We start from the raw sequence: 114148 nt of genomic DNA, 5'->3' as shown, positions 1-114148 counted from the left end.
CTCAGACCACACATTGCAAGCTAAGTCTCTTTTCATTTAGAACAGTATCCTTTTTTCAGGACAGGAATTTTGTTTCCCAATGTATCCTCAATGCCTTTAACAGTTCTCGGTACACAGGAGTAGATCAAATATTTGCATAATTAAGTAATTAATAAAAGACTTAGGAGATGGGGGGCTTTCGCCCTCGAGCTTATCTCAACCACCCATACCCTTTATCTTCATTTTATAGATAATAAAAATCAAGGCCAGAGAAGTAAAGTGACTTCCCAAGGTCACCCAGCAAGTACATGGCAATTTCTCGGTTTCTTCTGTTAAACCAGGAGTTGGCAAACTTTTTCTGTGAAGGTCAGATAGTAAATATTTTAGGCTATATGGGCCAAGAAGCAAAATCGAGGATATTATGTAGGTACTTATATAATGACAGAAAAAAATTTCCATAAATTCTTTACTGATGAAACTCAAAATATAATAATTGATTATACGGTTTTGTAATACAGGTCTACTAATGAAAAAATGGAATTGAAGAATAATATTTTGTTTTATTGTGGTTGAAACTTAGTGTTCCCTATCATCAAACTGATTGTAAATGTTCATCTGAAAAAACATTCTTAGCTGCCAGGTCATAGTGTGCCAACCTCTGTCCTATACTATGCTGCTTGTCTGTGATTTGGCTTTTTCTTTGAAAGTTTGAATGAAAGTAACATTCTTCCTAATTGACGGTTGTAATTGGGTTCTGGCTTATTGAAGTTATATGGTATGAAAATACCAATGAGGAAAACAACTCCTTGGCTGCTCCTTTAAAATGTATATCTTGTCTTACTTCCGTTACTCTGGTACCTAACTGTTGGTAATGACTGTCTTCTTTCATTTAAATGGTAAGGTAGGTTGCACTGTGACTGTGGCTTTCACGATTAACCATGTGATAATATTAAATGGGGCTGGGACTTCCCTGGTGGCGCAGTGGTTAAGAAACCGCCTGCCGGGCTTCCCTGGTGGCGCAGTGGTTGAGAGTCCACCTGCCGATGCAGGGGACATGGGTTCGTGCCCCAGTCCGGGAAGATCCCACATGCCGCGGAGCGGCTGGGCCCGTGAGCCATGGCTGCTGAGCCTGCGCTCCGCAACGGCAGAGGCCACAACAGTGAGAGGCCCGCGTACTGCAAAAAAAAAAAAAAAAAAAAAGAATCCGCCTGCCAATGCAGGGGACACGTGTTCCAGCCCTGGTCCGGGAGGATCCCACATGCCACGGAGCAGCTAAGCCCCTGCGCCACAACTACTGAGCCTGCACTCGAGAGCCCGTGAGCCACAACTGCTGAGCCCGCGTGCCACAACTACTGAAGCCTGCATGCCTAGAGCCCATGCTCTGCAACAAGAGAAGCCACTGCAGTGAGAAGCCCGTGCACTGCAATGAAGAGCAGCCCCCGCTCGCTGCAACTGGAGAAAGCCCGCGCGCAGCAACGAAGACTCAATGCAGCCAAAAATAGATAAATACATAAATAAATAAATAAAAATATTAAATGGGGCTGACTAATTGAGAAATCACTGCAAGTGAGGATGGTGATTGTTTGGCCTATGTCAAGGCTGATAATTTTTCTTCTAAAATAAAAATATGCTATGCTATTTAAAGATATAGAGGTAAATATCCAAAGAGTTAAAAGAACAGAAACTATTGGTTTGGGGGAAGCAGGGAATGGGGAGGAAAGCTGGGGACTCCTCTTTTTAAAAATAACCAACCTTGTAGAAGTATTTGACTTTTTAAAACTATGTACATGTGTAATTTTGATAAAAATACACAAAAGAAAACCAAGGCACATTAAACCGCCTTTTAGAAAAGGCTTTTTTAATACTTTCCTATACACAAAAACAAACTCAAAATGGCTTAAATATAAGATATGACACCATAAACTCCTAGAAAAGAACATAGGCAAAACATTTTCTGACATAAATCATAGCAATATTTTCATAATTCAGTCTCCCAAGGCAAAAGACATAAAAGCAAATATAAACAAATGGGATCTAATCAAACTTACAAGCTTTTGCACAGCAAAGGAAACCATAACAAAACAAAAAAGACAATCTACGGACTGGGAGAAAATATTTGCAAACAAAGGATTAATTTCCAAAATACACAAACAGCTCATACAACTCAGTATCAAAAAAACAAACAACCCAATCAAAAAAATGGGCAGAAGACCTAAATAGACATTTCTCCAAAGAAGACATATAGATGGCCAACAGGCACATGAAAAGATGCTCCACATCGCTAATTATCAGAGAAACACAAATCAAAACTACAAAGAGCTATCACCTCACACCGGTCAGAATGGCCATCATCAAAAAATCTACAAACAATAAATGCTGGAGAGGGTGTGGAGAAAAGGGAACCCTCTTGCACTGTTGGTGGGAATGTAAATTGGTGCAGCCACTATGGAAAACAGTCTGGAGGTTCCTTTAAAAACTAAAACTAGATTTACCATATGATACAGCAATCCCACTCCTGGGCATATATCTGGAAAAAAACATAATTCGAAAAGATACACGCACGTCAATGTTTATAGTAGCACTATTTACAATAGACAATAGCCAAGAAATGGAAGCAACCTAAATGTCCACCGACAGATTGAATGGATAAAGAAGATGTGGTACATATATACAATGGAATATTACTCAGCCATAAGAAAGAATGAAACATTGCCATTTGCAGCAACATGAATGGACCTAGAGAATACCATACTAAGTGAAGTAAGTCAAACAGAGAAAGACAAATATTACATGATATCACATATATGAAATCTAAAAACAATGATACAAATGATACAAAACAGAAACAGACTCACAGACATAGAAAACAAGCTTATGGTTACCAAAGGGGAAAGTGGGGGGAGGGGTAAATTAGGAATATGGCATTAACAGATACATACTACTACCTATAAAATAGATAAACAATAAGGACTTACTGTATAGAGCAGGGAACTATATTCAGTATCTTGTAATAACCTATATTGGAAAAGAATTTGAAAAATATATAACTGAATCACCTTGCTGTACACCTGAAACTAACATAATATTGTAAATCAACTATACTTCAATTTAGAAAAGAATACTTTCCTCCATCCCCCCCCCAGACTAGGTTAGGTGTCCCTCTTCTCTGCTCCCCAGAGCATCCCTTGCTCAGCTCCATCAGAACACTTAACACACTGTACTGTAATTATCTGTTTCTCTACCTGTCTCCCTGAAGGGACTATATATGAGCTCCTTGCAAGGAGGGACCATGTATTATTCATTTCAGCTCCTAGATTAAAATATTAAAATAGGTATCCATTAAAGTGAAGTGAAACTAGCTAAATACCACTCAGTCTGGGCAAATTAACATCACAATGAGATACCAAACAAAAAGACAAAACAAGTGTTGGTGAGTATGTGGAGAAATTGGAACCTTCATACATTTACTGACGGGAATATTAAATGGTACAGCCACTTTAGAAAACAGTCTGGATATTCCTAAAGTAGTTAAACATGCAGTCACCTTATGACCCAGAAATCCCACTCCTAGACCAGGAAACAAATGAACATGGTCCTTGCCCTTTCCAGTGTAGAGACAGAGAATGAACCCAAGCTTATAGGGCAGTGTGTTAAGTGTTATGACAGAGGTCTGCTAAAGGCACCATGGCAGCACCTGAGCAGGGCAGTGAAATCAAGAGAATTGAAAACATATGTCCTCACAAATGTTCACAATAGGATTACCCATGATAACCAAAAAGTGGAAATAAATGTCCATCAACCGATAGATGGATAAATAAATGTGGCATAGCCATTCCATGGAATGTTATTCCGCCATGCACACATATATACAATGGAATATTACTCAGCCATAAAAAGAAACGAAATTGAGCTATTTGTAATGAGGTGGATGGACCTGGAGTCTGTCATACAGAGTGAAGTAAGTCAGAAAGAGAGAGACAGGTACCGTATGCTAACACATACATATGGAATTTAAGGAAAAAAAATGTCATGAAGAACCTAGGGGTAAGACAGGAATAAAGACACAGACCTACTAGAGAATGGACTTGAGGATATGGGGAGGGGGAAGGGTAAGCTGTGATGAGGCGAGAGAGTGTGGCATGGACATATATACACTACTAAGCATAAGATAGATAGCTAGTGGGAGGCAGCCGCATAGCACAGGGAGATCATCTCGGTGCTTTGTGACCACCTGGAGGGGTGGGATAGGGAGGGTGGGAGGGAGGGAGATGCAGGAGGTAGGAGATATGGGAACATACGTATACGTATAACTGATTCACTTTGTTATAAAGCAGAAACTAACACCATTGTAAAGCAATTATACTCCAATAAAGATGTAAAAAAAAAAGCAATGAGGTACTGATACATGCTACAGCATGGATGAACCTGGAAAACATCATGCTAAGTGAAAGAAGCCATTCACAAAAGACCACATATTGTAAAATTCCATTCACATGAACTGTTCAGAAAAAGCAACTATAGAGACACAGGGCAGTTACATGGTTGCTTAGGACTAGAGGTAGGAGGAGAGATTAACTACAAACAGTCTTTTGGGAATTTGGGGAGGGGTGATAAAAATGCTCTAAAACTGGATTCTGGTGATGGTTACACAACTCCATACGTTTAGTAAAAACAAGTGTACATGTAAAATGATTGAATTTAATGGTATGCAAAGTATAAAGGCTCTTTTTAAAAAAAAATCCCTCAATCTATTACATTATTTAGTTTCTCCCTAAATTAACTTTTTTCCTCCATGACAAGACCTGGAAAGAACTGTGGTAAATGAAGTTTCTGAGGCATTTTTGTCGGTTGGGGTTTGGGGCTGTGCTGACAGAAACATCAAAGTCAGCCTCTCTGAATATTGCGTGATGAGGTGTACAATGCGTTTCCGGTTGGGTGATCCCAGTGTGTAATCTGGACAATCTGTGGTCTGCCAGTTTAAGTGTGAGTGCGCCAGGCCCCTACTCCAAGCAATAAACTGTAGTCAGGTAACAAATTCACTTCTTGCAACTCTCAAGCCTTGTTCACAGCCAGGTGAATTGTTCTATTACAGCATATCTGTGAAAACGTTAGTGGTTTTTGTTTGTGTGTTTGGGTATTTTTTTTGGCAATTTGGTCAGTGCTTACTAGGCAAGGATGTCCTGCCAGAACAGCTGATAGATACTAACTCCTCCCCTCCAGACCCGCCCCCTGGGATACTCCAGAGGAAAGCACACCTATCTAAGGGCGATGGGGGACGTGCAAGGGGATGGAACAGCACCTCTCCGAGCTAGGGGAAAGGCTGGGACCGAGTCCCTCCTTCTTTGCGTTGCGGAATGGGCAAAAACTGCCACAAAGTAAGGGTGAGGTGTCTCCTCCCAGGGCCTCCTGGTGCCCGGGAAACTCACGCGTCTTCTTGCAGGGTCGCCAGGAGGTTACAGATAACTGCGCCCAGACCTCAGTCGATTTCGCCGCTACAGTCCCACCGTGTGGTCCGCGCACAGCGAAAGAAAGCGATGGAGGAAGACAAGTAGCCTGAGCAGGCTTGCAGCCGTCCGGAGTTCCAAGCCGCGGTCCCCTACGCCCCAGCGCTCGGCTCCCTGACCACGTGACCGCCACCCCTCCCCGCACGCGCGATTATGTCTTGGCGCCCCCTGGTAGCCGGAAGCGGGCAAAACCGGCGCTGTTATCACCAGCTGGTCGGAGCATGCGTGGACTGGCGAGTGGCTTCCGGTCCGCGGGGCAGCCCAAGCAGAGGCGGAGGCGTCTGCGGCGGAAGTGGCCGCGCCGCTGGCCCAGGGCGAAGCCGGGATTCCGAGGGGAGCTGACCCAGATCCAAAGTGGAGTAGGTGGAGGCGGCCTCCACCCCTTCCTCCTTTCTCCCCAAAGGGAGAAGGACCCCAAAGAGGACAGAATGGTCAAATAATTATCTCGAACCTAGATGCCAGCTCCCTTCTGCAAAAACGGAACAGAATAATGCAGCTTTGTTGAAGATGGTTTTTGTTGACGTTCCGAAAAAATGCATTTGTAGCCGCATCGATATGAGCTAATTATTACCTCCCTGAGCCTCAGTTTCCTCCTCTTATAAAATAGGGATAATAATACTACCAACTTCACAAGGTGTTTGTGAGGATTAAATAAAATAATCCACCCAAAGGGTTTACCAGACTGTTAAAGCTAGCTATTTAGTTGTTTCTCAGGATAAGAGTAGGTATTATCTTTCCTCGAGATTCAGAGAAACGAAAGGATTTTGACACTACCAAATAAACGCATACCTAAGGTGAATTATTCATAAAAATGTTTTGTATATGAGGAAACAGTCCATCCGCACACTCAGCCTGGACACAGAAACAAAAGCACGCCATACTATGTACATAAATGTGTCTTGCTAGTCCACTGTCTTCGTTGGCATTACTTTTCCAGGACTGCTCTGTCCCGGCAAACAGTTTCTTCACTACAGCAACGTCCCCAAAGATCCATCAACTCTTCAATGGAAAGCAGCAACAGTTTGCTCTCTGAAATTCTTTAAGTCCCTCTCCTCAAAATCCTCCCCTTGCAGCTTCCACCAGTCCCAGACTGTTGGTATCATGATCCTTACCCAATCCTAATCAAGCCCCAGAGTTGAAAGACCCTCTGCCTTAAACCATGCTTTCATTTCTCAATAAATTCTGCCCTTTCCTTCCTCCCTGAAACACTGGCAAAGCTTTGTGAGGTGAGGGTTCTCCCTTACAGAGGTAAGTGATAAATTCAGCATTGTCCTATCAACAGGTGCATTGGTGATATTTGGGGAGCCAGCACTTGACGGTTTTGAAGTCCCCACTGACATCCAGTGCCCCTGAGACCTCAGCACCACAGCTCAAAACCTTCAACTTGGAAACAGTGTGCTGCTCCCGCCTCTTGGACCTCCAGCTTGGGGCTCTCTGACCACAATGGTAAGGTACGTAGCTTTCACATTGGTTAGAGCTCTGATCCCTTGGAGCTCCCAGTTGCTGAGGATACTAGTCCTACAGCCTGCACATGACCCCCTGTGAGAAGCCTGACCCCGCGGATTATAGGGCCCTCCTCTGTGTTCTGACTGTCCCCTGGCTCACCCCTGCCGTGGCTCTCACCACTCTTGTTTTATTCTGATGAGCTACTGCACTTAATAGTAAGCCAAGTGGGGCAGAGGATCCCTGCATTGTAATTGTGAGGTCAGCCTGTGATGTGGCTGGGGCCTGGGTGATTTTATGATAATGTCTTCCTCTACATCCACCACGCTCACCCACCATTCTCTAGCTGAGCTTCAGTTCTCTCCTTTCATTCGTATCTTCTAATGGTAAAAAGAGTTTTATCATTTTCTTTGCCTAAGCCTTTCAGATTTTACATTAACGTCCCTCATTTTATTTTCAGAAACGTTTCCACCAATTCTTTTGCTTTGTCTATGAAAATAATCATACTTACTACAATTAATGATCATTATTTGTCAGCCAGTAACAGCACAGTGTTTATTTCTTGTATTTGGCGGGGGGGGGGGGTTTATATTTGCTCAGGCTTTACCACCCCCTTACTTCTCTTTTTGCCAATCTTTATTTTCTACTTTTGAAATTATTGCACTTATTAACAGAAAAAGAACAAAATTTACTCAATAAATTGTACATATATCTACACTCACAAAGTTAGAAAAAGGATTTAAAAGAAATATGCCACAATGTTCAGTATTCACCTATGGTTTATTTTTTCTTCCTGTATACTTTTATGGCTATTTAAATATTAACCATGTAAAATATTTTGTATAGTTTTGTGACATTCTAAATACTTTTATAACAACTCTAAAATTATTTGGTGAATAAAATAGTTTCACCAAGCATTCTGGCAGACAGAGAAGGAAAAAGTTTATGTGTCATTTCTTGAGTTTCAGAGATCAGTGATACTGAAGACATTCTATTTTCAATTATGTTTCCCTGAGCTAAATTAGATCTTGGTCCATTCAGGATATTTAAAATCAACCTCCATCATGTTCCCTCTAGTAAAATTTAAGTTCTTTTACTTACAGATTTTCAAACAGCTTTAACCTGTGCTTGATGAACAGGAAATTGATCAGATGTTCATATCTGCCTGGTACCCCTGCCCCAATAACTGATCTTCCACTGTGATACAGTTTTTCTCATTAATGTCAACACTTCTACTTCAGATATATGATGGAAAGTTCATAGGCTTTGGTGCCAGACTTACCATCTGTTTACTGGCATATGACACCTTAATCCTGTTGCCGTCTCTTGCTGAGACCCATTTATCGCCTCTAAAATGGGGCTAATAATTCTTACTATATTATTGACATGTTCAACACATAGTGAATGAAAATAATATTCATTATTTTACTCTTTTTTTACATCTTAGGTTATTTATTTATTATGCATGCAAGTCTTACATATTTTTATTGAAGTATAGTTGATTTACAATATTGTGTTAGTTTCAAGTGTACAGCAAAGTGACACAGTTATATATATATTTTTCAGATTATTTTCCATTATAGGTTATCACAAGATATTGAATATAGTTCCCTGTGTTACACAGTAAATCCTTGTTGCTTATCTATTTTATGTATAGTAGTTTGTATCTGTTGATCCCATACTCCTAATTTATTCCTCCCCCCTCCCTTTCCCCTTTGGTAACCATAAGTTTGTTTTTATGTCGGTGAGTCTGTTTCCATTTTGTAAATAAGTACTATTTGTACTATTTTTTAGATTCCACGTATAAGTGATATCGTGTAGTATTTGTCTTTGTCTGACCTCACTTCGTATGATATTCTCTAGGTCCATCCATGTTGCTGCAAATGGCAATATTTCATCTGTTTTTATGGCTGAGTAATATCCCATTGTATGTGTATATATATATATACCACATCTTCTTAAATCAGTCATCTGTTGATGGGCACTTGGGTTGTTTCCACGTCTTGGCTATTGTAAACAGTGCTACTATAAACATTGGGGTGCATGTATCTTTTTGAATTAGAGTTTTCCTCTTTTCTGGATACATGCCCAGGAGTGGGATTGCTGGATCATATGGTAGCTCTATTTTTAGTTTTTTAAGGAACCTCCATACTGTTTTCCATAGTGGCTGCACCACATAATTATTATTCTTAATTATCCTTTAATAAAAGGGAAAGAGCAAACACTACCCAAAACATTCATATTTTACAGGGAGTTATCTTTAATATTTACAAATGCACATGGAGTGATTGGGACTTTGAAACACCTAAACCTAAGGTCTGATGATGTGACATGTATGTAGCCACAAAGAAACCCATCTCTCACTTTCTGCCATGCTAGGAGTGAATGGTCCAACTAATAAGTGACAACCTGGGAGAGTGAGAAACAAGCAATTGATCTAGAAACCCTCCCAGGTTTCTGATCTCAACTAGATGGGTGGTGGTGCAGCAGTGTACACTGTTCTCTCCTTGACTGACTCCCCTCCAGTAAAATTTGTTCCAGGAAAGGAGCAATAATAAAGGTTGCCATTCACTGAGTACCTACTGTGTGACAGGCACTTCATTCATTCTAGCCACAAACATTTATTGAGATCCAGCTTATGTTCCAGGCAGTGTTCTAGGAGCTGAGGATACACCAGTGAACTGAGCAGACTAAAATGTTTATAGTCTAGTGGGGAGAGGCGGGAATAAACAATTAACATAATAAATCAGTAAATTATGTAGTATGCTAGAAGAGAGGCATGTGATGGGCAAACAGCAGGGAAAGGGAAATGAGAATGCTGGTCCAGGTGTGCAGTTCTGTTTATTTTTTTTTAATTGAAGTATAGTTGATTTACAGTGTTGTGTTAATTTCTGCTGCACAGCAAAGTGATTCAGTTATATACAATTCTTTTTTATATATTCTTTTCCATTATGGTGTATCATAGGATACTAAATATAGTTCCCTGGGCTATACATTAGGACCTTGTTGTTGATCCATTCCATATATAATAGCTTACATCTGCTAACCCCAACCTCCCACTCCATCCCTCCCCAAACACCTCCCTCTTGGCAACCATCAGTCTGTTCTCTATGTCCATGCATCTCTTTCTGTTTCATAGATAGGTTCATTTGTGTCATATTTAGATTCCACATATAAGTGATATCATATGGTATTTGTCTTTCTCTTTCTGACTTACTTCACTTAGTATGATAATCTCTAGTTGTATCCATGTTGCTTCAAATGGCAATATTTAATTCTTTTTTATGACTGAGTAATATTTCACTGTATATATATACCACATCTTCTTTATCCATTCATCATCATGTCGATGAACATTTAGGTTGTTTCCATGTCTTGGCTATTGGATTAGAGTTTTGTCTGGATATATGCCCAGGAGTGGGATTGCTGGATCATATGGTAATTCTATTTTTAGTTTTCTGAGGAAGCTTCATACTGTTTTCCATAGTGGCTGTACCAACTTACATTCCCACCAACAATGTAGGAGGGTTCCCTTTTTGCCACACTCTCTCCAGCATTTGTTATTTGTAGATTTTTTAATGATGACCATTCTGAGTGGTGTGAGGTGGTACCTCACTGTAGTTTTGATTTGCATTTCTCTAATGATTAGTGATGTTGAGCAGCTTTTCATGTGCCTATTGGCCATTTGTATTTTTTTTTTTGGAGAAATGTCTATTTAGGTCTTCTGCCCATTTTTTTGTTTGTTTTTTTGTTTTTGTTGAGTTGTATGAGCTGTTTGTATACTTTGGAAATTAAGCCCTCATTGGTTGCATCATTTGCAAATATTTTTTCCCATTCTGTAGGTTGTCTTTTTGTTTTGCTTATGGTTTCCTTTGCTGTGCAGAGCTTGTAAGTTTGATTAGGTCCCATTTGTTTATTTTTGTTTTTATTTCTATTGCCTTGGGAGACTGACCTAAGGAAACATTGGTACGATTTATGTCAGAGAATGTTTTGCCTATGATTTCTTCTAGGAGTTTTATTTTTTAATTTTTTTAACATCTTTATTGGAGTATAATTGCTTTACAATGGTGTGTTAGTTTCTGCTTTATAACAAAGTGAATCAGTTATACATATACATATGTTCCCATATCTCTTCCCTCTTGCGTCTCCCTCCCTCCCACCCTCCCTATCCCACCCCTCTAGGTGGACACAAAGCACCGAGCTGATTTCCCTGTGCTATGCGGCTGCTTCCCCCTAGCTATCTATTTTACGTTTGGTAGTGTATATATGTCCATGCCACTCTCTCACTTTGTCACAGCTTACCCTTCCCCCTCCCCATATCCTCAAGTCCATTCTCTAGTAGGTCTGTGTCTTTATTCCATCTTGTCCCTAGGTTCTTCATGACCTTTTTTTTTTTTCTTAGATTCCATATATATGTGTTAGCATACGGTATTTGTTTTTCCCTTTCTGACTTACTTCACTCTGTATGCCAGACTCTAGGTCCATCCACCTCACTACAAATAACTCAATCTCGTTTCTTTTTATGGCTGAGTAATATTCCATTGTATATATGTGCCACATCTTCTTTATCCATTCATCTGTTGATGGACACTTAGGTCATGTCTTATGTAGTCTTTAAGCCATTTTGAGTGTATTTTTGGGTATGATGAGAGGGTGTGTTCTAACTTCATTGATTTACATGTGGCTGTCCAACTTTCCCAACACCACTTGCTGAAGAGACTGTCTTTTTCCCATTGTATATTCTTGCCTTCTTTGTCAAAAGGTTAATTGACTGTAGGTGTGTGGGTTTATTTCTGAGCTCTCTATTCTGTTCCATTGATCCATATGTCTGTTTTTGTGCCAGTACCACAGTGTTTTGATTACTGTAGCTTTGTAGTATTGTCTCAAGTCTGGGAGGGTTATGCCTCCTGCTTTATTCTTTTCCTTCAGGATTGCTTTGGCAATTCTGGGTCTTTTGTGGTTCCATATAAATTTTAGGATTACTTGTCTTACTTCTGTGAAGAATGTCATGGGTAATTTTATAGGGATTGCATTAAATCTGTAGATTGCTTTGGGTAGTATGGCCTTTTTAACAATATTCATTCTTCCAGTCCAAGAGCATGGGATATCTTTCCATTTCTTTGAATCATCTTCAGTTTCCTTTATTAATGTTTTATAGTTCTCAACGTATGTCTTTCACCTCCTTGGTCAGGTTTATTCCTAAGTATTTTACTTTGGGGGGTGCAGGTGCGCAGTTTTAAATGGGCTGTTCAGGAGAAGGTGCTATTTGAGCAAATACTTGAACATGGTGGGGAGTCAAGGCACAGGGATATCTAGAGGAAGAGTTACAATAGCCAGGGCAAACACGTGTGGTGAGAGTGTGCCTGGATTCTGTACCAAGGTATTGAAAACTTCCTGTGCTCTGCACAGGGGTTATAAGCCTCCTGGGGAGGACAGGTAATTAGACAAGCAGTTACAATGCAAAGTACTACCTAAGCTGTAAGGAATGACCTTTAGTGGAGTCAGAGAAAGCTGTCCCGAAGGAGTGCCAGGGGAGATGATACTAGAAATTTGACAAGAGTTTTGCCAGATGAAGGCTGATAGACACAGCACATTGGGAGTCACAGATAACACATAAGCCCTGGTGGACTGGTGGTCTTCTAAGCCCCTTTCTAGAGGGACCACTCTTCATTTGTCTGGTTGGGCCCAATGATCTGAAAGCACTCCCAGAGTTTTAAAAGCGTAGCATTCCATTCCAAGTGCAGAGCCTAATTTATTCAGCCAAACTTTACTCATGGTCTTTCAAGTTGTTTCCAGTTTTCCACTATTACAAAAAAATTAAAAAGCTAGAATAAACATCTTTGTTCATAAGAATTTTTACACTTGTTCAGTTACTTTCTTAGCCTCAATTTCGGGAAGTTAAACTGCTGGATTCAGGGTTTTCACATTCAACCTTTGATACATTTTCCCCTTGGCCTTGTAGAAAGAATGTGTCAATTCTCAGTCCTGCCAGCAGTGTGGGAGAGAGACTCTAGCCCACGTCCTTACCAACAATTTGTTATTTTTAGTACCTTATCCCAGAAATTGGATATAAAAATAAATATGAGGAGAAGATGGTTTCAGGCTCTGAGATGGAAGTTTCCTAAAATGATAACTTTTTCTGCCTTGTTCAATAAAAGAAATGAGACCAAGGCCATCCTACTATGCTTAGGGTGTGAGTGTGACAATTCAGAAATCCATACTCAGGATGCAGCCAATAGAATGATCAGATGTCTTGTACCTGTTACCTTAGGAGTGACTTTACAACACAGTGGTAAAGACTACAGTCTCTGGGGAGGGGCAAATCTGATGTTCAGTTCCAGCTCCAACTTTTACTAGCTGTCTGATCTTAGGCAAGGTCCTATAACCATGTGTGTGTCAACATGCTGGTCTGTAAAGTGGGGATGGTGAGTGTGGTACATATCTGAAAGAGCAGTTGTGAGAGGCCATGATAAACTGTGACCTCTGATCTGAGATGAGATGCTGCAGCTGGAAACCCATACACCCTGTCAGGATGCAGTGGGAAACACAGCCCCACTCCCTGTGCCCCCTTTTATCCTGTCCCTGAGATCCCTGGTAGTGACAGGATTGGCGGGTTACCTGGATCGTAAAGAACTCCTCAGACCTCAGTCATGTCTCCTTCCAGCCACGCACTGGGGAGCCTGTGTGACCCTCTGGGATCAGCTCCCCTGACCCCTAGCTCCCATCTGCTGCTCAGGGGAGTTGTTTGAGTGGGGGAAGACTTGGCTGGTCTTGACCTGTCTGAAAGGATAGGAGTGCCTCTGACATGTGGGGGAAGGAGACCTCCTCTGGGGACACCAAAAGTAGGAGAAATCCACCTCAGCATTCAGTAAGTGTTCCCTTATCACCCCATCATCAATCATCATCATTACCACCATCATCACCATCACTAAAACACTCAGGCATTTCTGAATCCACTCTTGTACCTGTCAGGGGCCAGGTTCGGCGTAGCTCCTGGAGCCCAACTGTCATGGTGTCAGATTAACACTGAATCAGCACTGCCTGCGTAGCATGGACTGCATTTAATTTTCCCCGTCCTTCCTTCTGTAGCAGAATAATGCATTCTAGCCGAGTAATAATAGCTACCATTTCTTGAGAGCCTACAATGGACCAGCCCTATGCCAATCACTCATACACTGGGCACCTGGGGAAGACAGGTCTTATTATCCTGAAGTTACAAACCTCAGTTTCCTCATACTTCATATGCAGATAATAACACCTACATCCTAGGGTGCTGTGAACACAGGAGAGCTAAGACGTGTAAGAAGCATAGCCTTCTCACCTGGGAGAGTGACCTCTGGCTCCACCACTAACTAGCTGCATGCCCCTAGGCAGGTTTCTTAACTTTGCGGAGTGTTTCCTCATCTGAAACATGTGCTAATAGTAATACCTATTTTATGGAGTTGACATGAGGCTTAAAGGAGCTAATGTGTTTAGAGGACTTGGTACAGGGTGCCTGGTACTCAATAAGCTCTTAATAAATCACAGTTGTGATGATTTTGATTACCTTTATGGAAGGATCAGGAAGAAGAAGAATATTCAGCAAAGGAGACTCAGAACGGGGCACCAAGAAGGTCAGGGAGGGGGGAACCGTGAGAGAGGGGTCTCATGGAAACCAAGGGAAAAGAGTGCCAGGAAGGAGAGAGACATAATGCAGAAGGGTACTCGGAGGCCAGTTTCTTCTGACAAGACAAAAGGGTGATTTTCATCTCCTAGCGACCAATGAGAAATGAAGGCAGAAAGGAAGAAAAGAAGCCTATAGTTTGAGATGAAGTCTTTTTTAGGCTAACCCCATTAGTCTGATCTGAATGCCCAGGTCTCGGTTCCATGTCTCCTAATTAGTGAGAATACATATTTCTTGAGTAAAGGAAAATCCAGTGTCACACAAAGTGAAAAAAGAAATGTCAGATCACGTCAGGTTGGCGAAATAAAAATGTAGACAATCTCAAGTTCATACAATAGAGAGGAGGATGGAGGAGGGAAGAAAAGGGGGGTGAATCACAGAACAAATTTTCAAGGCGGTGGTCTATACTGAACTCCCAAGCTAACTCCAGTGAAAAGGAGGGTAGTGATACGGGCAGAATTTATTTATCTATCATTTCAGGTTTCTCTTCTACCTGGTGCCAGAAAGAAATTATGGCAACATAAAGTGGGTCTTTGGGCAAATATTCAACAAGTATTTATAAAGTAAAATTAAGACGAGCAGAAAGGGAGAGGTAGGAGGAATTAAGGGTTAAAAATCTATGTGAGCTGGGAAATGGCGGTGGTCCCTGTGGCTTTGGGGGCCTGAGTGGAGCTGCCTCTTGCCTGAAGGTGATGGGGGGGGTCCTCTTTGGCTCTGGAGAGATGGAGGTGGCTACCAAGGTCCCAGAGCTGCCATGGATGGATGCAAGGAGAGGGCCTCTAGAGTCTGCACTCCTGGCCGGTTCTCAGCTAAAGGGTCCGAGGCGGAGAGGCCCTCCCAGTCTCCCTCTGGCCAGGAGGGTTAAGGAGGCTGAGGCTTAAGGCAAACCTGGGATGCTAGGGGTGGGGGAGGAGTAATGGCAGAGCTAGGGAGGCTGAGCCTCCAAACCCCTGCACCGAGAGAGAGTGTGTGGCGGTGTGGGGGGGGCCTGGGGGGTGTCTTTCAAGGCAGGTTCAAGGCGTGGCAAACCAGGGAAGGCTGCACTGGCTTCTTACAGCACCTGGCATCTCCCCCTCCCTCCGCCCTCAACTGCTAACATAATTAGAAGCCCACTGCCTCTCCCTGGGCGCCTCAAGCTGTACCATTCCTGGCACACACAGCCCAGAGTTCTGTATGAAACCCTGGAGTCCGTGATTCCCACCGGGCTTCCTGTCCCTGTCAGGCTCCGTGTGAGTGTCCCTGGTCATCGGGCCCTCAGCCGCTCTGCTCTTGCTCTGTGCTTAGCCCCTGACACACCATCTCCCGCTGCTGCGAGCGCTGTCCTCTCGGCTCTGTGGAGCACCGATTTCCTGCGGGACAGCTGCTTCAGGTCCCCAGGTGTGCGCGTTCGTTTCGCTCCACCCCGTGGCTTAAATGCAGTCGTCCCCCTCCACCACCCACCCCCAGCCCTGTCCTGCTCACAGAGGTAGGAACTTATACACCTACAAGAAACATAGGGATCCTCAGGGTCTGAGGTCAGATACGTCCTCTTTTACCACTCTCTGATATGAGATCAGGAGAGGGGACAGGGCAGGCTCCTGGGAAGGTTCTCCGCCCCCCCCCCCAACCCCATCCCGCCTCTCCAGGCCATGAATGCCCACCACTCCACTAAAATAACGTGGAGGGCTTCCAGGCTTTCTGATCCCCGTGTTCCTTCATGCGTCCTGGCAACTATATTGCTTTTCGCTCCTCCCCAGCTATTCTCAGTTCCTGGGGTGAGTGGGGTTGGGCTTGGAGTCCTCGGGCTGCACGTGTCCTCTAACATGTAGCTTCAGGGCTTCCAGGCTGAGGCTCAGGGCGCTGTGAGGAGCTGAGCCTCCTGGTGCTGGGCTCCCTTTCCTTAACTGGGGAGTGGGAAGAGGGCCATGTCAGCCCCCAGGAGAGATTCCCGGTTGTGACCAGGATGCGGTGAAGCAGCTGCAGCAGCGATCTCAGAAGTCCACCCAGAGGAGGGAGGGATGCCCCTCCCCAAAGTGGTCAGGGACGGAGCCGCTGGGATCCTCATTTTGGGCTATTCAGCACCAGACTCCCCCGCTGTCAGAATCCTCTGGATACATTAGAGAAGAAAGCATTAGCGAGCGTGTCGTCAGCTAGCGGGTGCCACAGTTTGGCTCTGTGACCTAAGGGACAGGCCAGCTGTGGTAAAGGGGCTCTGTCCATTTACCTCTGGGGAATATGTCAGCCCATTTCTTCTTCCTTTTTCCCCATCTGCAAAGGGAAGTTAATAAAAACCCCACCTCAGGGTATAACCCCACCGTTTATAGCTTTTTACTATATTTTTCTTATTCCTTTTTCCTTTACTTCTTCCTAAAATAATATCAGAGACATTAAGATAGATGCTGATATATATTTATTGACATAGAAAGATGCCCACAACATATATTATTTGGTGAAAAAATACACTTTAGAACGGCACTTATATTTGATCACTTTTTTCTATACATATATCTGTCTGGGTACATAGGTATAGGGAACTATCTAGAAGGACATTCATCACAGGGTTGACAATGGTTATATAAGGGTTGGAGGGTTTGGGGTTACTTGTACTTTTTGTACTTCCCTTTATTGTTTTAATATTTAACAATGAATTATACCAGTTTCACAAAGAGAATAAAGCCATCAAGGAAAGGGGCACACACAGAAGGTAGACCCTTGGGCAGCAGGGGATTGGAAGCAAGGACGGAGGTCAGGCCATCTCCCTCCACTGTGCTAATATTCAAGACCCTTTGTCTTCCACCCCAAAAGAAAGCCACCTTGTGGATTCATTCATGCAATTAGAAGCACCACCCGCCATTTTTCCCATTGCTGGACTCTGTATATAGGTTAGGGTTCATTTAAAGCTGGGGGCTAGCACCTCACTGTGGCTCAGAAGGGTCACTGGGTTGGCCAGGGGCCTCTCTTGACCCCTCCTCCTCGGTATGTGTCAGCTCCTGCAGGGTGATAATCAGGTTCTCAAACATCTGGGCCTTGTTGCTCTCATTGTCACAGGTTTCCTTTGAGTGGCCCTCCTGTCCACAGTACGAACAGTGGATTGTGTTTTTTCGCTTCCTGGTTCTACGCATATCCCCAGGACCATCATTCTTATACCCAGAACCCCCGCTGGTACAAGGAGATTGAGCCCTGGAATTGCTGGGGGAATCAATGACTAGCACTTGATTCCGAGGTCTGGCCCTGCGTCTGGGGAGAGGAGAACTCGAGAATGAAAGTGGAGGGTCCTGAGACTCCACCAGGATCACATCCTCATCTGAGTCATCATCGGGGGTATCATCTATCTCTATCACGCTGCAGTCGGCATTACCGATCACTATGGGTCGGGAGCCCCCAAATGCCACTGGGCTAGTTGCCCTCTCCACCATTGACTCAGATCTCTTGGCCCGCTTCCGTTTAATAAAAGTGTCATCCCAATCCTCTTCCTCCCTTATCATTCTGATTAACTCCAGGAAGCTGGGGAGACGTTCCTGCTCATTTGCATACATCCTGAGAAGATTCTTCAGCCTGAAGCGCAGGTCCCCATTCAGCTCAGCCCCTAAAAGGAGCTGGTGCAGGCGACTCTGGTTTGCATCTTTCTGAGCTATGATCCCTGCCTGAATAGCATTCTGGAGCTGCACCTCTAAACGGATCACGTAAAGGGAGGCTTTCTCCCCTTGTGCCTGCAGGGTGTTAAAAAATCTACCATGAGCGGTCACACTGCTTTCAGACTCCCCAAACACCAATTTCATGGCGTGCAAGAAATCTGCCACACTTAGATTGGGGTTGGCCGCCTGCAGCAAACGCATGACCTCCCGCGCGGGGCCCCTCAGGGTTTTCATCAAGCGCTTCAGTTTTTCCTCCTCAGACATATTCCAATCTGGTAGGACCCCATTGACTTGGGTCAGCCAGTTTTCAAAGGTTTCTTCCCCCTGGGCTGGCATCACCCTCCCCGAGAACAACTTCATGTTTCTCTCTGCCATGTTGGCCATTAAAGGACCAAGACTTCTCTCCAGGGACCTTAGCATAGAATGGGCCCAAGGCGGCAAGGGTGCGTTCTGCCGCCGGCTGTTACCCACGCGCGCAATGATGCTAGCCATGACGGCCGATGACCGGGTTTCTGAATGTAACAAGATGCTCAGGCTTTTTGGAAGAGCCTAATCTGCAGGCGTGCTGGGGGGCTCTGCCTTCCTCTTATCTCGGTAGGAACTGTAAAAAAAGAAAACAAAACAAAAAGCGGGAGGAGGAGTTAATAAGGGACGGGCTGCAGCTGTATTATCTCCCTTCCTGAATATCCTGCAGTACATTTTATATCTGCCCACTGCCCTAAAAATATCCTCCAGAAGACTGGCAATTACAACCTCACGGAGCCAGCCGGTGTCTCCGTGTTAGCAGGGTGCTTTTTACAGCCTCATCCATCCCCTCCCGCCAGTCCTTCAAGAGGGACGGCAACTGTTGCTTCTAATTCTAAGTGTAACAGTGTATGGAGCTGATATTGGGCTCTCAAAATAGAGCACAGCGGTCACAGATTTGTGGGAATAAATAAGATCTCATTAACCTCTTGGTCTCCGGTCTCAACCACACCCCTTTCTTAAAGTCCCCTCTCCCCCGCCCCATTATTTTTCAGATTCTTACAGGAGCTCAGGAGCAAGCGCGCGCCTTTATTTCACTTCCAGCTTCTGCAACCGGTGGCCTCCGTGAGAAAGCTCGCCTCTGGGGTGCGGTCGATCGCTGTCCCCCGGGGGTCGCCGATCCGGGACCTTAGGGCGTCAAGACTGCGCCGCCGCAGAGGGCAGGGCAGGGAGGGAAGGGTCAGAAGCAGCCTCATCCCTCATCCCGCTCCCACCCCGCGCCCGCCCCCGCCCCCTCCCCTCCCCCCTCCTCCAGCGGCCTCCGTAGTACCCAGACGGAAAATTCCTTCTCCCACGTCTGAATACAAGCCAAAGCAAGCCCCCCTCCCATTACAATTCCCCCGGGAAATCGTCGCCCTACCAGCTCTGCAATCAGCCGCACAGAATTCAAGTTCGGATTCGGCTTTGGTCGCCTGCCAAGGAGAAAGGGAATAGGAGTTGGACGCTCACACCCACGTATTCGTCCCCCAGGAAGGGATGAGGAGATGCAAAGGGGTTCAAGGCAGACACTTTGCGATTCTCCCCCCAATACCAACGCGCCCCTTGCCACTTCCCCCCGAAAACGCCCGCCCTCTCAATCCAGGCAAATCCTACCCGTTCGGCAGCAGCCAGTGGAACCCCACCTCCTCCCTCAGCGCAGCCGGGCCGCGGGAGTGCTCCTCCCCCCTGCCGCACACCCCTCGATTTCCCAAACGGGGAGCGGCCCAGTCCTGCTAGGGCTTCCCCCTCCTCTCTCCTCGCGGGGCAATCGCGCCCCCTTGCTTTACCTGTGTTCGGCTGGTGGGCAGCGGACGCTCCGGCGTTGACAGCTGTGATTCCGCCTTCAGTCTCCGCGGCCCTGCAGGGCGAAAGGACGGACGCCTCCTCGGCCGCTGAGCGACCCGGGACCGCCCGACGGAGCTGCTTCGCACGGCCACCCAGCGAGTGGTAGCCGAGTCGAGGCCGCACAGTTCCCACGGCAGCCGTGGCTGCTTTTATCTCTGCCACCCCCCCACCCTCCCCACACCCCGAGACAAAAGAGCGTGACGAGCTGGCAGGCGGGGCCAATCAACGGAGCGCGGGGGCGGACGCCCCGCGGCGCCTCGGGCAGGACGCAAATGTGCGCCGGCGGCCGAGGGGCTGGGGCGGTGACCCGCAGGTCCCCGGGACGTCAAGTGCAGCTTGGCTGCGGGGACCGGAGGAGTTTTCGAGTCTTCCCCTCTCCCTCTCTTCCTCGCCTCAACCTTGGGCCTTGAAGCCAGGTGCATTAAACAGGAGGCGGAATGGATTTCAAATAAGCAATAAAAGTTCTTCATCTTCGTAGAGGCGGAGTGGAGAAAAGAAAAGAGCGTTAGCGCTTTCTTTGTGCAAACAGCTCGCACAGACTTTTTTTTTTTTTTTACTGTGAAGGAGGTGGCAGTACCACGTCCATTTAACAGTGAGGGGACTTGGGCACTCAGGCTCTTAACCAATACTCACTAAAGTATGCGAGCATGGCTGGCTGCCTCAATCATTTGGGGGAGCTTGTTGGAAATGCAGATTCCTGGGCCCGGCCTCTGGGAGATTCTGACTGACGAGGGCTAGAGCTGGGGGTGGGATTTTGTACTTTTAACCAGCACTGTAGTTGATTCTGAGGTGTCAGGAGGATGGTGGATAATAGACCTGCCTCCAGCGTATCTGTTCACAGCGTACCTATGGTGAAATGCAACGCCAGGGCAGATGTTCCTCCTGGAGTCCATGATCTTCCTGAAATTGTATGCAAAGATTTTGGACTCTGTAGGAGGCTGAATAATGTCCACCCCAACATATCAAGTCCTAATCCCTGGAGCCTGTAAATGTTACCTTATCAAGTAAAAGAGTTTTTGCAGGTGCGGTTAAAGTAAGAATCTTGATGTGGCGGAGATCATCCGGGATCATCTGAGCGGGCCCCACAACTGACCACAAGCTTTCTTATAAGAGAGAGAGGAAGAGAGAGGGCTGATGCACACAGAGTAGGAGAATGTGACGTGAAGACTGCGGCGGACATTGGGGTGGCGTGGTCACAAGCAAAGGAATGCTGGTAGCCACCAGAAACTGGAAGAGGCAACAAGGAAGAGAGTACAGCTCTGCCCAGAGACACTGATGTAGAACTTCTGGCCTCCAGAACTAGGAAAGCATAAACTCGTTTTTTAAACCACCAAGTTTGCGGTGATTAACTACAGCAGCCATAGGCAACTAATACAGACTCCTGTATCTTGCCGAGTCCATAGCTTTGTAGATGTTTTTGAAAATATCTATTTATTTATTTTGGTTGTGCCAGGTCTCAGTTGCAGCAGGCGGACTCTTAGTTGCGGCATGCGGGCTCCAGTTCCCCGACCAGGGATCGAACCCAGGTCCCCTGCATTGGGAGCACAGAGTCTTACCCACTGGACCACCAGGGAAGTCCTGGAGCTATTTAAATAGTGGTTAAAAACCATTCCCCTACAGTCTTTCTTCATTCATATCTTCCTCCTTCCATTTGTACTTGAGGACGAAGTGCAAGAAACGAAACACAATTTGCTTACACACAGCTCTCTGCTACTGATACAACTCTTCCATTTCTCAACTTGAAGACAGGTTGCTAGGCTGCTCTTCTGTGAGCTAAGGACAGGTTGAGGGGACCTGTCCTTCGCTGGATTTGGCATCACTGGCCTCAGAGGAGTAACTCCATGGAAATGGCATGCAGGGCAGCCCGGAGTGAATCGGCGGTGAAGCCAGTGGCTCCATGTATTAGGGTGCTGGGGCTGCCATAACAAAGTATCACAGACTTGGTGGCTTAAATATAAGAAATTTATTTATTTTCTCACAGTTCTGGAGGCTGGAAGACCAAGATCAAGGTGCCCACAGGGATTGGTTTCTCCTGCCGCCTCTCTCCTTGGCTTGCAGATGGCCGCTTTCTTGTTGCCTCTTCACAGGGTCATCCCTCTGTGTGCTCTAGTCCCTGATGTTCAAATTTCCTCTTCTTATAAGGACCCCAGTCAGTTTGGATTAAGACCCACCCTGTCAGCCTCATTTTAACTTAATCACCTTTTTAAAGTCCCTATCTCCAAATACAGGAGAAATATTGGGGGCTAGGGCTTCCACATATGAATTTTGGGGGGATGCATTTCAGCTCACAGCACTCTATTTTCCCTTACTTCTGGTTCTGGGAAAACATGTCTCCTTCCCTTCATGTAGAGTGTGACTAGGAGGTCCCTGTGGGGCTTTTGGGGGTCAGGGTGGTGGCAGCGTGCACTGCACAAGTGCAAAGTTGTTGCTGCTGTTTGCTTTTGACTGCTGACGTTTGGTGCTTTTTTTCTTTATTATTATTTTATTTTTGGCTGCGTAGGGTCTTAGTTGCCGCATGCGGGATCTTTCACCGTGGCCCGCGGGCTTCTCTCTAGTTGTGGCATGCGGGCTCCAGGGCACGTGGGCTCTGTAGTTGCGCGTGGGCTTTGCTGCCCCGCGCGGCATGTGGGATCTTAGTTCCCCGACCAGGGATCGAACCCGAGACCCCTGCATTGGAAGGCGGATTCTTTACCACTGGACCACCGGGGAAGTCCCTTGACTGCTGACATTTGGAAGCAAGTGAACAATCTGATGTCCTTCGGCTGCTGTTGGGTTCCTCTTTAGCCTGCTAACGTACGTCACCTGCTCCTTTCTGCTTTCTTATTTCCAACCCCAATTCTTAGAATGCCTTGGAGTAGACAATCCCAATTTGGAGATGAAGCCCCCTGCATCTCAGGAGTGTGGCTTTTCTCTCATGGACGGAACAGTGGGGGTGGTGGTGGCAGAGGGTAGAGGGTGGTGGAGGTAGAGAGAAGGCAGGTTGGTCACCCGGAAGAGTCAAGGGTGATGCTGGCGGTAGCTAGCTCATGGGTTACCCTCAGACTCCTCCTTCGGCTCACCAGTGCTGTGAAGTCTGACCCTAGCCTCTCAGCACACTCTTGTTCTGAATTTAAATAGCTTCATCACCAAATCAGGTGATCTGCAGTTGGACACGGTGGCATCATAAAAGACAAAGACTAGATCTCAGAGCTCTGACAAAATGTTGGAAGGAAATGGATTGTGTGTCAGGTGCCTGGGTGGGGTCATTAGAACAAAGACAGGGTCGCTCCATGTAGGGCTAGAGGAAGAATGTTGGATAGTGAGCATCCCTTATCTCTGGTCTCATGTTGCCGGGTGTCGGGGCACACTTCCAATTGCAAAGATTCAGCTCTGGTTGCTCTAAGGAGGTCACATTTTATTTTCCAATTGCAAAAACATAAAGCTTAAAAACCTGTAGGTTAGGAGCTAAGGCTTTCAGTTGAAACAGTATTAGCTACCTTCGGCTGCCTCCTCTGTGCCAGGAATTTTCCCTCTGTTATCTCATTTAAGCATCTCCGGCAACTTTGTTGAGATAGACATCGTTCTTTCATCAGAGGAGCTGAGGGCATGCAGGCGCTTCAGACTAGGGCTTTGGCTAATCAGAAGTCAAAGCTGGGATGGGGATGCTTACAGGAGACCCTGACCATAATAAACTGGGACCCTGGGGGCAGCATCTTTCATGAAAATCTTCAACAAGAGGGTGAAATAAGGATATCTTTAAACAAACAAAAAGTAGGAGAGTTTGTCGCCAGCAGATTGCACTAACGGAAATTCTAAAGGATGTACTTCAGGAAGAAAATGATTTTAGAAGAGCTAAATGCAGGAAAGAATGAAGAGCCAGAAAAGTGATAGTATGTGGACAACGTTAAGTGAACATTGACGACAGAAGGAATCATAAAAACGTCTATTCTGCTTTTAGAAAATAAACTTAAAGTACCGTACAATAAGAAAAGACAGGGCTTCCCTGGTGGCGCAGTGGTTGAGAGTCCACCTGCCAATGCAGGGGACACGGGTTCGTGCCCCGGTCCGGGAAGATCCCACATGCCGTGGAGCGGCTGGGCCCGTGAGCCATGGCCACTGAGCCTGCGCGTCTGGAGCCTGTGCTCCACAACAGGAGAGGCCACAACAGTGAGAGGCCCGCGTACGGTAGAAAAAGAAAAAGAAAAGACGTCAGAGAGGCATAAATGGAGTTCAGCTTTCCTAAGGGCCTTGTATCATATCGAAAGTGATTTAGGTATTTATTAAATTTATACTTTGATAAGGTAATTACATGTGTAGGAATTAATAGGATGTAACTATTAAAATAATAGCAACAGAATATAAAATTCCAAACTAGTAGAGAGGGAAAATAATTGAATAAAAAAATTCTGAGTCAATTTTTTAGGTCAAGAAAGAAGAGGTTAAAAACACATAGGTGGAGGTTAGAGGGGAAGATGGCGGAAGAGTAAGACGCGGAGATCACCTTCCTCCCCACAGATACACCAGAAATACATCTACATGTGGAACAACACCTACAGAACACCTACTGAACTCTGGCAGAAGACCTCAGACCTCCCAAAAGGCAAGAAACTCCCCACGTACCTGGGAGAGGGGATTAAGAGCACTGCTTAAAGGAGCTCCAGAGACGGGCGCGAGCCGTGGCTATCAGCGCGGACCCCAGAGATGGGCATGAGACGCTAAGGCTGCTGCTGCCACCGCCAACGGTCCTCTGTGCGAGCACAGGTCACTATCCACAGCCCCCTTCCAGGGAGCCTGTGCAGCCCACCACAGCCAGGGTCCCGGGATCCAGGGACAACTTCCCCGGGAGAACGCACGGCGCGCCTCAGGCTGGTGCAACATCCCGCTGGCCTCTGGTGCCGCAGGCTCACCCCGCACTCCATGCCCCTCCCTCCCCCCGGCCTGAGTGAGCCAGAGCCCCCGAATCAGTGGCTCCTTTAACCCCGTCCTGAGCGAAGAACAGACACCCTCCAGCGATCTACACGGAGAGGCGGGGCCAAATCCAAAGCTGAGCCCCTGGGAGCTGTGAGAAGAAAGAAGAGAAAGGGAAATCTCTCCCAGCAGCCTCAGGAGCAGCGGATTAAAGCTCCACAACCAACTTGATGTACCCTGCATCTGTGGAATACCTGAATAGACAACGAATCATCCCAAATTGAGGAGGTGGACTTTGAGAGCAAGATTTATGATTTTTTCCCCTTTTCCGATTTTTGTGAGTGTGTATGCTTTGTGTATGCTTCTGTGTGAGATTTTCTCTATAGCTTTGCTTTCACCATTTGTCCTAGGGTTCTATCCGTCCGGTTTTTTTTCTTTCTTTTTTAAAAAGTTTTTTCTTAATAATTATTTTTTATTTTAATAACTTTATTTTATTTTATCTTACTTCATTTTATTTTATCTTCTTTCTTTCTTTCTTTCTTTCTTTCTTTCTTTCTTTCTTTCTTTCTTTCCTTCCTCCCTCCCTCCCTGCCTCCCTCCCTCCCTCCTTTCTATCTTTCTTTCTTTCTTTCTTTCTTCTTTCTACTTTTTCTCCCTTGTATTCTGAGCCGTGTGGATGAAAGGCTCTTGGAGCTGCAGCCAGGAGTCAGTGCTGTGCCTCTGAGGTGGAAGACCCACCTTCAGGACACTGGTCCACAAGAGACCTCCCAGCTCCACATAATATCAAATGGCGAAAATCTCCAAGAGACCTCCATCTCAACACCAGCACCCAGCTTCACTCAACGACCAGCAAGCCACAGTGCTGGACAACCTATGCCAAACAACTAGCAAGACAGGAACACAACCCCACCCATTAGCAGAGAGGCTGCCTAAAATCATAATAAGTCCACAGACACCCCAAAACCCACCACCAGACATGGACCTGCCCACCAGAAAGACAAGATCCAGCCTCATCCACCAGAACACAGGCACTAGTCCCCTCCACCAGCAAACCTACACAACCCACTGAACCAACTTTAGCCACTGGGGACAGACACCAAAAACAACGGGAACTATGAATCTGCAGCCTGCAAAAAGGAGACCCCAAACACAATAAGATAAGCAACATGAGAACACAGAAAAACACACAGCAGATGAAGGAGCAAGATAAAAACCCACCAGACCTAACAAATGAAGAGGAAATAGGCAGTCTACCTGAAACAGAATTCACAATAATGATAGTAAAGATGATCCAAAATATTGGAAATAGAATAGAGAAAATGCAAGAAACATTTAACAAGGACCTAGAAGAACTAAAGATGAAACATCAACGATGAACAACACAATAAATGAAATAAAAAATACCCTAGATGGGGGCTTCCCTGGTGGCGCAGTGGTTGAGAGTCTGCCTGCTAATGCAGGCAACGCGGGTTCGTGCCCCGGTCCGGGAGGATCCCATGTGCCGCAAAGCGGCTGGGCCCGTGAGCCATGGCCACTGGGCCTGCGCGTCCGGAGCCTGTGCTCCGCAATGGGAGAGGCCACAACAGTGAGAGGCCCATGTACCGAAAAAAAAAAAAAAAAACTCTAGATGGGATCAATAACAGAATAACTGAGGCAGAAGAACGGATAAGTGACCTGGAAGATAAAATAGTGGAAATAACCGCTGCAGAGCAGAATAAAGAAAAAAGAATGAAAGAACTGAGGACAGTCTCAGAGAACTCTGGGACAACATTAGGCACACCAACATTCGAATTATAGGGGTTCCAGAAGAAGAAGAGAAAAAGAAAGGGACTGAGAAAATATTTGAAGAGATTATAGTTGAAAACTTCCCTAATATGGGAAAGGAAATAGTTAATCAAGTCCAGGAAGCACAGAGAGTCCCATACAGGATAAATCCAAGGAGAAACACGCCAAGACACATATTAATCAAACTGGCAAAAATTAAATACAAAGAAAACATATTAAAAGCAGCAAGGGAAAAACAACAAATAACACACAAGAGCATCCCCATAAGGTTAACAGCTGATCTTTCAGCAGAGACTGTGCAAGCCAGAAGGGACTGGCAGGACATATTTAAAGTGATGAAGGAGAAAAACCTACAACCAAGATTACTCTACCCAGCAAGGGTCTCATTCAGATTTGATGGAGAAATTAAAACCTTTACAGACAAGCAAAAGCTGAGAGAGTTCAGCACCACCAAACCAGCTTTACAACAAATGCTAAAGGGATTTCTCTAGGCAAGAAACACAAGAGAAGGAAAAGACCTACAATAACGAACCGAAAACAATTAAGAAAATGGGAATAGGAACATACGTATCGATAATTACCTTAAATGTAAATGGACTAAATGCTCCCACCAAAACACACAGACTGGCAGAATGGATACAAAAACAAGACCCATATATATGCTGTCTACAAGAGACCCACTTCAGACCTAGAGACACATACAGACTGAAAGGGAGGGGATGGAAAAAGATATTCCATGCAAATGGAAACCAAAAGAAAGCTGGAGTAGCAATTCTCATATCAGACAAAATAGGCTTTAAAATAAAGACTATTAGAAGAGACAGAGAAGGACACTACATAATGATCAAGGGATTGATCCAAGAAGAAAATATAACAATTGTAAATATTTATGCACCCAACATAGGAGCACCTCAATACATAAGGCAAATACTAACAGCCATAAAAGGGGAAATCGACAGCAACACAATCATAGTAGGGGACTTTAACACCCCACTTTCACCAATGGACAGATCATCCAAAATGAAAATAAATAAGGAAACACAAGCTTTAAATGATACATTAAACAAGATGGACTTAATTGATATTTATAGGACATTCCATCCAAATACAACAGAATACACATTTTTCTCAAGTGCTCATGGAACATTCTCCAGGATAGATCATATCTTGGGTCACAAATCAAGCCTTGGTAAATTTAAGAAAATTGAAATCGTATCAAGTACCTTTTCCGACCACACTGCTATGAGACTACATATCAATTACAGGAAAAGATCTGTAAAAAATACAAACACATGGAGGCTAAACAATACACTACTTAATAACGAAGTGCTCACTGAAGAAATCAAAGAGGAAATAAAAAAATACCTAGAAACAAATGACAATGGAGACACGACAACCCAAAACCTATGGGATGGAGCAAAAGCAGTTCTAAGAGGGAAGTTTATAGCAATATAATCCTACCTTAAGAAACAGGAAACATCTCGAATAAACAACCTAACCTTGCACCTAAAGCAATTAGAGAAAGAAGAACAACAACAACAACAAAAACCCCCAAAGTTAGCAGAAGAAAAGAGATCATAAAGATCAGATCAGAAATAAGTGGAAAAGAGATGAAGGAAATGATATCAAAGATCAATAAAACTAAAAGCTGGTTCTTTGAGAAGATAAACAAAATTGATAAACCATTAGCCAGACTCATCAAGAAAAAAAGGGAGAAGACTCAAATCAATAGAATTAGAAATGAAAAAGAAGTAACAACTAACACTGCAGAAATACAAATCATGAGAAATTACTACAAGCAACTCTATGCCAATAAAATGGACAACCTGGAAGAAATGGACAAATTCTTAGAAATGCACAACCTGCCAACACTGAATCAGGAAGAAATAGAAAATATGAACAGCCCAACCACAAGCACTAAAATTGAACCTCTGATTAAATATCTTCCAACAAACAAAAGCCCAGGACCAGGTGGCTTCACAGGCGAATTCTATCAAACATTTAGAGAAGAGCTAACACCTATGCTTCTCAAACTCTTCCAAAATATAGCAGAGGGAGGAACACTCCCAAACTCATTCAACGAGGCCACCATCACCCTAATACAAAAACCAGACAAGGATGTCACAAAGAAAGAAAACTACAGGCCAATATCACTGATGAACATAGATGCAAAAATCCTCAACAAAATACTAGCAAACAGAATCCAACAGCACATTAAAAGGATCATACACCATGATCAAGTGGGGTTTATCCCAGGAATGCAAGGATTCTTCAATATAAGCATATCAATCAACGTGATACACCATATTAACAAATTGAAGGAGAAAAACCATATGATCATCTCAATAGATGCAGAGAAATCTTTCGACAAAATTCAACACCCATTTATGATAAAAACCCTGCAGAAAGTAGTCATAGAGGGAACTTTCCTCAACATAATAAAGGCCATATATGACAAACCCACAGCCAACATCGTCCTCAATGGTGAAAAACTGAAAGCATTTCCACTAAGATCAGGAACAAGACAAGGTTGCCCACTCTCACCACTCTTATTCAACATTGTTTTGGAAGTTTTAGCCACAGCAATTAGAAAAGCAAAGGAACTAAAAGGAATCCAAATCAGAAAAGAAGAAGTAAAGCTGTCACTGTTTGCAGATGACATGATATTATACATAGAGAATCCTAAAGATGGTACCAGAAAACTACTAGAGCTAATCAATGAATCTGATAAAGTAGCAGGATACAAAATTAATGCACAGAAGTCTCTGGCATTCCTATACACTAATGATGACAAATCTGAAAGTGAAATCAAGAAAACACTCCCATTTACCACAGCAACAAAAAGAATAAAATATCTAGGAATAAACCTACCTCAGGAGACAAAAGACCTGTATGCAGAAAACTATAAGACACTGATGAAAGAAATTAAAGGTGATACAAACAGTTGGAGAGATATACCATGCTCTTGGATTGGAAGAATCAACATTGTGGAAATGACTCTACTACCCAAAGCAATCTACAGATTCAATGCAATCCCTATCAAACTACCACTGGCATTTTTCACAGAACTAGAACAAAAAATTTCACAAATTGTATGGAAACACAAAAGACCCCGAATAGCCAAAGCAATCTTGAGAGCGAAAAACGGAGCTGGAGAAATCAGGCTCCCTGACTTCAGCCTATACTACAAAGCTACAGTAATCAAGACAGTATGGTACTGGCACAAAAACAGAAAGATAGATCAATGGAACAGGATAGAAATCCCAGAGATAAACTCATGCACATATGGTCACCTTATCTTTGATAAAGGAGCCAAGAATGTACAGTGGAGAAAGGACAGCCTCTTCAATAAGTGGTGCTGGGAAAACTGGACAGGTACATGTAAAAGTATGAAATTAGATCACTCTCTAACACCATACACAAAAATAAGCTCAAAATGTATTAAAGACCTAAATGTAAGGCCAGACACTATCAAACTCTTAGAGGAAAACATAGGCAGAACACTCTATGACATAAACCACAGCAAGATCCTTTTTGACCCACCTCCTAGAGAAATGGAAATAAAAACAAAAATAAACAAATGGGACCTAATGAATCTTCAAAGCTTTTGCACAGCAAAGGAAACCATAAACAAGACCAAAAGACAACCCTCAGAATGGGAGAAAATATTTGCAAATGAAGCAACTGACAAAGGATTAATCTCCAAAATTTATAAGCAGCTCATGCAGCTCAATAACAAAAACACAAACAACCCAATCCAAAAATGGGCAGAAGACCTAAACAGACATTTCTCCAAAGAAGATATACAGACTGCCAACAAACACATGAAAGAATGCTCACCATCATTAATCATTAGAGAAATGCAAATCAAAACTACAATGAGATATCATCTCACACCAGTCGGAATGGCCATCATCAAAAAATCTAGAAATAATAAATGCTGGAGAGGGTGTGGAGAAAAGGGAACACTCTTGCACTGCTGGTGGGAATGTGAATTGGTTCAGCCACTATGGAGAACAGTATGGAGGTTCCTTAAAAAACTACAAATAGAACTACCATATGACCCAGCAATCCCACTCCTGGGCATATACCCTGAGAAAACCAAAATCCAAAAAGAGTCATGTACCAAAATGTTCATTGCAGCTCTATTTACAATAGCCCAGAGATGGAAACAACCTAAGTGTCCATCATTGGATGAATGGATAAAGAAGATGTGGCACATATATACAACGGAATATTACTCAGCCATAAAAAGAAACGAAATTGAGCTATTTGTAATGAGGTGGATGGACCTAGAGTCTGTCATACACAGTGAAGTAAGTCAGAAAGAGAAAGACAAATACCGTATGCTAACACATATATATGGAATTTAAGGAAAAAAAATGTCATGAAGAACCTAGGGCTAAGGCAGGAATAAAGACACAGACCTACTAGAGAACGGACTGGAGGATATGGGGAGGGGGAAGGGTAAGCTGTGACAAAGCGAGAGCGTGGCATGGACATATATACACTGCCAAACGTAAAATAGATAGCTAGTGGGAAGCAGCCGCATAGCACAGGGAGATCAGCTCGGTGCTTTGTGACCACCTAGGGGGGTGGGATAGGGAGGGTGGGAGGGAGCGAGACGCAAGAAGGAAGAGATATGGGAACATATGTATATGTATAACTGATTCACTTTGTTATAAAGCAGAAACTAACACACCATTGTAAAGCGGTTATACTCCAATAAAGTTGTAAAAAAAAAAAAAAACCATAGGTGAAAAAAAACATAGGTGGAAACAATACAAGCCCAAAATAAAACGATAGCTTGAAACCTAAATACACTAATAATTTTATTAAATGTTTGTGGGCTAAATGCTCACGTTAAAAAATAGTGTCAAGGGCTTCCCTGGTGGCGCAGTGGTTGAGAGTCCGCCTGCCGATGCAGGGGATGCGGGTTCGTGCCCCGGTCCGGGAAGATCCCACATGCCGCAGAGCGGCTGGGCCCGTGAGCCATGGCCGCTGAGCCTGCGCATCCGGAGCCTGTGCTCCGCAACGGGAGAGGCCACAACAGTGAGAGGCCCGTGTACCACACACACACACACACACACACGCACACACACACACACAAAATAGTGTCAAATGGGATTAATAAATACACCCATATGCTGTTTAAGAGAGACTAATCCAAAATATAAGGATACTGATAGGTTGACAATAAAAAGATTGAGAGAGATAAATCATGCAAATAACATTTAAGTGGTAGAAAACCTGTATACCTGTGTTTGTATCAGACCAAATACACTTAAAAGCAAAAAGCATTATTAGAGATATAGAGGGTTATTTTATAATGATAAAAAGTTCAATTCACCAGGGATGCTTATGCACTTATAACAAAACCTCAAACTACATAAAGGCAAAGTTAACTTACTAAAAAGACAAATAGACAAATATACAGAATGGGAGGTCTTACACCTCCCTCAGTAGTTGATCAAGGAGAGAAAAAAATGTCTCTGAGGATATAGTATATTTGAACAATACAATTAATAATTTGAGCTAATAGCCAATGTATAGAACACTGCCCACCAACAACTATAGAATACACACACAGAACATTTATAAAATTTGACCATGTACTAGGCCAGAAAGCAAGTCTCAATAATTTCAAAAAATTGAAATCTGATGATAATGTAAATAAGTTATAAATGATAAATATAAAAGATAACTGGAAAATCTCTGTGTGTTTGGAAATTAAGGTACACACTCTGAAATAACTGATGGGTCAAAGAAGAATGACAGTAGAATTTAAAACATTTGTAGTTGAACAATAATGAAAATATATCAAAACTTGTGGGATGTAGCTAAAGCAGTGCTTAGAAGGAAAACTATCTTTCAGCAATGATGAAAGGCCAAGAAAGTTCATGAGTTAAGTATCCATTTCAAGATTTAAGAAAGCAAAAAAGATATGCCCAGCAAAATTAGGAAAACATGAAATGATAAAGATAAGAATATAAATTAATGACATAGCAATAAAGACAAGTCAAGAATGTCCTCTCGGGCTTCCCTGGTGGCGCAGTGGTTGAGAGTCCGCCTGCCGATGCAGGGGACATGGGTTCGTGCCCCGGTCCGGGAGGATCCCACATGCCGCGGAGCGGCTGGGCCCGTGAGCCGTGGCCGCTGGGCCTGCGCGTCCGGAGCCTGTGCTCCACAGCGGGAGAGACCACAGCAGTGAGGGGCCCGTGTACCGCAAAAAAAAAAAAAAAAAAAAAAAAAGAATGTCCTCTCTTGACACTTCTATTCAGCATTGTATTGGAGTTCTAGCCAGGGAAATTAGGCAAGAAAAAAGAAATAAACAGCATTGGATTGGGGAAAAAAGAAGTAAAACAATCTCTATTTGTAGAGGACATGATTCTGCATATAGAAAATCCTACAAAAACCACGAAAAAACTTCTAGGATGAATAAATTAGTTCAGCATGATTGTAAGATACAAGATCAAGATACAAAAGTCAATTGTATTTCTATACACTAGCAACGAACAATCCAAAAATGAAATTAAGAATGCAATTTAATTTACGATAGCATCAAAAAATAAAATATTTATGAATAAATTTTAGAAGTGCAAGACTCCTACAAGGAAAACCACAAAACATTGTTGAAAGAAATGAAAGATCACAAGAAATGGAAAGCTATTTTATCTTCATGAACTGGAAGACATAATATTGCTAAAGTGGCGATATACAGATTGATCCTTGAATTCAGTGTAATTCCTATCATAGTCCCAGTTGGCGTCTTGGTAGAAGTTGACAAACTGATCGTAAAATTCATGTGGAAATGCAGGGGACCCAGAATAGCCAAAACAATCTTGAAAAAGAAGAATAAAGTTTGAAGATTCACACTTCCCAATTTCAAAAGTTATAAAAAGCTACAGAGTCAAGACTGCCTGGTATTGGCATGAGAATGGATATACAGATCAGAATAGAACAGAATTGAGAGGCCAGAAGTAAACCCATACATTTGTGGTCAATTGATTTTTGACAAGGATAGCAAGACCATTCAGTGGGGGAGAAGAATAGTTTATGCAACAAATGACACAGGGACAACTGTATATCCACATACAAAATAATGAAGGTGGACCTCCTATCTCATACCATGCACAAGAATTAACACAAAATAGACCATAGACCTAAATATAAGAGCTAAAATGATAAAACTCTTAGAAGAAATCACAGAAGTAAAAATTTGTGACCTCGAGTTAGGCAAAGACTTCTGTGACACCAAAGCACAAGCAACACAGGTAAATTAGAAAACATAGATAAGTTAGACTTCATCGAAGTTTAAATATTTTGTGCATCAAAGGACACTGTCAGGAAAGGGAGAAGACAATACATAGGATGAGAGAAAATATGTGCAAATCATATATCTGTATCTAGAATATATAAAGTACTTTTATAACTCCATAATAAAAAGACAAATAACCCTATTAAAAATTGGGCAAAAGATCTGAATAGACCTTTCTCCAGGGAAGATATAGAAATGGCCAATAAACACATGAAAAGATGCTCAACATCATTAACCATCAGGAAAATGCAAATCAAAACCACAATGAGATACCACTTTATACCTACTAAGATGCCTGTAATAAAAAAGACGGACAATAACCAGTGTTGGGAAGGATATGGAGAAGTTCGAATTCTCAAATATTGCTGGTGGGAATATAAAATAATACAGCCACTTTGGAAAACAGTCTGGAATTTCCTCAACACGTTAAATGCAGAATTACCATACCATGCAAAAATTCCGCTCCTAGGTGAATACCCGAGAGAAATGAAACCATATATCAACATACAAACTTGTACACGAATGTTCATAAGAGCATTATTAGTAATAGCCAAAAAATGGAAACAACCCAAATGTCCATCAACTGATGGATAGTTAAAAGGAATGAAGTTCTGATACACGCTATAACATGGATGAAACTTGGGAACATTATGCCACATGAAAGAAGCCAGTCACAAAAGGCCACATATTGTATGATTTCATTTATAGGAAATGTTCAGAATAGGCAAATCCAGAGAGACCGAAAGTAGAGTAATGATTGCTGCGAGTTGGGGAAGGAGGAAAAAGAGGGTGACTGCTAATGGGTACAGGGTTTCTTTGGTTTTTTTTTTTTTTTTTTTTTGGCTGCACGACGCGGCATGCAGGATCTTAGTTCCCAGACCAGGAATCGAACCCGTGCCCCCTGCAGTGGAAGCACGGAATTTTAACCACTGGACCTCCAGAGAAGTCCCCAGGGTTTCTTTTTGAGGAGATGAAGATGTTCTAAAATGATTGTGATGATGATTGTACAACTCTGAATGTATTTTTTTACATCTTTATTGGAGTATAATTGCTTTACAATGGTGTGTTAGTTTCTGCTTTATAACAAAGTGAATCAGTTATACATATACATATGTGCCCATATCCTGAATGTAGTTTTTAAAAACTCACGGAATTGTACACCTTAAAAGGATGAATGTTATGGATGTGCACTGTATCACAATAAAGCTGTTTTAAAAAAAGAACACTTACGGTATGGCTCCATTTATGTAAAGCTCAAACACAGGTGAGACTATTGTTCAGACATGCATTCAGAGATGATAAAACTAAAAGAAAGCAAGGAACTAGTAAATATATAAATATTAAATAAAGTCAAGATAGTGGTTACCCTGTGGGTGAGGGAGAAGTATTGATTAAAAAGAGACCTCCAGAGGGCTTCCGCAATGTTCTACTCCTGACCTTGATTTGTGGTTACATGGGTGGGTTTTTTTTCTATTTTTTAAAATGTATATACGTGCTTTATGCGCATTTCTGTATAAATGCCCTATTTTGAATAACACGATAAAATTAAGCTCATTTGCATGAGTTTATGTGGACTACACTAAATTGTTAAAATGTTGGACTGAGCCAGGTTATTTATTCCAGATATTTAAAGAAAAGAGTTGCTGTATTAAGCGTCCGTGAGATTAAGAGAGGGTGTAGAGGTGGAGAGGGAGTAGGGTAGAGGAAGAAAGAAGAGGATTTGACTTTCCTAAGAAGTACTACCCCTTGGGATCCTGAGCAAAGCACTAAAGATGGGGTAATAGTGGTGAAGTATCTGGGCTCTGCAGCCAAAGCAACTAGGTTCAAATTCTGCATCTGCCACTTAGTTCTTAGCTTCTGACTCCTGCGCCTCAGTTTCCACATCTGTAAAGGCAGTTTATAATCGCACCTAGCTTAAATGTTATTGTGAGGGTTAAAGAGCTAACCCTTGTAAGGTCTTGAGAACGGTTTTTGACACACAAGTGCTCAGGAACTATCATTTGTTATTATTTCTTCCTAAAGCTCTTAATAAGGTGAAGAAATTAATTCTGAATCCCTGTTGTACGTCTGCTATTGTCCTACTTTCCATTTTTCGTAGATACATGAAAATATTAAAATTTCATTTAAAAAATCTACATTTCTGACGTTTCACTCTTTCAGACTGGTTCTGCTTCCTCAGCGCAAAGGAGTAGTCAGGTGTTAGACGTATGCCAACTCCCTTAATCCTCAAACCTATCCTGTGAATTGCTACATTCAATAGAAACTGACACTCAGAGAGGTTAAGTAAGAAGCCTAAAGTTGTACAGCTTGGAAGAGATAAGGTCATGTTTTGAAAACAGGTCCCTCTAAGTCCAAAGTCCTTGCACTTCCCACTGCATCATGTTGCCATGGGGTTGAACATAACCATTAATCCATAGGATTAATATACTGGGCTTGATCGTTTTTTTTCCCTTACCATTGCTAGTGTCAGAGTTGGCCCTTTGTGTAGCTGGAGTAGCCAGCCTCTTCCATGGCCTGGTGTTGAAGCAGCTTCAGTGTTCCGTTAGCCTGAAACTATTTCCCCTGACACGCTCTATAAACAGGTCAGCGCTGAAATAATAATACTAACATGTATTATGTGTTTACTGGGCCAGGTACTGGTTTAAGTGCTTTGCATGTATTAACTCATTATGTCTCCAATCTCCCCCCACCCCCGCAGGATGCTGCTCTTATTATTCTTATTTTAACAATGAGGCATCTGAAGTTCAGATAGATTTTGATATCTTAATTTGGTTCAGGTCCAATATGTTAGAACATTTAAGACATTATGTTCTAGTTCAACTGAGTGCATGTGGAGATTTTAAAAATTGGTTTAATTCTTAAAAAACTAAAAATGAAAGAAATCAAAATCTAGTATTTCAAGAGTTCAGGAAAATTAATATTTCTTTATCTACTTATATCTATTCTTTTCCGAAAGGGGCAGTCTAATTTGGAGTTATTTTTTTAAATTAATTAATTTATTTAGTTAGTTTATTTTTGGCTGCATTGTGTCTTCATTGCTGTGCGCGGGCTTTCTCTCGAGTTGCGGCGAGTGGGGGCTACTCTTTGTTGCGGTGCGCGGGCTTCTCATTGCAGTGGCTTCTCTTGTTGCGGAGCATGGGCTCTAGGTGCGTGGGCTTCAGTAGTTGTGGCAGGAGGGCTCAGTAGTTGTGGCTCGCGGGCTCTAGAGCGCAGTCTCGGTAGTTGTGGTGCAGGGGCTTAGCTGCTCCACGGCATGTGGGATCTTCCCGGACCACGGCTCGAACCTGTGTCCCCTGCATTGGCAGGTGGATTCTTAGCCACTGCACCACCAGGGAAGTCCTTGTAGTTATTTTTTTACCTCTATTTCTATGTTTCCTGATTTTCTGATTGTTGTTGTTGTAATTATTTTGATTTTAGACACACACTTTTCACTTTAACTGACATGCCAATTCAGGATTAAAGATTCTCCTAGGGATTGTCTGTGTAAAGCTTGGAGTCTCCCTACTGCACTATCATTCTAGAAGACAGAGGAACCAAGAGGAGTGCTCCTTCTTTGCCCAGCCTTGTGGGTTTCATATTTTTTAGAACAGTTAACTCCTAGCTAATTCTGACTAATCCTTCAAATTTCAGCTTAAATGTCACATCCTTAGAAAAGTTTTTACTCCCCTTCAAGACTAGGTCGGGTTCCCTTGTTGCCTGCTCTCACTGCATCATGAACCTTTCCTTCATAGCAATGATCACATTTAGTATGATTATTTTTCTGTCTTTACAGTTAGACTGTAATACAACTTTTTGAGGAGTCCCATCTGCTTTTGCTCCTCAGTGTATCCTCAGTACCTAGCACACGATAGCCACTCAATAAATGTTTGTTGAACGAATGAATGAAAAGATGAAGGTCCAGTTCCATTACGGAAAAGGAGGTTAGCAAAAGAAAACATCAACGAGTAAGTGGTGCCCCTGCAGGCAAAAAGTAAGATATTCTACAGCAGTATCAAAAGTCAGAGCCAGCCAGTGACTCAACCAAAGCCAGGGATTTGGTGGGTCCAGCAAGGAGTTGCGGTCCAGGCCGGAACTTTGGTCAGTAGTTACAGGATAGCAGGAGCAGCAGGAAAGATCTCAATTCAGTGCTGGGATGCCAGACTGGAAGCAGTCTGTGGTCAAGGTCAAACCCTTCTGGAAAGAAAGGATGCTACAGAACACGTGCCCCCATGGTTTCTTCATTGGGGACCGAGAAATCAAGCTAGCTAAAAAGAATTCGAGGGTGAATTCCCTGGTAGTCCAGTGGTTAGGACTTGGTGCTTTCACTGCCATGGCCCCGGGTTAAATCCCTGGTCGGGGAGCTAAAATCCTGCAAGTCTCAGGGCGTGGCCAAAAAAAAAAAAATTCCAGGAAGAACTGTAAAAGACTTTTTTTTTAAACATCTTTATTGGGGTATAATTGCTTTACAATGGTGTGTTAGTTTCTGCTTTATAACAAAGTGAATCAGTTATACATATACATATGTTCCCATATCTCTTCCCTCTTGCATCTCCCTCCCTCCCACCCTCCCTGTCCCACCCCTCCAGGCGTTCACAAAGCACTGAGCTGATATCCCTGTGCTATGTAAAAGACTTCTGAGAGGCGAGGTCTTTCTTGCTGGCCCCGAAATATGTCCCCTGTCACCAAGCGGCTTTCGCAAAGCTGCCATTATAGATTCTACATGCTGCCCCCAGATGGCAGCAGTGCGTTAGTCTTGAGCTGGAAGGCACTGGTGAGCGCTCTGTCTCGCTGGCAGTCCCGTGACTGCCCCATAGTAACCTTAGATTTCGGGTTTCCTCACCCTGTGCCGTGAAGGCTTGCAATGCGTCTTCTTCTGCGAGTGTCCGCCCCTCCCCCATTGGTCTTTCCCCTGCGCCTGGCTCCCGCGACCCCAACTCTTGAAGTCGTTCTCCTCTCACTGCCATCCCTGAGTGCCCTCCACCCTGATGGAAATCATGACCCGATGGTTCCCTCCAACAATCCAAGTCAACATGTCCAGAACAGAATTCTTCTCATCACCCCATCCCCGACCCTCCACCCAAGTCTCCACTTCTGTCATCTTAAACATCTTCCATCCATTCCTGGTGAGCCCACCTCTAAAATACTTCGGATCTGCACCCTCCTCTCCAATTTGCCTGGCACAGGAGATCCTCAGCACCTCTCGACTGAGCTCCTAACACATCTGCTTATCTCCATTATCTTCCCCCACAACCCAGCCTGGCACCATGATCTGTGCCTTCGCTCAAACTCCTCCAAGGATAAGAATGTCCCCTTTTGTTAATCTCATCAGATTCTACTCACACTTCAAGATGCAGATCAATTAGCACCCTCTTTAAGAAATTCTTCTATCACTATTTCCCCTGCCTGTCTACAGCACTTTATTTGGACCTCTTTTTATAGCTCTAATTTTTAGCATTCTGCCTTGCAGATTATTCATTATTTATATAGATGAAGATCTCCCTCCATCCCTTAGCCCAGGGTGGCAACTGTGTGGCACAAATGCTTCAACTCATCTCCCACCGGCACACAGTAAGAGACATCACTATTCGATCCTAGCTGTCTTGCTACTGGGCCCAAATTCAATCTCAAAATCCTTCTCGAAACAGTACTCTAGGCAGAACTGGCCCACAAGATTAAACAAATTTTCCATCCCTGCCCCAGACTATAGGAAACATTAAGACAGAAAGCATGTGCTATTCTTTGAATCCACCACTGCATCTTGCACATAATCTATACTCATTTCAAGGTTTCTTGAATGAATGAATTTAAAAAGTGGAATGGAGGGCTTCCCTGGTGGCGCAGTGGTTGAGAGTCCGCCTGCCGATGCAGGGGACACGGGTTCGTGCCCCGGTCCGGGAAGATCCCACATGCCGCGGAGCGGCTAGGCCCGTGAGCCATGGCCGCTGAGCCTGTGTGTCCGGAGCCTGTGCTCCGCAAGGGGAGAGGCCACAACGGTGAGAGGCCCACATACCGAAAAAAAAAAAAAAAAAAAGTGGAATGGAGCAGACCCTGGCAGCAGGAATGCTGCTCCCAGATTCCACAGTTCAATTTAATCAGCTTTTTTTTCACTCCAATATATCTACTATATCCTGCTGGTGATAGACATGGTGTATATCAATATTTCCCAGTGGTATTCAAAGCAGCAACTTGCTGAAAGCTGAATGACTAAGTGTACACTCAGCAGGTTTAAGAAGCACATACTTAACCATGCATAACTTTTCTCGGCCTAATATTCAGACCCATAAGCCTGTTTTTCTACCCTGCTTTCAGATTTTCAGTGCACTTAAAAATATCAGGAGGGGGTTGCACCATTTTGGTCTTAATCCATGCTGAAATGCTCTTTCAATATCACATTTCCAATGTGCTTAAATTGGTCCTTATCCTGAGGGAAAAAATGATACAACACACATATGCTTTGTACTGCCATATGCAAAACCATTCCCTAGACATATTACAAGTTGGCATTTGGTTGCGTGTGTGTGTGTGTGTGTGTGTGCGCGCGCGCTCATGCAAGCGTGCAGGGTTTTATTTTCCAAGGAAACCTAAGTGCTGGTTGTGTAAGAGCTTTCTAATTTCAAGGCCAAACTTGAGTTTTCACTTCTTTCACAGATGTCATACTGTTCTTAAAAAGAATTTCCGGAGTCCAATTGGACACTAAACTTATGTTTAGTCACAGCAATCTGGAAAGGAAAAAAAAAGCTACTTTGTGGTGACAGGGCCATATTCATTACCAGATGCCAACATGGTATGGTTTTGAGGGCCAACAATTGTTTGTTGCCAAATCCTTGCCCCTACATATCACGAAGCATCAATATTCAAAAATCCACTGTGAGCCTGGTTGGATCCTGATTTGAACAAATTATAGAAAAAAAATGATGAGACAATTGGGAAAATGTGAACACTGACTGGATATTTGGTAATATTAAGCAATTATTGTTAACTTTTTTTTTTTTTTTTTTTTTTTTTTTTTTTTTGCGCTATGCGGGCCTCTCACTGTTGTGGCCTCTCCCGTTGTGGAGCACAGGGTCCGGACGCGCAGGCTCAGCGGCCATGGCTCACGGGCCCAGCCGCTCCGCGGCATGTGGGATCTTCCCGGACCGGGGCACGAACCCGTGTCCCCTGCATCGGCAGGCGGACTCTCAACCACTGCGCCACCAGGGAAGCCCTATTGTTAACTTTTAAGTGTAGTAACGGTATTGCAGTTATTTTTAAAATAAAAAGCATCCTTAGTTTTTAGAGATGTATACTGATATGCTTACAGATGAAATGATATAATGTTTGGGTTTTACTTTAAAATAATTCATTTTGTGGGGGATAGAGAATGGGTGGAGGTATAGATGAAACAAGATTTTCCATGTTGATAATTGTTGAAGCCAGATGATGGGTACATGGTAGGTCATTTATTGTAACAATCTCTCTACTTTTATGTTTGGACTTTTCTATAATAAAAGATTTTCAAAAATCTACCATGGAAGTGGTAGCATGGTTTTGGGGAGGCTCCTTGTAACATGAATCTTATCCAGGAATAATTATCCACAAACATCTTGGACTTCCTTGACCACATTAGCAAAGATGAACTGATCAAATGTCTTAATGTCTTAAAATGAGGCAGAGGCCAAAAGGAAGAGGAAATGAGGCAGGGCGAGTCTGGAAAGAGAGGAAGTTGGGAAAGGCCTGCAACATGGACTCTTGCCAGAGTGGACAAGCCACTGCCAGCCACTGAAAGAGAGCATTTGGGGGCGGTAGTAGCTGGAAGAAAGTAGTAGACTCAAAAGAGGGAAGGTACCTTGCATAGGCATGCTGGTGAGGGCTAGTGGGATGCAGTTGGAATGTCAAAGCTGTGAAACAAACTCACTTTTTGGGTAGAGCTAGCTTTGTCTCCCCTCTAGTGCCTTTGGAAGCATCATGGAGATAAGACATTTAGAATTCATTCTTAGTCCAATTCTCAAGACAAACAATAACTCATAGAATCATTTTCTGTTTTTGTCTACATTTTCAAATCTACAAGTCTTGGGTCAGCTGCTGTTTTTCTATATCTGCTTCCACTGTTGTTCTAAAAACAATCAAACGTTATCACTTTATTGATTGTGGAGGTTAGACCTGAAGGGGCTCCTGTAGATCACTTACTCCTTTTCACAGGAGAGAAAAACCGAGACTAAGAGAAAGGAACTGACCTGCCCAGCATCGTGCAGTGTGGGGGCGTGGTAGGTTCTCAAAAAATATCTGCTGAAGGTGGAATTGTTAAACTTGAGTCTTGGAGAGTAAGCTGACTGTTCACTGGGTGGAGGGGGGAGGGGGCAGGGAAGGAAGTGCAGAGAGAAGGGTTCTGTGCCCATGAGTCTTTAGACAAGTTCAGATTGTCTAACCATTGTTCTAGTTGTCCATTTTAGTTAATGTTGCTGTGTATTAAAGAAGAAGCAAGTCCTAATGCCCAAAGTATATTAAAAGTAGAGGTAGTAAAATAATCCCTTAATAAATGCCCTTTTGTTGGTTTTTAGGAGTGTCTTCTGGGAGTGTCTATGTTAATCCACCTCTTGGAGCTAGATGTAGTCCTGTACTTAGCTGAAATGCTGGAGGAGGGGTAAGAGGAAGGGTGAAGGGGAGGGCTCTTGGCTAATATCTCCATATCTAAAAGACAGTTTTAGGTTATAACCACAGGTCTATATGTGCATTTTTTGTAAAGTACCTATGTTTATTATGGACAAGGTTCATTCATCATTTTGCAACATCTAGGCTTTTTCGATGTCCTGAGGTGACAATGTATGATAAAAAGTAGAGCTAGTGAATTAACCAATTTGTAAATATCTTTGTTATAGTTGATAAAAAAGCAGCATCTTGGACATGGAATTGTTAAACCATCTCTGAGAAATGTATGTCAGGACTTGTTCATTAGGTTGGCAGCAGAGGGGCAGAAGGAAGTATAAATGGAGGGATGTATGTGGATGTGTTCGTATTTATATTTTGATGATAACCATTAATGTGTATGCATCTCTTGGCTGTACTATAGGAATACACTGTTAAGTAATTCAATGGAAACATGCCTCCTTGCTAATACTTTAATAGTTTAGATCGGATAATGAATCCTCTTAGAAGCATTATACTTTGCGTACTCTGTTGTTTCATGTCTCACTTTTAATGGAATATTAAGGGAATGTAGTATTTTTTTTTTTTTTTTTGCGGTACGTGGGCCTCTCACTGTTGTGGTCTCTCCCGTTGCAGAGCACAGGCTCCGGATGCGCAGGCTCAGTGGCCATGGCTCACGGGCCCAGCCGCTCTGCGGCATGTGGGATCTTCCCAGACCGGGGCACGAACCTGTGTCCCCCGCATCGGCAGGTGGACTCTCAACCACTGCGCCACCAGGGAAGCCCGGGAATGTAGTATCTTAATCATAACTCTGACAATAATTTTATCTAGAAGCCTGTTGCCATTTTTGTCTTCTGTGAAATCTTTGTCACCAAGAAAGACAGGATTACATTTTTTTCTTCCAGATTGAGTTGGTGTAGTGTATTCTTGGTTATCAAAATACTCATAGCTTTGGGACTTTGAAATGGTAAATATTCATGATGTGCGAAAAAGCACGATACATAACTGGATGATCTTAATTACATAGAAATGGATGCTTAGTTGTAGTAAATACACAAACGAGACCTAGAAGCACATATCAAATGGCAAACTGCTTGTGATGATGGATGACTTTGTTTTTTGCTTCTTGTGTTTTTTGGTTTCCTCTTATGCGCATGTTAACTTTTAAGAAATAAATGTTATTTTAAAAACCTTAAAAAAAATCTGTTGAACCCAGGATTGGTACATACTAGTATGACCCTACCAAGAAATTACAGCTGGCATCAGATCTGATTGGTTGGTGCCCATGTCACATAATTTTAATATCACTCCTGGTTGAAAAAAATGAATAAATAAATAGAGAAAGCAAAGTTAGATTGTTCCTGACTTACAGGCTTTCTTCCTCTGTAATTCTAGTTCTGGTCTCCTCGGGGTCCCTACGTGCAGGCAGAGCAGCTCTTGGCTGTGAAGGTCACAGCTAATCCAAATCTCCTCTTGGGGCTGGGTTTTGTCGATTATCTGTTAGCCTCCTTAGTGCACTGCACTCCCATCCTGAGAAAATGGTTAGTTGGCCTCCAGACTACCTATTTTACTGTCAAGGAGCAGCTATCCAGCGTTATTTTTCCAGTTTTTAATCTAACCCAGAGGTGAGGGGAGAAAGTGGGTCTGTGCAGTTTTTTTCTGACAACTTGAAAAGTAAAAAAAGAAAAACAGAAAAGGAAAGAAAGAAAAAAACTACTTTTGATTTTAAACATTTTTAGAAACAAATAAAAGAGTTAAGATTTGAATTCTAACATTCTAAGATTCTAATATTGCTAACTAGATTTATACCATATTTTTTTTCTAAAACAGTGCAATTAGAAAATGTCATACCATTACAAACTCAGTGCAATGAAGGTTAATAGTATAATAAGATACTGTAAAAGCAAGATATATTGCTGCCACTAGGATTGTCATTTTCACGTAAGAAGGAAAAAGGAACTGGTGCCAGAATAACATTACATACAGTCACAGCCATCATTTATTGAAGTTCACTTCAAATGGTTTATTTCATCAACGTCTCAAAATAATCCTATGAGGTAGGTCCTTTTATCACCATTTTACAGATGAGAACTGAGGCTCAGACAGATCAAGTTAAGGAAACCTCCAAAAAAGCAGAACCAAAAGACAATTAATTGGGCTTCCCTGGTGGCGCAGTGGTTGAGAGTCCGCCTGCTGATGCAGGGGACGCGGGTTCGTGCCCCGGTCCGGGAGGATCCCACATGCCGCGGAGTGGCTAGGCCCGTGAGCCATGGCCACTGAGCCTGCGCATCCGGAGCCTGTGTTCCGCAACGGGAGAGGCCACAAAAGTGAGAGGCCCGCGTACAGCAAAAAAAAAAAAAAAAAAAAAAAGAAAGAAAAAAAAAGACAATTAATTGAAACATGAGAGAAAGACATGAAAATTAAAGAATCGGTCCAGGACATCCAATATACAACTAATAGGAGTTCTAGAAATAGAGAAAACAAAAAAGAGATAGTATGTGAGAAATGTCTCAAAAATGAAAGATGAGTTTTTTGATTGAAAGGGTTCACAAAAGCCCAGCCCAGTAAATGGAAGAAGATGCAGAAGAAGGCATATCACTGTTAAATTTTAAAACACTAGAGATCAAAAGAGAACTTTTAAAGCTTGCAGAAAAAAAAGTTACATACAAAAAAAAAAAGAAATCAATACAGGATTAGACTTTTCAAAAGCAACACTAGCAGCAAGAACATATTAGAATAATGTTTTCAAAATTCTAAAAGGAAATTGTTTCTAATTAGGAATTCTTCACCTGGTGAAAATGTTAATGATGTATGAAGATATATTCAGACACAGAAGGGTTTTATTAAAATTACCTCCCATGCAATCTTTCTAAGGAAGTTAGTGCAGGATGTGGTCCAGCAAAACAAGGGTGTAAAGCAAGAAAGTGGACGAGCTGAGAGCTGGGAAACAGACTCTAACACAGAAGAGAAACAAAGGGAATTCCCAGGATGACAGCTGGGTAGCGGGCCTAGAGGGCAACCATTCCAGAATGGATCAGGGGGGCAGCAAACTCCACTAGGGCTGTCTCCAAGAAAAAGAAATGGAACTCGTAGAATCGAGTATGACTAGATTACCTAATATGCTTGACCATACTGAGTGGAGTTTAATGGTTCTGATAGAAAGTTTGAGACTGAAGTCATGGCAGGTGTATAGCAAAACAAATCGAACCAAATGTACAGTGTGGGGAATATAGCCACTAGCTATGTGATATCTTTGTATGGTCACATATTGTAACTAGACTTATCGCGGTGATCAGTTTGAAATGTATGGAAATACCGAAGCACTATGTTGTGTAACAGGAACTAACATAGGTCAATTATACTTCAAAAACAAATAAACTCATGGAAAAAGAGATCAGATTTGTGGTTACCAGAGGCAGGGGGTGTGGGGAGTGGGAATTGGATGAAGGCAGTCAAAAAGTACAAACTGGCAGTTATAAGATAAAACAAGTACTAGGGATGTAATGTACAACATGATAAATATAATTAACATGGCTGTATGTTATATGTGAAAATTGTTAAGAGAGTAGATCCTAAGAGTTCTTACCCCAAGAAAAAAATCGTGTTTTTTTCGTATTTCTTTAATTTTGTAACCATGTGAGATGATGGATGTTCGCTAAACTTATTGTGGTAATCATTTCATGATGTATGGATATCAAATCATTATGTTGTACACCTTAAACTTATACGTGCTGTCTGTCAATTATATGTCAAAAAACTGGAAGAAAAAACCCAAACCAAAGCATTTTGTTGTGCACCTTAAACTTATACGTGCTGTCTGTCAATTAATGTCCATAAAACTGGAAGAAAAAATCCAAATCAAACCAAAATAGACTATTTGGGAAAAACAAAATAAAGGAAGTACAGTTCATGGCACTCTACATGGATCAACTGTGAGCAATAATTATATGGTCTAATGCAAATATTGAATATTTAAACCAAAATTTGTTGTATTTGTGGAAGCGAATTATGAGTGCACGTGGTGTGTGTGTATGTGTTGGGACGCATATATGAAAGCTAGTTTCTCATCTTCCATAGCAGAAATTTAGAAATAGATAATTTCTAAACCTAAATAAAAATAAGAAATAGCATTAGGTATTAGGGTATTATTCCAAAGTAAAGAGTTATATGTCAAAAGAAACAGCTAAAAATGTTAAAAGCAGTTTTAAACAACACAAATTTATTAGCTCATACTTCTGCAGGTCAGAAGTGCAGCCCAGCATGACTGAATTCTCTGCTCAGGGTCCCACAAGGCTGGAGTCACGACAGGTCGGCCAGCCTGGGCTCCTATCTGGAGGCGCTGGGAGACAGAGTCTGTTTTCAGGCTCATTCAGGTTGCAGGCAGGACGCGGTTCCCTCTGACACTTTCTACATGGCCTCCTCCATCCTCAAGCCGGCAGCAGCACTTTGGGTCCTTTCTGTGTTTTGAATCTCTCTTCCTCTTCTGTTTCCAGCCAGAGAAATTTCTCTGCTTCTAGGGGCTCAAATGATTAGGTCTGACCCAGCCACATAATCCAGGATAATCTCCCCATTTTAAATTCTGTCATCTTAACCACATTTGCAAAGTCCTTTTTGCCACGTAAAGTAACATTTTCACAGGTTCCAGGGATTAGGGTGTGAGGATCTCTTCCGGGAGGAGGGATGGGGTAAGGAGGGGCAGGGCAGGGGATTGTTTTTTATAAGCCGTGGTACTCTTTGACTTTTAAAATTATGTACATGTTTAATTTTGATCAAACGAAACCCAAAAAGTTAAATTCAATGACCAAATTTGCAAGTATTGAATTCAAATGAATTTTAGAGAATGCATCAGATGTAGCCATTATACAAGCAATCTGTATTATACAAAGTCTATTTTTGCATTTCTAGGCAAAATGACCTAAGATCTGCAAAGCATGTTAAGAAACATTTGTTAGGCACAGCCATGGCTGGGCCCTTGGGAAAATTCTGATTTGGGTGAACCACAAGGCTCTCCCAATGTATCAATTCCTTTGTTCTTACTGTCGTATTAAAGGGCCGACTTTGGTTATTTTTTGCAGCTGCTGCTAATAGCTAACTACCTCCTATAGCAAGAATAAGAAGTGACCATAAACATATTTTCTTGATATGTAAAACAAAAGTCATCATCTTAATTTTTGCAGGATGTCAGAATAGAGCTAATCTAGTCCAGTCTCATTTTACAGATGAGAACCCTGATGCCCAGAGAGAGGAGGGGACCTGCCCGTGGCATTGCTAGTGCACGTAGCAAAGATCCTCACTTCTAAATGAGCTCTACGACTTATGGCCACTGTTATGAGCCTTGGGTGGGATGATATATCACTGTCTAACATCTTCATTTTATAGATGGGGAAGCAGATGCAGATAGGAAGAGATACCTGCCCAAGGTCATTTGGAACTCCTACATTCTAATCCAGGTTTCTTTCCCTGTACAAAGTAGCCTCCCCCTGACTAAACACCTGATACCATGACAAATCTTATTCACTTCTAAATTCCTAGTGCCTAGCACATTGCCTGGCTCATAGAGGAATGGACGCACGAATGAATCTTAAGACACTGCATAAAGCTCACTTTGCAATTAAATATTTTAAATTCTCAGTCTGTCGGTGGATAAGAAATTTGGCAATAATTTGAAATAAGATGTTTCTTCTTTTGCCTCCTTAGGACAAATAAGTACATCACTGGCTATATTATACAGGCTCTAAAGCCAGGCTGACTTGTTTTCCGGTTCTCTCAGTCACGATCTGTGTGATCTTCCACACATACACTCAATCATTTTATGTCTTGGTTTCCTTATCTGTAACATGAAGATAATAATCAACCTATCTCATGGGACTCACATGGGGATTTAGTGAAATAACACATGTAACTTGGCACACAGTAGCTACTCAATAACTATTAATTTTCTCTTTTTTATATAATGGTCTACCTAATAAATGTTGAAAACTCGCAGTGAAGTATTTTCCTGTTGCTAATGGTAAACTAAAAGTGTGACCATTAGAAAAGATGGCTAAAGGCCAAAGAACATTCAGGAAGAAATCATCTTGGGAATTGATGTCAAAAATACCTAGCACATCCAAATGTCAGTAAAACTGCTTCTTCTCTTAAAGTAAAAGCATGCCAAGATTTCGCTACGGTATTTACAAAGAACTTTATTGCTTGATCTAATCATTAGGGTTTAAAAGAAAATAGAGTCTCTGAAATAAGTGTTCTTGTCCCCTTACTCCCTTCTAAAACTACTAATATTCTAGTAGCATGATATGCTACTCACATGAGCACAGAGCTGTGCTTGGAAAAGAGCAGGGCTTCTTGGAAATGACAAAATGGTAAATTACCCTGGAAAGCAGGTCATTCTCAGGTCATTCTGGCTCCTCTGCCCTGAGATAAGGTAAACATGTTTGTGGCTACAGGAATTTGTTTTCCGTAGATCTCGTACAGATATACAGTCTCAAGGGTCCTCCGTTAAATGTTTTCTGTCATAATACTCAGCGTGTTGATGTGTTGAGGACCAAAAGGTGATTTCTTATTCAAAACAAAACAAAAGTATACTTACCTGGAGATGGATTTCCAGAATCTTCTTGGATCATTTTAGATAGTTACAGAAGTAACCTGACCAAGATCAGCACCCACTACCCATACCCTAGGGCTTGGATCCTGGAAAGATGCCGGGTAATTAACAAATGTTGGGCTAAAGACGCACTCCCAGAACTTAATACAAATGAGAAAAACCCTCCGTGACATTCAGACCGTTTTGCTGTAGTTACAGAAAACATGAAACTACATTACCATCTCTTAAGAGGGAAGCTACTGAACACTGATTTTCTTAGTCTCAAATCTAACCTGTTTATGTGATTAATTCATAACCAGAGGTCCCTCATCGTGTATATACCATGACAGTCTCCTTAAGTACATTGCACTCTATTTGAAGCTTGAAATTAGAAAGGACCAGTTCTCCATTTCCCTTAATTGGCAGAACCATGATTTAGCAAATACTTATGCCCCTTTAGGTACTGTTTGCAAAGGCTGTACTAAACCAGGTGCAGGCCTTTATCAGAAAACACAGGCATGCCGAGAATAGCAGGGAAGCTCATGATACATGCTTGTAAGATAAAAGCGCTGTCTTGGAATTTTTTTCCCAACTTATATTCTTTTAACTCCAATTTCTTCTGCCACCCACTCCTCACGACACTTTCCCCAAAATAAGACAAAGGAAAACATTTGGGTGACATACAAAAAGACAATTAATATTTATTTTACTCAAGCTTTTCTGTTAAGAAGTTAAACAAAGTGATCCCCATTTGAAGGCATTACCAAAAATGTTAACATTGTTTCACGTATCCCTTCAGTGCGGGATGAAGAAAACACTTATCTGAATGAAAGAATAAGAAGGACCATCCTTACAGTGGCTTTACTTTGATATGTGGAGAAAACAAATCCATAAAGTTAGACATAAAATAGCACATGAACCTACTAGTTTCCTACAGGTAGTGGGAATTCCACTGATGTGTTAAAGTCTCCAAGAGCTCTCAAGACCTGGGGATCAGTTTTCAGCAGTTATAAAACAGCCATAGGTACTCCCATAATTCACTGCCCACTTTTCCCTCAACTATTTTACCACTAAAAGAGCAAGATGGAAACACCCCCGCTCCCAGCCCACTCCCAGGCCACAGGACCGTCATCAGTAGTTCTTTGGGTAATCAGAATGTCAAAGCATCCCCTCCCCGTGCTGCCATCTAGATAGGATGACAGGAAAAATGACTTTGGGTGAGGCATTTAGGTGTTTTGTTTAGCAGAAGTATAAGACCTGGCTAGGAAATAATGTCATCCCTACACAGGAAAACCAAATATGCTTTCTAGAGAAGAGTAGGACAGAATAGCACATCCATGCCCGTCTCCCAGCCTCAATCTGACCTCAAATATAAAAGCAGGGGGAGGAAACACCTTGACATCTGACATTGCCATGAACCCCAATTTCCTCAGGAAAGCCAGGGCACAGTGGTCCTCCGCTGTGCCCAAACCTGAAAAGAGCAGGGATGTCTGATCTCCCTTCCCCTAAGAGCAGGAATTGGAAGTAGCATTATCTTATTAATACAAATGGATGAATGTTTGGAGAACCTGTGATATAGAGTTCTCAAGTTCCTACCAGTAATCTGAGTCTATGTGTGTGAGGACAGAAACATTAGAGGAGACTTCTCATTTCCACACTTTAAATATGGAGGAAGTAGAAGTAGAGGGAATATATATATGGATAGGTTGTGGGGATGGGTGAGAATGGAGCCTTAACATATGCAAAAAAAATACAAACGTTGGAGCCTTGGATGGCTGGTTATCAATATAAGAAACAAAACCTACTAATAACCATTTGTGGGAGTAAGGGAAAAGAGAAAGACACAACTATTCTTTTTTTCTCAAGCAAATAGCAAAGTTCTAGGTGAAGATAATACCTGTTTTCTGTTTATAAAATGCATACAGAAACAGTAAATGCCGAAAAGCTTCAAATAAATGCAGAGTCACACAGAAGTTACAAAATATGCGAGAATTAGTCATTGTTTCTCAGTCTACTCACACTTTTCCTGAGATGCAAATTACTCCCTGCTCCTCTAGGTGCTGTGAGCGGATTTATATTCTAATTGCTCATGAGAGGTGAAAGACTACACCGAAGGGAATGAGGGAGATGCAAAAGGGGAAATCGAGGTGGGAAGAGGGGTGTTGAAAGGTCTGGAAAATGACTGGTGGAGAAAGAACTGAGGAGCCCCAACTAGACTGTGAATTCTTTGAGGGGGTTGGTGCCTCACACCTGGGGGCCTAACACAATCTGGACGCAGAGTAGATACTTGATTTGAGTAGCGGAGGTGAAGAATAAACAATGCATCATTAGAGACTGTGTCGCTCAAACTCTAATACCCAATAAGTCATTCTGCCTCTGCTGCCCTTAAAAGCCTGAAATGGCTTTGAAAAATCTCAGTAAGGAAGCTGCTTCTGCTTTTTCTGTAGTCGCGGCCAACAAGGATGCCTGGGCCTTTCAAAGCAGAGGAAAATGCTGCTGAAGGGGATGAAGATTCCGGACTATTAAAGGGTTTTAATAGCCACAGCCATTACTCAGTGGGATCCCAAACAACAGATAACAGATTTTATCAATTTTGTTTGCTAGATGTTCTCTATGACTCAAGTCTGACTTTTAGCATTTGCACCCAAGATGAATTCTCCTACAAATAAAATTTGTTGGTATTATTTGAGACAAAGAATACAAAGCAGGCATAGGTCCCTCAGGAAGTTGTCACAACTCCTGGTAAGATTAACTCGACTGCCATCATCACTTTTTGCTTTTGTCCTCTAGTTTGAAGCCTTAGCAAAAGACGTCTGCTTTTTATAATTCAACAGAAATGACTCCACTCTTTTCTCCAAAGGGCCCATTATTATTTTTAGTTTTTCGGTGCACGACTCAACATAAAGACCTGTGGCTCTTATGAGCTGCCTGTTTTTAAAGGGTCCAGTAGTTTCGGTTTCCATTTAACAAGTTCCCAGATAACAAATGGAAAACGGAATGAATCTTCACAAGGTCACATTGAAGGTTAAAATAAATTATCCCCATCACTGAGAGGCTCTCTTCAGGCTTTCTATCAGCACTACAGAGTCAGTTTCTTCTTTGGTTTGCTTCTCATAGATGTCGTACTTCTTCCAGTGCTGGAAGGGAAGAAAAAACACATACACGATGACTTTTCTAAACAGTGTTCTTTCCCTGAGTACTCGCAGCCAATGCTTATTTTTAGGTTTCTGTGCATGGAACCCCGAGTATATGTTTTCCTGTTTTGTTTGGGGTCTTTTTTTTTGACCTAAGAATCTTCATCTATTTGAACAATCAATTAAACAAAACAATCAGGAATTAACGTTAAAGGTGAAAAACACCGTGGGACTGTTTATGATATTTAATAGCCATCTCAAAAGATAAATGTGGACACCTCCAAAATTGGAAACGAAGTCTTTTGAAGAAGAGTAAAAGAGCAGCATGCTTTCCTTACCTCAACTGTTCCTATCTTTATTTTTTTACCACTCAAATTTGACCACTGCCCCAGAGATGCAATAGGCTCAAAAAGGCATCAAGGTGAACGGCAATATATAAAATGTCCCAAAGGTCTTAGTGCAGTTAAAAGTTTTGAAAGACCCTGCATTAACAGCTTCATGTAACATCATTTGCGAGACAGGGAATTATGCATATAAGGTAAACTCATCCTGAACTCAATTTAAGTGTGTATCTTACGGTGAAAGCCAGTATCCTGGTCCTTGCCTGCCTTCCTTACAAGTCAAAGGAAAGGGTGAAATGTGAGCTCAGTCCCCTCATCTGTAAAATAAAGTTGTTAGACTAAACCAGGGGACTGCAAACTATGGTCTAAGGGCCAAATCCAGCAGGCTGCCTGTTTTTTTAAATAAAGTTTTATTGGAACAGAGCCACCCCCACAGACAGTTTCTGTACTGTCTATGGCTGTTTTCGTGATACAACAGCACAGTTGAGTTGCTGTAACAGACCAAAAGGCCTATGAAACCAAAAATATTTACTATCTGGCTCTTTATAGAAAAAGTTTGCCAATCCCTGCACTAGATTATTTCTAAGCTCCATTTCTGCTCTGTTGTTTTCTGGTTCTATAAGCCTAGAAAAGGAAATGGAAAGAAGGAAAAATAGACACAAGCAACAATGATGATTCCGCTGCCTCAGGTTGTGCAACTGGAGATGGACTCAGCAGGTCAGGAGCATCCAGTCTTAGAGAACGTATGGAGAGGTAAGTTGGAAGACACTGTTTAAAATATCCAACTTCTACTCAGCCTGTGCCCTATAGAGCCCACGAGCCACAACCACTGAAGCCTGCACACCTAGAGCCCGTGCTCTGCAACAAGAGAAGCCACCGCAGTGAGAAGCCCGTGCACCGCAATGAAGAGTAGCCCCCGCTCGCCGCAACTAGAGAAAGACCGCACGCAGCAACGAAGACCCAACGCAGCCAAAAATAAAGAAATAAATAAATTTATTTTTTAAAAAAGAAAAAGTATATTATAGGACCAGGGTTGGCAAACTTTTTCTGTAGATGGCCAGATAATAAACATTTTCAGCTTTGGGGGCCATATAGTCTCTGCTGTTGTAACATGAAAGCAGCCATAGACAATATATAAATGAATAGGCATGGCTGTGTTGCAACAAAACTTTATTTATGGACGCCGAAATTTGAATTTCATATTATTTTCTTCTTTATATTTTTTCAACTACTTAAAAGTGTAAACACCATTTGCAGCTTGCAACCTGTACACAAACAACTGGCAGGCAGGAGTTGGCCCATGGTCTGTAGTTTACAGAGAAACCCTATGAGGAAGGTAGTGGATGGCAGCATAGTTTTTGCATTTCCCCAAATGCCACTATAAAAACCACAAGTAGGAAAGGTAAGTAGGGTAAGTAGGAAAGCAAAGCCAAAATCCACGGACACAATCTGCAACAAGACCAGATGAAAGTGACGCCCCCCATGAACCCTGAAATATGAGTGGGTAGGGACAAATTAGAGATGCTGCAAGAGCAACATGGTATTAGCTATGGGAGAGAATGGAGAGGGAATCAGCAGGGCATCTGATAGATCGGAGAATTCTAAAACAACTCACTCAAACTTCAGCAAGCTAATTTATGAACAATAAGTGAGTCTGGCAGGGGGTTGCACCGCCAAAAGAGTGACCAAATGCAAGGAGTCCACAGAACAGCCTGAGAGCCACCTGAGCCCTATGAACTCTCAGAACCAACCGAAGCTCCCTTCCTGGGCAAAGTCCCACTCTGAAGAGAAACTGATAGGAAAAGACTCCACACTGGCTAGGACACAGGCAAGAGACACAAACTATAAAGTCCAGATAAAAGTAGATGAGGTGAAGAGGCAGAGCCAGATTTCAGAAAGGAATTCACTACAGTTTTGAGAAATTGTCAAAAATAATAGAAGATGGAACTCTATAGCCGTGAAATTAGAAAAAAAAAAAAAAACTATCCTAAATCAAGTCTCCTTCTAAAACTTTAGGGAAACTAATTTCATGTAAAAATAAGCGACAGAATAATATTCTTATGGAATTAAAAGATGCCAGAAGGATGTCCACAAAATATACACAGATGAAAATTATAATCTAATATTTCAAAACTAGCAAAAGTATATTAAGAAAAAGTTATGTGATATGAAAAACAGTGCATGATATCGAAGAATATAAAAATTCAGAATAAGAACAATTCAGAAATGACATGGTAAAACCCAAGAAACAATTAGAAGTAAAAGAAAATAATCATTTCAGAAATGAAGACTAGCTAGAGGAAACACAGGGGCAAATAAACACAACAGATAAAACAAGAGAAACAAAAGATGAAAAGGAGGATTTTTTTAATCAAAAAGAAATAAAGATAGATGAAAATTATTCAAAAGGATGTGACAAATATAGAAGACAGGCAAGGAAAATAAGGGAACAGAACAACAAAGTCTATAAGTGAAGACATTTTCACTGAAAGTTTTTAAAAAGATTTGAAACTACATACTGAAAAGGCACACTATATACCTTGGAAAATCAACCCAGAATGACTAATACCAAGACATATTCTAGTAAAATTATAGGACTTCGAAGGAAAAAATCTTTTGACAACCAGGCAAAAAAGACTAAGTGTTTTAACACAGAAGGAGTATTATATTGTCAGCAGACCTTGACAACACTTTATGCCAGAAGAAAATGCATGACATATTTAAGATACCCAAAGCAAGAACATGTAAGCCATGGATTTTATATCTAGCTAAAATGAATTTCAATGATTAATGCAGGAAACTCCATCAATATGTAAATAATCCAGGAAATGTTGGTCCCATGAACCCTTCCTGAGAAAAGTTTTGGAGTTTCAAAAAACCAAAATGACTGGAGAGACATCAACCTAAAGATCGGGGGTTAGCATCAAATACATACCATATAGAATTAAGACTAAAGAGGGCTATAGGGAGACAATAGAGTATATAATGGCCTTATGCACTGGAAATGTAGATCCTGGACAACTTTAAGAATGGGGAGAGAATGGGAAGAACATACGGAAAAATTGCTGTCTTTAATAATCGTTAAAAATTATTTTATAGTTTGTCAAGAGTTCAGAAATTCCTTCAGTTCCACCTGTTTCCGTTTCATCTGTTAAATTCAAATAAAGATAAATATGAGCATTTTACGAAAACATATTATATAATCTGTTAAAAGTGTGGACTGGAGGATCAGGAAGCCTGGGCTCAGATCCCAGCTCTAACTCTTGTTAGTTAGATGTAGATACTAGCTCTGCTAGGCAGCAGCAGTGTGACCTCAAACAAGTTACGTATAATCCCTCTGGTGCTTCACTGTCTTCATCTGTAGAGTGGAGATAATCCCTGTTGCAGGATGGGGACAAATTAATGAAGGAAGTGCTTAGAAAAGTGTCTAACACATAGCAAAAGTTCAAGAAGTATGAACTGCTATTATTATTGTTGTTACTATTATTCCATTTACCAGTAAAGGTGCAGTCAGCCCTCCGGAGGAGGTTGCATAGGTTATGTGCAAATACTACACCATTTAAGGGACTTGAAAATCCGTGACTTTGGGTATCCGAGGGAGTCCTGAAGCCAATCCCCCACAGATACCAAGGGACGACTGTATTTCCATTCCTCTATGTTGTTCTCATAACCTTAAAGATGATTATAGCTGGATAACAAGATTAATTTTTCTCTTTTGGTTATCTGTATTTCTCATTTCTCTATAATAAACATATTTCTTTTAAAAGAAATATTATTTTAATTTAAAAGATGCACCCTGAATGCTACATTTTCATTGGTGTCTGCTCATTAGACCCAACGCTTAACTGTGTTGGACAGGAAAAAAGCAATCAGAACACTGCAGCAGAAGTGGCTTCTAAGAAAACATTAATGTATTATTATTATTATTTTTTTTTTTGCGGTACGCGGGCCTCTCACTGTTGCGGCCTCTGCCGTTGCGGAGCACAGGCTCCGGACGCGCAGGCTCAGCGGCCATGGCTCACGGGCCCAGCCGCTCCGCGGCACGTGGGATCTTCCGGGACCGGGGCACGAACCCGTGTCCCCTGCATCGGCAGGCGGACTCTTAACCACTGCGCCACCAGGGAAGCCCAAACATTACTTTTTTAATTGCCTTTTTTCATTCCTGAAACTCTGATTACTCTCATTTTCACCCATCGTCAGCATCAGGGCCTTTGCCTGAGCACTGCTTCTATGCATATGTCTATGTAAGGTAAAAGGGACAAAAGCAAAGGCTCTGACCTGTTATTCAATTTTGTGAATTATATGTCAGTCTAATTTTAAAATGACTTGTAGAAAAAAAAAATCCACAGAATTACAGTCCATAATTCAATTCTTACCCTGCCGATTTTTTAAACAAGGTAATCGACAATAGAATAATGGCCAAAGATGAAAAACATCCTAGATGAAAACAAATCAGTGTTTGGGTGGTGAACACAACTGGCTTTTAGTTGTTAGTCATCCTAGAAAAATACATGTATGTATATAGAATTTTTTTAAAGAAAGAAACAAACGTCATAGAATAATGGAACATCAAGTTTCAGTTTAAGAGTACCTTCAAGATTTGGTTATTTCACACAGTGAACTGCCAACAGAGGTGAAGTGGGTTTCACGCACCTAAGCACCACACAAAACACTGGCCTTGTGTGTACAAATCAGCTGATTATGTGCCCCCGTCTTCTTCAGAGCAACAGACACAATAGAAAGTTGTACAATATGAATTGTAGATTCCCACGCCTTAAAAATTACTGCAGCTTAAAAAGAACTTGTTGAATGTGGTGTGGAGGGGACTAATTTGGTACCATTTGAGGTGGCTATCAATTCAAACACTCACTTTGAAAACTGATAATTAAAGGGAAAGAATTAAACATGTTTCCTACCTTTCTAGCAGAAACCGAATTTCAGAACAACTAAGAAGCCTAGTTGAGGACTGAAAGCAGTGCTTTGTAGGAAAATGCTAGCTTATAAGTGTAGATTAAATGATAGATGAGAAAAATCATCATCGTTTCACAACCCCTACTGAGATTATTGATTCAAGCAAAGATACTAATTGGTCAATAAAAAGCATCAGCTGAAGAGTTGACAGGGTGCTAACATTACCACCACACAGATTATCTTCAGGTGGCAAGGGGAGGAAACGTGTAGATGGCAGGAGGGGACATGCTATTATCACCTTAAATACAGTGGTCCATCTCACTAATGGTGGGACAACTGGATATTATCTGTCTCCTGACAATTGGGACAGCTGGAAATATTTAAATATGGTCTGAGTATTAGATGATATTAAGGAATTAATAATTTTTAAAGTGCGGCCATGCTATTTTGGCTATGTAGGAAAGCGATCTTAGCTTTTAAAGATACATACTGAAGTTAAAAAAAAAAATTCAGCAGTATTTGGAAGTCAACTCCAAGTTAAAAAGCTGCTTTCCAATCAGGAATTCAAAACTGGCACAGCACTGAAAATGTAATTGGTTTCCAAGAAGCAGAGGAAGAATAGATAATATTTTATGGATGAAAAAGAAATGCAGATGCAGAAGAGAAGCAATTCCCTCCGCAAAGCCCCCCTACCCCCCAAATATGGCCAGCAGCCCAATTAGTCACACAGAAAAGGCAAACAGCAAAGCAACAGGAAAAAATGCTGCTGGCCAAAATGTTACTACAGTGATGAGCAAAACACTGTCAAAACAGTAGAAACCTTAAGGAAAATGATACAGAAGATTTAATTTACTGGTGGCTAAACCTAAATAAGTTTTTTTTTTTTTAAACAACCACTACTGATGGTGCAGCGTGGAAGAAGAAATTGTTTAGAAAGGGCATGGATTATTTCTTGGGATTAGAAGTTGGTAAATTTGGGCTACAATAGCTTCTACTTCAGGTTCTGCAATTCTCTCTCTATGTGATAGTCCTTGAGAAATTTCTCCATGGTCCCCAATGTCCCCATCTTTAAAGTGAGGAGCTGGACTAGAATTTTGAAAATTTATAGTTAAAGACAACTAAACATGTAAACATACACCTCATTAGATGACCTCTAGGGCAATGTTCACTCCATAATTATTCATTCCCTAATTCGATGATTCTAGAAGTAAAAGGACAGTCTTTCTGCTGTATATGCAGTTCAATTTTTGAGAACTGCTGCCATGTAGAGAAAGTAGATTATTCATTTGGTTAAAAAGCAAACATGGAAATTTGTTCTATTACCCTTTCCCCTGTCTGGCATTTTTATTATACTTTTAGTTTTAAACACTGATTTTATTTAATGGTCTGCAACCACCGCAAACAAAAACATCTTATGCTTTTAGTGGTCCATCTTGTCAGCGTATCCACCTCACTAAATTATAGAATTATCTGACTCATCAGGACAACATATTATCCTCTAGACAGCAAATTGAAAAAAAGCAATTCTCCCATCTCTGAGAAAGATAATTGATCTGATTTTGCTGTCAATGTTACCATCATTCACTCTATCACCCAGGCTTGAAGCCCTGAAATTATTTTTTTACTCTCGCCACCTTTCATCACCCACACAGAGTCACCAAGTCGTAATGAGTTTCCTTTAATAATGTCTCTTGCATCAATCTCCTCTGCTACCACCTAAATTCAAATCCCTATTATCTCACAGACCTAGATGACCACAATATTCTCTTTTCCCTTAATGACTTGTACAGCGTTTCTTTTTATTATAAAAGTAATACATGCTCATTACAGGCAATTTGGAAATTTCAGAAAGGTAAAGAGAGAATAATATCAATTATCCACAATCTTCCTGCCCAGAGATGATTATTTTGACGCATTTCCTTCCACTCATTGTTCTATGTATATATTGATAGGTTTTTTTATAAAAATTAGGATTGTAATACACTACACATTTATGATATGTTTCTTACACTTACACCGTGAGTATTTTGCTGGGACATTAAATGCTTTGAAAACCTAACTTTTCAAAAAACTTATTCTTGATTGTTGATGTTTCCTTAGTTTCTAATTTTTCATTTTAGAAACAAATGCTGCATTGACCATCCTTGTACCATTGTTGGACTATTTCCCTAAAATAGATTCCTAAATAAATAATGACAAGATCAAAGATTCTTGTTACATTTTACCAAGTTGCCCTCCAGAAAGAACACATACCATTTTACAGGCCCACCAGCGTTGCACGAAAAGTGCCAGTTCCCCACCCACTTGTTAACACTGGATATTATCACTTTTTAGAAATGTATTAAGCTGGAAATTTATATCTCATCAATGCTTTGGCTGTATGTCCTGTATATATCAGTGAGTCCAAACACGTTTTCACAGATATTGGACATTTGTGTCATGGCACTTTGACTGTCTTCATTCTGCTAAAAGGGGTAGCAAACTCAAATGCTTTTCAGGGGTCTGGCATGTTAGGTCAACGTGTGAAACCACAGTGGGAATTAGGAATTCTCAGGAATTCCTAATCTCAGGAACAGGGCCTGAGATGAACTGGTAGAGTGCATGCCCTGCTTAAGATCCCAAATTGAAAAATTTTAAATACACCACGCTGGCCAAACAAAACACCTGTGGGGCAAATTCAGGACTAGGTTCCCAGGTTGCTACCATGCTAGCGCCTCCCCTCCCTAATCCATTCCCTCCAGGTCGTTGTCAGGATGACAGGTGTGGAGAGAAGGGAACCCTCCTGCACTGTTGGTGGGAATGTAAATTGGTGCAGCCACTATGGAGAACAGTATGGAGGTTCCCTAAAAAAACTAAAAATAGAGCTACCATATGATCCTGCAATCCCACTCCTGGGCATATATCTGGAGAAAAACATGGTCTGAAAGGGTACGCCAATGTTCACTGCAGCACTGTATACAATAGCCAAGACATGGAAGCAACCTAAATGTCCACCGACAGAGGAATGGATAAAGAAGATGTGGTACATATATACAACGGAATATTACTCAGCCATTAAAAAGAAGGAAAGAATGCCATTTGCAGCAACGTGGATGGACCTAGAGATCATCATACTGAGTGAAGTAAGTCAGACAAAGACAAATGTCGTATGATATCGCTTATATGCGGAACCTAAAAAAATTGATACAAATGAACTTATTTGCAAAACAGAAACAGACTCACAGACTTAGAGAAGAAACTTATGGTTACCGGGAGGAAGGGTCGGGGGGGAGGGATAGTTAGGGAGTTTGGGATGGACATGTACTCACTGCTATATTTAAAATGGATAACCAACAAGGACCTACTGTAGAGCACAGGGAACTCTGCTCAGTATTATGTAACAACATAAATGGGAAAAGAATTTGAAAAAGAATAGATACATGTATATGTATAACTGAATCACTTTGTTGTACAACTGAAACTAACAAAACATTGTTAATCAACTATACGCCAGTATAAAATAAAAAGTTATAAAAACAAAGAATGATATTCCTAATACCTTCTCATATAAGGCCAGCCATAACATGACTCCAAATCTGTTTCTCGGAACTCCCCTATCCCAACCCGGTACTTCTATCATACAGAACTCTAAGGAGGTAGTGAGGTTCTTGAGGACAAACATTCTATCTTACAAAAGGCAATGCAGCAGAGTGGAAAGAAAGGGAAAAGTCTAGAATCAGACAGTCCTGGGTCAAATCTCACCTTATTACCTACTAGCTGTGTGGCTGCAGTAGTTATTTAACCTCACTGAGGCTCCATTTCCTCATGTGTGAAATGGTACTAACAGCACCTACACCACAGGGTGGTTATGAAGACGGAGCATTTAATACACTGTGTACACACGGCAGACTTCCAATCACTGGTTAGAGGAGCTGTTAGAATACTTGCACAATTCTCAACCTCCAGCATCTGTCTCAGTAGCTGGCAAAATGAAGACACACGGGTGATCCTAAGGAAAGTATCTGTAACAGTGATTTTCAAAGTGCGCTCCGTGAATGATCATGCCAGGATAGGAATCATCTTCGGGCTCCTTTGAAATATGCAGATTCCTGGGACCCATCCCAGAGCCGGTGAGTCCGAACTTCTGAAGGTAGGGCCCAGGATTCTATACTCCTACAAGCACTGCAGCTGACTGTGACTCAAAGCTGAAGAAACACCGTCACCTCAGTTGCAGTATACCAGCCCTTCATCAGGTGCCTGACTTCTAGACCTCCCCGGCTAGTGGTGCCCTATGTGGCACAGTTACCCACTGCCCATGCCCATGACTTGGTGAAAAAGTGATCCAGATGGCTCTTCCTCTGACAGCATGGGAGCCTCCCTGCCTTCCTTCCCTAGCCACTGTGTATCACCCGTCATTACAAGAATCGTTTGGGCGTCAAAGATAAATGGAAAGTATTATCAATAGTAATACTAAGCACTAACACTTACTAAGCACCTATAATGTGCTGGACACACTAAGTGGTTTCTACGTATTAAATTAATTTAATCCACATAACAACACTATGAGGCAGGTGCTATCATTACCTCCACTTTTTACAAGTGGGAAAACTGAGGCACAGGAAGGTTAAGGAAGTTACCTAAGGTCAAATAGACGGTAGATGACACAGCAGAGATTTGAATCCAGACAATCTGACTCAGAGCGCAGGCTATTATCTACTATGCTGTACTATTTCCCTGAATTAACTGCCCTATGCCTGAAATTACTAATTTAAGATATATACAATAATATTGATATTTATTTCATTTAGTGCCTTTATTATTTTATTTGGGTGAATGTATTTATCAGAGAAGCCTCAAACTCTTTTGTTCCCATAAGGTCTTAGCTTTTCCAGCCACAAATTCTAGCGTGAGAGTGCAGCCAGCTAACTCTAACAGTTCGGGTGGGTTTGCTCTAGTTCCATGTCTTCGGAGGCCAGCTTTCCAGGCAATAGCATGAACACAATCTATTTCAATTGTTTACCTTATCTTTCTATTTCCCTAAATCAAGTTTGAAAAGTTACTGCAGTCAGAAGACCTGACTATTGGCTTAGTTTCATAAAGGAGGCTCCTCCCGCTGCAGGTTTAGATCAAAAATGTTCCCTACCCCAGAGAGAGAATGAAGCCCCGTGAAACAAGACAGACGAAGTATTCTGGGAACTTCTTAAACGCTATGCTTGGCCTGAGATACAACATTTTAAATCAGCTCTTCTTTAATCTTTTAGACAAAATGTAGTTTAAAATAACCAATTTTGAAATGAAATTCTGACACATGCTACAACATGGATGAACCTTGAAAATGTTATGCTAAGTGAAAGAAGCCAGACACAAAAGGACAAATATTATAGGATTCCATTTATATGAGGTACCCAGGTTAGGCAAAGTCAGAGAGACAGAAAGCAGAATAGAGGTTACCAGGGGTTGAGGGGAATGGAGAGTTATTGCTTAATGGGTACAGTTTCTGTTTGGGATGATGAAAAAGTTCTGGAAATAGTGAAGATGGTTGCACAACACTGTAAATGTACTTAATGCCATTGAACTGTATACTTAAAACTGGTTAAAATGGTAAATTTTATGTTTTACCAAATTTTTTTTAAATCCCATAGCCTCCCCCCAAAAAAATCAATTTCAGACTTCACAGAGTCAGTGCTTACCAGGGTATCATCATTCTGGTCTCCAAACATTTCTTTAAAAATCTTGCCAGGATCAGGAATTGGAGGGAATATAATAATCTTGAGCCTTTAAGAAAACAGAGACATTTTTGATCAAACCTTCCATTCCATAGAAATGTCCCACTTAAATACAGCCATATTAAAAGAAGGCTTGGACAAAAGACATGGTACACAAGTCATCTTTAGTGATAACGTACTTGTGAAAAAATTTCTAAAACAAGCTGAGAAATCGATCTCCTAAAAGTATCAAGTGTGGATAAAGCAGAGGGCCCATCAGTAGCAGACTACTTATACCCTTTCAATGAAAAAAAATGTTTCCAGCTTTGTTGAGATATACTTGACAAACAAAAATTGTATAAATTTGAGGTGTACAAAGTGACATTTTAATATATGTGTACATTGTGAAATGATGGTCACAATCAAGCTAATTAACACATCCATCACCTCACATAGTTATAATTGTGTGTGTGGCACTGTGTGTGTTATCCTCTATCAATTAAATAAAAATGGTGCTTTACTTATCACAGATCAGATGGGAGCTTGCTGTTTATAATTTTGAAAAAAATAATCTTCCGAGAACAGGGGGCATTCTCTTTAATTTTTCTTCCTTTTTCTTCCTTGTCTCCTTTCTGTTTTTTTTAAATTAAAAAAAATTTTAATTGAAGTATAGTTGATTTACATTGTTGTGTTAATTACTTCTGTACAGCAAAGTGACTCAGTTATACATATATATATACATTCTTTTCCATTATGGTTTATCACAGGATATTGAATATAGTTCCCTGTGCTACACAGTAAGACCTTGTTGTTTATCCATTCTATACATAATAGTTTGCATCTTGGGCTTCCCTGGTGGCACAGTGGTTGAGAGTCCGCCTGCCGATGCAGGGGACACGGGTTCGTGCCCCGGTCCGGGAAGATCCCACATGCCGCGGAAGCGGCTGGGCCCGTGAGCCATGGCTGCTGAGCCTGCGCGTCCGGAGCCTGTGCTCCGCAACGGGAGAGGTCGCAACAGTGAGAGGCCCACGTACCACAAAAAAAAAAAAAAAAAAAAAGTTTGCATCTTATAATCCTAAACTCCCACTCCATCCCTCCCCCACCTCCCTCCCCCTTGGCAACCACCCCAGTCTATTCTCTATGTCCATGATTCTGTTTCTGTTTCATAGATATGTTCATCTGGGTCACGTTTTAGATTCCACTTATAAGTGATATCATATGGTATTTGTCTTCCTCTCTCTGACTTACTTCACTTAGTATGATCATCTCTAGTTGCTGCAAATGGCATTATTTCATTCTTTTTTATGGTTGAGTAGTATTCCGTTGTATATATGTACCACATCTTCTTTATCCATTCATCTGTCAATGGACATTTAGGTTGTTTCCATGTCTTGGCTATTGTGAATAGTGCTGCTATGAACGTAGGGGTGCACATATATTTTAGAATTAAAGTTTTGTCTGGACTCTCTATTTTTGCATCTGATAGTAGTACCCTTTGGTGGACCTACCTCATCTCCTAGGTCTCTAAATGTTGATGTGTCCCAGCATTCTCTTTTGTCCTCTTTATCTCCCTCACTTTATTAGTGCTCTCTTCCAGTCTTAGGGCTTTAAATCCATCTACATGCCAAGGACTCCCAAAATTCTACCTCCAGCCCAAACCTCTCCCTTAAACTCCAGATTCATGTATACAAGTACCTATTTAGCATCTCTACTTAGATATCTAATAGGTATCTCAAATTTCTCATGTTCAAAACTGAAGTCCTCACCTTTTCCCTAAAGCCAGCTCTCCTCCCAATCTTCTCCATCTTAGTAAATGGCTCTAGCATTCACTCAGTTGCTGAAGCCAAAAATCTAAGAGTTATCCTTCAATCCTCAATTTCCCTCACACCTTCGAAGACAAGCAGCCATCAGCAAGCACTATTAATTCCATCTTCAAAATATATTCCACATCAGACTACCTCTTACTACCTCCTAACTAGTCTACCGGCCTCCACTCTTGTCCAAGTCAAGTCTTCACTCAGCAATACAATGATCTTTTATGACAGTAAATCCAATCACATCCCTCCCCTGATTAAAACTCTCTCATGTTTCCCCATCATGCTTAGGATAACATTTCAATTCCTTGCCACAGCCTACATGATCTGGCCCTGCCAGCCTCTCCAGCCTCATTTCCTGTTGTTCTCCCCCTTGCATGCTCTCCTCTAACAAGACACACGGAGTTCATTCCAGCCTCAGGACCTTTGCACTTGCTATTCCTTTGGCCTAGAATACTCTTTCTTTGAATAGCTGCCTGGTTTGCTCCTTTAATTCTGTCCTCAAATGTCACTTCCTCAGAGAGGACTTCCCTGGCATCCTATGTAAGATGAGCCTCATATCACTTCCTAGCCTTTCTCCCCAGCCCAACTCCACAACTTTACTACTCACTAAGTGAAACCATAGATAGGGACTTTGTTCTGTTCATTGCCACAACCCCAGCAATAACAACAGTGCCTGGCACATAAATAGGCACTCAACAAACGTATGTTTAAAGAATACTGAAATAACGATAAAATGTTGATTCTAGAACCAGCTTAATAACCTTATTCCAACTTTAGGTATTTACTGAAAGAGCAAATAATAGCACCAGACTAGTCCCTATGATGAAACTGAGAAAGTAAAACATTCTCAAGGAATGAGTGCTGTAACTTAGAGACAACTTGAAGTTCTCTTTCCTATAGCATTAAGTAGCAACCTGTTTTGCATTCACACTAGACAAGTCATTTAATTGGTAATGGTCTCCATTTCTAAAACTTATGATCTACCAACCAACTGTTGACAAATTAGGCATTTGAAAGAGTAGAGTGAACATAGGTCTTATCAACAATTCTAAAAATATACAAAGAGAGCACTGCCTGAGCAGAGCCCTGGGATCCAACACTTTTCTCACCAGAAAATGGGTACAATAGTATTTCTTTGCCATGCCATACTACCAAAAAGCCAGGTATAGCCAAAATGCTTCCAACACACTGGGGAAACATCAAACACACCCACAAAGAAGAATAACCATAGCAACCAGGGTAGCAGAAACTGTCAAGCCTGCCTGGGCAGCTGCCTTACTTTTTCAGGTACAGTAGAAGGACTATGATTGCAGCTGCAACGATGATCGGAATGATGAGTAACGTGGTGATGTAAAATGTTGGATTGGCCTTCTGACCTGGAAAATGAAAAACAAAGAGAAAGACATGAGAAATAAAACCCTTTTAGAAATAAACCAAGCAACAGTTGTATTAGACTAATGAGATTACAGATATTTCTGCCCTCTACACCAACATATTTCCCAAAACTCTTCAATTCTCTTATCTTTTGTTATCTTAATAGTGAAAAAAAAAGTCCTGCTCTGGTGCCTAAAATTCCATGGATGAAAAAGCACCTTAAGGATTATCTGAAACCAGGATATCTTAACTGGCTTCAGACACTATTAACAAAGATGTTATATTTGTTAAATATGTCATCTCATTAACAGTGACTATCTTTTCTTATTGGTTACTTAGCACTATTAGAACACCTAAAATAATCCCAACAACAACTACCACTACTATTCTTAATTGAGCAACTACTGTATGTCTGATATCATACTAGGTAATTTTGCATGCTTACATCTATGCTAAAGAGATAGATAATATTACTTCCCACTTATACAGATGAGAAGTGTAAGGCTCAGAGAGGTTCAGTGGCTTGTCCAGAGGGTTTAGTAAGTGATGGAGTCAAGCCTCAAACCCAGCACTGTCCAATTCCAAAGACTTTCATTAACTGCCTTGCTACACCTAACACTTAGAATGGCATGTCTAGTTATTGGGTTGGCCAAAAAGTTTGTTCAGGTTTTTCCATAGCATCTTACAGAAAACCCAGACAAACTTTTCGGCCAACCCAATATATGCTCATCTTTTCCACCAGGGCATGAAAATCTGGAAAGCATCTCAGGGCCTAACATTGTGTTAGGCAGCCTCTAAGATGACTCTAAATGATCCCTGCCTCCTGATATTCACACCCCTGTATAATTTTCTCCCCTTAAGGGTGGGCTGGACTACATGTGTGAATAGCAACAGTGATGGGATGTCACTTCTGAGACAAGGTTATAAAGGGCTGCAGTTCTCATACTGGGTGTTTCCTCATATGCTCTCTCTTGTTTGGACTACGCACTGGGGGACGCCAACTGCCATGTCATGAGGTAGCCCTGTGCAGAGAGTCAAATGGTAAGGAACTGAGAGAGGCCTCTGTATTAGTTTCCTAGAACTGCTGTAACAAATCACCACACGCTGGTTGGCTTAAAACAGGAGAAATATATTCTCTCTCAGCTCTGGAGGCTAGAAATCCCAAATCGAGGTATCAGCAGGGACACGCTCCCTCTGAAGGCTCTAGAGTAGACCCTCTCCTTGCATCTTCCTGGCTTCTGGTGGCTCCCAGGAATCCTTGGTGTTCCTTGGATTTGTAGCTGCATCACTCCGATCCCTGCCTTCATCTTCACATGGCCCTCTTCTCTGTGTTTCTGTGTATCCTCTCTTCTTCCGATAAGGATGCTAGTCATTGGATTTAGGGCCTGCTCTAAGCTGGTATGACCTCATCTTAACTTGCTTACATCTGCAAAAACTCTATTTCCAAATAAGGTCACATTCACAGGTACCAGGAGTTGGAACTTGAACAAATCTTTTTGGGGCACATGATGCAACCTGCTACAGCCTCCATCCAGCATCCAGAGTGGAAATGAGGCTTTCCAATGACCATATGAGTGATTGTGCAAGTGGATTCTCCAGCCCCAGTCAAGCCTTCAGATGAGACTGAAGTCCCAGTCAACAGCTTGACTGGAACCTTATGGGAGAACTTGAGCCAGACGTACCTAGCTAAGCTATGCCCAGATTTTTGAGCCATGGAAACTGTGAGATAGTAAATATGTGTTTTTTATTTTTTAATTTTTTTTTAAAATTTTTTGGCTGCACTGCACAGCATGTGGGACCTTAGTTCCCCAACCAGGGATCGAACCCACGCTCCCTGCATTGGAAGCATGGAGTCTTAACCACTGGACCGCCAGGGAAGTCCCATATATGTGTTTTTTGTTTGTTTGTTTTGATTAATTTTTATTGGAGTATGGTTGCTTTACAATGTTGTGTTTTCTTGTTTTTTGTTTGTTTTTTTTTAAATTAATTTTTATTGGAGTATAGTTGCTTTACAATGTTGTGTCCAAATATGTGTTTCGTAAGCCACTAATTTTGGAGCTAATTTGTTATGCAATAATAGATAACTAATACAACCTTGCCTGGCACATAGCTTGTTCAGTCTTTCAATTAATAGGGAATTGACTACTTCAATAACCTGTCTCTCTGACTGTTAGATAGCTGTTAGAAAGTTCTTAAGTTGGTCCTGTTTTGGCCCATGGAGCCACAAAAAAGATAGCCTACTCCCTCTTCTACCTGACAATACCTCAAATATTAGAATTCAGCAATTATGACTCCCTAAGCTTACTTCGTTAACTGTTCTTCCCCAAATTTTGAGATTCTTCAACATCCTGATTACCCTTCCAAGGCAAGATTCCAGTCTGCCAATGCACCTCTTACAATGTGGTGCCCAGGATGGGATGCTGTATACTTTTGATGTGGCCAGGACACTGTGCCCCACCCTGCAGCACCCCCTTGTTCTGGATGCTGCACTATCACTGCTGCCTATGACTGCAGTATGCCTTTGGGGGATATTTAAGGGACCGATGTTGAGTCACTTTGAGCTTACAGTCAAATAAAACCCTATCCCTCACCCCACAGCACACACATCCATAAGGGACATGTCTTTCCAATCCTGTACTTGACCCTGGCAGATAGCTTGCTCAGCCTCTCAATTAATAAATGAAACTGATTTTCTTCAAACCTAGATATATGTTTATCTCTATAAAATGCCATCAAGGTCATTGTCCTACTCTTGATTCTGTTACCAGCACATAGGATAGTACTGTAGCATTGCACAGTCTGCAGATTTAATCATGCCTGCCTTCTATATTTTTGTTCAGGTTGTTAACAAAGATACAGACAGGACAGAAGAGAGGATAACACCATTTGGACTGCAAATTTTCAAAGAGCTGCATATTGTAAATTAACCCTGAGTGATCCGACAATAATTAAACAGAAAATACATTTCAATTGTAAGTATTCTCTGGCTGACGTCAAGAATAAAGAACAGGGACTTCCCTGGTGGCGCAGTGGTTAAGAATCCGCCTGCCAATGCAGGGGACATGCGTTCGAGCCGTGGTCCGGGAAGATCCCACATGCCGCGGAGCAACTAAGCCTGTGCGCCACAACTACTGAGCCTGCGCTCTAGAGCCTGCGAGCCACGGCTACTGAGCCCGCGTGCCACAACTACTGAAGCCTGCACGCCTAGAGCCCGTGCTCTGCAACGAAAGAAGCCACCGCAATGAGAAGCCCGTGCGCCACAACGAAGAGTAGGCCCCGCTCGCCACAACTAGAGAAACCCCGCATGCAGCAATGAAGACCCAATGCAGCCAAACATAAATAAAATTTTTAAAAAAGAATGAAGAACAGCCCTTTCCCACAATCAAGTTTCTGCTTCAACTTAGTTTCCATGTATCAATGGTTTAACTTTTAATAAAATCCCATTCTCTTACCTATACTCATTGCTTGACTCCAATTACTCCAGAGTTTGTCATCCTCATAGCATAACTTATTTGTTTTGACTCTTATTCTGACTGTGTTCAAAGTATCAGGAAGAACACCAGGGACGATGAAACAAATTGTACCCTTAGATATAAAATAAAAGCACACAAGGAATATTACCAGTTTATTCTCTTTCTCTGCTTCTGAATCCTAAATATAATTATCTGCCAACTTTTGTATATGATTAAGACTTTGTATTGCAATACAAATTATCTGACTTTAACTCCTGAAAAAGAAAATTGGCAATAATCCACAGAACAAAGTAGTTTGTTTTTCTCAAAGCAGTTCAAATTTAGGATATGCTCACCCTGTCCCACCCCCAATTACTCTATGAGTTTAAGCCCAAATAGCTAAAATTGAACTTACTGACCTCTAGGTTTCCTTCAAATTCTGAATTCTGACATTTGGCCTCTTCAACCTTGAAAATGTAAAAAATGAATACATTCAAAAAGTTTTAAAGACCACACTTCATATCATTTAACCGTTTTAACAAGTTTTCTTTTATGCCATTATCACAGGACCAGGTGCAGTGAAAAGAGGTAGGTTTTTAAAAATAAGTGGTCAATTACATATCCATATGTGAAAAAAAAGAATCTTGACCCCTACCTCACACTATTTACAAAGTCAATTCCATATGGATTGCAGATCTAAATGTGAAAGTTACAATAAATTAATAAATAAATACATAAATACAGCAAGCTTTTAGATGAGAACATACAACATCCTCATGACCTTAAAGTAGGAAGATATCTTAAATAGGACCAAAAAAATATTAACCATAAAGGAAAAATTTTTATAAAATCATCTATATTAGGGCTTCCCTGGTGGCGCAGTGGTTGAGAGTCCGTCTGCCGATGCAGGGGACACGGGTTCGTGCCCCGGTCCGGGAAGATCCCACATGCCGCGAAGCGGCTGGGCCCGTGAGCCATGGCCGCTGAGCCTGCGCGTCCGGAGCCTGTGCTCCGCAACGGGAGAGGCCACAACAGTGAGAGCCCCGCGTATTGCAAAAAAAAAAAAAAAAAAAAAAAAAAAAAAAATCATCTATATTAAAATTAAAAGCTTCTGTTTACCAAAAGATATCCTATTAAGGAAATTCAAAGTTAATGCATAGAGTGAGAAAAGATATTTGCAGTTTATGACAAAGGACTTGCATATATATATATATATATATATATAAAATATATATTTATATATAATACACACACATACATATACCTCATAAATTAATAAGAAAAAGACAGACAACCCAATAGAAAAGTGGCAAAAGACTTGAACAGACATCTCACAAGAGGATATTCAAATTGCCAATAAACATAGGAAAAAGTGCTCAACTTCATTAGTTATCAGGAAAATGCATATTAAATCCACAAGATAACGATACACACACCTACTGGACAATACCAAGTGTTGGTGACGATGTAAAGCATCTAGCACTCTCAATTTCTGCTTTTAGTAGTGTAAATCGGCACAACCATTTGGGAAAACTTATTATCTACTAGAGACAATCATATGTAACCCTATGGCCCATATATGCGCAACAGAAATGTACACATATGTGCACCAAGAAATAAGTGTGCAAATGTTCATAAAAACTCTATTCATAAAATTCCAAACTGGAAACTATTCAAATGTCTATCAGCGGGAGAATGGATAAATCAAATGTGGTATATTGACATGATGGAATGAATGCAATGAGATGCATCTTCAACCACAGGCAACAATATCCGTGAATATCATAAACGTAACATTGAACAAGAGAAGACAGACACACAAAAAAGTTCTGTATAATTCGTTTATATAAAGTTTAAAAAGAGGCAACAAAATTAATCTATGGGATTAGAAGTCAGGATAATAATCGTTCTTTGGGAAAGTAGTGACCAAAAGGAGTCATGATTGAGCTTCTAGGGTACTGATTATGTAAGTTAAAAATCATTTGTGAAAAATCATTGAGCTGTACATAATGACTTCTGCAATTTTTCTCTAGTATACTATATATAATAAAAAGTTAAAAAAAGAAAACTATTATGCTCCGTTGTTGAGAGTATAATATACCAAAAATGACTGGGTTAGAGAAAAGAAAGTAAAATGCAATTTTCTCCTCTACACAACTTAAGTCATGTGCTGTCTGAAGTAAAGAGAACAACCAGTTCTTAAAATGTAAATATTTCCAAATCAACACATGAAAATCTGTTGCTTAGTTAAATAGTCTACTTCTGGCCAACAGGTCCATGAAAAGATGTTCAACATCACTAATCATTATCGAAATGCAAATCAAAACCACAATGCGATATTATCTCATACTTGTTAAGTGGCTATCATCAAAAAGGTAAGTGATAACAAGTGCTGGAGAGGGTGTAGATAAAAGGAAACCCTCGTGCACTGTTGGTGGGAATGTAAACTGGTGCAGTGACTATGGAAAACAGTATGGAGGTTCCTCAAAAAATTAAAAATAGAACTACCATACGATCTAGCAGCCCCAAGGAAATCCTGCCATTTGCGACAACATGGATGGACCTTGAGGGCATTATGCTAAGTGAAATAAGTCAGAGAGAGAAAGACAAATACTGTATGATCTCACTTGTATGTAGAATCCAAAAAAGTCGAATTCACTGAAGCGGAGAGTAGAATGGTAATTGCCAGAGGCTGGGGAGTGAGGAAAATGGGAAGATGGTGGTCAAGGGTGCAAATTTTCAGTTATATATTCTGGGGACCCAATGTACAGCATGATGATTACAGTTAATAATACTGTATTGTACAGAAACTAACACAACATTGTAAATCTACTATCTCATCACACACACAAAGAAGGTAAGTTTGTGAGCTGATGAATGTGTTAACTTGTTTGTGATAATCATCTCACAATGTATATGTATATTAAATCATGTTGTACACCTTAAAATAATCACATTGTACAACCTAAATATATACAATTTTTACTTGTAAATCATACCTCAATAAACATGGAAAAAATAGTCAACTTCTATCAAAGAGATGTTTAAACATGGGACAAAGACCAGAACACACGCTATGATCTTTGGCATTCAATGGCATTCACTAAATGGTTCCTACCAGCATTTGTGAAGAGTGAAAGGCCAACTGAATGATGAAGAGCCATCCTATCAATATTTCATATAGGGGCAGAGCAAAGGCCACTCGGGGGCTACTGTACACCAGTGCTGGCCATTCGGAATCAGAGGCCTGCTGGGGAATCACAAGTGCCAACTACCACTTGAGGGACCAGGTTGCAGGCTGATGTCCCCCCTCCCCTGGACCATCTCCCAGATATATATATTCCAAAGTCAGCAAATCATTGTGTAAATTGATAGTTCTGGGCTCTTGTTCAAATGTAAATCTCCTTGTGTAGTTTACCAACTGCTCAGATATTTCCGTGAGAAAAGGAAAACAAGGATACAGATCACCAAGTAGATAGCTGGCGGGGATGGAGGTAGTCAAAGCCAAGTCACTTCTTACTTTATGATTCTGTCATGAGCTACCTCTGACCCAGCACCATGTGGTGGCACCCGTTCATGTTCCAGCCTACTTCCCCCGCTTAACTAGAACACCAGGCAAAAGAATTACTGAAAAAAGTCTTGCAGAAAGAAACAAAAAGGGTCTAACCAGCAGAGCTCAAAATCGGCAAGCACACAAAAAGCTGATGACATTCTAGGGGAAGAAACAGCTGGTGAACATCTGCTAAGAGAGAGAACATTAAACTCAAGTGTATAAACAGAGTTAACTCCAAATCAACTATAGTTCTGGTTTTGATGGATAAAGTTCCACAGTATAGTGTGCTCTCTTCAGTTCAGAAGTTTGCAAAAAAAAAAAAAAAAAAAAAGGTAACTCAATTTAACAAGAATTTATCAAGTGGTGACTATGCACATGGTCTTATACCAAGTGTTCTTGGTCAAAGCTTAATACATGAAGACCAACCTCTGAAGTCATACTTATAAGCTATGTGGCCTGTAGCAAGTTACTTAACCTCTCTGAGCCTTAGCTGCTCAGTAAAATGTAGGTTAAAAGAGAACCTATTCCATCGATTGTTATGAGCTACTGTATAAGAAGTACATAGAAGAGTATATTTGTAACACATCATAAACAATAAGTGATGGCTGCTACTATTAACAGGAAGTATTGAGGTGGTCCCGGGGGTCAGACTTTTACAGAAATCTTGACTCTATCACTTATTAGAAATGTGACCTTACAAGTAACTTCTGGGACCGAGTTTTCTCATCTGTAAAATGGGGACAAAACAACAGGACCTTGGGACTTCCCTGGTGGTGCAGTGGTTAAGAATCCGCCTGCCAATGCAGGGGACACGGGTTCGAGCCCTGGTCTGGGAAGATCCCACATGCCGCAGAGCAACTAAGCCCGTGTGCCACAACTACTGAGCCTGCGTTCTAGAACCCGCAAGCCACAACTACTGAGCCCATGTGCCACAACTACTGAAATCCGCGTGCCTAGAGCCTGTGCTCTGCAACAAGAGAAGCCACCACAATGAGAAGCCCATGCACCGCAACAAAGAGTAGCCCCCGCTCACCACAACTAGGGAAAGCCTGTGCACAGCAACACAGCCAAAAATAAATAAGTAAATAAATAAATTTATTAAAAAAAAAAAACAGGACCTAGATCCTTGGAGTTATTGTGAGGACCAAATGAGACAATTCAAATAAAGTGCTTATTAAAATAGCTAATACATAGTAATTGCTTAATATATGTTAGCTGGTATTAGTAGCAGGAATGGCACAAAGTAAACACCACCTAACTCCTCCCTACAGGAGCTTATATTTTTTGGTAGAGATCATGGGTAACTAGCAGGACATAATTCAGTACCAAGTGAGTAATGCAAGCAGCACGTGTCTCAGGATTTCAGACAGAAGAGAACGGTAAAGGCTGGAATAGTCAAGCATATTCGGCTTTCGGATAACTCACTTGGTTGTAAATTCAAGCCTCACCCCCTCCCCACTTGGAAGCCCTTTGCCTTTTCCTTTGTGGCATTATTTGGGGATTCAGGTTTCTGGTACGAATAATGATTATTCTATTTCAGCAAACGCCTTCATTTGCAAATATCCAGAAGAGGTCTGCTCAGCTGTGGACCTGGTCACTTCCTCTTGGAGTTACAGCCTGTTAATACCAGCTTATTTTAGTAAATAAAATAATTTAGTTTTTGAAACTCCCATGATGAGCTAAAGCAAGTGGACCAAGGAATCTGCCCACATGTGAGATTCAGGACTCCTTTAAAAACCAATATAATATACTTGGTTTCTAACCTCTAAAACTCAAATGCACACAGGGCCCAGGCAGGTGGCACACAAATGAGTGGGGCAGTCCACGTGGTCCTAAGGCGCCACCTTATGGCAACTACACTCTCAGATACCACAGTTTTAAATCTGGGTAAAAAATTCAAATTTAATATACAAGCAAACAAAACCCCACTTTGTTTGTGGTCCAAACAAAAATGTTTGAGGCCCGAGTTCATGTCCTCTGCTGTAAAGCGTAACAATGAGACTGAGGCCCGGAGGTTATGCCACATCCAGTTATGCCCAGTGCCCCACAGTGACCTCTAATTAGCATGTTTTGTATTAGATTACAAATAGCGTAAATGTACATAATCCAAAAAATACTGACTACTCAGTACTGACTACTTTAGTTGCCACAAACTCCAAGAAAACTGAATGGCTGTACTGGAGCCTGCAAGTATCTACATAATCTGACCCCAGCCTCATGCTCAGACATCTCTTCCTACTATATTTTGGTCACACCAGTCTCCTTTTTCTCACACATGCCAAGTTCATTCCTGCCTCAGAGCCTTTGTACATGCTGTCCCCTCCGCCCCCAGATCGTCAAATGGCTAGCTCCTGTGCATCTCAAGTGTCATCACTTCGGATGACTACCCTACCTAATATTCCCTCAGGACTTCCCACCACCCCCATTTAATTTTCTGCATAACATTCATTCTCTAAAATTAGCTTGCTCGTTTACACACTTGTTTTCTAGTAGGTAAGCTTCGTGGGAAAAAAATTCTTTTCGTCAGGTGTCATGTGCACATAAAACAGTGCCTGGCACATGGTAGGCACGTAATAAAAATGTTTTGAACAAATGAATTAATGAATGGCTGGAATCTTGCAGCCGATGCTACCATAAACTGCCAAACCTTTCACCATACTCTATTTCAGAGAAGTTTCATCATCATCATCATCACCATCATCATCAGATGACAAATCTAAGAGCTACATTTCACTGATATTTCAATTTATTACACTGTAAGAAATTCAAGTGAAAGAAAAATATCTAAATAACAACTATCAAAAAAAAACTTACGTAGAAAATATCATGTGTCTCAGCTTGGCTGTTATTGACTTCTACTTCATAAGATAAGCATCTGCTATAAAAATTCTGTGGATTCTTCCATTGCACGTATAAGTCACCATTTTGGAAGGAGAGATTTTTAATATGTGGAGGATCAGGCTTCACTGATAGAAATAGAAGAATACAAATTAGCTTCCAGAGTTTATTTTGATGAGATACACATACGGGTAGAGACAATGAAGGTCACAGAGTAAATCAAAATAGGGCTGATGCTTTTAATGGCCTTACATGATCAGACATACAGTTCCAGAATTTCTGATTAGCCACGATTAATATAGGGCGCCTAGTAAATGTATCTAAGGAACATCTTTGGGGTGTCTGCCAGATGACATGAACTCTGATCTGCATCTGCTTAGGACATGGCTGGGGTATAATCAGGACATCTAGCTGCCACAAGGAGGGTAAAGAAAAGAAGTGCTTAGGTCCAGATATGCCTCTACATGATGGGTACCAAGGAGCATCAGGTACAAGCGGTTTCCCCAGGCGACACTCACTTATGCCAATCAAAGACCACAATTAAAACATTAGCATTGGGCTTCCCTGGTGGCGCAGCGGTTGAGAGTCCACCTGCCGATGCAAGGGACGCGGGTTCGTGCCCCGGTCCGGGAGGATCCCACGTGCCGCAGAGCGGCTGGGCCCGTGAGCCATGGCCGCTGAGCCTGCGCGTCTGGAGCCTGTGCTCCGCAACGGGAGAGGCCACAACAGTGAGAGGCCCGCATACCGCAAAAAACAAAACAAAACAAAACAAAACAAACATTAGCATAGTTTTCCGCGGGACAACTAAGCCCGCGTGCTGCAACTACAGAGCCCACGCACTCTGGAGCCCAAGTGTCACAACAAATGAGCCCGCATGCTGCAACTAAGACCCAACGCAGCCAATAAATAAATAAATATTAAACATTAAAAAACAGCCTAATTTTGTCACATGCTACAACATGGATGAAACTTGAGGACATTATGCTAAATGAAATAAGTCCATCACAAAAGGACCAACACTGTATGATTCCAGTCATATGAGGTACCTAAAGTAGTCAGTCATAGAAACAGAAAGTAGGAAGGTGATTACCAGGGGCTGGGGGAGGGAGGAGGGGGACAGGGGGAGGGGGACTTAGTGTTTCATGGGCATGGAGTTTCAGTATTACAAGATGAGAAAGTTCTAGAGATATGTTGCACAACAATGTGAATATACTTAACACTACTGAACTGTACACTTGAAAATGGTTAAGATGGTATATTTAATGTTATATAATTATAACCACAATTTAAAAGAAAGTAAAAAACAAAAAATTAGCCTAGTCAGTTTAGTTTTTCAGGAGTCAACTATGCTTAAGACCGAGCAACAAAAGAGAATGGATAATTAACAGAAAACAACTTGACAATGTCATCTTCTAGCTGAGAAGGATCTCCCTTTATTTTATTTTTTTAATTAATTAATTAATTTATTTTTGGCTGCCTTGGGTCTTCATTGCTGCGTGCAGGCTTTCTCTAGTTGCGGCGAGTGGGGGCTACTCTTCATTGCGGTGTCCGGGCTTCTCATTGCGGTGGCTTCTCTTGTTGCAGAGCATGAAGCACAGGCTTCAGTAGTTGTGGCACACGGGCTCAGTAGTTGTGACTCGCAGGCTCTAGAGCACAGTCTCGGTAGTTGTGGCGCACGGGCTTAGTTGCCCCGTGGCATGTGGGATCTTCCCGGACCAGGGCTCGAACCCATGTCCCCTGCACTGGCAGGCGGATTCTTAACCACTGCACCGCCAGGGAAGCCCAGGATCTCCCTTTATATCACCACTAATCTCTAGGAAGAAGAGCAGCAAAATGAGCTTTAAAAGGTCCAACAAGGACAACCTGCCAAGCCGGGGGGCGGCGGGGGGTGCAGAGAAGGTCTTTGCTTCAGATGATCCTACTTGGCAAGTTTCCGCACACCCCCCCGCACCCCAACCCCCCCCCCCCGGCCTACAAACTAAGCTATCCTGCGTGCACTACTAGAATTCATTTCCATGGCTGTCTGAAGCGGCGGTAAACAGTGTTCTACTCAGACTTGGAAACCTCTGTCAATTCATGATTATTTGCCTATAAATTTTCTGTGTACCACTTAGCCAGAATCTGAGCTCTCTGTTGGGATATCACAACAAATAAATAAACGTGACGCTTACACTACTCTGCTATAGAGACTTACAAAATGCTTTTATACAGCTCACATCATTTGCACCTTACAACAATCCTTTGAGGTCAAGAGGAACTGTGTACCCCCTTTTACAGATGAGGAAGCACTTAGAGTGTATATGCCTTGTCCAAAGTGAAGAAGCTAGGACCTTAAGCAGGTCTCTAAAGTTTTTAAGTTGAGGACTCTCTCTAGTGGGCTGAAACTCAGCTGCACTGGTTGTTCTGATTGATCAGTGCCTGGGTCACCCAGAATGTTAGACAGTTTGAATATCACCCCTGATCACTCCACCTCCAGTCTAAGCTTTTTTTTAACTAAGAGGCAGATTATCCAGGAACTATATTAAGTCACATTTATTCTGCAGCAGCATCCTCTGGAGATCTTGAGTCACAGAGCCCAGGTCCTAATCTCGGTTCTGCAACTGACTACTTGCTCTAAGGCTCAGTGTACTCATAAGTAAACAAGGATAAAGCATGTGGCATGTGTGCTCAATAAATATGAGAATTTCCAAGCTTGCTTCTTTAAAAAGGAGCGAAGAAATATATACATAAATATAGTCCCTTTTTTTTTCTGGGAAGATCTTCAAACCAAAAATCATCATTTTTTATTATTTCTATTGATGTTCAAAAAAAATAACACTTTTATCCACACTGCCTTAGAGGACTTCTAAAACGTACCATGAGAAGTTAAAGGCACTATATTGAAGGATGGTCTGATTTTTCCTGCATTGTCCTTGACCATTACTTGGACACTGTGTTGTTCAAAACTGGAATCCTTCACCTTAGTCAGAGCAAAGGAACAACCAATGTGTTCACCTTCTCTATAGATGTCTTCACACTGAAGAACTTTTCCTAGGCTGCTGTGCCTGCAAGATAAAATAAGACAACCTTCTGCATTATTTTTAACCAGATATTCAAGAAACAAAGGTAGAAGTTTATTTGTTTGGTTGTTTTTAAATGACTGCAGATGTCCATGAAAAGCCATATTTGCAAACTGGCAGGGTAGCATTTTTTAAAGCCCTATTTTATAATGTGGCTCCATTTCATACTCTAGGAAGAAGTGAATGATCCTTTTTCATGAATATTGGTACTTTCAATAGTTAGAGAAACTAGAAGAGTCCTGACTCTTTTTCCTCTTCTGTATGGGAGATGGCATGAGGTCAGGATGAGAAATGTTACGCTTCCTGAAAATGCCTCATCTGCTCAATCCCATGGCTCTCCTCTGGGCCCTCTGCCTGCTCCTTCCTTGTTTTCTTGGCTTGCTCCTCTCCTTTCTCCTATTCTCAGAGGATTCACATCCGGTCCTCAGCCCGCTGCATATCCCTCTCTATTTCTTACTCCCTCATCCATTCACCCATTTATCACTTCCACCCCTTGACTAGAACTTCTGCACTGAGGATTTTCCTAATCCTGACCTCTCGCCTTGGAGCTAGTCCCAGATTCCTAACTGCTCCACCTGAGTGTTCCACCCACCTCAAATTCAGCAGCCAAAACGGATGCCCCCTCTTCCCTGCCAAACTGCCTTTTCTTCTAACCATCCCAGTTTCCATCAGTCAGAACTCAGTTTCTCTGGGCTTCTCGATTAGAGCCTTTGCAATCGCCTCTCTTCGCTTTCCCTACATTCTATCACCAAATTTTGTTACTTCTTCCTTTGCAAAGCTTCTGGGCTTCTCTCCTGTGATATTCCCCTCATCCTGTTTCAGGTCCTCATCACTTGAGGCTTCATGGCTTCTCCAGACTGACCTCTCTGACTTTATCAGTGTCCTCCAACCAGTGCCAGATCGATGTTCCAGAACACGATAGCTTTCTAAGTGTCTTACTCCACTGTGTGGTTCTAAATGCTGGTATCTTGCTTCCCATTTCAAAAAACCTCTACATATACCTTTCCCCAATGATCATCTAGCACAGCGCAGGCAGACAATGTGCTCATTACACTTTTTTGTCTAGACTATCAAAGGACTCTGTTTTATAGTAACTGGCAGAAGACACAGAGTCAACCCTTACATTATCAGTCACAAGGGGAGCGGTGCAAAGGTTCTGCAGAAAAGGAAGACAATTTAGAAAATGAACTAAGAGTAAAGAGTCCCAAACCCTTCACCTGTTTACTTCAGAATCATCTGTGCTCATTTTAAAAATTCAGATTCCTCAAACCTTCTCCCAGAGAACCCTACTTAGAAGGTTTTGTCCAGGGCCTAGGAATAAGCATTTTGACAGCAATTCTCCAGGGGATTGTGCTGCAAAATCCAGTCTTATAAAACTCAGATCTTTCCCATAACTACAGTCAATTGATCTTTGACAAAGGAGCAAAGGCAAGACAATGGAGCAAAGATAGTTTCTTCAACAAATGGTGCTGGAACAACTGGACATCCACATGCAAAAAAAAATGAATCTAGTCACAGACCTTACACTATTTACAAAACTAAACTTAAACTCACAATGGATCACAGACCTAAATGTAAAATGCAAAACTATAAACCTCCTAGGAGATAACACAGGAGAAGAGCTAGACAACCTTGGGTGTGATGATGACTTTTTAGATATAATATCAAAGGCATGATCTTTGAAAGAAATAATTGATAAGCTGAATTGCATTAACATTAAAAACTTCTGCAAAAGATAATACCAAGAGAATAAGAAAACAAGCCACACACCGGGAGAAGGTATTTGCAAAAGACACATCTGATAAAGGACTGTTATCCAAAATATACAAAGAACCCTTAAAACTCAACAATAAAACAAACAACCCAACTAAAAAATGGGCCAAAGATCTTCACAGACACTCCACCAAAGAAGATATATGGATGGCAAATAAGCATATGAAAAGATGTTCCACATCATATGTCATCAGAGAAATGCAAATTAAAGCAACAAGATACCACTACACACCAATTAGAATGTCCATAATCCAGAACGCCAACAACACCAAATGCTGACGAGGATGTGGAGCAACAGGAACTCTCATTCACTGCTGGTGGGAATACAAAATGGTACAGCCACTTGGGAAGACAGTGTGGCAGTTTCTTACAAAACTAAACATATTCTTACCATATGATCAGCAATCGTGCTCTTTGGTATTTACCTAAAGGAGCTGAAAACTTAGGTGCACACGAAAACCTGCATACAAATGTTTAAAGCAGCTTTATTCATCATTGCCAAAGCTTGGAAGCAACAAGATGTCCTTCAGTAGGCAAATGGATAAATAAACTGTGGTACATCCAGACAACAAAATATTATTTAGCCTTAAAAAGAAATGAGCTATCAAGCTCTGAAATACACAGAGGAACCTTAGATGCATGTTACTAAGTGAAAGAAGCCAATCTGAAAATGCTACATACTGTATGATTCCAACTATCTGACATTGTGGAAAAGGCAAAACTATGCAGACAGTAAAAAGATGAGTGGTTGACCATGGAGGATAAAAAAATCAGTGGTTGCCAGGGGTTGGGGTAGGGGAGAGATGAATTGGTGGAACACAGAAGATTTTTAGGGCAATGAAAATACTCTGTATGATATTATAATGATGGGTATATGTCATACATTTGTCCAAACCCATGAACGTGGAACACCAAGAGTGAGCCCTAATGTAAACTATGGACTCTGGGTGATTATGATGTATCAGTGTAGCTTCATCAATTGGAACAAATGTACTATTGGTGGGGAATGTTGATAACGGGGGAGGCTATTAATTGTGGGGGCAGTGGGTATATGGAAAATCTCTGTACCTTCCTCTCACTTCTGTTGTAAACCTAGAACTGTTGTAAATAATGTCGTTTTTGAAAAAGAAAACAAAAATTCAGATCTAATGTATTTAGTTCTTCAAAAGCTGTGCAAAGAAATGCTTCAATATAGAAAGTGACCTTGTCCCTTAAGAGATAGTACATAAGATTTTTCTTGTGGTTGTAGGCCCCTGTGGTTCATGAATGAAACAGTTTTTTAAAAGCTCAGTTACAGCCATGACTAGCTTTTAGGTCAGACAGGCCTGAAATGTTTTCCACCCACAGCCAAAAATAAAAAACTGAAGAAACTTATGACATTATTTTTACATAACTAAAGAAAACTATGTAGAAAGTTAAATTTTTTTCAATAATGAGCCTTTGAGATTCCTTTTTCATTTTTGTACCCTGAGTATTTCATATATGCTCATGGACCCCAGATATGAAATTAAAAAAAAATTTTGTTGTTCTTTAGAAAAAAAATAGCGAAAGGAAAAATATCGGTTTTGAATAGACAACTTTCAAAATTTTGTGAAAGATTAGATGATAACCTAAGATAGGACGCATTCAAGTGCTTCCTGTTAAAAATCAAACACTGGAATCCACAGAATCATACTGTAGACATAAGGAGGAAATGGACAAATTAAAGACTATTTCCCCACTCTGAAGATGATTAATATGGTAAGAAATTCCCGAAAATTCATTGGCATGGCTAGTCTGTAGCTATTAAGGTCAGGCTCCCTTAAATGCCAGACTATCCCTGCAGGACTTCAAGTCATTGCCCCGGGGCTTCAAATGACTCTGCGTTTTCTGACTGGTGATTAGGGAAACAGTCTCCGGCAGTTTGTTTGGCAAGATTTAAACTGGTACCTAAACCAATTCTGAGTGCTTGATTATGAATGAGCCACACGTCTTTCTTTTGTGGTTTTGATTGGAAAGGACCTCTCTAGGGGAGAGCAGGGAGGAAGAGGTATGGGCTAGGCGCTAATTATGCGAGGTTGGGCAAGAGGCCAGCTATGTATACTGGCTACATCTGCAAGGGATAAAAAAACAATATAGCCACCATGTATTGCGTGCTTACTCTATAAATGTCAGCAGTTAGGCACAACTCTCAACACTCTTCATATAACAGCCCTCACAACATCCTTAAGAAGTAGCACTATTATTACTACCCCCATTTTACAGATTATAAAACTGAGGCTCAGAGAGACGTGACTACCTCCAAATCACACTGCTAATAAGAAAGAGAGCCAGGATTTGAACCAAGGCAGTGTGGCTCCAGAAACAAATAAGCTGCGGGGTAGTAAGGGCAAAAGATACAGAATTTATACCAGTGCCGTCCAACAACGCTTGCTGGGATTATGGAAACGTTTGAGATCTGTGCTGTCTGATTCAGCAGCCACTAGCCACATGTGAAATGGGCTACTAAGACTGAGCAACTGAAGTTTTAATTCGATTTAATTTTAATTAATTTAAATTAAAACGTAAACAGTCATGTGTGACTAGTGGCCCTTGTATTGGCCAGCACAGGTCTATGTTACAGAAAGAGTCCATCCACGCTGATGACCAACTCTGGGAACATGTATGGCAAGAAGTGGTATTACTGACGCCTGCTCCCCCCACCCCGGGCGCCAGCGAACCCCCACTCTCTGAGGATGGCTTCTCGCGCCACCTCCCATAGCTGTAGATTATCCCCTGCACCAAGGCATGAACTAAGGGCTGAAAGCCAGCCCGAGCACCATCTGCTGTCAGCTTTGGCAAGACACTGCATCAGCCCAGAACGTTTCAGCCCAGAGGAAGAAGAATGCCCTTCTACTTGGTCGCGCCAGTTTTTTGTAATTTATTCATCAAGAGGGGATACTGGAGAGAAAGCTTCAAGAAGGCAGAGGAGTAAGCCGTGGAGATCACCTTCCTCCCCACAGATACATCACAAATACGTCTACATGTGGAACAACTCCTACAGAACACCTGCTGAACGCTGGCAGAAGACCTCAGACCTCCCAAAAGGCAAGAAACTCCCTACGTACCTGGGTAGGGAAAAAGAAAAAAGAATAAACAGAGACAAAAGGATAGGGACGGGACCTGCACCAGTGGGAGGGAGCTGTGAAGGAGGAAAGGTTTCCACACACTAGGAAGCCCCTTCACTGGCGGAGACTGCGGGTGGCGGAGGGGGGAAGCTTTGGAGCCGTGGAGGAGAGCATAGCAACAGGGGTGCAGAGGGCAAAGCGGGGAGATTCCCGCACAGAGGATTGGTGCCAACCTGCACTCACCAGCTCGAGAGGCTTGTCTGCTTACACGCAGGGGCGAGTGGGGCTGGGAGCTGAGGCTCGGGCTTTGGAGGTCAGATACCAGGGAGAGGACTGGGGTTGGCTAGGTGAACACAGCCTGAAGGGGGCTAGTGCACCACAGCTAGCCGGAAGGGACTCTGGGAAAAAGTCTGGAACTGCCTAAGAGACAAGAGACCATTGTTTTGGGGTGCACGAGGAGAGGGGATTCAGAGCACCGCCTAGATGAGCTCCAGAGACAGTGCGAGCCGTGGACTATCATCACGGACCCCAGGGACAGGCATGAGACGCTAAGGCTGCTGCTGCAGCCACCAAGAAGCCTGTGCGCAAGCACAGGTCACTATCCACACCTCCCCTCCTGGGAGCCTGTGCAGTCCACCACTGCCAGGGTCCCGTGATCCAGGGACAACTTCCCCAGGAGAACGCACGGCACGCCTCAGGCTGGTGCGACGTCACGCAGGCCTCTGCCACCGCAGGCTCGCCCCACATCTGCACCCCTCCCTCCCCCAGGCCTGAGCGAGCCAGAGCCCCCGAATCAGCTGCTCCTTTAACCCCGTCCTGTCTGAGCGAAGAACAGACACCCTCAGGCGACCTACATACAGAGGCAGGTCCAAATCCAAACCTGAACCCCAGGAGCTGTGCGAACAAAGAAGAGAAAGGGAAATCTCCCCCAGCAGCCTCAGGAGCAGCGGATTAAATCTCCACAATCAACTTGATGCACCCTGCATCTGTGGAATACCTGAATAGACAACGAATCATCCCAAAACTGAGGTGGTGGACTCTGGGAGCAGCTGTAGACTTGGGGATTGCTTTCTGCATCTAATTTGTTTCAGGTTCTATGTTTATCTTACTTTAGTATTTAGAGCTTACTATCACTGGTAGGTTTGTTTATTGATTTGGTTGCTCTCTTCCTTTTTTTTTTTTTTTTTTTTTTGCGGTACGCGGGGCCTCTCACTGCTGTGGCCTCTCCCGTTGCGGAGCGCAGGCTCCGGACGTGCAGCCTCAGCGGCCATGGCTCACGGGCCCAGCCGCTCCGCGGCATGCGGGATCCTCCCGGACCGGGGCACGAACCCGCGTCCCCTGCATCGGCAGGTGGACCCTCAACCACTGCGCCACCAGGGAAGCCCTCTTCCTTTTTTCTATATATATATTTTTTTTTCCTTTTTCTCCTTTTGTGGGTGTGTGTGTGTATGCTTCTTTGTGTGATTTTGTCTGTATAGCTTTGCTTTTACCATTTGTCCTAGGGTTCTGTCTGCCCATTTTTTGGTATAGTTTTTCACGCTTGTTATCATTGCTGGATTTGTTTCTTGGTTTGGATGCTCTCTTCTCTCTTTCTTTCTTCTTTTTATTACTTTTATATTTTTAATAATATATTTTAATTTTTTTATTTCAATAACTTTATTTATTTCTTTTTCTTTCTTTCTTTCTTTTTCTCCCTTTTCTTCTGAGCCGTGTGGCTGACAGGGTCTTGGTGCTCCGGCCAGGTATCAGGCCTGTGCCTCTGAGGTGGAGAGCCAAGTTCAGGACATTGGTCCACCATAGACCTCCCGGCCCCACGTTATATCAAATGGCAAAAGCTCTCCCAGAGATCTCCATCTCAACGTTAAGACCCAGCTCCACACAACGACCAGCAAGCTACAGTGCTGGACACCCTATGCAAAACAACTAGCAAGACAGGAACACAACCCCACCCATTAGCGGAAAGGCTGCCTAAAATCTTAAGAAGGTCACAGACACCTCAAAGCGCACCACCGGATGCAGTCCTGCTCACCAGAAAGACAAGATCCAGCCTTATGCACCAGAACACAGGCACCAGTCCCCTCCACCAGGAAGCCTACACAACCCACTGAACCAACCTCACCCATTGGGGCAGACACCAAAAACAACGGGAACTATGAACCTGCAGCCTGTGAAAAGGAGACCCCAAACACAGTAAGTTAAGAAAAATGAGAAGACAGAGAAATACACAGCAGATGAAGGAGCAAAGTAAAAATCCACCAGACCAAACAAAAGAAGAGGAAATAGGCAGTCTACCTGAAAAAGAATTCAGAGTAGTGAGAGTAAAGATGATCCAAAATCTTGGAAATAGAAAAGACAAAATGCAAGAAACATTTAACAAGGACCTAGAAGAACTAAAGATGAAACACACAACAATGAACAACACAATAAATGAAATTAAAAATTCTCTAGAGGAATCAAGAGCAGAATAACTGAGGCAGAAGAACAGATAAGTGACCTGGAAGATAAAATAGTGGAAATAACTACCACAGAGCAGAATAAAGAAAAAAGAACGAAAAGAATTGAGGACAGTCTCAGAGACTTCTGGGACAACATTAAACTCACCAACATTCGAATTATAGGGGTCCCAGAAGAAGAAGAGAAAAAGAAAGGGACTGAGAAAATATATGAAGAGATTATAGTTGAAAACTTCCCTAATGTGGGAAAGGAAATAGTTACTCAAGTCCAGGAAGCACAGAGAGTCCCATACAGGATAAATCCAAGGAGAAACACGCCAAGACACATATTAATCAAACTATCAAAAATTAAATACAAAGAAAAAATATTAAAAGCAGCAAGGGAAAAACAACGAGTAACATACAAGGGAATCCCCATAAGGTTAACAGCTGACCTTTCAGGAGAAACTCTGCAAGCCAGAAGGGAGTGGCAGGACATATTTAAAGTGATGAAAGGGAAAAACCTACAACCAAGATTACTCTACCAAGCAAGGATCTCATTCAGATTCGATGGAGAAATTAAAACCTTTACAGAAAAGCAAAAGCTAAGAGAATTCAGCACCACAAACCAGCTTTACAACAAATGCTAAAGGAACTTCTCCAGGCAGGAAACACAGGACCTAAATAATGAACCCCAAACAATTAAGAAAATGGTAATAGGAACACACATATTGACAACTACCTTAAATTTAAATGGATTTAATGCTCCCACCAAAAGACACAGACTGCCTGAGTGGATACAAAAACAAGACCCGTACATATGCTGTCTACAGGAGACCCACTTCAGACTTGGGGTACATATAGACTGAAAGTGAGGCGATGGAAAATGATATTCCATGCAAATGGAAATCAAAAGAAAGCTGGAGTAGCAATTCTCATATCAGACAAAATAGGCTTTAAAACAAATACAACGAGAAGAGACAAAGAAAGACATTACATAACTATCAAGAGATCAATCCAAGAAGAAGATATAACAATTGTAGATATTTATGCACCCAACATAGGAGCACCTCAATACATAAGGCAAAGGCTAACAGCCATAAAAGGGGAAATCGACAGTTAACACAATCATAGTAGGGGACTTTAACACCCCACTTTCACCAATGGACAGATCATCCAAAATGAAAATAAATAAGGAAACACAAGCTTTAAATGATACATTAAACAAGATGGATTTAATTGACATTTATAGGACATTCCATCCAAAAACAACAGAATACACTTTCTTCTCAAGTGCTCATGGAACATTCTCCAGGATAGATCATATCTTCGGTCACAAGTCAAGCCTTGGTAAATTTAAGACAATTGAAATCATATCAAGTATCTTTTCTGACCACAATGCTACGAGACTGGATATCAATTTCAGGAAAAAAAATCTGTGAAAAATACAAACACATGAATGCTAAACAATACAGTACTAAATAACCAAGAGATCACTGAAGAAATCAAAGAGGAAATCAAAAAATACCTAGAAACAAATGACAATGAAAACACGATGACCCAAAACCTATGGGATACAGCAAAAGCAGTTCTAAGAGGGACGTTTATAACAATACAATCCTACCTCAAGAAACAAGAAACATCTCAAATAAACAACCTAACGTTAGACCTAAAGCAATTAGAGAAAGAAGAACAAAAAACCCCACAGTTAGCAGAGGGAAAGAAACCATAAAGATCAGATCAGAAATAAATGAAAAAGAAATGAACGGCCTTGAGGATATGGGGAAGGGGAAAGGGTGAGCTGTGACAGGGCAAGAGAGAGGCATGGACATATATACACTAACAAACGTAAGGTAGATAGCTAGTGGGAAGCAGCCGCATGGCACAGGGATATCGGCTCGGTGCTTTGTGACTGCCTGGAGAGGTGGCATAGGGAGGGTGGGAGGGAGGGAGACGCAAGAGGGAAGAGATATGGGAACATATGTATATGTATAACTGATTCACTTTGTTATAAAGCAGAAACGAACACACTATTGTAAAGCAATTATACCGCAATAAAGATGTTAAAAAAAAAAGAAATGAAGGAAACAATAGCTAAGATCAATAAAACTAAAAGCTGGTTCCTTGACAAGATAAACAAAATTGATAAACCACTAGTCAGACTCATCAAGAAAAAAAGGGGGAAGACTCACATCAATAGAATTAGAAATGAAAAAGGAGAAGTAACATCTGACAATGCAGAAATACAAAGGTTCATGAGAGATTACTGCAAGCAACTATATGCCAATAAAATGGACAACCTGGAAGAAATGGACAAATTCTTAGAAAAGCACAACCTCCCGAGACTAAACCAGGAAGAAACAGAAAATATGAACAGACCAATCACAAGCACTGAAATTGAAAGTGTGATTAAAAATCTTCCAACAAACAAAAGCCCAGGACCACATGGCTTCACAGGCGAATTCTATCAAACATTTAGAGAAGAGCTAACACCTATCCTTCGCAAACTCTTCCAAAATATAGCAGAGGGAGGAACACTCCCAAATTCATTCTACGAGGCCACCATCACCCTGATACCAAAACCAGACAAAGATGTCACAAAGAAAGAAAACTACAGGCCAATATCACTGATGAACATAGATGCAAATATCCTCAACAAAATACTAGCAAACAGAATCCAACAGCACATTAAGAGGATCACACACCATGATCAAGTGGGGTTTATCCCAGGAATGCAAGGATTCTTCAATATATGCAAATCAATCAAAATGATACACCATATTAACAAACTGAAGGAGAAAAACCATATGATCATCTCAATAGATGCAGAAGAAGCTTTTGACAAAATTCAACACCGATTTATGATAAAAACTCTCCAGAAAGTAGGCATAGAGGGAACTTACCTCAACATAATAAAGGCCATATATGACAAACCTACAACATCGTACTCAGTGGTGAAAAACTGAAACCATTTCTACTAAGATCAGGAACAAGACAAGGTTGCCCACTCTCACCACTATTATTCAACATAGTTTTGGAAGTTTTAGCCACAGCAACCAGAGAAGAAAAAAAATAAAAGGAATCCAAATCAGAAAAGAAGAAGTAAAACTGTCCCTGTTTGCAGATGACAGATACTATACACAGAGAATCCCAAAGATGCTACCAGAAAACTACTAGAGCTAATCAATGAATTTGGTAACGTAGCAGGATATAAAATTAATGTACAGAAATCTCTTGCATTCCTATACAGTAATGATGAAAAATCTGAAAGAGAAATTATAGAAACACTCCCATTTACCACAGCAACAAAAAGAATAAAATACCTAGGAATATACCTACCTAAGGAGACAAAAGACCTGTATGCAGAAAACTATAAGATACTGATGAAAGAAATTAAAGGTGATACAAACAGATACAGAGATATACCATGTTCTTGGATTAGAAGAATCAACACTGTGAAAATGACTATACTGCCCAAAGCAATCTACAGATTCAATGCAATCCCTATCAAAGTACCAATGGCATTTCTCACAGAACTAGAACAAAAAAATTCACAACTTGTATGGAAACACAAAGGACCCTGAATAGCCAAAGCAATCTTGAGAGAGAACGACGGAGCTGGAGGAATCAGGCTCCCTGACTTCAGACTATACTACAAAGCTACAGTCATCCAGACAGTATGGTACTGGCACAAAAAGAGAAATATAGATCATTGGAACAGGATAGAAAGCCCAGAGATAAACGCACACAAATAGGGTCACCTTATCTTGGATAAAGGAGGCAAGAATATATAATGGAGAAAGACAGCCTCTTCAATAAGTGGTGCTGGGAAAAGTGGACAGCTACATGTAAAAAATGAAATTAGAACGCTCCCTAACACCATACACAAAAATAAACTCAAAATGGATTAAAGACCTAAATATAAGGCCAGACACTATAAAACTCTTAGAGGAAAACATAGGCAGAACACTCTATGACATAAATCACAGCAAGATCCTTTTTGACCCACCTCCTAGAGAAATGGAAATAAAAACAAAAATAAATAAATGGGACCTAATGAAGCTTAAAAGCTTTTGCACAGCAAAGGAAACCATAAACAAGACCAAAAGACAACCCTCAGAATGGGAGAAAATATTTGCAAATGAAGTAACTGACAAAGGATTAATCTCCAAAATTTCCAAGCAACTCATGCAGCTCCATATCAAAAAAACGAACAACCCAATCCAAAAATGGGCAGAAAACCTAAATAGACATTTCTCCAAAGACATACAGATTACCAACAAACACATGAAAGAATGCTCAACATCACTAATCATTAGAGAAATGCAAATCCAAACCACAATGAGGTATCACCTCACACCAGTCAGAATGGCCATCATCCAAAAATCTACAAACAGTAAATGCTGGAGAGCGTGTGGAGAAAAGGGAACACTCTTGCACTGTTGGTGGGAATGTAAATTGATACAGCCACTAGGGAGGACAGTATGGAGGTTCCTCAAAAAACTAAAAATAGAACTACCATATGATCCAGCAATCCAACTACTGGGATTACATACACCGTGAGAAAACCATAATTCAAAAAGAGTCATGTACCACAATGTTCACTGCAGCTCCACTTACAATAGCCAGGAGATGGAAGCAACCTAAGTGTCCATCGACAGATGAATGGGTAAAGAAGATGTGGCACATATATACAATGGAATATTACTCAGACATAAAAAGAAACAAAATTGAGTTATTTGTAGTGAGGTGGATGGACCTAGAGACTGTCATACAGAGTGAAGTAAGTCAGAAAGAGAAAAACAAATACTGTATGCTAACACATATATATGGAATCTTAAAAAAAAAAAAAGGTTCTGAAGAACCTAGGGGCAGGACAGGAATAAAGACGCAGATGTAGAGACTGGACTTGAGGACACAGGGAGGGGGAAGGGTAAGCTGTGACAAAGTGAGAGAGAGGCATGGACATATATACACTACCAAACGTAAAATAGATAGCTAGTTGGAAGCAGCTGCATAGCACAGGGAGATCAGCTCGGTGCTCTGTGACAACCTAGAGGGATGGGATAGGGAGGGTGGGAGGGAGATGCAAGAGGGAGGAGATATGGGGATATATGTATACGTTAGCTGATTCACTTTGTTATAAAGCAGAAAGTAACACACCATTGAAAAGCAATTATACTCCAATAAAGATGTAAAAAAAAAAAAAAAAGCCTATAGTAACAGCTTTCTCCAGACTTCACTACAACATCATCAGGGCCAGGCTACTCCTTTTAAGGCTTAGTTCTCAGTCCCTTTCACTAGCAGTTCTTTCGGGTGGCAGATGTACTCAATCCTCCTCTGTTTTTATTCATCAACTATAACGCTCTTGAGTTGTTTATCCCTCCCTTCTAAGTCCTCACCCCAGTCCTGAATGTTGTTTAACTTTGGAACCTACCAAACATTCAAAACCTATTTATGGAGCACCTACCATGTATCAGGCACGGGGGAAACAAGACACAGCCCGTGCTCTGAAGGGAGATGGCAGTCTGGGAAGGGTGACCACTAAGTAAACAGGAAATGCAACACAATGTGCTGAGTATTATGACACAGGAAGGTGCCAGATACTGTGGTACATGATGACTGGGGACATATCTAGCCTTGAGAAGTCAAGGAAGGCTTTCTGGAAGGGAAGTGATGTCTGGGCTAAGAAGGACAAATAAGGGGCATCCAGGTGAAAGGGCAAGGCTTGGGCTGTGAGGGAATGCAGGATGCTTCCGCTATTCTGGCTGAACGTTCGGTTTGGTTGCCACTCTTCTGTTTGAGTGTTTGAGGAGCGAGTTTGAGGAACTGGAAGAAGTTCAGTGTGGGCTGGGAGGTAGGTGCAAGAGGGGTGGGGGTACATGGGGGAGACGAGACTGACGCTACAGAGATAGATGGGCAGGAGCTGGAGCACAAAAGGCTTTGTCGGTCACGCTGGTGAGTTTGGACTTTATCCTGCAGCCACCAGGGAGCCACTGAAGGGCTTTAAGTAAAGGAGAAACAACAGGTACCACAAGCGGACAAGTGAAACTGCAAAACCGCAAGTGAGAATGATCTGTCCTGAGGGGTGGGGGGGACTGAACTGCACGATCTCAGTCTGGCTTCGCCTGCAGTGCTTCTCAACTTGTCCGGGAGCACCTCTGGGGGCAGGGGAGGAGAGTGAATGCTAACCCTCTGGCAACTTGGGAGGTTTTTGTTAAAAAATTCATGTGATATTTTTATAATACAAGCATATTTTTTTGTACAGAGTGTTCATTCTTGAATAAAGTAAGTTCAGTGTTGGCTTGTAGATAATAAAAAGAAAGTATTTGATTTTGATTCAATAAATGTTTCTCAATCCTGAAAAACAAAATCGTGGTTGTTTTGCGTTCTATTGCATGACATAGCCGTGAGTGTTTTCATATACCAAAAATATTTTACAGCAAGTCATCAGGCAAAATGGACATTCCAGGATAAAGGCCATGTTTATACTATAGCTTCAGAAGTCCCGGATGTGGCCTTTCACACCCCCCTCTCTCAGAAACAGTCTGAAGGAGCAACAGACAGGGGGACAAGGGCACATGCAGGGCAGACTGCCAACACTAGATCTCCTGCTTCCTCACCTGGGATCACACAGACTCAATGACCCCAGTCCTCAGACCACTCTTGCCCAGTGCCACCTCCAGCCTCGGAGACTCCACCCCAGCCAGGCAGTGCACCCCCTTTATCAAAGCCTCTCAGCCTCGCTCCACCACCACCCCAAGCTCCACCGTCACTTCCCACAGAGTCTGCCTACGCTTCTGGAAGCCTCCATCATGCACTCTTATTTTATATAGGCAATTGTGCCCGGTGCTGCCTCCTCCAAATTTGAAGCTTTAGGAGTGAAGAGACATGTTTCTTATCTCTGCTGCCCATTCAGTGCTTTACCCACAATGTGTGCTAAAGTTTTACTGAATTGAATTGATTATCCTGGCCCTTTCATCCTTGTTCTGCTGTTAATAATTCTAGGCTCTACAGAGAGCAGACATCAGAAGCAAGAAGAACTACAATCCTGCAGCCTGTGGAACAAAAACCACATTCACAGAAAGATAGACAAGATGAAAAGGCAGAGGGCTATGTACCAGAAGAAGGAACAAGATAAAACCCCAGAAAAACAACTAAATGAAGTGGAGATAGGCAACCTTCCAGAAAAAGAATTCAGAATAACAATAGTGAAGATGATCCAGGACCTCAGAAAAAGAATGGAGGCAAAGATCGCAAAGATCGAGAAGATGCAAGAAATGTTTAACAAAGACCTAGAAGAATTAAAGAACAAACAAGCAGAGATGAACAATACAATGACTGAAGTGAAAACTGCACTAGAAGGAATCAATAGCAGAATAACTGAGGCAGAAGAACAGATAAGTGACCCGGAAGACAGAATGGTGGAATTCACTGCTGCAGAACAGAATAAAGAAAAAAGAATGAAAAGAAATGAAGACAGCCTAATAGACCTCTGGGACAACATTAAACACAACAACATTTGCATTCTAGGGGTCCCAGAAGGAGAAGAGAGAGAGAAAGGACCAGAGATAATATTTGAAGAGATTATAGTCGAAAACTTCCCTAACATGGGAAAGGAAATAGCCACCCAAGTCCAGGAAGTGCAGAGAGTCCCATACAGGATAAACCCAAGGAGAAACACGCCAAGACACATAGTAATCAACTTGGCAAAAATTAAAGACAAAGAAAGATTACTGAAAGCAGAAAGGGAAAAATGACAAATAACGTACAAGGGAATCCCCATAAGGTAAACAGCTGATTTCTCAGAGGAAACTCTACAAGCCAGAAGGGAGTGGCATGATATACTTAAAGTGATGAAAGGGAAGAACCTACAACCAAGATTACTCTGCCCGGCAAGGATCTCATTCAGATTCAATGGAGAAATCAAAAACTTTACAGACAAGTAAAAGCTAAGAGAATTCAGCACCAACAAACCAGCTCTACAACAAATGCTAAAGGAACTTCTCTAGGCAGGAAACACAAGACAAGAATCAATATTGTGAAAATGACTATACTACCCAAAGCAATCTACAGATTCAATGCAATCCCTATCAAATTACCAATGGCATTTTTTACAGAACTAGAACAAATAATCTTAAAATATGTATGGAGATACAAAAGACCCCGAATAGCCAAAGCAGTCTTGAGGGAAAAGAACGGAGCTGGAGGAATCAGACTCCCTGACTTCAGACTACACTATAAAGCTACAGTAATCAAAACAATATGGTACTGTCACAAAAACAGAGACATAGATCAATGGAACAGGATAGAAAGCCCAGACATAAACCCATGCACCTATGGTCAACTAATCTATGACAAAGGAGGCAGGGATGTACAGTGGAGAAAAAGACAGTCTCTTCAATAAGTGGTGCTGGGAAAACTGGACAGCTCCATGTAAAAGAATCAAATTAGAACACTCTCTCACACCATACACAAAAATAAACTCAAAGTGGATTAGAGACCTAAATGTAAGACCAGACACTATAAAACTCTCAGAGGAAAACATAGGAAGAACACTCTTTGACATAAATCACAGCAAGATCTTTTTCGATCCACCTCCTAGAGTAATGGAAATAAAAACAAATATAAACAAATGGGACCTAATGAAACGTCAAAGCTTTTGTGCAGCAAAGGAAACCATAAACGAGACGAAAAGACAACCCTCAGAATGGGAGAAAATATTTGCAAATGAATCAACGGACAAAGGATTAATCTCCAAAATATATAAATAGCTCATGCAGCTCAATAACAAAAAAACAAACAACCCAATCCAAAAATGGGCAGAAGACCTAAATAGACATTTCTCCAAAGAAGACATGCAGATGGTCAAGAAGCACATGAAAAGCTTCTCAACATCACTAATTATTAGAGAAATGCAAATCAAAACTACCATGAGGTATCACGTCACACCAGTAAGAATGCGCATCATCAGAAAATCTACAAACAACAAATGCTGGAGAGCGTGTGGAGAAAAGGGAACCCTCTTGCACTGTTGGTGGGAATGTAAATTGATACAGCCACTATGGAGAACAGTACGGAGATTCCTTAAAAAACTAAAAATAGAATTACGATATGATCCAGCAATCCCACTACTGGGCATATACCCGGAGAAAACCATAATTCAAAAAGACACATGCACCCCAATGTTCATTGCAGCACTATTTACAATAGCCAGGTCATGGAAGCAACCTAAATGCCCATCAATAGACGAATGGATAAAGAAGATGTGACACATATATACAACGGAATATTACTCAGCCATAAAGAGGAATGAAATTGGGTCATTTGTTGAGACGTGGATGGATCTAGAGACTGTCATACAGAGTGAAGTAAGCCAGAAAGAGAAAAACAAATATCGTATATTAACGCATATATGTGGAACCTAGAAAAATGGTACAGATGAACCGGTTTGCAGGGCAGAAATAGAGACACAGATGTAGGGAGCAAACGTATGGACACCAAGGGGGGAAAGTGGTGGGGGGTGGCGGTGGTGGTGGGATGAATTGGGTGATTGGGATTGACATGTATACACTAATATGTAGAAAATCGATGACTAATATGAACCTGCTGTATAAAAAAACAAATAAAAGTAAATTTAAAAATTAAAAAAAATTCTAGGCTCTAAAGAAAGGAAATGATGAAAGATTAATTTAGAAAAGAAAGAAAATTTTAACAAATTTTGTAGATATAGTCACAAACATGAAATGTAAGTTATTTTGTGGGGAACTAAACTACTTTTTAACCCTGGGAATGATTTAAGTTTCCCTTTGAGAGGTAGATACCAATCACTCAGACATTGTTGATGGGAATGTAAAACGGTACAGCCACTCTAGAAAATAGTTTGGCAGGGTTTTTTTAATAAAACTAGATATGCAATTACCGTATGATCCAGCAATTACACCCTAAGGCATTTATTCCAGGGAACTGAAAAGTGATGTTCACATAAAAACCTGAATATGAATATTTATAGTAGTTTTATTCATACTTGCAAAAAATTGGAAACACTCGAGATATCCTTCAATGAATTAAAGGTTAAACAAACCAATACATCCATAGCATGGAACACTACTCAGCAAGAAAAGGGAATGAACTATTGATACACACAACGGCTTGGATGGATCTCCAGGGTATTATGCAGAGGCTAAAAAAGATAAAGTCAGCCTCAGACAGTTATATGCTGTATGATTCCATTCCAGTTACATTCTTGAAATGACAGAGGTTAGAGACTTGGGGGAGAGGAGTGCGGGGAGAGGGTGTGCAGGAGGGAGGTGGGTGTAGCTATAAAAGGGCAACTCAAGGGATCCTTGTGGTAATGGAGCTATTCTGTATCTACGCATATGATAAAAGTGCATAGACCTACACACACACACAAATAACTGGACGGAACACCAGTGAAATTTGAATAAGGTCAGTGGACTGTACCAATGTCAATTTTCTGGTTCTGATATTGCACTCTGGTTATACGAGATGCTACCATTGGAAGAAACTGGGTGAAGGGTAGATGAGATCTCTTTGTATATATTTTTGCAATCTAATTTTGCAGATCTATAATTTTTTAACATTTTTGTTGGAGTATAATTGCTTTACAATGGTGTGTTAGTTTCTGCTTTACAACAAAGTGAGTCAGCTATATGTATACATATATCCCCATATCCCCTCCCTCTTGCGTCTCCCTCCCACCCTCCCTATCCCACCCCTCTAGGTGGTCACAAAGCACCGAGCTGATCTCCCTGTGCTATGCGACTGCTTCCCACTAGCTAGCTATTTTACATTTGGTAGTGTATATATGTCCATATACACACTACCACTCTCTCACTTTGTCCCAGCTTACCCTTCCTCCTCCCGTGTCCTCAAGTCCATTCTCTAGTAGGTCTGCGTCTTTATTCCCGCCTTGCCCCTAGGTTCTTCATGACCATTTTTTTTTTAGATTCCACATATATGTGTTAGCATACAATGGAATATTACTGAGCCATAAAAAGAAACGAAACTGAGTTATTTGTAGTGAGGTGGATGGACCCAGAGTCTGTCATACAGAGTGAAGTAAGTCAGAAAGAGAAAAACAAATACCGTATGCTAACACGTATATATATGGAATCTATAATTATTTTTTAAGAGTTTGTTTTTTTTTTAAATGAGACACCAAAAGCAGACGCATTTTCCATGAAGCAATGTGTAGAAAAGAATAGGCTGGTCCATTTTGGGGTTTGTTTTAACTAGGTTAGGTGCAAAGGCTCCCAATGCAATCACAGTCAGTCCCTCTCCAGTAAGTCTCCTGTGCATACTCACCAATAGTAGAGAGTATAGTTAGTGTCAGGATTTGTATTCCTTCCAGGGAGCCAAGAGCACTTCATGTAGCTCAGGTTATACCAAATGCATTGTAGCTCAGTAACAGCGGACTCAGGATCGCCTGGAATATGCAGCCAAGAGTTTAGGGACCCTCGTCTCCTTGCCCTGCGAGCTGGCCAGTCACTCTAGGGGCTGGGGGATGGCAAGCGTGCTTCCGGCTGCTTCTCCGGAAAGCTAATCCCTAACCTCTCACCCCATTTGACCCAGAAGGCACCCAGGCGGAAGAAAACCCAAATCTAATTTGTTCACAACTTTCTCTCTTTACTATCACTGAGGGACCCTAACTCCTGTATTCCTAACTGGAGAGAGAGTCTGAAGGTCAAACATTTCAGTCATAGGAAATGACTATGGAATTTCCCAAATGAATGTGAAAATATAAACAACCATTATATCTACCTGTCTTTTAAAAAAAAAACAAGTGTTCTGAGTTATAATTTACCTTGTCTTTCGAGCAATACTGACACACCTTGTTTTAAAAATTAAACAAACCTTCCTCCTGAGGCAATTTGGGGAAAGGTAAGCAAAACGTAACTCTTAGTAGCTGTCTATTGGGGGTTATGGCCTAAGGAGCCCTAAAATCTTGATGATCTGAAATCTCTACCTTTATAAAGCCTTTTAAGTTAAGACATCACGTCTCTAAATTAAATGCCTATGTTTAAAATTCAAACCTGTTATCCCTCGTGCTCCTTAAAGGCGTACTGTGCTGAGCCATCACCACCCACCTTTTCGTCATAATACAATTTAGTTTCTTTCAGATTAGTAAAGTCCTCAAGAAACGAGTATAGGGGAGGTAACTTGCTGTAAACCATGCTCCCAGCCTCCTAGCAGTACTGAATTTTATAACTTTACAAATATTACTTCATATACTTTTGATCTGTGCATACAGGTAGAGAGAACGGTCTAGAAAACAAGTCATGTAGTGTTAAGGTTTGGAGGTAGGAGATGGGACCTTGCCCAACCAAAGGGCAACATGATGTGAATAGATAATATGTATCTAGCATTTACTGTCTGCCAGGCAGTATTCTGAGCACCTCATGTGTACTGATTGATGTAATCCTTTCAACATTCCTGGGAGATAAGTACTATCATCATCCCTTTTTACAGGTGAGGAAACTGAAGAGAGAAGGGGCTAAGTGATCTGCCTAAGGTCACACAACTAGAAGCTGGCAGAGCTGAGATTTAAACTTGGACATCTGGGCTCTGGTAGCCCTGCTCTTCCTGAGTATATGCTACTCCCTGCATGTAACATAAGAGCTGGGAACAATGATCAAGCTGACTACTTGACAGCTTTTTCTAGGGCTAGTCTTGAGTCAGAGCTGGGCCAACATGCCCACTTTCCTCTTTTAACATCTTTCCCCAAATACATCCTGTATATCAATCTAATCTCTCTATATAATGAGTGAGACACTATCAATATTTTCATTTGTTTAAGGTACTGGACCTGGGACCTGAAGATCTACAGCAACTCACTCAGTTCCCTTCTTCCTCACAAAATAGTTCAGGGTAATAATACATGCCTTGCTCATTTCACCGAATAAGCTTGAGAAGCTCAATTTAGGGGAGAGGCGTATGTGTGTGTGTGTGTGTGTGTCACTTTCCAAATTATTAAGTGGTCTATAACTATCAGGCATTGTTATTCAAGTTGTCTGTGAGCACCTCAAAGGCAGAGATGTCCTGACAGTTGTTGGTGTGTCGTCAGCATCTAGTACCAGTGCCTGACACTTATTAGACTCAACAAATGTTTGAAAATTAAATGAATTAATGAACACTGAACATAAGCATATGGATAATTTGGATTTATTCTCTAAATGCCAAGAGACAGTGTTTTTAGCTGTTACCTTCAGGGGGTGAGATGCACTTTTCCACCAAAATGCTAGGCTTCTCACTTTCGTTGGTGCTACACTGGGACCCCACTTGCAGACAAATCCTCTCATTCAGGGGCACTTCTTTTGAACGATAAGTTTCTGGAGCAATTTTCTAAGATAAGGAAATTTAAAAAGGCATTGCAGTAGCAAACACACAGAAATACAGTTGTGTAAAGAAAATGGAAAGTTATCAAATGGTATACAGTTCAGTGATTCTCAGCTTCGGGTGATTCTGTTCTCCCATTCCTGGGGGACATTTGTTAATGTCTAAGAACATTTTTCGTTGTCATAACTTGGGAGGGGGCTGCTACTGGCATCTACTGGGTAGAGGCCAAGGATGCTGCCAAACATCCTATAATGCACAAGACAGCCTTCCCTCCCCCAACAACAAAAAATTATCCCGCATCAAATGTCCGTAGTGCCACCATTGAGAAACCATGGCATAGATAAAAGACAGTTTCCTGCATTTTCAATGTATACACATCATGACATTTACTACAAACCTACCATGCTAACACATATATCTAAGAGCAATTTCAAAGGAAACACAATAAGCTTATCAAAATTCAATTCCAAGTAGATGCAGTATAACATCAAGATCAAGGTAAAAAGGACTGCTTTAAGAATCTGGCAATCCTGGTCACCTCTGAGGAGAGGAAGTAAAGAAGGGGAGCCTGAGGGCTGAGGAGACTTTTCAGGAAACACCTTTCTGCACTGTTTGACCATTTTGATTATCTCATATACACATATGAATTATAAGGGTTGATATTATATGCACTGAGTATAGCACGTTCTTATTCTAAAAGGTAGATAAGCTTTGTGGAACCACGGAAAGCCAACTTATACACGGCTTACGGATAACAATCACAAGCCTGGTTATTATGATTTAGAATAATGAGATTAAAGGCTCTTGAGGAAATTAACATTTTCCAAGGTGACAGAGTTGGGATAATTAAGAACAGAGCCACTTTTAATCAGAGCTCCAAGGAGCTTCCTGTTTTGCAATAGTTTCTGACTCAAGTTGGAGACAGCACTTCCTTTTATATACGAGCTGATAGCCATGAAGGGAAATTTTGTCAGAGTTACCTTTATCTACCACCCTAAGGGGTACTCTGTCATTTCACATGCCTGCTGCCAACTGAGCATGAGGGCAACTGCGAGAGACTCTCAAAACCAGGCACAAGGATGTCCTCTGAGAGGTAGCCAGCAAATCAATTAACGAGCCACAGCAAAGACATGGGGAAGAAACAACACTTTGTACAGACCGAACAGCTCTTAGGCCCAGGCAAGAAAGCACTCTAAAAAAGGAGTTAGCTGGTCAGCCCTGGAAGAAGAGAAAAAGAAATGCCTGCAAACAAAATTCTGACTGGGAGAAAAGAGAGGGTGATTCAGCTCCATGGACATTGATTATTTTTGTCCCAGAGCAAAGCCCTGCCTACCTTCAGTGGGGCCTCCAGCTATTCTGAGTCAAGTACATTTTCACAACAAATTCCTGATTCCTTGCCAAGAAACCTACTTATCATTTGGCTTTCCATATAGTCGCCGCCTACAGGACTAGAACATACCAGTTGAGCCAAGAGAAGGCTCTCGAGAATGTTTCACCATTATAGCTCTCATGGCGAAGTAAGGAAACTGGCCCTTAATTGATGAATGTGTGCTGAGGAAACAAGGATTGTTGGTAATGGTGGCAGGAAAGCTCCGAATGCAAATTTCACCAACCACACAATTTTACTAAGCAGAAGTCCCATATACCCCTGAAGGAGCCACCCTGACCCAAGAATCCTTGATAACTCTTGTGTGGAAGCTGCATTTGCCCTCTGAGGACACCCGGGGGAAAATGTACGGTCAAATGCCATAAATTAGAATCATTATGGAAAAATCCCAGTTCTCTTATATTAGATATTGTTCCAGTGAGAGGGCTGAGGAGTTTTATTACACAAGTATTTTTAATAAATGGAATTTCTTAAAGTAAAAACATACTTTAGCATCTAAATCTGAACCTTTTTTTTTTAAAAAAAACTTCATTTTCAAAGTTAATCGGTTATTGATTCAGACCCTTTATTAATTTATTTATTTTGGGCTGCGTTGGGTCTTCATTGCTGCGCGCGGGCTTTCTCTAGTTGCGGCGAGTGGGGGCTACTCTTCGTTGCAGTGCACAGGCTTCTCATTGCGGTAGCTTCTCTTGTCGCGGAGCAAGGGCTCTAGGCATGCGAGCTTCAGTTGTTGTGGCACGTGGGCTCAGTAGTTGTGGTTCACGGGCTTAGTTGCTCTGCAGCATGTAGGATCTTTCTGGATCAGGGCTTGAACCTGTGGCCCCTGCATTGGCAGGCGGACTCTTAACCACTGCGCCATCAGGGAAGCCCTAAACCTGAACCTTTTGTTTTGGGCATATGAATAAAAAAATAACTTAGAAAAGACATGGTAGGGGGAAAGATAAAATACTTTTAAAAAATCTCTTTCAAAGCTCAAGGCAAATAATATTAAATTGGCATGAATAAAGTAGGAACCCCAATTGTCAATGATTGCCAAGTCAAGTGCACCTCTCTGTATCAGACAAGGAACTAAATCCCTCCCAGAAGATCTTGATGAAGTATGTGTGATCGCTCCTACGTGACTTTCGGCTGTGGTGACTCATTGCACTGGTAGCTGCTGTATGACATTATGTTCCACCTGTCAGAGAATCTGGGGTCCTTTGAAAATTTATCAAAAATCAAGGCCAGAGTCCTGAACCGATCCCTCCCCCTCAAGACCAAAGTTCATTTGGCTAGATCGCAGCTTTCCCAACTGCTAATCCTTTCTCAGAAGGAAGGGGGAGTCAGCTTCAGCTTCAGTCTCTTTGGATGCCTAGACAGAACAACATCCTTTTAATTTATTCACCTAGTAAGACTTGCTTATCTCTTGGTGATGAAAGAGATCTAAAATCTGATGCCAGGTCCTTCTTCTAATTGCCAGATTACACATTGCTAAAACAATGGTGAAGGGCAGCCACTTAAGCTAGTCTTGTATTGAATTTTTTTTTTAATCATCTATGGGGCTTCCCTGGTGGCGCAGTGGTTGAGAGTCCGCCTGCCGATTCAGGGGACGCGGGTTCGTGCCCCGGTCCGGGAAGATTCCACATGCCACGGAGCGGCTGCGCCCGTGAGCCATGGCCGCTGAGCCTGCACGTCCGGAGCCTGTGCTCTGCAACAGGAGAGGCCATAGCAGTGAGAGGCCTGCGTACTGAAAAAAAAAAAAAAAATCTATGATTCCATAGCTCTCATCTTAATGGTCCTCCAATCTGAAGATTGAAAATGACCTCAAGGATTTACCTCATTTAGCAATTTGGGACTGTTAGACGGTCATAAAAGCCCTGTAACATGTACAAACTATCATAATGCCACTGCTTCAACATGCTTCAAAGCATATATACACCCCGGTGTGGTCTGATGACATCAATGCTGTGTCCAAAGGACAGAAAGAGGGAAGGAAAACCACTCCTCCCGTTGATTCTGAGTCTCAGGATTGTAAACTTCAAAAAGGTCCAGACAGGAAATCCCCCATCACTGACTGGAAAGAATAATCTGTGTTTATCACAACTGCCGCATTGGCAGCCTTCAAAGCTGTCAAATGGCTGGAATAAAGGAGCAGGCCTTAGGCAGCGGCCACCCTTTATGGTCTCCATCTGGTCTCTTCAGGGGCAAAACGGAGGGACCAAGATTAAACGATAATATTAGGTTGAACCATATAATATGACCCATAAAGGCAACAATTTCATATGGTTGAATCTAACAACAGTAATAATAATAAAAGCTAACAATTATTGAACACTAACTCTGTGCCAGGTGTATCACAAACATTATCTCCTTTAACAAACACACACCATTCATATGAGGTAGGTACTTTTACTAGCCTTTCCCCCCAGCATTCTACAAACAAGGAAATGGAGGCTCAGGCTCACATAGGTTAAATGACTTGCCTACGGCCACAAAACTTGAAAGGGAAAGAGACAAAATTTCAAACCCAATTCTATCTGATTCCACTGCCTCCTATAAAGTTACTTTCAAGTCTAAATTTCTGTAACTAAACCGAGGAATTAGCCCCATTTCTACACTAGCATATCAGCATGTCTACCTGACTGATCCTTGAGCGCGGTTGACGGGCTAATGAATAAGGACATGTTAGAAAGATGGTGACCTCTCCTGGGGGTTTCAGTTAGATACTTAGGTGATGCACTAAAGGGTCTTTCCTGGAATTTCTCAAGGCTGAACTACCAAAAGTTGCCACTAAGACTCCAACTGTCTAAGGCCCCTCCTTAGGAACAAGAGGAAGCCAACAGTGTGAAAAGGGGAACTGGCCTACCAGAGTTTCACAGGCTTCTGCATTTGGAGGACCTCTTTTAAAACACAAATATTTCTGACCAGCCTCAATTCCTTATCAATCAACACCTAAACTATAATTAACACCTCTGCAGGAAAGCAGGAAGGCAGATTAGCAAGTTTCCCTCTAGAGGAAGAGCCCATTCCACCCTCACTTCATTAAGTTTCCCATACATTATTTTTGGTGGACCAGCAAGCCAGAGACATGAGTAGAGCCACACTTTACACATGAGGAAATGAAGGCTCACAGAGGTTAAGGAATTTACCCCAGCCCACTGAGCTAGCTGAATGGTGCACTAACTAGTTCTCCAGACTCTTCCTGCCACCAAACTGCTCAAACATGGTGATTCCACAGTTCACTGAGCCAAAGTACTGTCGTTAATAACAACTTCTCATTGGCCTTCTCAAAATCCAGGACAAATTCAACCCCAAACATCCTCCACCTCCCCCACCCATACACTGAAAGAAGACACAGTCATCCCTCTTACACCCGAGGGGCATTGGTTCCAGGACCCACCACTGACACCAAAATGCATGGATGCTCGAGTCTTTAATTAAAATGGTGTAGTGTTTGCATATGACCTAGGCACATCCTCTCCTATACTTTACATCATCTCTAAATTACTTATAATACCTAGTGCAACGTAAATGATATGTAAATAGTTGCCACTACGAGGCATTCAAGTTTTCCTTTTTGGAATTTCCTGGAATTCTTTTTCCCTAATATTTTCTATCTGCAGTTGGCTGAATCCACAGATGCAGAACCCAAGGACTGTATAAAGATATAAAACAGTTTTGAACAGACGATATGATGCTTTGAGGAACCTGTCAATTAGCAGGGGCTACAAACCAATAAGGCTCAAAAGGAACTTCCATTGAATAAGACTATCATAAAGAATCCGGAATTATCCAATCTTGTTAACAAAAATTCACTTAAATCGGTCACACATCCGACTGGAAAGGCTGAAAGTTTCTCTCATTTTTCCTCAAGCATCAGGGAACTGTCTGGTCAACCCCACCTGCCACTGACATCTTATGTTTTCATTTTCCATATGGCCATTTACTTTTGCATCACATAGTTCTTGCATATCTATCTGTGCATGGGATTAGTGAGATGGTAAATTTGAAAATTCCCTGAGGAATGGAAAGTGCTATATAAATACAAGCCTTCAGGCAGCAACACAGAAACCAATGTTAACATAATTAATTATTCACTGGGTGCCTACAGGAACCAACTTTAACATAATTAATTATTTACTGAGTGCCTAGTATTTCCTAAAAGAGTAATAATCTCAATTGTATTTGATTGGCAAATATTTTCTAATGTTCAATTTTGTCAACAGTTGTTTCCATAATTTTCCCAGTTAAAACATTTGGACACAACTCAAAAATAAAAATCCCACTTTGAAGTAAGATTACAATTTGACTTATTCTTAGCTCCAACTCACAGGGTTCACTTTATCTTATCAATGCAATATGTTCCAGAAAACTTACCTTATCTTGTTTGTTGCCAAAATGACTAAAATACTTTAGACTACAATTCGGGCTGGCTCCCTCAGGAGGATTCCATGTCCATGTGACTGTGCAGAGGTTTTCAACAGACACACTCAAATTCGTCACAGGTGGCTGAGTTTCTGTTCAAATCAAGCACAAGAAATACATTTATCCACAGCAGCCAGTGTTTTCAGTGGTTAATTTAATCCATTCCTCCAAGTCCTGGAGACCAAGAATCAGAAAACTGAGTTATCAAGAGCTAACATTTATTGAGCCAGGCAGCATTCTAAGTACTCTCCACAACCTTATGAGACAGGGACTCTCAGCCTCATGTAAAGATGAGGCGACTGAGGCACAGGGACATTGAATCACTGGCCCCATATCCCACGGCCAGTCAATGGCAGAGCTGAGATGCAAACCCAGAAAGTGTGGCTCGCAGGCCGCATTCTTTTTTTTTTGCGGTACGCGGGCCTCTCACTGTTGTGGCCTCTCCCGTTGCGGAGCACAGGCTCCGGACGCGCAGGCTCAGTGGCCATGGCTCACGGACCCAGTCGCTCCGCGGCATGTGGGATCTTCCCGGACCGGGGCACGAACCCGCGTCCCCTGCATCGGCAGGCGGACTCTCAACCACTGCACCACCAGGGAAGCCCCCCAGGCCGCATTCTTAACCACTTGCTATGGTGTGAACACAGAGGAGAGTATATTCTTAAATGTCCAAGTTTTCCTCCGGTGGGTATTTGGGGTCCCCTACGCTGCGCGCTCAGGCCCACTCAATACAGACAGTTCAATCCCAGCAGTTCTGCAAGTCAGTTTAAGTGGCTCATCTTCAATCGTGCTTGCTAACTGACCTGGCAATTGTTCTTATAACTTTTCCAAAGAAGTACTGAGAAAGAGATCTAACAACCCTGTTGCTCCCCTGAGGTCTGACACTAAACAACTGGAACTGTAGCTTTGACAAATCTGAACAGGGACGAAAAGAGGAGAAACTGTGAACCAGTGTCTTAAAAAATGTGTTTCATTTTGAGAAAACCCACCACTGTCTCCACCAAATATTTACTGGCTCTATTATCCTGGACCCAGCTTTAGGATCGGGGATAGGAGTTTTCATGCTTCTGCCAAATGCAGGGAAGTACATATGGAGTAGGGAAAGGAAACACCATTTCAAACTTTCCTGAGAACTTCTCCTAAGGCCAAAATCGTCCCCCGGAAACTGGATGAGGGCTCCTCTGTCCTATCTTTGCAAGTTTTCTGTAAGTCGAAATTTATAAAGTTTATTAAACTAATTTTAAAAACAATCCCCCCAAATTGTCTAAAGTGGCAAACTTAATCATTATTAATTACTTAAGGACTACAGTTTTATTAATTTATCAATCAGTAGTTCTATTTTATACTCTATGCCAACACTTTGGAGTGCTCTGGGCCTCTTACATAATCTGCAGTATTTATGCCATTACCTTCCTCTTTAACTGAACAAAAAACACCATTTGTCCCAAAACATCAACCCCACAGGCACTACAGAGGTGGGATTCCCCCCTAAGTCAGGTTTATACACAGCAGCCTGCACAGACCCTGAACTCTCAATATTCATTCCGCCTTTCCTAACTCAACTACCATTAGGCTTTCTGAAAGGTAGACCAAAGGCCCAACCGTGGGGAGGAGGAGGCCACAGCAGGCCAAGTCCTTGTGGAAGCAGGGGGTTCCTATTGCACTGCATTAAAACCCAGCCAGTGCCAGGAGCACCAATGGCTCAGGCGACAGTGATTTTAAGTTAGGATTTTAAGTGATTACAGGAGTGTATAGCTATTCCAGTTTGGCCTTTCGAACATCACGTCAATGATATTTTTTATTTATTTATTTATTTTTACCGTACGCGGGCCTCTCACTGTTGCGACCTCTCCCGTTGCGGAGCACAGGCTCCGGACGCGCAGGCTCAGCGGCCATGGCTCACGGGCCCAGCCGCTCCGCGGCATGTGGGATCTTCCCGGGCCGGGGCACGAACCCGTGTCCCCTGCATCGGCAGGCGGACTCTCAACCACTGCGCCACCAGGGAAGCCCACGTCAATGATATTTTTGAAGGCAAATTGTTTATCAGGTATAGAGTCTCTAATGAAAACTTTGTTCCTACTGAAGATTACAATTTACTTTAGGATTATCTCCCTTACTGTGCAGTTTCCAGAAACACACTAGAGCAGAAGTCCAGGATAGCTGGCTTAGCACTTCCTGACACGCTGCCTTCCCACAAACCTCCCACTCCCACACAAAAATTAAAGGCCTAACAATAAAAATATTACCTATTTATGGTTTGCTTAAATCATACCCCAATTTTCAAGGTAGTCTAAGACCTTTTTAAATCTATTTTTTAACCTCAGTATTTTAATAGAACAATAGCCGGCCCTATTTCCAATCTCTCAAACGGATTTCATTTTCCCCCATCTGTTCTGAAGTATCCTTTAGTCAGATCTTCTAACAGGTTTGCATTTTAGGCTACTTGTGGCTATCTGCCATCCTTTTTTTCCCCCCTAATGGTTCCTTCCATTTCTCTTAAGATTTTTCTACTTCCTATACTTTAAAAAGCACACATGCTCACAGAAACTCTTTTTTTTCCCCCGCCCCCCCAGAAACTCTTTTTTTAATTTTTACTTTTTTAACATCTTTATTGGAGTATAATTGCTTTACAGCACTGTTTTAGTTTATGCTGTATAACAAAGTGAATCAGCTATACATAAACATATATCCCCATACCTCCTCCCTCTTGCGATACAATCTCCAAATGTTTAAATATATCTGAATATATGTATGTGGGTATGATACATCCAGACACATAAATAAGTGGAGACCTGTGCTTCTTGTAAAAGTCTGTAACAGCTCCTCATCTGTAAGACACATCATTTCAGCGTAGTGTAGTGATTAAGAGCACGGACTCTGGAGCCCGACTGCCTGAGCTCATATGCCAGCTCTGCTACACACCAGCTGCCAGGTTACTTAACCTCTCTCTGCCTCAGTGTCTGCATCTATAATGTGAGGATGATAATAGTAAACTAATGAAAAAGGGTTATTATGAGGATTAAATGAGTTAATACAGATAAAAAAAACCAGAACAGTGCCTGGCACAGAACAAGTGCTGTGTAAATGTGTGCTGTCTGCTTTCTTTCTTTTTGAAGAGACGAAACAGTTCTAAACAGTTGCTTTGGTTTTCTCTGGAATTGATATGTGTCCGTGGCCTTAGAGACACAAGCTTCTCTGCCTGATAAGCTTTCCTTAAGCATCTAATTCTAACCATTTCTTAGGGGTTGATCACTCACCAGAAAGGGGAGTGGGAAGGAGAGAGGGACTCAAGTAGCTCCCTCAACTAAACTTCAAACCTCAGGTGAGTCTGTGTGGACATCTAGCACAAGATCCCATTCGAATTATGAATTAACATGATCAATGCTGTTTCTAATAATAAGGCATGTTACTTAACTAAAACTTTTTGCTCTCTCTTGTTCAATCACAGGAGCTGGCAGAAGCATGCATATTTCGGGAAAAGTCAAGGAAATCACAAGAGTTATACATGAGTCATTCATCTCCTTCCTTTACATCTACTCAGTCATCAACCTCTTTCAGAGCTTTTTGCAACACTTTTTAAAAAAATAAATTCATGTATTTATTTATTTTTGGCTGCACTGGCTCTTCATCGCTGCGCGTGGGCTTTCTCTACTTGCAGCGAGCGGGCGCTTCTCTTGTTGCAGAGCACAGGCTCTAGGCACACAGGCTTCAGTAGTTGTGGCACACGGACTCAGTAGTTGTGGCTCGTGGGCTCTAGAGCGCAGGCTCAGTAGTTGTGGCTCGTGGGCTTAGTTGCTCCACGGCATGTGGGATCTTCCCGGACCAGGGCTCGAACCCATGCCCCCTGCATTGGCAGGTGGATTCTTAACCACTGCGCCACCAGGGAAGTCCTGTAACACCTCTCTCAATCATCCCAATCACACTAATGCGCTCTGCTGGGCCCCGTGAGCCAGGCAGACATACAGCAGTAAGGCACGGGCCTGGACAGAAGGCGTGCACAGCACATCTTTCTAGTGGCCACCTCCAACCCTAGATCCCTGCGTCGCTTCGCACTCCAGTGATTCCCCACATTCAGTCAAGTCTCCCTGCTGACTTCTCCTCCAGTGTCATTTCCCTCACGCTGCGCCCCACTCAGCTTCAAGGGCAAATGAAGCCCTTCTGTCTGGACTGATTTTGCCAGTGCACCCTCCTGCCAAGCTGGGCTCCTCGCTGAGCACAAAAGGGCACCCTCACCCTTACCTCTGGGCCTCTGTAGCTGCTATTCCCCCCAACTGGGAATAACTTCTCCTCTACCTACTCAAATGTCACCCACCCTAAAAGTCTAGCTCAAACTTTAGCTCTTCCATGACACTCCCAGCCCTCAGTTTCCCCTCTTCTGACCGCCTACAGTACTTATTGTTTGGACTACACAGTCTGGCTATTATAAAGCAAGTCTCCAATACATGATCATTCACTTCATACCAATGGCCTGTACATACTTGCATGGGTGCCAACCAGTCCTGCCCTGCTACTCTGGGAGGGGCCCAGCTCCTCTCCCAGCCAAGGACTCCCTTCAATTCTGCAGAGAGAGGCACTGAATACAGTGGTTAGGGGCACGGCCTCTGGAACCAGGCTGCCAGGGTCGGAAGCCAAGCTCCTCCACTCTATCACCTACGAGAGCTCTGGGCCTTGCTGTGCTTCAGCTTCCTCACATACAAAACAGGACTAATAACAGCACCTACAGGAGGGTTTTGTGTAAAAATTAAATGAAATAGTTCAAGTGGAAAACTTAGAACGCTGCCCGGCAGAGTAAACACTATATAAGTGCTAGCTGTTATTAAGACATGCCACAATGTGGGCTACCAATCTAAACAGACTAAACTAAGCTGGTAACCCAATCTTTTATAAACACTCAAAAGATTAGCGCTGGAAGAGCCCTTAAAACTTACGGAGTTCAACCTCCTGTCACAGATGAGAAAGCTGCTGTGCGAGGGGAAATGACAAGCCCTGAAGTCCCACACCTGGGAAATGTCAGACCACTAAAACTCAAGTCCCCTGACTGTTTTTTTTCTTTCTTTCTTTCTTTTTTTTTTTTTTACCATGCAATTCTATCAATATTTCCAATGGGAAAAAAGTTTTTCTATTTCTAGGTAACCAAGTTACTAATGAACTTCTGTGACAAAACTGATTAAGTTGGGGGTTGCCAGTATTACTAGAAGGCCAGCTGTTTGTTGTTCCAGGTGCGTGGGGGGAGGAAATCTGTAGGAGGGAGGGGGTTAGAGTAGCACTGTGAAAATCAGGAGACTAATGAGATGGGTGACCCCCTCCCTTCTTTGGACTGCAGCTGCCCCATATGATTATGGGAATCAGATCCCCCCAAGTGAACTGGGGGCAACGATTGCGCAGTACACTCTAAGGTTCTAAGCCAACCTACAGAGCCTGGCTCAGTACTAAACAAGGCAGGCACTTGAATCATTGACTGTCAAACTTCAAACCTCCCTCAAGTCTCTACTCAAATGCCACCTTTTCAGTGGAGGTCTTCCTACTCCACCCTATTTACAATGGCAAACCCCTTCCCTGCTTTGTTTTTCTCCATAGTACTTATCGCCACCCGACATACCTTATATTTTACTCCCCTCCCCCGCCCCCGGCCCCTTCCTCTGACTGCCAACAGCATATAAACTCCAAAGGGCAGGGACTTGACCTGTTTTGCTCACGGCTCCACTCTCTGCCCCTAGAACACTGTCCAGCACAGAGGAGACTGTGCATACGTTTTGTTGACTGAATCAACAGAGGCTATCGAGGCTTCCTAATCAACATTTCAACTTGGGTTCCAAAGCACAACACACTGGTTGAAAACGCAATAAACAAATTGTGGGTGTTTGTGTCAATGTGACAATAAAACCTATCGAATTTGGGGCTAGAATTTGAAGTTATATTATCGTCACCAAAAATGTCCATTAGGCCGCTCATGGCAAAAGCTGGCCGTGAGGAATTCATCAGCCCTCAACTTTTCACAGTAACTCTGGTTGATTAATTTAAATTGCCGCACCAGGGTGAGGGGTATACGAGAACTCTCTATAGTGTCTTTGCAACTTTTCTGTCAATCGAAAATTATTCCAAAATATAAAGGTTAATAAAGGAAAAGGAAAAAAAGGCATCCACGTGGATGCTGCTCCGAGATTCCCACCGGATTTCTTGGACGCCAGAGGTGGCCGCGACCCTGACGTCCTTTTCCTACAGAGACTAGGAGCTTTAGAGGTTCCCTCCGACTCCCACCCCCTCGCTGGACCGGCCGCGCAAGAAGCCCCGGCGCGTCCCAGCTCGCCCGGACCTAGCTTGCCGTCCCCGCGGCCTCCCGACCCCTCATCCCCTCCCGGGGGCACCGGCGACATTCCGGCTCCCGACCCCGCGGCCCTCCGATGCCACGGACTCGTTTCGGCCCCGGGCCCCGGCGCTAGGCTCGGCGCTTCCCGACGACCGAGGGAAGTGCGGCGACAAGTCGTCGTCCTCCGGCCCCGCCGCCGCCCCTGCCGCCCGGGATCCGGAAAAACCCGGCCGCTCCGGTTCCCCCACCTCTAGCCGGGCGAGGGAGGCGGCGGCGGCCGCGGGCGCGGGGCGTCGTGGGGACGGCCCCCGGCGCCCACCCCCGCCGCGGCGCCCCCGGAGCGCCCCTGCTGGCCTCTCGGCCGCGACCCCCGCCGCCCCGGGCCCCGGCGGCCGCACTCACCCGCGGGCGCGGCCACCCCGCCGCCGCCGGCGCAGAGCAGCAGCGCCCACAGCCCGCAGAGCCGCGCCGGCCGCTCCATGCAGTCCCTCGCTCGGAGCCCGGCCGGGCTGCAGCCGCTGCAGTCTCCGCCTCCTTCGCCCCCTCTCCCACTTCCCGGCTCCGCCGCCCTGGAGGCCGGGGGCCGGCGCAGACTGGAAGAGCCGCCCCGCCCACAGGCTGCAGGTAACCCCAGGCGGTCAGCGAGGGCAGAGGGGCGGGGCGCCCGCGGCTCCCGCGGCCTGACGTCTGGCCCCGCGGCAGCCGAGCCGCCACCGCGCCCCCGGAGTCCGATCGCGGGCCAGACAGAACTTCCCGGACCTTGTTGCGGCGCGGCCCCCCGCCGCCCGGCTCGGTGCGGACTGTGCAGCCTGGCTGAGCCTCGGACAGGCCCCGGGCTGTGCCCTGCCGGGCACCGGGCCCGGGCGGTCTCGGGGAAGGAGCCTTGCCCTGGGAGTCTGGAGACGAGGCGTCCAGTCGTTGGCCTCTGAGTCCTTGTTTCCTAAATTCTGACCCCGGGGTTAGTAAACCCAGGCCTGACCTCACAGGGAGGACTTGGAAGACCAAGGAGGGGACTTGGCGGGAGTGTGCTTTGTCAACGGGACAAAAGGTATATTTGAAAGCTGGTGAGACATAATGTTGAGTCGAAGAAAAAAAGAAAAATTCTAAATATGAGGGACAGTGCCATACTATGTACTTCGATTTTTCAAAGCTCACAAAGAACTTTCTTCATCTTTCTTTTTGATAGATATATATTGAGAGACGGAAGGTGAGCGGGAAGGATACACATTGAATATGTTCAAAGTGGGTGACTATGAAGATTAATGACGCTGAGGGTGGAGGAAAACGGGAACCCTTCAGTTTCCTGTGCCTGCTGTAACAAATTACCACAAATTTAGTGACTTAAAACAACCCAGCTGTATTATATTAGAGTTCTGGAAGTCAGAAGTCTCCCTGGGCTAATATCTAGGTGTAGGCAGAGCTGCGTTCCTTCTGGAGGTTCTAAGGGAGAATCTATTCCTCGCCTTTTCCAGCTTCTAGAGACTGCCTACATTCCCTGGCTCGTTCCTGTACCGCTCAGACCTCTGCTTCCCTCGTCACATACTCTGACCTTCCTGCCTTCCTTTTACATTTATAAAAACCCTTATGATTTGATTGGACCTACCAGATATAGAGAAGGAACTAGTGGTTGGAGGGGCCATACAGGGGTGGGGGAGTGGGAGGTACAAACTACTGGGTGTAGGTAGGCTATAAGGATGTATTCTACAACACGGGGAGTATAGCCAATATTCTGTAATAGCTGTAAACGGAGTGTAACCTTTTTAAATTGTGTACAAATTTTTAAAAATTGGGGGGTGGGGGATTTCCCTGGTGGTCCGATGGTAAAGAGTCCGCCTTCCAGTGCAGGGGACGCAAGTTCGATCCCTGGTCGGGGAACTAAGATCCCATATGCCTGCGGGGCAACTAAGGCTGCGCGCCACAACTACTGAGTTCAAGCACCTCAACTAGAGAGAAGCCCGCGTGCGTGGCGAAGATCCCTCATGCCGCAACTAAGACCTGATGCAGCGAAAAATAAATTT

General features: G+C 42.3%; 2 protein-coding genes across 2 annotated transcripts; both read right to left on the bottom strand.

Annotated features, from left to right (window-relative positions):
* Nucleotides 1-17223: 17223 nt before the first annotated feature.
* ZCCHC12 (zinc finger CCHC-type containing 12) lies at nucleotides 17224-18921 on the bottom strand. Its single transcript, XM_082864040.1, has one exon. The coding sequence runs from the start codon at nucleotides 18693-18695 to the stop codon at nucleotides 17484-17486; it is 1212 nt and encodes a 403-aa protein (XP_082720166.1). The 5' UTR covers nucleotides 18696-18921; the 3' UTR covers nucleotides 17224-17483.
* Nucleotides 18922-49900: 30979 nt separating this feature from the next.
* IL13RA1 (interleukin 13 receptor subunit alpha 1) lies at nucleotides 49901-112675 on the bottom strand. Its single transcript, XM_082864635.1, has 11 exons — nucleotides 112533-112675; nucleotides 105779-105918; nucleotides 99903-100041; nucleotides 98005-98125; nucleotides 79183-79370; nucleotides 76303-76454; nucleotides 70355-70402; nucleotides 69936-70068; nucleotides 66389-66485; nucleotides 63278-63362; nucleotides 49901-52359 (listed from the first exon to the last, which is right to left on the bottom strand). The coding sequence occupies exons 1-11, from the start codon at nucleotides 112609-112611 to the stop codon at nucleotides 52267-52269; spliced, it is 1275 nt and encodes a 424-aa protein (XP_082720761.1). The 5' UTR covers nucleotides 112612-112675; the 3' UTR covers nucleotides 49901-52266.
* Nucleotides 112676-114148: the final 1473 nt, after the last annotated feature.

Source organism: Leucopleurus acutus, assembly GCF_964270905.1.
Source record: "Leucopleurus acutus genome assembly, chromosome: X".
Classification (NCBI taxonomy): Eukaryota; Metazoa; Chordata; class Mammalia; order Artiodactyla; family Delphinidae; genus Leucopleurus; species Leucopleurus acutus.
Note: the sequence above shows the minus strand (reverse complement) of the source record. Positions and strands in the feature narration are given on the sequence as shown.

Coding starts and splice junctions, on each gene's coding strand:
- ZCCHC12 (XM_082864040.1), bottom strand. CDS start 18,695: ATGGCTAGCATCATTGCGCGCGTGGGTAACAGCCGGCGGCAGAACGCA.
- IL13RA1 (XM_082864635.1), bottom strand. CDS start 112,611: ATGGAGCGGCCGGCGCGGCTCTGCGGGCTGTGGGCGCTGCTGCTCTGC. Junction 70,403..76,302: donor AGACACATGATATTTTCTAC/GTAAGTTTTTTT, acceptor TACATTTTCAAG/GTTGAAGAGGCCAAATGTCA. Junction 66,486..69,935: donor GAGTCAAGCAATGAGTATAG/GTAAGAGAATGG, acceptor TTCATTTTCCAG/GTCAGAAGGCCAATCCAACA.